Raw genomic sequence first — 141,904 nt, 5'->3', positions numbered from 1 at the left:
GGAAGATCCCCTAGAGCAGGAAATGGAAACCCACTCCAGTATTCTTGCCTGGAGAATTCCATGGACTGAGGAGCCTGACAAGCTACAGTCCATGGGGTCGCGAAGAGTCAGCCACAGCTGAATGACTGAGCATACACACACACGCGCACACACACACACGCGCACACACACACACACAAGGCTGTCCAGTTTGGAGCAGGTGAACAAGGCTTGCCAAGCTGTGGCTTCAGGGCAAGGTCATGAGAGAGGACTCTGACAGATCTCCAGTGTCAGCGATTACAAGACTTTTCACTTAGGCTGATCATTTTCCCTAAGGAAGAATCTTGTACATTTTCAGTACAAGACATCTCACTCACTTCATTGCAGTTGGTATCCCCAGGCCCAGAGCCTTCTTGGTTCAATGAATCCAGGAAGTAAACTTCAACACTTTGACCCAGAAACCCTCCAGACATCCTGTGCACCCAGCTATGATCATTATGTTTATACAGTTTTCTGTGCTGCCGCATGGTCAACATCTTCATACGCATTTCTCATTTGTTATTAAACGCCCCTGAACTGTCTCTCAGAAAAGTTGCATCACATTCTGTGAGTGAGTTTATCTGTGTCTTGTTCTTTTAAGTTCAAAACTCTGAGCTTCAGAGGTTTACTTGGGTGATTAGGTGGGACCAGATTTTGCCAGGTCACAACCAAGAGGTGGGGGAGGGGAAGCTGGCACTTTCACTTATTTCCCCACCTGCAGCATTTGACATCTCTGCTCCAGACACTGGGCCAGGTTAATGGTTTGCGGTGGAGAGGGGGGTGGTCCAAAGGCCATGCGGGCCCTGACCCCATGGAGGGCACAATTAGGGGAGGCAGTGAGAAAGCCTTGAGAGAGGGAAGGACTAGATGGACTCTGGCCTCCAAAGAGGAGGATGAAGTAGGATTTGTGGGCTGAAGCTTGGTGGCCCCCATGGGCTCCCAGATGAGAATCTGCAAAGAGAACAAAGGAGAAGCATGTAGTGGAGGCAGGAGAAAACCAGGAGAAAGCCAAGGGGAGCAGATTTCATGAGGAGAGCAGATAAGGTGGTCAAACCTCCCCAAGGGAGGGGGCTATGGTCTGGGTCTGTCAGTACTGGCATTTTTCTTTTTGTCCTGGGTTTTTTTTTTTTTTCAGCTTGTATTCATTTTACTTTTGGCTGTGTTGGGTCTTAGTTGCTGCATGCAGTCTCTTCGTTGCAGCACATGAACTTCTCTCTAATTGCGGCGCATGGATTCCAGACCATGGACTCCGTAGTTGCAGTATGGAGGCTCAGCTGCCTCTCAGCATGTAGGAATCTTAGCTCCTGGACCAGTGATCGAGCCCATGTTCCCTGCATTGGTAGGTGGATTCTTCCCCACTGGACCACCAGGGAAGTCCCAGTATTGGCATTTTTCACTTCTCTAATGTCTGTGCCTTTGGTTTCCTGACACTGGACAGTCTCATGGAGGGTTAGATCAGCGAGGGGTTTGCCTAAGTGAAGGGCCATCCACTGCCTGCTGATTTCATGCCAGTTTCCTCCTCTCCAAGGCAACAGATGAAGGATCAGTTCCAGAGAACTAATGAGAAGGGAATGGGAGAGAAGAGACAGGGAGAAGTAAGATCACAGCTTGGCATCAAGCTGACCAGGTTGACTATGGCTCTACATTTTACCAGCTGGTGACCCACGACATGCATGCATCTTTGCTGAGAGTGAGTAAAGGGGCACTGAGGGAGTGGGGACAAGGCCAGTGAGGAAGGAAGGTGATCAGCTCCAGAGAATATTCTTTTTGAGTCACACCATATCCAGCAGTGAAAGATATCAGGGTGAAGGAGGGGAAAAACCAATTGCAACTGGTAAAATGAGCCATCTGACAGGGTTATCTGAAGTCAGAACACAGTACTCAGAGCCCTCTGCAGAAGCCTTGCACTCTAGAACCGTGGGTATGGACCTTCCCTCGGAGCAGTGAGGTGATGGGCAGAAGGAACCCGGACAGGACCCAGATGGGGCAGACAGGTCCAGTCAGGGTGTTTTCTGTTTTCCTTCTTTGGGGCAAAATAAGGGAAACCAAGGAAATTGCAATCCACTCCAGCACTCTTGCCTGGAAAATCCCATGGATTGGAGGAGCCTGATAGGCTACAGTCCATGGGGTTGCAAAGAGTCAGACACGACTGAGAGACTTCAAAAAAAAAAAAATGGGGCTTCCCAGGTAGCGCTTAAGTCACCACCCAGGGAGCGGTAAAGAACTCGCCTGCCAATGCAGGAGACACAGGAGACATGGGTTCGATCCCCGGGTCAGGAAGATCCCCTGGAGGCAAGCACAGCAACCCACTCCAGTATTCTTGCCTGGAGAATTCCATGGACAGAGGAGCCTGGAGGGCTACAGTTCATAGGTTTGCTAAGAGTCAGACATGACTTAAGCGACTTAGCACAGCATAAGGGAAACCTGTGTAGGCAGAGAGGACCAGAGGGAAAAGGAGAGGCTGAGGGAGGCAGGGCCTTGAGTCCAGGTGCCGGGGCACTGAGGGAGTGGGGACAAGGCCAGTGAGGAAGGAAGGTGATCAGCTCCAGATACTATTCTTTTTGAGTCACGCCATGTCCTGCAGTGAAAGGTATCAGGGTGAAGGAGGGGAAAAACCAATTGCAAGAAGGGAATGATTTCCTGGGCACTGGGGCCCTGCCCTCCCCACACGGCACCCCAACTAGCGGGAAGGACTCAGTCCCCAGCAAGCAGTGCACAGCCTTGTTTACTGCCTGACACTCACCCCATAGGCCCCCCACATCTCTGTGTCATCCTGACCTCCAAGACCACAGCGCCAGAATTTTTCACAGCCCCCTCCAGCACACTACTGATGGGGGTCAAGCAGACAGCCCCAGCAGAAGTAGAAAGGTGTGCCCCCAGGCAGCCTGCCACCCAAGCAAAATCAGTAAGAGTCTGGTTTTCCATTTCTGCCCTGGACAAGCCCTGTAAGTTTCCCTGTCTGTATTTTTTTTCTTTTTCTGGTGGTACCGTGGTGGTAGTGGTACACATATAAGCTTCATTTATTTATTTTTATTGGAGTATAGTTGCTTTACAATGTTATGTTAGTTTCTGCTGTACAGAATAGTCAATCAGCCATTTGTACACATATATCCCCTCTTCCTTGGATTTCCTTTCCATTTAGGTCACCACAGAGCTCTGAGTAGAGTTTCCAGAGCTATACAGTTGGTTTTCATTAGTTAACTATTTTATCTGTGTGTGTGTGAGAGAGAGAGAGAGAGAGTCACTCAGTCATGTCCAACTCTTTGTGACCCCATGGACTATAACTCACCAGGCTCCTCTGTCCAAGGAATTCTCTGGGCAAGAATACTGGGGTAGGTTGCTATTCTCTTCTCCAGGGAATCTTCCCAACCCAGGGACTGAACCCCAGTCTTTCGCATTGCCAGGCAGACTCTTTACCATCTGAGCCACCAGGGAAGCCTACTGTACATAGTAGTGTATTTATGTTAATCCCAATCTCCTATCTGTATTGATATGATACAGTGAATGTGTAGTATGTACAGAGCATATTATATGCATTCATCCACTTAATCATCACACCTCCCTTATGAGGTAGGTTTTAATACTTTCCCTATTTTACAGATGAGGAAACCAAGGCATAGACAGAATGGGTATTTGCTCAAAGACACTGCACTAACCAGAAGCAGAGTTGAGATTCAAACCCAGGTTATCCCTCTCCCAGGCCTGGGCTCTCAGCACGCTGTTGAGAAGTGAGCCTGAGGACATCAGTGAGAGCATAATAATGTGACAAAACCCTGCAAACCGCAGAGCGGTGATGACATTACTCTAACTGGTCTAGGCGGAAAGACCTACAAAGGCCCTTGGGAGCCATCTCTTTGATCTCCTGTTGTACAGATGGGAAGACTGAGGTCCAGAGAGGGCAGAGCCCTACCCTGGGTTACTAGAGCAAGGCAGGAGCCGAAGTAGGCCTGAAACTAGGCCTTGAGCCCCTTAAAGAGCCTGTAGGGACCGATCAGGAGTGGCCATTCTGGAAAGGAATGGCTGGCCCATCCCCTGAGCCTGCCCTGTGAAAGGCCAGCTGGGTACCCCCTGCAGACTTCCAGAGAGTAGGTGTCTGGCTGATGACAGGCGGTAAGGTCAGAGCAAGAGGAAGAGGTGATGAGAAAGTCTTTCTTACACCAGGCCTTGGAAGAACTTGAACAAAGGAATTTCACCTTGAACTTCAATCTGTGTCATCCCTCCCCAGTTGGCCCTGATCTGGGCTGTGATTCAACATGGCTGACTCAGATGAAGCTCTGGGTCCCTTGAGCTGAGGTCTGTGGTCAGGCCACTTTGAACTTACTCCAAAATCTTGGCAAATCAGGCCAACCACTTGGCATACCACTGAAGTCAGGATGTCAACTCCTGTCCATGCACTGGCTCTGTTGTTTCCCTCACTGACCTGCCTCCACAACCCTCCCCATCACACCACATCCCAGACCCATCCCAGCCCCCCCACACACACACCCTCCCCCTGCATCCACCACTTTCCCAGACAACAAGGATCAATCGTACAACATCAGTCAACAAAACTACAACCTGGGCTTCCCTAGTGGTCCAGTGGTTCAGAATCCCTCTTGCAATGCAAGGGACACTGGTTCGATCCCTGGTACTGGAAGATCCCATGTGCTGAGGAGCAACTAAGCCCACGCATCACAACTTCTGAGCCCACACGCTGCAACTACTGAAGCCCATGTGCCCAGAGGCCATGCTCGGCCATAAGAGAAGCCACTGCGATGAGAAGCCTGTGCCCCACAAGGAAGAGAACACCTGCTCACCACAACTAGAAAAAGCCAGCATTCAGCAGCGAAGACCTAGCACGGCCAAAATAACTAAAAATAAAAATAAATAAATCTTCTGTTTAGAAAAACTACAGCCTACTTGATAAACGCATATTTGTTAGGAAGCACACACACCACGTGTTGCACTTGATAACTATATCTACAGTGTACCTTATGTTTTACAATGGACAATATATTTCTTCTTTTTTTCCCCCTAAATCTTATCTGCTGGCAAAGCATATATGTAAAGCACACATAAAAGAGAAAGAGGGGCAGTTGCTTCCAGCTGAGAGGATGATATCTGAAGGGAATGGAGTTTCTCTGGCAGGTGATGAGCAGGAAAATGTTCTAAAATGATGTCTGTAATGGCTGCACAACCATGGAACTGTACACTTCAAGTGGGCGAATGGTGTAGTATGTGAGTGACATCTCAACAAGGCTGTTACCACACACACTCATACCTTCACAAGCTGACATCCTCCAAACCCTTCTGTTATGTTTATCAGCCCATAGATCACTTGAGACAGTGAAAGCTGTCCTCGCACAGTCACTTGACCTAGGATTCCAACAGTGTTGGACCACTTCCAACAAATTTGTAGCAGCAGTTTTTTGTTTTGTTTTTTTTTTAAATATATATTTTAAAAATTTATATTTATATTATACTTGTATATTTTGCATTTATATATTTTTTCTCTTTGTACTTATCAAGAGTGGTTGTTGTCTCCTGGGGGGGTAACCATTGCCCCATCCAGGCATGACTTTCTGATAAAGAGAGTCTGGAGGGAACCTGTTTTGCCTCACCAATGGCCCTGAGCCTGGAATGATGACATCAGTCCAGGAAGGTCAAGTCTTATAGGCGGCACTGGAGCAATGAACTCTCACAAAGAAAAGCAGTCAATTTGTTTCTCTTCATAGACTCTCAGAACCAAGGTGAAATTTGTGGATTTCTGCCTTGAAGCCAGTCTCTTTAAGTGGCCCCACAGTCCTCTGCGGAAGGAGCATGAATGGCCACTTCTTGGCAGCACCCCAACTCTGATCAGGCCTCCACCCCTCCCCCTCAGCCCATACTCTTGGGCACTGACCCCAGGAGCGGCCCAGGCCAGAGGCTATTGGCCTCCTCTGAGCCCCTGGCCAGTCATTGGTTGAAGAATAGGCCTGTGATCAGTCTGGGCCAATAAGACATGAGGAAGGGTTTGCTGGCGGCTTCTGGGACAAAGGCGTCTTCACTTTCCTGAAAGAATTTCTAGAAGCATATTTTCTCCTTGGGCAAGGATAACTATGTTAATTATCTATTCCTGTTTAACAAACTATCTCAAAACCTAGTGGCTTTACACAACAGATAATTATTACCTCACAGTTTCTGAGGGCCAGGAATCCAGGAATAATTCTGCTAGCTCAGAGGTTGTTTTGAGGGGCTGCTGTCACCTGAGGTTTGGCCAGAGCCAAGGATTGGCCTCCAAGCTCACTGGATTAAACCGGCCCTTCCTCAAGACCTCTCAGTGGCTGTTGGTAAGGCGACTCAAGTTCCCCCTGGCTATTGGTCAGAGGTCTGTTTTTCACCTCAGAGGCCTCTTCCAGGGTCACTTGAGTGTCCTCACCATATCGGCAGCTGGCTTTCCCCAGAGCAAGTGATCTCAGGGACAGCAGCACAAAGCTGTGTTCTCGCACCACCTCGTCTCTGAACTTACATGGTGTCACTTCTGCTTTTTCCTAGTTGTTAGATGCAAGCCCCTAAGTCTAGCCCCATTCAAAGAGAAGGGGATTGGCTTTGCACCTTCTAAATTTGTAGACATATTTTAAATCTCACTGAGGAAGCCTGCACCTCCCAAAATTCTGGGCAGGTATCTTCACAATTACAAAGGGGGATCCAGGTTTTAGAAAGATGTAAAGAAATCAGGCCCTTGAGGCCACTGTAGGAATGTGGAATTAGATCAGCTCTAAACCAAGTCTACTTGGAGACTTTGCAGTTATATGAGCCGACAAGTCCTCTTTATAGTTTCAGCTAGTTTGGAAACTTTCTATAAAACTATAGTTTCTACTGTCTGAAACTGAATGCTTCCTAATCCAGGCAGTGAGGGCATGGAATTCCCTGGACCACTAGGGAATTCCAAACTCGGGGTATAGTTCAAGGACAATCCCCCACTCCAGCGCCTAAGCGGGGATTCAGGACATGCCCCAGCCACTCCCTGGGCTGCCCTGCACACCAGGGTCAGTGAACTCTTTCCTAAGTACCAATCAGCCTAGGAGTGCCCATCACCTGATGGAGAGACTTGATTAAGAAGAAACTCCAGGACATTCACACAGCTGGCATGCGCTGACTTTGTTTCCCAGACAATGCTCAAACACTAGAATTTTAAGATCAAAAACCAAACCCTGGGAGACCTCTTAGTTGAATCCCAGCAATGAGATCAGTTTGGGGCATTCAGGCCTTGATGGGTCCTAGATCCTTCAACTTCCAGAAGGTCATTCTAGATATGACTTCAACTACTAGCTCAGTTCAACACTTGCATGGAGTGGGAATTCATAAACAATTTTAAGAACTGACAAGTATATGGTTGAATTCCTATCTACCCAATCAGGGATGGGGCCCTGGGCAAATGCTTAGCTGCTTCATCTGTTCATGGAAATATTAGCACCCAGCTCACCAACTATTGCAGGAAATAAGGAAATCCTATATATATTATATATACATGTGGCTATTGTATCGTTTTTTCACTCCTTTTCTGTTTCTGCCAGTGCTCAAACTGAAAGTGACAGGAAGTTAAGGTCCATCCTCACCAAGTCCTTCACAAGGGGTATGTGAGGGGTGCAATTGGACTCATGGGCAGGCAAGCTCAAACCCCTCTTAGGTCTCTCAGGAGAGCCAGCCAGGGCTCACCAAGCTCTTTTTCTCTCCTTTCCCATCACCTCTGACATTCTAGAACTACCCTGCAGTTCTCAGAGTGGGCGTAGTACACATTTAGATCCATCTAAAATTCTGCCTGGGTGTCCCAAGTAGCTCAATGGTAAAGAATCCACCTGCCAATGAAGGAGACGTGGGTTCAATCCCTGAGTCGGGAAGACCCCCTGCAGTCGGAAATGGCAACACATTCCAGTATTCTTGCCTGGAAAATTCTATGGACAGAGGAGTCTGGTGGGCTGCATAGTCCATAGGATGGCAAAGAGTCAGACATGACTAAGTAACTGGACATGCATGCAAAATTCTGCCTATGACAGAGAAGGTGAATATATTGACTGGGATCAGATTTGGATAGATAAACAGAAAATCCAAACCACAGGCTCACACAAAATAGGAGTGGATTTCCTCTCACATATAGGGCAGTCCAGGTCTAGTTTGTCAGTCCTGTGGAAAACCCAATCTCTGTCTCCATGCATGCCAGCAACGGCTTTGTAGCCTCGTGGCCACATGTCATGGTCCCAGATGCTGCCAGAACTCTACTCAGGCTTCTAGCCAGAAAAGGAGAAAGAACTAAAGAAGACAAAAAGAGCCCTCCCGTCCTCGCTGAACCAGCTCCATCTATGCAGGCTTCCTGGAGGTCCCACACAAGTCCAGCTATGTCTAATTTTCCAGAACTTACCTGCATGATGGCACCTAGCTACAAGGAGACTGGGAAATGTAATTTTTATCTTGCTGGTAACATACCAAGTCTTGGCTGCAGTAAATTAAGCCAACTGGAGGAAGAATGGGAAGGAAGCCTGGTTCTTTCATTGAAAAAGAAAGCTGAAAATCTGACCCTGTCTAACATCTGGGTCTATTGCTTAATCACTGCAGAACTTGTGTGTGGGGGTGGGTGGGGGGCAGGAATGTGCCTGGAAACTCAGAAATCCCCTGCCTCTAGTACAAGGCCTGGCACAGAATAGATGAACAGTATTTTCATTTCTCATACCTCAGATATGCAGATGACACCACCCTTATGGCAGAAAGTGAAGAGGAATTAAAGGGCCTCTGATGAAGGTGAAAGAGGAGAGTGAAAAATCTAATTTAAAACTCAACATTCAAAAAATGAAAGCCATGATATCCGGTCCCATCACTTCACGGCACAGAGATGGGGAAACAATAGAAACAATGACTACTTCATTTTCTTGGGCTCCAAAATCACTGTGGACAGTGACTGCAGCCATGAAATTAAAAGATGCTTGCTCCTTGGAAGAAAAGCAATGACAAATATTTAGACAACATATTAAAAAGCAGGGACATTACTTTGCTGACAAAGGTCCATATAGTCAAAGCTATGGTTTTTCCAGTAGTCATGTACATATAAGAGCTGGACAATAAAAAAGGCTGAGCACCAAAGAATTGATGCTTTCAAACTAGGGTGCTGGAGAAGACTCTTGAGAGTCCCCCTCGGACTGCAAGGAGATCCAATCAGTCAATACTAAAGGAAATCAACCCTGAGTATTCATTGAAAGGGCTGATGCTGAAGCTGAAGCTCCAATACTTTGGCCACCTGATGCAAAGATCTGACTCACTGGAAAAGACCCTGATGCTGGGAAAGACTAAGGTCAGAAGGGAAAGGGGATAGCAGAGGATGAGATGATTGGATGGCATCACCGACTCAACGGACATGAGTTTGAGCAAAGTCTGGGAGATGGGAGTGAAGCCTGGTGTGCTGCAGTCCATGGGGTCACAAAGAGTCAGACATGACTGAGCGCTGAACAATGACATTTTCATTTCTGTGGTAGACAATGTGTGGTAATTCCCTGTCTGATGAGAACCACTTCTTCTCTGGGAAAGACCCCAAAAACACATAGATGGGTAACCCTCCCTTCTGGCCACAGAGGACAGTTCTACTTGAGTATCGACTCACCTAGACTGAGCCATTCATGGTCCCTTCCAGAACTTTCTGAAGCCCATGTGAGGAAAGAGCAACAGTCCTTCCCTGGTGGCCAACCAGTGAGGAGTCAGGGAGGGAGAGAAGAAGTCAGTGGAAAGAATGAAAGCGTCAGAGAAACTCAGAGAAGAACTCTGAACACACAGGTCATGGCCAAGACCTTGTCTCTGTTCCCAGAGCCCCAGAGGCCCAGATACGCCTCTTTTCTTCAGGCGAACCCCTGTCTGTGCCACCCAACACAGGCTGGGTTTCTGTCACTTGCCATCAATAACTCTAACTGCCTTTCCCTTTCTAGCAGGGAACAGCTTCCGAATTTATAACACATTTAGTTATAGAATGGTATTTGTTAGAATTCTTTCAGTAACAAGTGGCAGAAATCTAGCTCAAATTGGCTAAAACAAAAATAAACCCATAAATAAATAAAAATTCACGGACATAAATTTGAAAAGTCAGGACAGAACCTGCTGATCCGATGGCGTTTCAGGGCTCACCCTCTCTCTCTGCAGCTCTTTCCCTGACTCTTGGTTCTCCTTTCTTCCATGTTGCCTGTGCCCGCCTGTGGCTGCCATCATAGGGCAAGAAGAAGCCAAGGCGACTCCAGACTCCATGATCCTCAGAGCTCACCCGCCTATAGGTAGAGGGACGCCCCTGCCCCCTTCAACAACCACACTTCTTACAGTAGAGGTCTGATTGGCCAACCAGGGTCACATGTCCATCTGTTGGTCAAACACAGTGGACAGGGCCACTATACCCAGCTTGACAGGCAGGCATGCGTCACCACCCAGCTCTGCAGCCAGGGGCCAGCAGCCTCTGTGGTTGACGGGGCCTCAGGATGGGGATCAAACAGTCTCCAATGCAAGGAGGGACTGGGCAGGCACAGTGACACTATTTTGCACTGTGGAACAAGCAAAATTTTGGAGCCAAATGGACATGGGTTTAAATCCTAGGTTAACCACTGAGTGAACATGTGGCCTTGGACAAGCTACTTCAGCCTTAATGTTTTCATCTTTAAAATGGGGATAATCAGGAGTTGCCAGGTGGTCCAGTGGTTGGGACTCAGCACTTTCACTGCCATGGCCCAGGTTTAATCCCTGGTCAGGGGTCTAAGATCCCACAAGTCATACAGTGTGGCCAAAAAATAATAAATAAAAACTTTAAATTTCTTTTTAAAAAAATGGGGATAATCATTTCTGCTCCTCAGTGTTGTTGCAAGAATTAAGTAAGATAATAGAGCACTTCAAATATCATGGCTTCTCAAAGTAGCCGACCTAACTTCTTTGCATTTAATAGCACTCTACTACCTGCTGTGACTTGGCTTCGGGTGTGGATGTCATTCATAAGGATGATGCGTTTCTTTCACATGCACAGATTCAGGCTGTGTCAAATTCTCACTAAGTCAAACCATACCCCACTGCTGCCTCATTCCCTCCTCAGAGTGATCTTCTATGTTCTAACCCCACCCTGACTCTAATAGTTTAAACAGTCTGGATTAGAGGGTGGGAAGGACCTAGAGATGTTTGGAGAGAAGTCAGCCATGGAGACAAGTCTCAAGGTTACGACCTTTCTAATCTTGAGGAACGGAAAATGACTCGAACATTTTTTTATTATTATTACTAAACTAGCATTAAATTCCTTTTACTCTTCCTTCCTCCCCCGCTTCTTTCCTGCCTTTTTTTCACCTTAGGAGGGGTCATATGGTCTTTTGAAGGTCAGGAGACCTTCCCAGGAAGGAATGACATCTGTCCTCCCCACCCAGGCTGGCCATGAAGGTTGACAAAGACTGAATTTTCATGCCCTGGAGGAAAGGGACCCCACTTGGAAAACTGTTTCTATTCATGGATCCTGGGCTATTCTTTTTGACTGGAGAGAGTGAAATGAAGGAAAATATGGGACAGAGTTGATGGAAATTTGGGCATAAGAGTAAACTAGGGTGGAGGAGGGAAGATGAGACCTGGAAGCCAGGGGCCCAGAGCCCTCAACAGAGGAAGGTTTCCAGTTTGGAGATCCCTGCAAAGTGCATCTCTGAGGACTGATTCTCCCCAGTGCCAACCATCACAGCCCTCTATGAGAACATACTCCCCAAGGGCTGAGAGCCCACAGTGAGAGCCCCATGCAGTGAGTGCAAGCTTGAGCCCTACTCTTCCCTCATCTACCCTGTGGGCCCCTTCTGGCACCCCTAAGACTCCTGTAAATAGAGGAGCCCTGTACCCCAACTCCAGAGGTGAATAAGCAGCCAGGGTACTCCCTGCCAGGTTCCCCATCACCATCACTGTCCGCCCCCCACCTCTCCACCCCTCCCCCGCCCCCCATCCCCCCACTCCACCCCCTGGGTCCCCAGGCCTTCCTGTGCCCCACCCCCAGCAGCCTCACTGCCTCCTGCAAGACAAAGAGCAGTTCTTGGACCTTTATAAGACCAGACATTTTTTATTTTTGATGGCTTCACCCCACATCAGTGCAAACATATTAAAATATTAAAAATCCTCTGTAAAATTATTGAAAGGATATTTATAATTTTGCTCTTGAAACCATTTGGCTAGGAGTAACTGATTTAAATTACAATTGGGGAATTCTTGTAAAATGAGAAAAACCCAACCCACACATTCCTTCAAATGTAATGAAAGTTTCATGAATACTAAATTTAACAATTAATGAGGTTGATATAATGTTACAGTTGGACATTTGATTAAGGATTTATTGATTTCAATTTTGCAGTGTTCTTATTTTAGAGCAGGTAATTTTTTTCCAGCTGTCAAATATTCAAATGATGGCCCTGTGGAGGCTCTTGCGGGCAATATATGAGCAACCTGGGCCAATACATCTTGCCTACCCTCCACCTGAAGCATACATCCCTGTATACACACACACACACACACACACGACAAACATGACTTTGGTTAGACTGTGAAGTCAGAGTCTAGCTCCCAATGAAGAAGACAACGGGCCACTTAAGAGCAGAGATGGAAGCAGGGGCACATCACGTCACGTCATACATCATAAAAGAAAGAACTTCCTTACTACAACCAGTGGCTGGACCTGCTAAGGGCACAGAGGTTGAGACAAGCCAGCCTTGGAAGCTGGCACAGGTGCCTCCTCCCTCCCAAGGAGGGTGAGTAGAGGGGGCAGAAGGAAGGGAACCACTTGCCCTGGTTTTCACAGCCAGTCACAGATCAGCTGCCTGAACGTATCTGAGGACTAAGGCCTCCGTGTTCCAGAAAGGTGACATCAGGACTAGTGAGCTGTGAGGTTTCTCCCTGACACAAAGGCAGTGCCCTACAGGGAGGATGTGGAAAGGCTGACAGACAGAGGGCTGTTGGGGTAGATGCAGAGAGGAGAGGAGGGAGAGGCTGGGGAGAGAAAACCATTGAGAAGGAGCTGGAATGAGGGCAGAAGGAAAGGTGGGAAGAGAGCTGGACTGTGTGCCAGTACTCAGGGGAAGGGAAGGAGGATCTCCCAGGACTGGGGTGGCCCTGGGACAGCAGCAGCAGCTAGGTGTCACCCAGGGATGAAGGCAGGGGTGGCAGTGATGTAGCCAGGAAAGGCAGGGGCACTAGTTCTCGGAACACCGGTGTGGTGTTACCCAAGCCTTCTCCACACAGAGGCAGAGGGGTCTGCAGGGGCATCTGGGGTTGGTAAGAACCTCTCCCAGTACCCCAGCCTCCCCTCGGAACAGGAGGGAGGGCCTGGGCTGAAGCAGCCCTCAGCCAGGTCTGCAGCAAGGGCTGAGGCAGAGAAACGTCACTCTGTCCTCCCCCCATCTCTTAAAGGTACCCAGTGTACCAGCCGCTTCCCTCGCCCCAGAACGTCAGCACCTCTGAAGTTAAACACGGTGCCACTAGGTGGAGCCAAAGCCCACGGCAACAGCATGGGATTGGGACTTTTCAGTGGCCAGGGTTTGAGGACGGTGGGCTCGAGAGGCAGAGGACAGAAGAGAGGCTGAGTCTACGCAGAGCCAGGGAGGACACAGGACAGCCGGTCCCAGCCTATTTGGTTTATGAAGTCTGCTCTAGCGGTAATGCCTATATGGTCCCAGAGCGGATCCCGGCAGCCGAAAAACCCCATTTGTCAGACAAGCCTGAGGCCTGTCAAAGGGATCCAGGAGTCGGCTGAAGCTACAGCCCGCGCGCCACAGCTCCTTCCCTGCCCTGCTCCTGAAATCTGTGTCCTGCCGGTGGAGAGGGTGCCGCCTCCAGAAAGAGCAATCCCGGGCAGCTCCCGCTGGGCCCCGGGGCCTACGACTGGCACAGGCACAAGGATGCTGGGCCCTCCGCCACCCTAGGGTGGGACGGGATGGCGCAAGCGAAGGCCCGAGCTTCTTCGAAAGACCGCGGCTGACCCAGAATCAGAACAATCCACACGCCTCGGCGGCAGGTGGAGGCGGTGGGGCGGGGCTTCGGTCGAGAAGCTCCGCATTGGGCGTGGGGGGTTGCTGGGGTTCTCGCATTGGCTGGGGGTGAGGGGGTGGGATCAAGGGCGTGGCTGAGAGATGTGAAACCCGAAGAAAAACGCTTCGGGACAATGCACGGACCTCAGGTGTTGCTCTGAGGCCAGAGACACAGGAGTTGATCCGCACCTGGGGTGAGCATCGGCCACGTTGTCCCCAAGCACAGGTGTGCTGCGGAAGACCAAGCTCCAGACTCCCTCTGGCAGCCTTGTCACTTCCAGAACTAGGGGGCTCCCCCGGGTCTCTTGCCTGCCCTTCTCCTTGATCTCACTGACCTACCACCAGCCGAACCAGATAGGTGTCCAGACCTTCTCCAACCTGCCCTCCACCTCTCACAGCAGCCATGCCCTCCCTTTACCTTCATCATTCCCTTTTAAAAGAATCTTTCCCCAGGATTCACGGATAGATCGCACTTGGCTTTGCACAGCCAGCGCCCAGCACAGAACCCCCACCTTCAGTGGTGTCCTTTCGCTTTTCACAGTGTCTGTAGAGGGGGAGGATGGAGAGGGGGACAACATGGCCACCTGGTTACTATGAGTGCACTACTCATTCCACACACATGTACTGAGCACCGACTATGTGCTACAGCCTGTGGTGGGCGGACACCGGAGATAGAGCTTTGAGCAAAACAGACACTCTCTCTACTATTTTACACATCAAGCTGTAGGACGGGGAGAGAAAGAGAGAATTTAAGGATACTGACAGGTAAGCCCCACCACTGGGGGTGTGGGTGGGCAATGTTAGCCTTAGCCGGTGGATAAGGACGTTTGCAGAAATGGGTTGGGGTCAAAGCTTATCACACCTGTAAAAGCAGAAAATGATCAATTATCTTAACTATCAAGAAGATATACAGTGCCCTCTTGTAGCAGGGTACTGCTTCAAGCAAACTAATACGCAAATGCCAAGGGGAAGAAATTAGTTGTTTGACTCTATCCAAGAATCAATCATTAATCAATCAAAAGCGGATTTCCTTTGAAATCCAAAGGAAGACATTGTCTTTGTGGACACAGAGAATTAACCGCCTTGCCTTCCTTCAGAACAGTGCAGTTAGTAACCACTAGAGGGCAGCAGAGAGATGGAGATGCCAGAGGGAAGAGTCATTGGTTAGTTTCCACCTGCACCTGTAATGAAAACAATATAGCAATAGTTCACATTCATTGAGTGCTTACTCTAGGCCAGGCATCCTTCTAAGTGCTTTGTAAAAAACTACCTCATTCGATCCTCCCACCATCCCTGTGAGACAGATTGTTGTTTAGTCACTAAGTCATGTCTGACTCTGCAACACCGTGGACGGTTGCCTGCCAGGCTCCTCTGTCCACGGGATTTCCCAGGTGGGAGTACTGGAATGGGCTGCCACTTCCTTCTCCAATGAGACAGATACAGTTGTGTTAACCCCATTCTACAGGTGAGGAAACAGGTTGAGTAACTTGCCTGAGGTCACACAGCCAGTAGAGAGTAAATCCCAGATATAATCCCTGGAGTAGAGCTATGGAGCCTGCATGCCTCACACTGTGCAGTTCTTTCTGTGACGAGGATGGAGAATGGAGGGGGCAGCTGAGGTCCTTACACATATAACCCCAGTGTGTTTTCCAAGGCCCATTCCAGATGCAGGCTTCAGACAAGGCTTCTAGCTAATTAAGGACCTTGGGGCACCTGTCGGGTAAAGTCAGAAAGTCTGAGCTTCCTTCTACAGGGCCGTGGGGAGGCAACACCAGTTCTCATCACCACCTGCAACAAGGCCCAGCCCTCCTTTACCCCTGGGTGCCCACCTCCATGGTGTACCCCTATACCGAGTGGCCTCTTTGGTTCAACTGTGTGATGCTGGCTTCAACCCACCCTTCTGCTCATCCTCAGACAGCCCTACCTGCCCCACCATCAGCCTGGCTCAGTCCTCCTCACCGCAGTCAAGAAGGGGCTGGTCAAGAGTGGTGATGGCTGCTCAGAAGTTGGGGTCCAATGAGAATCAAGAGCACGTTGCTGGGGGTCCTGTCCAGGACCACCTAGAGAGGAGTTTCAGGCCAGAGTCCAATCCTTTCTTGGCTTTCTTCCTGATTTAACAACCATTCATTGAGCTGCTGCTGTGTGCTGTTTCTATGCTGACTGCATGGGTCATAAGGAGAACTTGCTGGGTGACCTTGAACAAGCTGTTTACCTGAAGAGGCCTCTGACATTATGCCTATGTGTGCCCAGGTACATTTTTCCAGGTCAGGGTTCCTCAGCCTCGGCATGATTGGCATTTTGGTCTGGATCATTCTTTCCTGTGAGGACATTTCCTGTGCACTGTGGGGTATTTAACAACATCCACGGCCTTCACCCAGTAGATGCCAGCAACACCAGCTTCCCAGTTGTGACAATAAAAAAATGTTTCCAGATACTGCCAAATGCGCCCTGGGGGTGGAAGGTGGGGCAAGGTTGCCCCTGGTTGAGAATCACTATATTGCAGACCTACAGGAAATCCTGGAATTTGCTGAACAGCAAATTCATCAGTACCGCCCTCTGTAGACTGTGGGTAGAGCAGGGTTGCTGCGTGTGAGGCAATGGGTAGGCAGTGCTCAGCTTCCCCGCTTTCCTCATCCCTGACCTGGGAGTCTCAAGGGTCTGCTCCTCAAAGAGAGGAGTACCTCTTTTTAAAAATATTTATTTATTTCATCTTTGGCTGCACTAGGGTCTTCGTTGCTTTTGCGTGGGCTTTCTCTAATTGTGGCTAGCAGGGGTTTCTCTTGTTGTGGAGCACAGGCTTCAGTAGTTGAGACCCTCGGGCTCAGTAGTTGAAACTCACATTCTCTAGAGCGCAAAATCAGTGGTTGTGGTGCAGGGGCTTAGTTGCTCCGCAGCACGTGGGATCTTCCTGGACCAGGGATCGAACCCATGTCCTCTGCACTGGCAGATGGACTGTTATCCACTGCCCCACCAAGGAAGTCCAGGAGTGCCACTTTAAAGAAAGAACCTGAAAGGACCAACTCTTACCCAAAGTGCGGCTGGAGATGGGACTTCAGACACCCTCTCTGAAGCCAGCTCCTGCTCAGGCTGGAAGGCATGCAGGAAGGTGGCACATTGCCATGACCGTTTGGGAGAGGAAATAGCAGGATCTCCCCTGGGCCCAGTTCTCCAGGAGCCCTGCCAAGGCCGCCCACACCTGCCGACTGTCTGGGGCCCCTCAGCCCTGTCTTGGGCAATATGGCACCTCTCTGCCCCAGTGCCCACAGATGCAGGCCCCCGCCCTAGGTCTTGCCTGTGCCTTCCTCCCTGAGAGCCCTGAGGGGAAAAGGGGGCAGCGGCCAGAGTCAACAACGGTGGCAGGTGTTGGGAGCAGATAATTCTTTCTCCCCTCTTGTTGGGCAGCCCTCCACTGACCCCTGCTGTGTGCCAAGGCAGGTGGTCACAGATGAATTGAATGGGAAGCTGGAAAATGTTTAACAACCAGTTCTCTGAGATGTGTGGAATTTACCCATTTCTGTGGTGTCAAAATTCCTGCCATGGCAGGGGGCCAGTCACCAGTGTGATGTTGCTGAAGGCTGGGTCGGTTCACTCCATAGTAGAGGGTGTCCCCACCGCCCTATTACCTTATGAGCATAGGCAACAGTAGAAGAATTAGAAAGTGATGAGGTCTTGTGTGTATGTCCCCTTCTAATGAAATTAAGTGTAGGTTTATATAATTTAATCACTAACAATGGCTACATTTCACACCCAGTTCACAAAATTCCTGAACACTTAACCACCAGTTTTCAGAAGCCAGTCCAAGCCATCTCCGTTTCCTTGCTGGGAATTGAAGGGGATCCATGACCTCAAGACCATCATTTCTAAGGAAGACAGGTCCGCAGGGTAAGACTGTCACTGGAGGACAGAGAGATGCACTGGGGCCGTGGAGACCTGAGGAGGCTCTGACCCTGCCCAGAAGTTCAGGGAAGGCTTCCTAGAGGAGGTGCCATCACGCAGAGACCTGATATAGCCCAGAGAGAAGGGAGGGAAGTGTGTGAGGCTGAAGCAGGTAGAGGGGAAACACCAGGAGAGGAGAAAGCGCTTGGCATGGACCAAAACCCCCAATGAGAGGCTCAGTCTGCAGGAGGGAAGGCTAGGATCCAGTGCAGGTTCTTCGGGTGATGCCGCTCTCATTTTGGGCAAGTCTCCTCCTTTGTAGCTCAATCGGTAAAGAATCTGCCTGTAATGCAGGAGTCCTCCAGCAACGCAGGAGATCCGGGTTCAATTCTTGGGTTGGGAAGATCCTCTGGAAAAGGAAATGGCAACCCACTCCAGCATTTGTGCCTGGAGAATCCCATGGACAGAGGAGCCTGGCGATGACAGTCCATAGGGTCACAAGAGTTGGACACGACTCAGCAACTAAACCAAACCATCACCTTCTTCTCCAGACTTCTCCCTTCTGTCTAACTGGGGCCTTGAACTACATGGTCTCCAGGCCAGTCAGTTACCTAGAGCCCCTAGGGGTCTCTGGAAGGGACCTTGTGAGTATAGTCAACTGGAGGTGAGGGCCTGGCCCATGGCAGACCCTCCTCAACCAAGTCTTCACCTCTCCTGCCCTCCCCCTCTCGCCTGGTTCCCCCAGGTGATCCCCGAAACTCCTGGTTTGGCTGCAGAAAGTAACTATAATTACAGTCATTTATAGAGCAGTGTGCCACATCTCCTAATTACCAAGCAGTGCAATTTCAATTATACATCTAAGGAAACATCTCGGGAGCCCCCTCCCCAGGGCCAGCCCGTCAACTGCAGCCCTCAGGCCGATGGTGGGGGCAGGGGGGTGGGGCAAGGAATGGGATGAGGGGCTGGCCGTGGCTGCTGCTGTATCTCCGAGGTAATTCTCTTCATGTGATGACAGGCAGGAAACCTTGCCTCAGAGGCCTGCCCTGCAGCGGGCATAGGGTGAAAGGAGGAAGGGGAAGCGCCCCAAGAAGAGGGCTTGAGACCTGCAGAGGGGCAGGGGCCCAGCACACACAAGTCCGAGCTTGCAGCCAAGGAAGGGGTCCGTTCAATGCGGAGGAAGCAATGCCCCCTGACCAGATGCAGACTCTCTGACCTCACCTCGCTCACCACCCGCAGCAAAAATCCCCGCAGAAACAGTTCCCCTCTACAGAGGGGCCATCAGGCATGCCTCACACGCCTCCTGTGACAGGGAGCTCAGGGCCCAAAGAAGCCTGTGTTATCTTCAGGGGTTCCATTGATGAGAAAATTCTTCCTCAAATCAAGAGAACCCACCCTCTGGGCAATTTCTGCCCACAAGTCCCATCTCACACCCTCCCTACTGGGGCTGCTCTCCCCTCTGTCCTGGGGGCGCTAACCGGCCCTGCTGCCCACTTGTCCTCTCCTAGACAGGCGGCTGGCCCCCGGGCCTTGTCTGGTTTCGCACTGCACCACGCCCCCCCAACCAGCTTCTGGGAGGACCCTGATTAGCGGCTCCCAGGGCTTCTCCCCGTACATGCTCCTAGGTGCCCGCATCCAGTCTCACAGCTCTGGACCGATAATTCTCAGGTGGCTCTGCTCCCGAACCCCAGACCTGTGCCCCTCCCCCAACCTGTACCCACACCGCACCTAACCTGGCCGCCTCCGGCTCTCCTGGCCCGGTCTCCGCTTTCCCAGGCTTCAGAGCCTCGAATCCCAGCACTTCCTTCTCTTTCTCCCAAGTATGCCCAAATCTCTCTCTCTCTTCCAAAACCTCCGGCCCTGCCCCACTCAGCCCTCCATCCTGTCACCGGGAACGCTGCCAAGCCCCCTCACTGGTTCCTCCCCTGAGGCTCCAGGGGCAGCAGAACGTGGAGATCAGGCACGTGGCTGCAGGTGGATTCCACTCCCCGTTCCTCCACTGCTAGCTGGGCTCACAGGCCTTGAGCAAGCCACCTGACGTCTCTGTTGTTGAGTTGCTAAGTCATGTCTGACTCTTTGCCAGTGGACTGTAGCCCGCCTGGCTCCTCTATCCGTGGGATTTTTCGGGCAAAAATACTGGAGTGGGTAGCCGTCTCCTGCTCCAGGGCAGCTTCCTGACCCAGGGATTGAACCCATGGCTCCTGCACCGGCAGCCAGATTCTTTACCCATGAGCCACCAGGGCAGCCCGGCATCTCTGCATCCCTTACCTAATATTAGCACCCTTCGCCTAGGATCACCTGTGAACAGCGTGGTTCCCAAGGAATTCAGAGTGCCCAGAGCTGGTAGGAGGAAGAGAGATGAGATAAGGCAGAAAGGGCACAGAGGCCTGGTCCCTGACACCTTCTATGTTCCACTGAAGACTGTGGGCTTGTTCCTGAGATGAGTGGGGAAGCTTCAGGATAAAGTCTCTGATCCATTTGCTATCTTAGATGGTGCCAGGTGATGCCTGGCACCTTCTCTCCTGAAGAACTGGAACCTCCCCTGCCCAGGGGTACCGGGGGTGTCTGGCTCCAGCCCCCACCAACCCCCTGCACTACTTTAGTATGTGTAAGTAGCTGAGTTCTGCCTGGCTGAGTCCTCCTCTCTCACCTTGAGAGAGAGGACAGGGCAACTCTGCAGGGGTCTGACCTGAATTCCAGCCCTCAGAGGGTGGGCTTGTAGCCAGCGAATGCCACCAGCGCAGGCACGGCCCTGCAGGCAGGGGGTGGCGAAGCTGGCCTCTCACAAAGGCACACCACCTACAAAGCTATTTCGCAAACGTCATTAGCTTGTTTAATCCTCATAACACCTCTGGGAGTTGCGTGTTATTATTCCATTTTACTGGGGGCAAACAAAATAATGTTATGGTCCCATTACATACCCATCAGGAACTTGCTCAGAACACAGAGCATCAGGGTGAGAAGGAGGAAGTGTTTAAGTCAACCTCGACAACCAGGCCCAAGGCAGAGGGAGGGTCAAGCATGGAGTGGGGAGAGGGGCCACAGAGAGTGGAGGGGAGGTATGGGTGGGTGTGCCCCCAGGGAGGGCTCCCAGAGCTGGAGCCTGCCAGGCAGCAAGGAAAGAGGTGGGCAAGGCCCAGGAGAACAGGAATGGGGGTGAGAGTGAGGCTGGGAGAGGGCCCTAAAAGCTGCGGTCTGGGGGAAACCTCCTGGAGTCACCCTGCTCCTTGTACAGATGGAGGAATTGAGGCCCAGGTAAGAACAGAAACTTACTTCAGGCCACGGAGCCTGCCAGATGCCCAGCTGGGACCTGCCTCCTAGGCTGGGGCTCGAACTCCACTCTCAGTGTCCTGAGCTGCCCTGGATCTCTCAGAGGGCACTCAGCCGGGCCTTGGGGAAAAACAAGAATCAGAGCCTCTGGGGTCCCAGCAGCTCCCTGGGCTTACCAGAGGGGACTGGGTGAAACTTCTAGCCCCTGGAGCCTCTCTGGGCTGCCCCAGGAGTGAAAACTTCTAGGCTTCCAGCCCCCTTCCCAGGGGTCCTTCCCAAGGTCCAAGGGTAGGTGAGCAGAGGGGCAGAACAGGGTTTCAGGGCGGGAAGAGCACCCAGGGCTGAGCATGAAGACTCGTGGGCCCTGTCCTCATGTCCTCTCTTCCTTCAGAGTCCAGTTTCTCCACCAGAGCACTGGAGAAAAGAAGTCCTTTCCCTCCTACATGCCCACCCACTGAGAGAACATTGTAGAGATGCAGGACTCCTTCTATCCTCTGCTCTCTAGAGGAGAGAAAGCTTCCTAGACTGCACCCCTGCACAGAGGGAGGCCTCACACCAAGGCTACACATAAGAAGGAACTGGCCAAGGTCTCCACCCTGAGTGCCCCTGATGGATCCCAGGACTCGTCCTTGGAGCAAAATCCTCCTTTGGGGGCAAGGAGGATGACAGGACTGTGAGCCGAGAGGGACTGGATGTCTACCGCCCTCTCAGGCCTGCCATAGAAGGGAGGGGTTTTTCCCAGGAAGCCAAAGGAGGGGAGTCGGGGGGATGATCCCTCCAAGCCCCTAGCAGAGACCTCAGTATAGGGCAATGGCCTCCCTGGGGAAAGGGGCTCCATGTCGCCCCTCAGCAGCCCAAAGACCCTTCTCACTGGAGAGGTTTCCTATAACCAGTCTCCTGGAGTCCAGTGCCAGTTGAAACCCCTGCTCTGATGTAAAGCTCACTGCCCATCAAGAAAGTGAAAGTGTTAGTCACTCAGTCCTGTCCGACTCTGCAACCCCATGGACTGTAACTCACCAGGCTCCTCTGTCCATAGGATTCTCCAGGCAAGAATACTGGAGTAGCCATTCCCTTCTCCAGGGGATCTTCCTGGCCCAGGGATCAAACCCAGGTCTCCTGCATTGCAGGAAGATTTTTTCCATCTGAACCACCAGGGAAGTCCATCAAGGCCTCCCTTCAAAGTCTCAGAGGTCCACCTTCTAAGGGCAAGAGTCCCAGGGCAGGAGGCAAAGCAGGACCCAGGACAATGAAGGGGGTTTGAAAGACCCCACAACCCTGCCTCTCCCAAGATTTAAAATGCCCAGGAAGCTGGAGGGTCCCATCCAGGTGTCTGTACTTTGCTGGGGTGAGTCATACCCTCCCCAAACCTTAGCACCCAGCCTGGCTGTGCCACATAGAGGGTGGTCTCCCAGGGGCCCTTTCAGCATCACCCTTCTAGAGAGCCCATCAGTGTCCCTATCCACTCAAGTCTGGGCATTGTCTATGGGAAAGCCTCCTGTAAGGGCCCATTGTTCTAGTCACAAGCTGACTGGCTCTCCTGCCCAGAGAGAGCTGACAGGTGGGGCAGGGGACCAGGGAGCCACAGCGGGCACCCCAGAGGGGCAAGGAAAATCAGAGTGGGGACACAAGGGGGCAGAGTCCTGGCAGGTCCCAGGCTTGCACTCCCTGGAGGGACCAGTGACTCACAGGGCTGGACAGGGGGCATTTCCTCTCGGAGGCGAAACCAGACAAGGAAGCAGGGAAGGAGAAACATCCGGGAGGCAGGCTTTATTCTGAAGGTGTATCTCCAGGCCTGCATTGTGAGTCACTCAGACCCTCCTGCTGCCTCATGCTGACGCTGATGTCTGAGTCTGGGCCATTACAAAAAGGGTGCCCCGCCCACCCTACCCCCATCACCATCACTGTGGTTCAACTGCCATCACCTTTGGCAAGGACCAAATAAAAGCTTCAAATCAAAAGTCTCCTCCCTCTTCCAGGGGCTTTTTCATCCCATTGACACTGTCAGTAAAGGCAGGCCTCCTGGGGGCCCCCTCTCTGCTCTAGCCACCCCAGCTCTTCCTCAGCCTCTTCTCTTCTCACCCATCTTGGTTCCTCTATTCCCTCTGCCTGAAATTCCCCTGCCACCCCCTGCTTTGCCCAGTTATTACTGATTGTTAATAATAACTGCTTTGTCCTCTTATTACCGTCTTCAAGTTTCAACCATGTCACTTTCTCCAGGAAGCCTTCCCTGGCCTCCCAAAGCAAGTCAAATTCTCCATGACCTGTGCGCTGGTGCCACGCATCCCTCTCTCCAGCCCTTGTCAGAGCTGTATGTATTCTGTGAGGGTCAGTTGTGTGGTAAGTGGCAAGTGCCTGCTTCCCCTGCTAGATCGGAAGTGGGTCTACGTCGGCCTCCATCACCTCCACAGCCTGGGGCACAGAGCTAGGCACACAGTAGACACTGAATAAACAAGAGTGAGTGAATGGATCCCCAGCCATTGGGATGTCCCACGGTGTGTCTGCAGCCCCTCCCCTCCCACCTACACCCAACCCCACCCCACAAGGACCCAGGTCCTCTCTCTCTGATCCTTCTCATCTGCAGTCCCAGAAACTTCCTTTTTCTTTTTCTCTTTTTGAATGATTTTATTTATTTATTTTTGGCTGTGCCAGGTCTTTGTTCCTCTGCAGGCTTTCTCTAGTTGTGGTGAACAGGGTCTACTTTCCAGCTGTGGGGCGCGGGCTTCTCATTGTGGTGGCTTCTCCTGTTGCGGAGCACAGCTCTCAGGTTCACGGCTTCAGTAGCTGCAGCTCCAGGGTCTAGAGGGGCCTTTGGCAACTGCCTCAACTTTCCTGGGACCATTTCCTCTCCTCAGTCCTGTCCAACTCTTTGCGACCCCATAGACTGTAGCCCTCTGGCTCCTCTGTCCATGGGATTTCCCAGGCAAGAATACTGGAGCGGGCTGCCATTTCCTTCACCCAGAGCCTTCTAATGGTTGGGCTTTGTGGTGGGAACTGGGCAGGCAACCTGCCCCCAGGCTCCCAGATCAAGGCCAAACTCAAGACCCCTGTAAATTCCCCAACAGGCACCAGGGACAGCCTCAGTGACATCAATTAACCTGATCCAGTCCCTCAGAGGAGCCCTCCTCCCTGAGTTTGCATCTGACAGCTAGTTCACACTCAGAGCCTATGGCCCTCAGAGACTGTCTAGCCTCCATCTAGAACCAGATACCCAGAGAGGGTCAGGGCCCAGCCCAAGGTCACACAGCAAGGCTACCGCAGAATCCAGGGCGCCAGCTCCAGCTCAGGGTTCTCCCATGCTATAATAAACGTGGCTATTTTTAGGAAGCTAATTAGCAAGTCAAATATGACTCCTACTAATAATAATACCACCTTTATACTTTTCAGTCTCTGCCTCACCTCATTTGCTCCTGCGACGCCAGGTGGGCAGTAAAGTAGGGGATGATCTCATTAAAAAGTCACAATCCAGAAAGAGGAAATGACTGGTCCTCCAGCCCATCCTGCAAGCCCAGCTCAATAATGCTCCCAGAAGGACAGAGTGTCCCAACATCTCCCGTCCCCTGCTCCTAGCAGCCTCCGCTCTGCGTCAGCTCGCTTCTCTCAGCCCCCAGGTGGGCTCCAAGCCTGGTATCCACTGGTGTTCTGTCCCCTGCAAATCTCTAACGTGTGTCAGGGATAGTTCATGGGCAGCCTCACTGTGCAGCCTGGGCTAGCCCTCAACTCGGAACCCCAGAAAGAGAGAAGGACAGTTTTGCCCCCCAAAGGGGCTAGGGATGGGTTCAGTAGCCCACTGGGTTCTCCTGCCCACTGCCTCCTCTCCTGCAGAAGTTCCCGCAACATCTAGTGGCTTGAGACAGGCCCGGATAGATGCAAACATGAGGTCAGATCCTCGATTTCTTCCTGAGCCCTTCCCAGAGAAGGGAGGTGTTTCCCACCAGGATGCAGCTGGGTCATGCTGTTTGGGATATGGAGTGAAGGACAGGGTGACCCTGTCTCTCAGATGAGCGACTAAGCCATAGGTGAGTCCTGACAGCGTCATGAGCCCGTCACTTCTTGTAAGACCCCACGGGTTGGGCACGCGTGGAGAAGGGTGGCAGGATAAGACCAAGGAAGTACGCAGGCCAGTTCCCAGGAATTGGTTGTGGGTCCTCCACCCAGACTGGCTGGGGGAGCTCTGCAGTCAGGAATGCTTCGCAGAAAGGGGGCACTGTTGAGTTCAAGGGCCACAAGGAGGGGATGGCGCTGAGCGGGGCACCGCAGAAGAAAGGTGTGAAAAGAGGACAGGCTCAGTGATTCTCCTCTCAGACTAATGCCGCCGACCTGCGTCCCACCTGACCCAGGGAGGCTGCCTGCAGGAGAGAATGTGGGTTCCCCACACGTGGTGACTATCCCAAGCACTGCCCCCCATCATGGAGTCCCTTCACTGACCGACAGATCAGGCGACTGGTCCCCCTTGTTGAGCCAGCCAGGAGGGATGGCTCACCAGGAAGGGGACAGGGGCCATCTAGGTGAGGAGGGAGGAGGGGCCTCCAGGGTGGCCCACAGCCCAGGGGTGACGGGTGTGTTTCCTTCTCTCCTCTGTTACCTGGCGGGATGGGGTGGGCACCCCACAGCCAGTGCCAGACCCTATCCCCACCGTCCCCACCCCCAGGGAGCTGTGTCAGCTGAGGGCAGGGGTGATGTTGTCACAGCAAGAGCAAGGCCACCAGTGAACAAAGGTAGGGGTGAGGGTTTCGTGTGCAAGACTCGTCCCTAAGGTGGCAGATGGTACCACGGGCCACGTGGCTGAAGGAGGAGGCTCGAGTTCAGCTCCCCCTGAATGTCCAGTCCAGAGTGTTCCTGGTCACATACTTGGGAACAGGATCAGCACAGGTCCCTCCTGGCCACAGCTCAGGGTGTGCATCAGCCTTCCCACAAAATCCCAGGGCCCAGGGCTGGCTTCTCCCCATGGACAAGGTCTCTGAGTTGCCTCTCAATCCCGATGGCAGGGTCTGTCCACCTCACCCCATCTAAGGCAGAAGGGGGAACTACAGTAATGGGTCCTGCCCAGGCCAAAGGCAGGTGGCACTGATGGGGGAGGGTGGCAGCCTTGTGGCAGATGCTATGCCCCCGTGAGGGAGGCACCCAGGAGCAGGATGGGCGGCAGGACAGGTGCAGGATCCCTGAGGTTGGACGTGTCACATGGCATCAGGGAAGGAGCTGCCAGGCCCGATGAAGGTTAGGAGCCTCAGGGAAGCAGTGGCTTTTCAGCTGAGTGAGCAAGAAACATTGGCTAAAGTAGAGTCAGTGTCCCACTTTCCCGGCACAAGCTAGGGAGGGCTGCCCACTGCCTGCAGGGCTTAGCACCAGGAATGCAGAGAACCAGAGTAGGCAGGGGAAGCTCAGGGTCCTGGAGAGGTGGAGGCAGACAGTGGCAGACCCTCTTCCCCTCCTCCCCGCTGTATTTTCCCCACCACTGCAAGAGGAAACTGGGGTGTGCGGGGCAGGAAGGGAGGGGCTGGTGCTGGACAGGAGCCCTGGTGTCTGGGGCACAGGGAGGGCCAGCTCCCCGCATCTCCTCACCCCTCTAGGGCTCTGTGTGTGTGTTAGTCACTCAGTCGTGTCCGACCCTTCGCAACTCCATGGACTGTAGTCCGCCAGGCTCCTCTGTCCATGGGATTCTCCAGGCAAGAATACTGGAGTGGGTTGCCATTCCCTTCTCCAAGGGATCTTCCTGACCCAGGGATTGAACCTGGGTCTCCTGCATTGCAGGCAGATTCTTTAACAACTGAGCCACTGAGGCTATGGGATGCTTCACGTCCTGGGATGTAAGCAGGATGGAGACATTCTTTCCTGAGCCAGGTCCTGGGAACACCCCAGGGGCAGCATTAAACTTAGGCCTAGGCAAGAAGGGTCCCTGCCTTGGAGGCTGCACTCCAGAAGAATACACTCTGGCCCTCCTCTAGCCTCCCTCCCCAAGAGAAGTGGAGAAAGTCTGTGAGCCAAGGGGACTCAACTCTGATGGCAGGGTCTTGCTCCTTCTCCCAGTGCAGGACCCCGAGTTCCCTGCCCCACAGTCTGCATGGGCATTTCCTCAAGGACAGCTGCAGCCAGGTATGTGGATGGACTGTGGACCAGCAGCCTGGGGACGTGACCTGTGAGGCCCAGGTAGGGGCCAGGGGTGGGGCTGGGGTTGGCTCTCCCACTGCTGCCACATTCCAGCCCTGGACTCTTCAAGTCCAAGGATTCTGAATGCAATCCGGCCTTCCAGGTGATGAGGAAGATGTGTTTGTTAGTGTAGGAGGCTGGAGGATATTCTGTTTAGCACCGGGTCTACTTGATTGTGGCTTTTCTGCAGGCTCACCGGTAAAGAATCTGCCTGCAATGCAGAAGTAAGTCACAGGAGATGCGTGTTAGATCCCTGGGTTGAGAAGATTCCCTGGAGGAGGTCATGGCAGCCCACTCCAGTACTCTTGCCTGGAAAATTCCACAGACAGAGAAGCCTGGCAGGCTACATCCATGGGGTCACAGAGCATCAGACCTGACTTAGCGACTCAACAATGAACAACAAAGCTTGATTATAACTTAAATATCTAGACATCTGTTCTCTAGACCTCCATCTGTACTTCTGCCCTGAGCTTCACATATGTCAGGGGTGAGCCTGTCAGGGGCGCTTCAGGCAACACTTCCTCATTCTCACTCTGAAGCTTGTGGCCTCCTTCCTAAGGGAGGCCCCAAAAGGGACATGAACTCTAAAACCCAGGTGAACCCTCAGCTCCCACGAGCAGGGCCAAGTCCTAAAGCTCCACTCCCCATTTCCTGGCACCTAGCAGCCAACAGTCAGGGGGTGGTCCCAGGAAATTGGGGCCCTGGGGGAAAGGAAGCAGGGTTTTCTGAGCACCTCCTGTGAGCCAGGCTCTGGAACTATCTCCCCGAGTCCTCACCAACCCTTTGGGGACAGTGTCATTATGAGCACCCCTCTATAGCTGATGAGGAAACAAAGGTCCAGAGTAGTCACAGTTCTGGCCCAGGGTCACATGGGTGGCCTCAAAACTTCATCTCTGAGCCCAGAGCCTGCGCTCTCTACTCAAGGAGGCAGAAAGAAGTGGGGAGCATTTCTGACTGGGGCATTTGTGGGGCGCTAGGGCTAAGCCGTCTATGGGGTCACACAGAGTCGGACATGACTGAAGCTACTTAGCAGCAGCAGCAGCAGGGCTAAGCAGAGAGCAGGTTGCTGGGAGTCACAACTGGGAGTCTGGTCCAGCCTCCATGTGTGGACCCCAAGCTCTGGCCATCAGGAGTCAATTCTGAGTCCCCAGTGGGGTGCCTTGGGAACTGAAGAGTGTCCACGAAGCTGGTCATGCGCCGAGTACCCCCTCGGAGCCTTTCTCAGGCCCTGAGCACCTTTCACCAGGGTAGGAGGAACTTTCTCATGTCTGTGAAAGCCACAGGAACCCAAGGCATCCGGGAAAGCAGCACCCTAGATAGGAGGGGGAGATTAAGAACGTCCGCTGTCACAAGAGAGCGTGTGGCCGGCCACATGCAGATAACTCAGGACAGATAACCCCCTGGCCAGGCCTCTCCACGTCACATCAGTGACCTCACCTCTCCCTAAGATGCCGGCTAAGCTTAGTCACTGTGTCTCCCCCTCAGCCTCCCCACCTGTTGAGTGGGGAGGACAGCGTCCCCTCTGTGGGGTCTTCATGGATCGTCTCCGAGTCTGGCACCTATTCACACAAGGGTGAGAAGCGTGTATGTGTGTGTGTATGGGGCACCCCAGGTAGGGACTCATTTAAAGGTGAGTTAATACCAACAGGGTTAGTTAATACCAACAGGGTTAGTTTCTGTTCCCTGAAGTTAAAAGTAGTTTCAATTTTCAGAAAAGAAGCAGGTGGTTTCTTAAGAAACCTTGGGCCAGAGGGGGAATATCCACCCCCGAGCCAATGGGTAGCTCTGAAGATTAAGTGGCTGAGGTCCAGGTGTGCCCAGAAAGAGAAGAGATGACAAAGCAGCTCTTCCCCTCCCCTCAACCCCCGCCACACCCCCAGACAGCCATGGCCTCCCTGCACTTTTGGCCTGGGCCCTGGAGAGGGGCCCAGAGGCTCAGTTGGTAAAGAATCCGCCTGCAATACAGGAGACCTGAGTTCAATCCCTGGGTCAGGAAGATCTGCTGGAGAAGGAAATGGCAACCCATTCCAGGCAGTATTCTTGCCTGGAAAATTCCATGGACAGAGGAGCCTGGTATGGACAGAAGAGCCTGGCAGGCTATACTCCATGGGGTGGCAAGGGTCAGACATGACTGACTGACTAAACCACCACTGGAAAGGGCAGTGAGCCCCTGGAGGCTCCACCAGGCTGGGGGCACCAGGTAGACCCAGGGCCGGTGGGCATTTCTGGTTGGGTCACACTCAGCAGAGACTCCTGGGCACCGCAGGGTCTCGACGCTCTCTCCTGGTCGGCTGGTCTCTGCAGCCAGGCCTTGGCCTCTCTCCCGGCACTGCCTCTGGCCCTGCTTTCCAGATGTCACAGGCTCCCCTGCCTCCAGCTCTTGGTTAAGGCTGCCCTCCCACCCCATCCACCCCGCTTCCATCACTGGGTCTGTAGGCTTGCTCCCACTGGAAGCCCTTCTGTTGGGGGAGCCCTCCGAGGTTCACCAGCTTTAGGTGTGAGGTCAGGACAGGCTGGGAGCAGGGCTTGAACCTGCATGTTCAGGAAGTCTTTTCAAAAGGCACCCCCACGCCTGCTTTCACGAGGTTTCCTTTACGTTCTTACCACGGTGGAAACAGCCATCACATTCTCTGTAAAGGATGTCAGCACTTCCCTCTGCTCCTGCCTTTGTTCCCTGCTAGGCTCTGTCCACATTCCCCTCCCATAACCCCCGCAGGTCACTTTCCTCTCCTCCCTCCTCGGGATGGGAACCAGAAGGAAGCAGGAGCGCAGCACCTCAGACCTGCCCCAGAGAGGCTCCGGGAACTTGTCGGCCTCCACCTTGTCTTGCCTGCATCCCCCACCTCCTGCTGCTGCCTTTTGGCATCAAACCCACTGCTCGAGTCTTTCCCATCCTACCGGAACCCTCTCTCAATAGCTCCCTCACCCCAACCTCCAGCCTCTGCCTGGCAGCTCTTGAAAGCAAACCACCATCACCAACCACCTCTGAACCTGAGACCTAACTCCCACGCAACACTCCACCAAGGTCACTGGCAACGTCCCGACTGTTCTTTTGTGCCCCATCTCTGCCCACATCTCTCTGTGCTCCTCGGCATTGTTCCATACTTCTGATCACTCCTCTCTCTCTTGAAACATGGGCCGTCTTGACTCCTGAGACACACACACAGACCTCCTCCTGCCTCTCTGATCGCTGCCCCTACCGGCCCCTTCTTGGTGCTCCCCCCGCTCCTCCCAACGCCACCTTTGAATAAGTCCCCACCCAGGGCTCCGTCCTGGGCCTTTTCTTCTCTCTGCCCCTCACGCCCACCCCGAGGAGACAGGCCGCTTTCACCCTCAGCTTTTCCTGCTGCATCCTTAACACACTGCCCCTCCAGTCTCTCTCAGGAGCTCCAGACCAGATAATGTGAGTGCTGGTGGGACCCTGCCTCCCAGACGCCCCTCAGGCACTCACAGCTGGTCTTCTTCCCCAGACTTTCCCTTTCTTCTTTCACCATCGTGGTTGGCCCAGATGCTGAAACCCACAACCATTTTCACTTTCTCCCTCCTGATCTCCTTCTGTCTCAAGACATCAAATGCCAGGTACGCTGTTGACATCCAGACACCCAGACGCACATCCCACCATCCCCCGTCCAGATCTCTGCCCGGTTGCCCGCTGGAGTCTAACAAACGTTCCAGGTGTTCCCACTCCTGCTCTTCTGCCAGAATGCCCCTCCCCCACATCTCTGCAAGGCTCACTCCCTCACCCTCTTTCTGTCTTCATTCAAATGTCACCTCCCTGATAAGGCTCACCCTGACCACCCCATTTAAACCTTCAGAAGTCTTCTTGACCAGGACTGCCAGTCACTCTTAGCATTATTTAATTTTTTCCACAGTTCTACCAGACTCTATAATTAACATAGCTATTATGTGTATTGTATATTGTCTGTTTGCACCTAAAGCTAACAAGAAAGCACTTTAAGAGATTTTTTTCTGTGTTGGTGGCTGAGGCAAGCCCAGTTCCTGGAACAGTGCTTGGCACCCGCAGGGCACTTGATCTTGCTAAGGTGAGTGAATGAATGAATGGATCTTGGACTCCTCCCCCTCCACAGTAGCCACACCCCACTCCCTATCAGATCTTGTTTCCACCCCCTTGAAAGCTTTCAAATCTACACCTGAGTCCCCATCCTCAAAGCTACTACTTTCCCCCCAGGCCCTCTCTGCCTCTTGTCTGGGTTGTTATAACAGCCTCCTGACTCTTCAGGATACCCTGCCCCAGGCCCCCATTCTGAGAGCCAGGATAGCAGAGCAATTCAGGTGTGGGCTCAGGAGCCAGACTGCCTGGGTTATTTCTCTGGCTCTGCTGTGTGAGTTTGGGCTAGTCCTCTAAACTCTATGAGTTCCATGCCATCATTTGTAAAATAAGGATGACGACTACACTTCCTTCACGGGGCTTGGAGTTGTTGAGAGGTTTAAAGGAGACAATGTGTATAAAGTGGGAGTTACTGCTTTACAGTTGCCAGGTCTTATTACCAGAAAAAGTCGATCAGCACCTTTTGAAAACTGTCCCTTGGCTCCTGGTGGTTTTCTGTTTCTTCTCTGAGCCTAGGGGCCCTCCCACACTGGTCTCCATCTCACTCGCCAGAAACTGCCCCTTCATTCCAGGCACACTGAACTCTCTTCATGAGCATGAACACATCATACTGCTTTTGTCCCCTTGGCCTGGGCATGATCTCTTTTCTCTGCACTTAGCTGACTTGTAATTTGCTTTCTGACTTGACAAAAATCCCAGAGCTTTTTGCACATTCATACATAGAAAGCATCCACATTCTGCGGACATACCCTCGTCTGAGCAAGTCTCACGTTGATGGGTAGAGAGGGTGTTTCCAATCTTTAGCTCTCACAAACGTTGCGAATGATCTTGGGCATACACTGTATGTCTACAGGTGTCTCTGTGGGACAAAGTCCCAGAGGTGGGATGGTGGAGTCAAAGGTCACTAGCCAGGTTTCCTTTGTGTCACTGCTGCTTTCTCACCATCTCACCACCTGGTGTTCACAGCCTGGATATGGACCCAGGACTGGGTGATTCCAAATTCATGCCCTCCCCTCTGTTGCAACCTGCCTGCCATCAGAAGTAGGACCTGAGCTCATGAAGGGATCGGAAGAGCCAGCCCAGAGGAGCCAGCCTTGGACCACTCCTGAGCTCAGGTGGCTCAGGTGGGCAGGCAGCCTCCCATGGGCCCTCAGAGAGGCAGAGCTGAGTCGGCTGCCATCTGCCATGCCAGCTTTGTGCAGGGCCCTCCCTGCACAGCTGTGCAAGGAGTCCAGGAGGGTCCCAGCTCTTCCCCAACACTGCTGGCTTCAGGGAAGTTTCCAGGTCCTTGCCTGAGCCCTTGGGGTCCTTTCTGAGCTGTTCTGCTCACCCTCTGCCCTTCAGAATCCACACACCCGCTCCACTCCCGACAGTCATATGGAAAGGCTCGTGGTTCCCCCAATAGGTCATTCTGCCCGCTGCCTCTGCGCCTTTGACCACGCAGTTTCCCTGTGCTCCTTTCAGCTGACTCCACTTGTCCACAAAGGCAGAATCAAGAACCACTTTGACCAACCTAAGGCAATACCTCATTAGTTTCCATTCTTTTTTATTAATTTTTATTGGAGTACAGCTGCCTTATGATGTTGCTTTAGTTCCTACCGCACAGAAAATAAATCAGCTCTACACCTCATTGGTTTTAAATGCCCCCCACCTGGGTTCACTGCTATCAGGGCTCTGGCCCCCACTGGAGGGCTCACCCCCAAGGCACGATGCCATCCTGATCTCTGTCCTCACAGGGCCACAGGCCTGGCTGCGGCAGCCCCAAGGGCTAATGCTTGGGCAGCTAAGCTGGCCCAGGGGACGTTTCAGCCATGCTGAGCCCCTGGCGACATTAAAATCCCCATCCCACATTGCCACAGCAGCAGGGCAGTCCCGAGGAAAAGACAGTCCCTAGAGGCCCTTTGCCCAAGAACTGAAAATCATCCCCAAAGCCCCACGGAAGATCCATAATAAGGAAGTGAGGCCTCGGGCAGGCAGGGCGGCAGGAGGCACTTTGGGGACGGTATCTTCTGAACTTCCCCCCACCACTCACATTTCTTCACAGCAGCCACTGGGACAGGCCTGGGGGCTGCCAGGGGACAAGGTGAAGAGATAGCTTGAGCCTGCGTGAGCTGAGCCCCCAAGAGGAGAAACGAAGTGTGGGGGCAGGGAATGAGAGGGCAGGGGTGGGGCTTAAGAGACACGTGGTCCCTCCCATCCTTCAGAGCCAGCAGGTCGAGGAGCATGAGGGACAGTCAAGGCAGGTCTGAGGTCCCTCTGCCAGTGCCCAGAGCCCCTGAAGGATGTACCCCAGCCCCGGAGAGACCCCAGAGAACCAAAGACATGGAATCAGATACCTCTCCCACAGAGCCACAAAGTTCCCTGACCAAGCCAAGGCCCCAGATGGGGACTATCTTTAATAAATCTGGGGCGTGAATTTCCCTCATGCTCCTCGGCCTGCTGGCTCTGAAGGATGGGAGACACCCCCTGGGGTTGGGGGTGCATTGGGGGTGTCTCTCAAGCCCCACCTGCCCTCTCGTTCCCCTCCCCCCCACTCTGAGCTCAGGTCACCACGTGTGCTGTGCTTAGCTGCTCAGTCGTGTCCGACTCTTTGCCACCCCATGGACTGCAGCCCACCAGGCTCCTCTGTCTGTGAGGATGCTCCAGGCAAGAATACTAGAGTGGGTTGCCATGCCCTCCTCCAGGTCAGGTCACCATGGGGAGATGCAAAATGTTCCAGGCTCAGGCAGGGCCTGGGACTGCCAGTCCACCCCCCTGGGCACCCCAGTCAGGCTGGTCCCAGCTGTCTGCTCCCCATCAGCACCACCGCCACTGGCTTTCCAGTGCCCTGAGCGTGCTGGTGGGGGAACCAGGTCCTCTCCTGCTGTCTGGGAGGACAGGGACTGCATCCCAGCCTATCCCCACTCGGGATGGCCACACCTGGTATGGCCAGGGACTTACCGTGGGGACCGGTGAGTCACTGACTTTGGAGTAAGAGAGTGGATGCATTTTGACTTAATCCTATAAAGTATGAACTCATTGAGCAAACATCCCCCCAGCCTTGCTCTGGGGACAGTCACTAGTTCCTGGAGGCTCCAAATGTGAAAGCGGGAGAGGCCGTCAACATCGTCACATTGTCGGTCAGCCAGGCCCCCCCAGCTCACCCCCATCCACTGGGGTTGGGCCCAGCCAAGCCTCCAGTCTCCTCCTTCAGGCCGTGGGATCTGGTGGGGACAGGAAGGCAGGCTGACGGAGGTGGCCCATAGATGGTTTGGGGCCTGTCCCCTACCCCCACCCCCAGGAAGAAGATGGGCTTGATTAAGTCACCCCAACATCATCCAACGCACCCCCAACCCCAGGGTCTCAGGGGGCAAGTGAAACAACAGAAACTGGGGGGAGGAGAAAGTGGTCAGAGCGGGCCCAGGGACCCCTCCTCTTCACCCCTCACTCGCACAAAGCTGATCAGCGTCTCCGCCCCCTGGCCTGGGAAAAACCTTCGAAGCTTGGCTTCCTGCTCCCCGGGCTCCCCTTTCAGGCTTCTGCCAACTCCTCTTCCCTGCCCCCAGCCTCATGCTACCCCAAGCCTCATCCCAGAAGAGCTAAGAGCATGTCATACTGGGGGTTTGGCAATCTGGGCTCTGGTCTTCCCTCTGCCGCTGTCTTCTAGGCAAATCATTTCCCCTCAGGCCTCAGTTTCCTCCTCTGGCTCAGGCTGCTGACATGGGGCCGCTAAAGATGAGGGCTCAACACAAAGGGACAGGCTCTACTGGGTGAAGCTCAGGCAAGGAGGGTAATTTTCAGATCAGCAGCACCAAGGCATTTGGCATCTGACCATCACACCTCCCAGGGGCAGGAAGGCTGGGAAGGGGGCCAGGGCAGGGACTGGGGGCCACGGCATAAATGTCACATCTGAAGCCTGCCCTGCTTGTCCCTCGCAGGTCAGGCCCCCGGTTACTCCTTCACTCACCACCAGCTGCCACTGTTTTATGTCTGAGTCCCCTTGGCTCTGCCAGAACAGCCAGAGGCCCAGTACCCCTGCATCCCTTAGCCCAAGCACAGGTCTCGCACCAGCTTAGGTGCTCAACAATATATGTGCTGATAGAATAAAGGCAAAGAATATAACAAGTGTTGGTGAGGAGGTGGAGAAATTGGAACCACACATAGCTGGTGGGAATGTAAAATGGTATAACTTCTGTGGAAAACAGTTTGGGCAGCTTCTCAGAAGTTAAATACAGAATCACCACATGACTCCACAGTTCCACTCCCAGGTAGGTAAATCCTCCAAAGAATCAAAAACGTATGTTCATACAAAAACTTGCACACCAATGTTCATACAGCATTATCCATAACAGCCAAAAAGTGGAGACAACCCAGGCGTCCATGCGCTAATGAATGGGTAAATAAAAGATGGCACATCCACACCATGGACTCGTATTCGACAATAAAGAAAGGCGAAGAGCTGATACATACTACAACATGGATTAGTCCTGAAAACATCCTGCTAAGTAAGAGAACACCAGCCACACAGCCCACACGTATGGTTCCATTTGTGTGAAATGATCAGAATGGGTAAATCCATGAAGACAGAGAGGCAATTAGTGGGGGCAGGAGGAAGAGGAAGTGACTGGTCATCGATATGGAATTTCTTTTGGGGTGACATCATGTTCACCGTAATTAGATAATGATGGTGGTCACAGTGATGTAAATATAGTGGTAAAGAATCCGCCTACCAATGCAGGAGACTCTGGTTTCATCCCTGGGTCTGGAAGATCCCCTGGAGAAGGATTTGGCAACACACTCCAGTATTCCTGCCTGGAGGATCCCATGGACAGAGGAAGCTGGCGGGTTACAGTACATGGGGTCACAAAGAGTTGGACACAAATGAAGCGACTTAGCACACACTAGATTGTGTACTTCAAAAGGGTTTTTTTATCTCAATAAATAAATAAAGGCAAACAACCTCCCTAGGGACAAGTTGAAAGGCCAAACCCGTCTGGCTAGCTTGTTTGCTCATCTATTTGTGTCTCTCTGAAAACACCATCCCCAGGAGCCATTCTTTGTCCCAGGGAAGACCACACCCTCACACCCCAGCCCTGCCCCCAGACTCAGCCTGCAAGGAGTAGTCAGGAGGAGAAGAGACCCAGAGCGCCTTGTCAGAGGATGAAGCCCTCTCCTTGCGTCCCAGCTTCAGGGCAGGTACCCTCATGACAAAGGGGCTAGGGAACTGGCTGCAGTCTGGGCTCTGACACGGGTCCCGTCTCCTCCTTCAGTTTCCCCATGAGGAGTCTGCCTCCCAGGGTAGGATGAGGTGCGACAGAGCCTGAGGCTGGGGCACCATCCGGAAGTCCTCTCCCCTGGCTTGCACTCCAACATTGTATGGACCAGCAGTTGGGAGGCTCTTCCTTTGGTCTGACTGCAGTATCCGGCTTGGAGACATTAGTGGGCAGAGGTTTCCACTGAGTCAGCCTGATTCAACCTTACTCAGCTTTGGGCCCCCATGGAGGTCCTTGCGCTCAAATGCTCTCGGTATGGTGATGAAGCAGGATGTGGGCTCCCGGTAGCCCCCAAAGCAGCTGTTCCCTGAAATGGTCCTGGTGGGAAACAGCAAAAGGAGAAGGCCAATCCCCTCCCCACCTTCCTGTGACAGCCTTCCAGCCAGAGCAGGGAAGCTGGACCCCCACACAGCCTGTCTCTGTCCCTCAGAGGATCCACTGGCAGGTGGCCCTCCCCACACTGAGCCTTTTAGAATGAGTGGCCACATCCTCTGATGTCCAAGCATTGGGTCTGAGCAGATGGCACGTGCAGAGCCCTGGTCCCTGGGGACTGACCCAGGCCTGACCTCTTTCATTTCGCCAGAGTGATCCCCCCACCTACCTGTATGCTTGCCTCTGCTATATATATCCTATGTCAACCACACGCCCAGCAGAGGAGCTTAATACATCACTACACAATGAGTGAATGAAATCAGATAAAACAGCCTGAAACTCCGGTTACTGTAGGGACAGGATTAATTGCTTTTTTTTTTTTTTTTTTTTGCTTTGAAGTTTTGGCAAACCGCTTACCTGTGTTTCAGTTCCTTTAACTAATAAAATGGATAGTATCAACTTCATAGGGCTGGTTAGGAAACTAACTAAAATGATTCATGTAAAACGTCTAGAACAGCCCCAAGCAAATGGTGTACATTTGCTATTATCCAGTCTGTACTATTGTCCTCGGAATCTTGCCCTTTGAAGACCAGCCAGGTGGTTGGCTGACCAATGCCTTTTGCTGACAAAGAGTGGAGACACCTTTCAGGAGATCTCTGGGCCCCTGCTGGGTCAGCCCCCCAGAGGACCATTAGCTCCTGCCCCAGTGGTGACGGGTACCCCCTCCCAGGTGTCCAGCCCTGGCTCCTCCTGCCCTTCACAAGTCTACTGCATGAAGAGCCTGGACTTAGGTGCTCAGTAAGTGGGCAGCTCTGAACACACAGCCAGTCATGTGCTGAGGTGGGGTAGGCAAAAACAGCTCTGGGGACCACCCTGAGCTCGCATGCAAGGGCAGAGCAGGCCTTCAGTGTGTCCCGGGGCTTCCTGCCTACACAATCCCCTTTTCCCATGTCATTGCTTCAACCCTGGGAGACCAGGAAGTCTGGGTATTTCAGGAAAGCCCTGGCCCGCCCAGGAAACCAAAGTACCTGGCCTTATCTGGCCCATTGTCCTGAAAGCATGGGAACAGAGGCCCTCTGCACCCATGACCTCCCCATGTACTTGCCAGGGACATCCAGCCCCAGCTCTCCATGGGCGGGGTACACATTCAGTTAGCCTTCCTGCCTGCAGCCACCTCACCCTGGGCCTCCTGTGGTCCAGTTCTCCTCTGTTCCCAGTTCCTAGACGGGTCATAGATCATCTCAGCAGGCCCACAGGGAAGGAGCACCAAGAGGGGAGGGTCAGAACTCTGAGCCAAGCATCAGCTCCACGTGGCATCTTCCTGTTCCATCTCCTCTGCTCACCTCTCTCTCTCTCTCTCTCTCTATAGGTCTTGTTGGCCCAGTGATCCCCACTAAATTCCCCAAATATCAATGAGGGAGTTCCCAGCCTAGGTCTTCAAGCTCCCAGTTGCCAGAGCCAGAGAGGCAGGAACAGCTGAGAAATTAGATGTGGGTCTACCCTGAGGCTGTAGCGACACAAAAAGAGCCTCACGACTGTCCCCCCCTTATCTGACTATGTGGACAGGACCCCAAGGGGGAGGGCTCTAGGAATGGGTGTGCACGTGCACAGATGTGCACGTCTGCATGTGTGTACACGTGAGCAGGTAGTGCGTGTGGCCTCATGTGCTTGCTATGTGTATACACAAGAGATAGAGAAGCCCGCAGTTCCACCTTGCCCTGGTTGCCAGGGCATCTGGCTCTTCTCTCATTACGCAGACACTCTGCCTGTGTTTCTACCCACGACCTGGGGTAGGAGTGATGGTGTCTCGGGGAGGTGAGTAAGCAGCAAGTGGGGTTCAGGAAAAGATGCATCAGGGCTAAGATGTCAGCAATCCCACACCTTCTCACTCATAGAGCCAGTCTGGGTCTTCACCCAGGTCTGTGGTTTCTTCACATCGGAAACGGGTCTAAGGTCCCCAGGATGCTATCCAGGGCACAGGAGAGCTGCAGCTCTGGATTCCTCAGGTGGCTGGGGGAGGAGAGCACCTCTGACAAGCCCCAGAACCAGGAGCAAAAGTCCTAAAACTGTCTCGACCCTTTTTGGTGGTCTCTGTGAACATTGAGCGGGGTTCCCACCTGCTGGGAAATCAGGGGAGCTGTAGAGGGTGAGAAACCTCAAACATCTTAAGTATCTCTTTCAACAACTTCGCCTTGGCCAAGAGCAGCGTCTAGATCAAACCCACCTCTGCTTCCTTGGGGGAGGGTGCTTGCGAGAGGTACGAGGGGCTGGGGGGAAAGCAAGAATCCTGGGTTCTAGGCCAGGTTCTGATGGGCCAGGTAGCTCTGGCTCCCTTCCTCTGGCCTCATCGGTTCATCTCACTGCTGGGGGAAGCTTATGCCCACACTGGTTGTCTGCCTCTGAAGACTAATGGAAGATGTCAGGCAAGAAAATTCTTCAGAAATAAGACTCTGGGCACCTCATGGAAAGAACTGCTCCATGACCTGAGAATTTCCCCTAAAATCACTCCCCAGAAACAGAAAGTGGCTGTGACATCCGCTGCCCCCACTTCCTGCACCTGGGACCCCGCTTAGCTCGAGTGGGGAACCGTCATGGACTAGCAGCATCAGCTGCATTCTCACTCTTGCCGCCGGAAAGGCCCTCCCCTTTGTGGGGGCCCACAAACAACATCATTTACACTCTGACCAGGATGTGCCCCTAGCCTCAGAGTGAGGGCTAGGTCCCAGCTAGGCATCAGGATTCAGAGGTTCCGGTCCCAGCTCTGCCAAGTGCTCCAGATTGCCCTGAGTCCCTCCTTCCTCTGGGCCTCAGTGGGGAGCCCCACCTGCCTACTTGCAGCCCTGAGGAGCAGGCAGGGACCCCAGAAGCTCAGATCTGGGAGGCACCAGAGGTTCCCATAGACCATCAGTATAGAAGGCCCATGGAGGGGAGCAGGTGCCTGGCACTGAACACTCCTCCTGGCAGGGTCAGAAGGGCAACAGCCCATACAAATGGGCTGCCACATAAAAAACCTGCAGCTCCGTCCCTGTGGGGCAGGACAGAGATACCTGAAGTACCCATGCCTGAGAGGGAGGTAGCTGCCAGACCTGCCCTACCGCCTTCCAGCCCTATCTCGCTCAACCAGCCCTTCCAAATGGCTCACCTCTCCCCAAGTGCCATGGTCTCTCATACCATTGGGTTTTACAGGTGCTGGTTGCACTGCCTGTAAGACCCTCCCCTCCTCTGTGTCTGGCCAACATCCCCTCAAGAACAGGAGAGTGAACAGAGCACAGAGTTGGGAGGTCCAAGGGTCCAGGGGTCCAGGGTCCCGTCTGCTTAGGAGGGCAGAGCAGTAGGCAGACCCTCATCAGGCCTGACAGTGGGCACGCTGAGCTTAGGGTCCCCAGGGGCCAGGATAGACCTCAGCCAGGGAGACGGGGGCTGGTGGCTAGGGCAGATCTTGCAGACAGTCTGGGTTGTGGAGGAGCTGGCGGGCACAGGGCCCAGCCTTGCTCTATTGGCTGTGGAGGAGGCTGGAACTGCAGACTATTTTTAGGCTCCTGATGGATTGGAGAGCCGAGGATGCTACAGCCCTTGCTCGCTGGGAAAAGACTAAAGCGGCCCCGGCTCAACCTGGGGCTCAATCTTTCTCTTTTGTCCCTAGAGACCAGAAGCTGGGGCCGGAAGTGGGCCGGAAGTATGCCCAGTACCCCCAGACATGCAAACACCCAGGAAGGATTTCCATATCATTTGCTCTGCTTCCTCATCAGAAGGAACAAGAAGTTCCCTTTCAGAGGACCCTTGGTGGAGCAGGGCATTCACCCGAGTTCACCTCCAGCTGCCCCTCCTGGGTATCAAGAAAGGCTGGAAAGGGTGATGAAGCTCCAAAATCGGAAAACACAGACAGGAGATTCTAGCAGCTTAGCAAATACATTCCATCTGATCACTCAGTTGTAGCTCCCTGGAGAGCAATGTTGACAAGGCTTCATTCATTCAATCCACAGATAACCATTTGAATGTCTATTATGTGCCAGACACTATTCCAGGTGATGGAGGGTTCAGTTCAGTTCAGTTCAATCGCTCAGTCGTGTCCGATTCTTTGCAACCCCATGAATCGCAGCACGCCAGGCCTCCATGTCCAACACCAACTCCCGGAGTTCACCCAGACTCACGTCCATCGAGTCCGTGATGCCATCCAGCCATCTCATCCTCTGTCGTCCCCTTCTCCCCCTGCCCCTAATCCCTCCCAGCATCAGAATCTTTTCCAATGAGTCAACTCTTCGCATGAGGTGGCTAAAGTACTGGAGTTTCAGCTTCAGCATCATTCCCGCCAAAGAAATCCCAGGGCTGATCTCCTTCAGAATGGACTGTTTGGATCTCCTTGCAGTCCAAGGGACTCTCAAGAGTCCTAACACCACAGTTCAAAAGCATCAATTCTTCAGCGCTCAGCTTTCTTCACAGTCCAACTCTCACATCCATACATGACCACTGGTAAAACCATAACCTTGACTAGACGGACCTTTGTTGGCAAAGTAATGTCTCTGCTTTTGAATATGCTATCTAGGTTGGTCATAACTTTTCTTCCAAGGTTAGCTGTGAGCAAAAATGACGAAATGCCCTCACAAAGCAGGTATGCTACCGCAGTGTGGCCCACTAGAAATGTATTTGAGCCACACAGATAATTTCAAATATTCTAGCCACCTCATGAGAAAAGTTGACTCATTGGAAAAGACTCTGATGCTGGGAGGGATTGAGGGCAGGAGGAGAAGGGGATGACAGAGGATGAGATGACTGGATGGAATCACTGACTCGATGGACGAGTTTGAATGAACTCCAGGAGTTGGTGATGGACAGGGAGGCCTGGCGTGCTGCGATTCATGGGGTTGCAAAAGTCGGACACGACTGAGCGACTGAACTGAACTGAACTGAATAGCCAAATTAAATAGGAGTTAGAAGGAACACGGAAGAAGGACTTTTATAATATATTTTATATAACCCAATATATCCAAAACATTTTCACTGCCACATGTAACCAACATAATAATTTATTAATAAGATAAATTATTTTTTTCATATTACATCTTCCTTCATATTATATTACCCCAGTTTGTCTTTTTATCCTTCCAGTGCATTTCAGTTCAGTCGAGTTACATTTCAAGGGCTTGTTCTAGAAGGCAGTTCTAAAGAAAATTGCTCATCTGAGCTCAGGAGAAAGGAAAGCCACGACTGATTAGGTGTCTGCTATGGACCTGGGCAGGACCTCTGATCTGGATAAAGTTGCAGGCCATGTGTTTGCCTTTGTGTTATCAACCCAACCCCAAGCACGTATGTGTTCATCTTCTGAGCCCATTCATCTTGCCCAACCTGAGAAAACTGCCAGCCTGACTTTTGGGATTTTAATCAGGTGTGGGTCCAGCAATTCTGGCATGGGCACCATCCTACAGAAAGATATCAGTACATCAACAAGGATCTCCTGGAAGTGAGCCTGTGCTTTTTCCTCCCATGTGGGCTGGCTCATGGCCACTGGTGACCCTGAGAATGTGGGTTTTGCTTTTGTTTTATTCCTCAAGGCCGCTTCCTCCCAGAGTTCAATAATATCAACAGAAGAGTGTTTCCTGAGCCTGAATTAGCCATTTCAGGCGCATTACACCAGCTCACACCCATAGACCTCCTAGCCAGACCCTAGCTGGGAAAACCCATCCTAGACTCTCCACTTGGTTTTCCAGATAGTGAGAAGCTAAAATTGGGCTTTGGAGGCAGCTGGAAATGCCTGAGGATTGGGTGTGTGTTGGGAGCTGGGGGGAGGGGGTGGTCGGGGTGTGTGTGTCGGAAGTGGTGAGCTAGGAGTGAAGGAGGCAGAGATACAGTGTGTGAAAAACTGGGTCTCAAATCCCCATCATCCTTATCATCATTATCGTCATCACCCACCCACCCCTGCTCAAAACCCTTCGGAGACTCCCTAGAACCTACTGGATAAAGATCTAGGGCCTTGGCCCCAGGAACTGATGGAATAATTTAATCTCACTTCCAGAAGCTCGCCCCTCTTCCATCTTATTCATTCATCTAACAAGAATGTATCATAGGAACTCTTCTAGGTGCTAGAGATGCAGCTGTGACAACTGACAACGTTCCTGTCTTCCTGGAGCTCACATTACTGCAACGGAGCCTATAACACCCCAAGTTCTTGCACACCCCCAGGTCTTTGCAGATGCTCCATCCTCTTGCATTCATCAGTGACCTCTCCACCATCTACTCACCCTTGAAGGTGCTCTCCGCACTTTCCCCAACATCTCCCCCAAAATGGGTTGGTTCTCCTCCCACCCTGGACCCTCTCAAGTACAGTCACCACCCAGCTCCGTATCTGCCTCCCCTACCAGGCTGCAAGGGCTTAAGGGCAGGGCCTGTGCCTCCCCTCACCAGGACACCAGGGCCTGATTCCAGGTGCCCTCCCCCTAAAGCTCCTTCTTCCCCCCAGCTCAGGACTGAGCAGTAGAGACATGGAGGCCGAGTGGGGTCTAGGACTCCCGTGAGGTCATTCTGCAACCTCTGCCTAGGCCCATCCTTCTCCTGGCATTCTAGGGGAGGCACTGAGAGAAGAAAAGGTGCCGACTGTCTCCAGCAGAGGAAGGTGGAGGATCAAGGGGAGACGGGGCTGGAGAAGATCAGGTTGCTTGGGGCTATGAATGCTGAGAATTGTTAAAGTGTTTCAAGCAGCAGAGAGATGAGAAGGCAGTAGCCTTGGCCCATGAGATGGCAGGACACTGATCACCCAGGGAAAACCTTAGTGGCCCTTAGAATTATGAAGCAGAGGGAGGCATAAAGGAGTTCCCCATCCCCTGCTGACTTCTCCAGGAAAGCTGAGCTTTGGTTTTCCGTCTTGCTCTCTCTTTTGTGCCCCTGGGGCAGGATGCACAAGACAGAAAGCAGGACAGGCCTGGCTCCTGTCCCTGACCCGGCCCTCAAGAGGCTGGTGTTGCTGCCGTGATACTGTGTGGATCTCCATGCTCCCAGGGCCCAACCCTATAGTCCTCCCACCCACCACCCCGAAGGCCCGTTGTGTGGCTGGCCAGTCAGGGGAAAACAGGGCAGCGGCCCAGGGCCCAGCCAGCCCCTCCCCACAGGCTCATTTACATGGGATTTACATGGGCTCATTTCATGCCTTGATGCACAGGCTTCTTGCCTGCCTGGCCTCTCCTGGGGTGCCTCCATAGAGACAAAGGAGTATGTTCTGTCCCTCAGGTCCCCTGATGTCGGGCCCACAAGGGAGCCAAGAGACTCACCACAGGAAAGAGGGCACTTACTGGGGTCCAGAGAGAGGGCAGGGACCTCCTAGAGGTTGCCTGGCAATCAGGGCTTGAGACCCACTTTCCCCACTAGCCACTCCCAGAACCTACTCCTTCTGCTCTCTCCACCATCCAGGGATTGAGGAAGGGTCAGTCTATCCTGCTGCTGCTGCAGCCCAGCTATGACCTGGAAGAAATGACTGACCCAGTCATTGACCCTGAGCTCCTTCCAAAGGCCAAATTAGTCTTAGATCCCCTTACAGTGTGCAAGAAGGGGCCTCTCAGAGGCACTGTCCAGCCCCGTCCTCTTCCACAGGAAGAGAATGAGGCTCGGGAAAGGCCAGGTCTGCCCAGGATCACCAAGGGTGATGGAGATTCCAGGTCTCTGCCCCCAGCCCAGAGCTCACTGGGGTCGCCCAAACTCACAGCCTCAGCACCTGATGCCACCTTGGTCACCCTGGGAAGGCACGTATGGGAGAGGGAAGAACCATGTAGAACCTGTAGCATGGGGCTGGCCCAGGAGAACGCGGGGCAGACAGAAGGGGAGCGGGCAGTTCCAGCCTTGCGGGGGTCTGTGAGGCATCCAGAAACTGGGCTCAGATTCAGAGAGGGGAACTGTCCCTAGTCTGCCACAGTCCCCTCTTCAGGAGTTACTGCTCAGGAAAATCTCCCAGCAAATCCCAAAAGGCCTGGATCAGACCTCCCTGGCAGTCTAGCGGTTAAGACTCTGCGCTCCCAATGCAGGGAACATGGGTTCTATCCCTGGTGGGGGAAGATTCCACATGCTGCATGGCACAGCCGAAAAGAAATCTCCAAAAGCCTGCATGAGGGGCAGGAGGGAGGGAAACAAAGGAGAGGGGAGAGAAGAATGCCTGGGTCCCTCTCTGCACGCCTCCCCAGGCCCCCACCCTCCATCTCTGGCCCTGCCATAGTTCTGTCCACCATTCCCGTGAACAGCCCCTAGCTCCCCTCCCCATCTCCCACCTCTGGCTCAGGGGACCCCTTTTCACACATCCTTCGGGGTTTTAAAACCTATGGGCTTCATCTTGAAGGGAGTTCAAGAGTTTCTAAGGCACAAATCTCACTCCAGCACTGTCGCTGCCCTGGGGGTTGAAAAGCCAAGCTCGCTTAGCACACAAAGCCTGCCCACCAGCACCTCCTTGCTGGAGCCACCCCCTCTGCACACACACACTAACCCCTGGCCTGCCTGCTGGCCCTCGCCTGCCCTCTCTCCTCTGGCCCAGATACTTCCCTCACCACAGGTTTCTCCCACAGGGTCTTATTTGATCAGCTTTATCTCCCAGAATGGGCCCCTTGAAGGCAGGGAGGCCAGAGGCTGTTTCTAGAATGGAGAGGCCTGCCCAGGGAAGTGGTCAGGGGGTGGAGGCTGGGAAGGGGAAAAGGCCCACTCTTGAGGGGAGGAAAGGTGGGATGCAGGAGTGTCTGGGCTCCAGGTCCTTGCCTGACAGGCAGAGCAGTGCTCGAAAGCTGTGGGTTTAGAGCTCACTCCTGCCTCACGCTAACCAGGAGCCCTTCAGCTCCAAGGACCTCGGGAGAGGGGGTGAGGCTCACAGGGGCAGGAGGTACTGAGTCATGAACAGGAACCCCCATCCTCACCCCCTGACCAAATGGTGTGGAAGGCAAGGAGCAGGCACAGGTAAATAAATAGCTTGTTTATTAGTAACATGTTACATTATTAAAGTGCATTGAGAAGAGATGCAGGGGCCCGAAGCTGGAAGGCCACCAGCCCCAGGCCCTGCCCCAGGCTGGCCAGACACAGCCAGAGAAGGGCCCAGCTCTCTGCTGAAATCCATGGACAGGGCTGGGGGCAGAGCCGCCCACCTGGAGAGCTTGGCCCAGGCCGTCCCTACAGGAATTCACAGTTTAGCCTAAGTTATAACAAGTCCTGAGCTGAAGGTGGGAGGCTAGGAGCATGGAAGCACAGCCCTTGGGGAAGGGGGCTGAGGGGAGGGGAGGGGAGGGGACCCCCTCCCCGCCCCCCAACCCCCAATGCCAAGGGCAGAGTCCTAGAAACCTCCCCCTGAGGACCTGGCTCCTCCTTTGAAATGAACACGGTGAACCTAGGGCTCAGTTTTCTCCTTCATTCTCCCCTGTCTCCCTCATCCCACCCCCTCCCTCAACCACCCCGACCAGGGGCATGGACGAACGTCCCCTTCAGACTGGGCTCCCAGGGCAGAGCCAGCTCATGCTTTTCTCTTCAAACCCATGCCCATCCCTGGACTCTCATCCCATTCCCAGGAGCCGTAGACCGAGGCCCCCCCTGCCCCCCCATGACCCATCCCTCCCCCAACCCCTCCCTCCCCACCCTACCCCGCATGTAGTTTTGGTATTTCATACAGATGCAGTCAGAAGTAGCTATACATGAAAGAAGCCTAACATAAAAATAGAGCTTTTTCCGTCCTTCCGTCCGGAAAGCAAACATCCTTCAATAAACATGCAAGGCAGCTGCCTAGAGGGACCCAGGGCTGATGAGGAGGTCACAGAGGGCAGCCCTGGGCCTGCAGGAATACTAGCCTCCCCGAGTCCTGGCAGGAGGGAGAATGAGGGGGTGATCTGGGTCTAGCGAGTCCAGAAGGACTCGGGCCTCAGCCCTAAGGTCCAGAGATGGGGTCCCTCATTCCTCTTTTTAAACCCCACTCTCTGGCCCACAGGCTCTTAGGCCAAGAGCATCACTGCATTTCATCCGTTTGAGGAGTTTTTGAAAAATAATCTCCAAAAGATAGTCTTGCATCAAGGCCCCAGCTTCAAAGTCAGAGCCTGCGTTGTGTGGCCTGCAACACCCTCGCCCCACGGGGGCCCAACAGCCGCCTGCGGCTGGCCATCTGCAGGCCCGGTGTCCCCCGTCAGGTTTACGCAGTCCCCCTGGGAAGAAGCAGTGGACAAGGAGCTCCTGGGCCCAGCCGGTTCCGGGTGTGAGACTTTTCTAGTGCCTCGGGGCTGCAGAAGCCTGCAGCACACCCGGCCCCGTGAGGCTCTAATGGACCAGCAGGCCAAGGATGAGCGTGGGCAGGACACCCAGCCAGAGGCTGGTGGCCACAGTGCAGGCATGGCCCAGCAGTTGTGAGGTCATGGCGCTGTCCTCACGCAGCAGCTCCCAGTGCTGAGCTTCGCGGAGGTAGGAGTCCTCCTGGGCCTCGCAGTAGTAGTGGCCGTAATGGAGGTCCGTGAGGTTCTCGATGAACAGGATGCAGCTGGGGCTCTGGTGGCTGGGCTCACAGCTCTGCTCCACACTGTTCTCGTGGCGCCAGGAGTAGGTGGCATGGCGGGACTCCATGGGGCAGCTCAGGTAGTAGCGGGAGTTCTGGGCCAGGGAGACCTTCTGCAGCGGGGCCTGCTCTGGGGAGCGAGAGGGAGGGAGCCGTGAGGAGCGGTGAGGGCTCCCAGGGCAGGCTGTGTCCTCCCACACTGATAGGGCTACAAGGCCAAGCCTTCTAAATGAATGCGGGGACACCAGCCCCCCTTCTCCTCCTTACTCTCCCCTGCCTCCCTCACCCGACTCCTTGTAGAACCCCTACACCAAGGGGGCTCCTTCCACAGGACTGTCCTGCCCCATCTGTCTGGAGCCCCCAGGACCAGATTTGGCCTCCCTTGGACAGGGCAATGGGGCACGAATATACCACCCCCATTGCACTGCAGCTTCTGAGCTGGGCCAGATAGGTACCTGGCTTCGGGTTGGGGCACCCCTTGTGTGGCTCGACTGGACTGATGGACTGCAGCACTGGCCTGGAGTTGGAAGGAAGAGAGAGGCTAAGAAAACAGGAGGCCACAGGCCCGGCCCCTTCCCTGGTCTCACCCCCGAGCAGTAGTAGCAGTGGTGCCCACTCGGAGGAGGGTCTGGCCAGAAGGGACGCCGCCCACCAAGCACTACTGCTGTGTCCACTTTCTCCTAGGAGCAGGGGGCCCGGCCAACATACTCTTGGGAGCTGTAGATGGAGACACAGCGGTCCTGGTACCAGCCGCAGTAGGGGTCGCGGGCCATGAGGCAGCCATGACAGCCCCCGGTGTAGACTTCACACAGGTCCAGGGGTACCTGGCTCACCTCCCACTGGGAGTTCACATACAGTTTCCGCTGGAAGGAAAAAAATGACCAGTCAGGTCAGGGACCCCAACTGAGTTCTAAGCCCCCAGGCTGAGGTCCAGCTGCCTGGCAGGCCCAGGGGCCCAGAGACCCTGAAAAGGACATGCGAGTCACACACAGACGGGCTCTGTCCTCAGGTCACGTTGGCCCCACAGGGCGGGTTGAGGGTGGGGAGGCTCACCCGGTCAGCATCCAGTGATATGGCCTGGATAGCGGCCGCATGGCGGAAGGGCTGGATCTCCAAGATGTTGAAGACAAGGCTGTGCTCCCGCTCCCCCGGCTCCACCACCTTGTGGATGGTGCCCTTGTCTATGGGTGAAGAGCAGAGGGTCAGCAGGCGGGAGCCCCACCACAGAGCCAGGCAGCCTCCCCATGGGCTGACCAGGAAAGACACAGGTGGGCAGGGCTATTTAAGTCAAGGCTCAGGCGAGGGTCAGAGGACTGGGGTGGGGTGGGGAAAGGACAGCATGACTGGGGAGGGTCTTAAGGGCCCAAAGATATCACAGGAAGTTTCCAAGACTGGGCCAGGGAGGCCATCCCAGGAGGCTCTGGGCTCCCCAAGGCCACAAGGGGAAGCCGGAGCACAGAGAAGAGAACCAGCAGTCCCACTGCCAGCCCAAGCACTGCCAAGCCTCCAGCTACACACATTGGTTACAGTACTTCATTTAACCCCCCACTCCCCTGGGAGGAGGGTATCAACATCCCCACTTCAAAGGAAAGGAAATGAGGCTCACAAAGACCAAGCAACTTGCTCAAGGTCACGTAACTGGTGACTGGAACTCAGAGCAGGCAGAACTAGACCCTTCCAACCTCTTCTGTTTCCTGGACTCTTTCGGATGTGCTTTCTTTGAAATAAACTTTTTATTTTGGAATAATTTCAGATGTACTGAAAAGTCACAAAGACAGTCCAGAGTTCCCATATACCCTTCGTCCAGTCTCCCCGAAGGTCAGCATCTTGTGTGACTGTGAGGTTTGTCACAGCCGAGCAGTTGACACTGGTTTGTTATGATTAAGTCGACTACAGACTTTATTGGGATTTCACGGGTTTTTCCGCTAATGTCCTTTGTCTGTTCCAGGATCCAATCCAGGATTCCATACTGCATATGCAGTCTTAGGGGATTTTTTTATTTTTCTAAAGTCTTAGACCTGAAAAGGACCTTAGATTCCACATAGGGGATCCCAAGGTCATATACTAAGCTGCCTGCCTCAGAGCCCGGAGCTCTCTCCATTCACTCCTGTCAGGGACTAATGGGCATCCTGACCCCTGAGTCTTCCCAATCCTACCTCCCCGGCTGTCCCAGTTTCTAGAATAGCCTACCTCACTTTCCCTCCCTCCCAATTTCCCAGGGCATCACTTGCCCCAAAAAAGCAGTCAGATGATCAGATGACTGCCTGCCGGGGACATTACCTCTAAGTGTCCACGATCCCCCCTCTGCGGGTTCTGGGATGTGGTCCCTGGCTCCCTTGGCCTGACAGGCTTCCAGCCCACGCACTACCTTCACACCCACACTGCCCTTCACCTCCTCCACACAGCCCGATGACAACCTCTCATAGCTTCTTCCAGCTGTAAGAGCCTCCCATTCTCTGCAGAAGGCTCAGAAAGTCCTGTCTCCCATCCAGCCCCAATCCTTCATGCTGCAAACTCCAAAACAGTATCTCTCTGATGGCCCTCAGGGAGAACCGAGACAAATGCCCTCATCACTCAAGTGCATCGGCTTCCAGGTCTGCAGAAAGGGAGCCTACAGCTCCCTCAGCCCAGGACCAGCCTGCCTTGTCCTGGCTCCTGCTCCCAGTCCTACATCGTCACCCCCCTACACCCCAGTGCTCTATCCTGCTGGCTGGTCACAATAGCCGGGCCATCCGCTGCTGGAGCAGAGCAAGGACAGGGGTCAGTGGGTGGAGCCAGGGAGCAGAGCAAGGACAGGGGTGAGTGGAGCCAGGGAGCAGAGCAAGGACAGGGGTCAGTGGGTGGAGCCAGGGAGCAGAGCAAGGACAGGGGTCAGTGAGTGGAGCCAGGGAGCAGAGCAAGGACAGGGGTCAGTGTGTGGAGCCAGGGAGCAGAGCAAGGACAGGGGTCAGTGGGTAGAGCCAGGATGAACGGAGGAGTCAAGGGGTGGTGGATCTCACAACTCGGAAGCCAAGCCTGTGAACGGGAAATTACTCTCCCCAAGACTCCTAAGCGCCAAAACACCAATGAGGCCACTGTGACCCTGAGAAAACCCCAAGGTGAAGCAACAGCAGGAAGTCACATAGGCGGTATGTACAGTTGAGGGGGCTGCCTGAGGCCTAGACTATAGGACCCCAGAGGTGTTCGGCACTGGGGGAGACACTGCTTTTCTGATGGCACCAGCACCCAGTCCTAAGGAAGGCCTATAGCACCCTCCCCTCAATACTGATCTCCATGCCTGCTCCCAGAGCATCTTCGCCCACAGTCTGGGACCAGGAAGTTGCTCTAAAGCCACCGCAGGGCTGTTTTCTTCATGGCCAATGACCTTCTGGGATGCAGGCTCATCTTTAAGAATGTTCTATTCTGCTTCTGGGGCCAGCCAGACCCCACTCCCAGAGGGAGCCCGTCTAGGGAAGAGGAGGTGGCCCCGCAGTCCTCCGCAAGACCCTGCAAAGGAGCTGCCATCTGGAGGTCCTTCCTCATATCTCATGAAACTCTTTGCATCCCACAGATGTTTCCTCATACCTGCATAATCTCAAAGACAGCGAGAGGGGCCAGTTTCCTCACTCTGCCTGGCAGAGGCCCATAGGACACCTGGGACCAGGCCCTTCCACCTGACTTTCCATATCTCTTCCTACCATCCTCAGGAGTCAGAGTGCTGGACCAAGCTACACCCAGCTTTGCTCACACTCACTACATTTCTGCCTCTGAATCCGGGTACCTTCCAGCCTTCGATGCCCTCCTCCCTCTGCCCCATCTCCTCCAGGAAGCCCTCACTGATTGACTCTTTCACAGCTACACATATTAATTCCTGACAGCTCTTAGCCACTCAGTTCTCCCTTCCAGGTATAACTATCCAACCAGATGTTAACGACATTACTCTTTATACTCATTTTTTCCAAGCAGACTGGAGAGGGGGTCCCGGGTAGCCCCTCACCTGTGGTTAGGTAAAGCACGTGGAAGGTCTCCCCATTGCTGGCATGCATGCGGTGGACAACCACCTTCTGGTAGTGGTACTTAGAGTGGAACAGTGGTGTCTTCAGAGGCCCCATGGGCTCCACCCTCTGCACCACCTCAGGGTGACTGTCGGCCACCTGGAAGGTCTCTGTGGGTATCGGCTGCCGGTCTGGGAGGCACTGGGCGAGGAGAACAGGTCCAGATCAGTGGGGTGGCTGGGAGATGGGGTCACAGCCTGGGCCATGGCGGGTGTCACTGCTCACCTTGCCAGGCCGTGGGTTGGGGAGGCTCGAGTGGTAGCCCTTGAGTGAGGAAGTGCAGAAGACCTTGTCAATGTCGCCGAGGGAGTACACGCAGACAGCCGAGTAGTTCCTGGGGGGACATAGAGACCACCTCAGTGGGAGGCCCAGGACCGCCCATCTCCACTCACTCAGGCCAGCCCTGCACCAGATGGAGTGTAACTACAGCCTAGCGACCAAGCCTCCTGGCCTTCGAGCTCCATGACAGCAGGGACTCTCCTGGAGGCCAAGACCAGTGCCTGAGTGTTAGCAAATACCACTGAAAGAAGGAGAGAGGCAGGACAGAAAGGGAGGGACGGAAGTTCAGCCTAATTTCTCTCTTTTGCAATATAAAACCATAACCTGTATTCTGTCACGGAATCACTGAGTTCAGAGGTCAACCCCAGGGCAGAAGAAATCCCAGCACATTCATCCTTGGGATGCTAATGGCCACAGAGGCCAGAACCCCGTCCTCCTCCCAGCCCGCTGGGTCCATGCACACGGGAGCCCCAGAGCAGGGTCTTGGTTTCCCCACCCTGCCCCCACCCTCCCCACACACACCCTCACTTAGGCCTGCCTTGTTTTCAATCAATGAGAGTGATTAAGAGGTGTGATTATCAGGCACAGGCAATGCCTGAGCAGGTGTGATAGCACCCAGCACCCTGAGAGGCCTCCGCAGCCTTTTCCCAGGGCCCAGCAGCCGCTCTGCGCACACAGCTAGCGGACACACAGGCCCAGTAGCCGTGAGCATGCATATGGCACATGTGCACACAGCCGTCTATACAGACTCACAAACGCACCAGCATGCACATCCTCCTGAGCACTGTGTCCGCCCAACCCAGGTCCAGCAACAGCCTTGTCCCTTGAGCCTGGAATCCCTGTGCTTGCCATATCAGCCATCCCCTTGACAAGGCATAAGTGCTCTGATCCCCACTGGATACTCACCAGCCTAGCCCCAGGACAAGACCACTCACCAGGGGTTGGAGAAGACACCGTAGACCCTAGTGTCCTTCCACTGGCCGTTAGGGTCGGGGAGCAGGAAGACGTCCTGGAGCCGGTTGAAGTTCCTATTGGTGGCAGCATCACTGCACACCAGCATGGCTTTCAGGAAGGTGTTCCACTTGGACACCGACAGTGAACTCTCACCACCCTGGTCCCCCTGGAAGGGAGGAGAGGAGAGGGAGGTCCCTCAGCACCTGCCTGGGCTGCCCCACATACCCGGGGCACCTGATGCCGGGAAGGCCAGCATCCAGGCTTCTGAGGAGGAAAAGAGGCCCTGCAAAGGGCCAGGACCTGCCAAGGGGCGAAGCTGGACTGCCCCACAACTCAGGCCAGGCTCCAGGTGGCAGGCCTGGCTGATCCAGGGCACAGGGCCCACAGTGGGGACCTGCAGGGTGCAGGGGTCAGGTCCCCATCGAGCACACTGGCTCAGACACACGTCTGCCCACTCTTACACATTCACACTCACATACATGACACAGACCTACACAACCCAGCATCTTCACGCAGGTGAAACACAAAACGTCAACACACGCTTGTTCCCACGCATATGCTCGCACACACTCTCCACGAATACACACCTGTGCACACCCTCACACATGCACGTGACCCCAACCATCACTACCCATTCACAGATGCACCGACCGTCCTGTGCACACCCTCTTCCTCCCACAGTCCCACAGACTCCCTCGCACACTTGCACTCACACACTCACTCACTCCTGTTCAGGCACAGACACACTCGCTCGCCCACCCTGCTCTGGCTCACCCTGCACAGCTGGGCCACTCGGGACACATTGAGCGGGGCCTCGGGATTCTTGTCAGGGTTGTCCTCTCGGAAGAAGTAGTAGATCTTGTCATCATAGGCCTGGTCTTGGTGCACGATGGTGGCCTTGATGAACTGTGGGTCTGCCGGGGACAGATATGAACGGGTGTGAGGCCGGGAGCCTCTCAGAGGACCCAGCCCCCGAGTCTGCACAAACAAACCCACGTCCAGTCACACCAGGAATAAACTTCAGAACGCCAGGTCCAACACCCCAAGGGGGCCGAGACTCTGCACCCCCACCCCTCACCTGTTTTGCCCTCTCCTACAAAGATGTCATTGGCCCAGGAGCAATGACTTCATGCCGAGGGACCCGGAGGAGTCCCTGGGGGCCTCTATGTCACCTCTGCCTAATTGGTAGAAGAGGGAGTGGGTGTGGCCCCACATGAACTCAGCAGAGGGACACGCTGTGGCTCCCGAGGACCCCACACGGGTCTGGGGCTTCCTCTGATGTGTCTCCAGAGGGTGTCAGGCCCATTCTGCCCCCACATCTTCACCTCTGCTATCCCCCGCTCCTGGCCAGGACCACCTCCTTGGCTATCTTATCTCAGGACTGCACCCAGCTCCCACTTTACTGATGGCCTGTGGCCCCAGCAGCCCTCAGGGAGACTCCCCAGAAACATGAGGACCCCTGAGCATTCACACACTCTCATTGGCCCAGCCCAGCCCAGTGGGAGTCTGACTCACTCTGCATGACGGTGTCACTGGTGTACAGCTCTATCTCACCCTTGATGCGGCGGAACCTAGGGATCTTCCCGTTATATTCCTGCTTCCGGATGGTGGAGTACACCTCATCCCCTGGGCACAGTGGGAGGGCCACGGATAAGGGCACGCAGCTCTTGGAAGCCCCTCCATGGGGCCTGGACCAGGCACAGAGCTGACCGCCCTCCCCCAGCCCAGCACAGCTACCCTCAGGGCACCCGCCTGCTCCAGCCACAGCCCTACCGTCAAATGGCCCTACCGTCAAACAGAACCAGGGAGTTCTCATCAGGGCTGAAGGGTGCATAACCTTTCCTCTCCCCAAGAAACTCCACAGAGTTGTTCACCTGGGGAAGACCAAGGGGGTCAGAATGCCACATGGTCCCATGGTCATTGCCTCCCATGGGTACCAGCGGCTCAGCCAGGGTCCCCATCCTCCCAGGAACTCTGTACAAGATGAGACCAGCCACAGAGCGCCGCCCCCACCTCTTCCCACCTTGGGGGGCAGAAGCCCATCCAGACAAGGGTGAGCTGACCAGGCACACAGGGAGGGCCCTCCTCACCAGGATCCAGCAGCTGGGGCGCCGAGCATTGGTGCCACAGGCCAGCAGCCCTTCGTTCTGCTTCTCCAGGAGTGTGATGTAGTTCCCACAGTCCTGCCAGGAAAGGCAGAAGGCAAGAAGTTGGTTGGAGGCCCTGGCAGGCCTAGCACTAGGACCCTCAGTCTTGGGAAAGAAGGCTTTAGAAATCTAAGCCCAGGAGGTATCTCTAAGGAGAGCCCGAGTGGGTGCAGCTGACTCCCACCCCCCTAAAAACAGAGGAATGGTTTAGGGAAGGAGTGTCTCCTGCTCAGGCCAGGAACCCTAGGAAGGGCTGCCTCTCTCCTCCCAGACTGCGGCTCCCAGGACAGGGCCAGGCCTCCTTCCTCAGGCTCTTAGGGACTCTTCCAAGGGGCCCAGCCTCCTCTCTGCACTCCCTTTTCCCCACTCACCTGCTTGTCCCGGCAGGACCCCTTGGTGGAGCCAATGTTCACCTGGGGGAACAGGGAGGGGGATGTGAGTCCACCTGCCAGGGGCAAGATGCCCCCAACTTCTTTCCATGCATCCTCAGGATGGGCTCGTTCGGCAGATAAGCAATTAAGCCTTCAAAAAGGGGAGTGATTTACCCAAGATCACACAGGCTACTCAGCCTGAGACCCAGAGCCAAAGCCCAGAGCTCAAGGGCCAGTCCAGAAATCTCACAAGACAGGGTCACGGGGTTTGGGAGGCCAGCTTCCTGCTAGGCCTCCCTAGTCAGCGCTCCCTACCCGGCCAGGCCTGTTAGCTTCATGCCTGTCTCCACATCACCCCAGCACCCAGGCCAGTCAGGACCACTTTCAGGGAGCCTTTCCCCAGACACCACTTATGGGGTATAATAGGGGGCTGACCAGTTCTGGAAGACATGCCAGCTCCCCCAGATTCCCTGAAGCCTCTCACCAAGGCCAGAGAGGAGATAAGATGGGGAAAGGGACTCCCCCGATGGTCCAGTGGTTAAGAATTCACAGGCTGATGCAGGGGACACAGGTTCAATCTCTGGTCTGGGAAGACCCCACATGCCACAGAGCAACTAATTTTGTGTGCCCGTGAGTCACAACTACTGAGCCCGTGCCCTAGAGCCCGTGCCCCAAAACAAGGGAAGCCACTGTAAGGAGAAGCCCACGCACCGGGCTCAACGAGAGAAACCCCACACGCAGCAAGCAAAGCCCAGCTCAGCCAAAACAATCAATCAATCAGTCAATCAAAAGAAGATGGGGAAGGAAGAAGAGAGAAGGGGGCAGGAGAGGGTCCAGGCTCACCGTGCGCACGGAGGCGTTCCTGCCCTTGGAGAAGTCAAAGACATAGACTCTGTTGCGTCCGCCCACCCACACGGAGGAGCTGCCTGGCTCATGGAAAAGCACCGTGTGTGGCTCAGTTGAGCCGAAGTCCACATGGTCCTGCCCTGCATGGCCTAAGGAAAAGACAACAGGCACAAAATGTTGAGGCTGGAAGATCCCAGCCTGCCCTCCACGCACACTGCATCCACTGAGCTATGAGGGCTTGGAGCTGGCTATGAAGACATTGGACTCAGAGCTGTGAGCAGGAAATGAGAGGAGCCCTCTGGTAGGGGCTGGCAACCAGCTGTCCTCACCCCAAAGCCAAGGGCCCTACCCTACAATATGTATGACTTCAGAGTCAGGACAGAATTTAAGGACCCCCACCCCCACCCCACTCCCCCCCCACACACACTCTGCTGCTCCCAAGAGGGCTGGGCTTGGAAAGGAGGTCCCTCAACTCTGCTCTAAGGCTCTCTACTGCCTAGGACAGAGCAAGCAGTCACCTCCACCTCCCGCAGGTAGCAAGGCCTCTAAGAACCCCATGGACAGTTCAGGCTCCCAGGAATCACTTTGCTCGGAACCCTCTCCCCTCCTTCAGGAGGCCCTCTCTGACCCTTCCCAGCCTACCCCACCCCCTGAGTGAGCAGGTCAGTAAGGATCAAAGCCAGAAAGGAATCTTAATGTCCAGTTCCTCCCATTTTAGAGATGGAAAAACAAAGGTCCAGAGAGGGGCAGCCCAAACTCACACGGGCAGTAGTAGCAGGCCAGGGACCAGAGCTTCTGCCCTCAAGCTGGACTCTGCCCTGGACTGCCCTGGCCTGGTTTCACAAGGATGCCAGCTCACTCCCGTGGGGATGACCAGCCCCCACTTCCCCGCAACTCTGGGATGGGGGCCCTTCGCAGAGCATAGCCTGGGCCTTTAAGTAGAAGGGCTGATTGGGACAGTTTTGCCCAAAAAAGAAACCTGCAGCCACTGCCTCAGGGGAGAAGATGTCTCATCTCCGGTGACATCGCTGAGGTCGTCCTGGTTGCAGGGCTAAATTACAGGAATGGGACAGCCTGTGGCAGCGCCCTCAGCAATCAGCCATAACTAGCATCATCCCACCTCCGACCAGCCAGTGCCCTCAGCCTGATCACTGTTTATTCAGCTGCAGCAAACTCAAGGGCAGCAGGCAGTGACACCCAAGCAGGACACCCTCAGCCCAGACAGAAAAGAACCGCCCTGTCCTTGACTTTGCCCCCAGGCCCCCTCAGTGCCATTTGAGCCATTCCTCCTGATTCTGCACTCAGCAGGGACAGAGCACCCTCTCCACCCTGCAACCTCCACCCTCTCCACTTTCACCCCCTTTCCTTAAGACACATTCTTGCATGGCCAGGTCACATGAGCAAGTGGGCTATTCTCAGACACCACCTCAGCTGTGGCCCAGCTCACTGTATAGAGGCCAGAACCAAGGGCCTTCAGGAACACTCTAGCTCAAGGTCGCACTGGAGGCAGGAGATTCTGGCTCATCCAGACTGAGTGTTGGTAGACAGGAATGCTCATGAAGATGCCAGCACTGCAGGCCACAGAGAAGCGCTGAGCTCACGGCCCTTGGGTTCACCTGGTGAGGGCTCAGCCAGGGCTGGCAGGCTCCCCTTCCCCAGCAGCTGGGATAAAATTAGAGTGTTAGAGTGCTGGGGAGAGACACAAGGTTTTCCTGACTCAGCGCCCTGGCTCCGGCTCCCCTTTCACCCGCAGCCTGAGCAGCCACCACCGGCCCTGCAGCCTAACCCAGAATCGAGACAGTCTGTGGCCCCAGCTCCCCACCTATTCCCCGAGACGCCCAGGCAGCCAGAAAAAGCTACATGTCTGGGCCCGAAGACGTGGGGCTGGAACCTGAGATCTGAGGCCCTCCAGAGGCCAAAGGGGAGGAGACTCAAGCTCAGGTCACACTGGCCACCTCCAAACAGTCGCCTCAGCTCACAGCCTCAGAGGAGGGGTCTGCACAGCCAATGCTTGGCCCTAGTCGTGGAGGAAGGGGCACAGGAGGGGCCCTGAGGGAGCCTGTGTCTGGGGTCACAGGGCCATCCAAGTGAGGAGGAGATGCAGCCTGTTCTGGGCAGTCTAGTCTGATGGGACAGCTGTGGCCTGGCCCTGGAGAGCAAGCTCTGCAGGGAGGCCTGTCCCTACCCTGGAACCCAGTTGGAGGGGTGGAACAGCCACACCAAAGCAAGTCTCCATGGAGCTCAAGCAAAACTGGTACAGACCCTGGGATGCTCACAAAGTATCGCTGAGAACACACAGGGAGGGTGAAGGCTGCATGGAAGTTGGGGGGCTGCTGGGTGCATATGGGGGTGCTGCTGGGTATAGCATGACAGGACAGCCCTGCACAGATCTGCAAGCGTGAGCTCTGCTGTGCTCAAATCCTGGCTGTGGCTGTCAGGGTCAGGAGTGGGAGGGAGGCAAGAACTGCTCACCTCGTCTTAACGGGAGAAACAGGAGCCCAGGAGCATTGCCTCCCTTGACCCCGAGGCGCCCGCCCCTCCCGGCTCTGAGCCTGGTGATGTGTATGGGGGAGATGGCACCAGCTCAGCCCCAGGACGAGGCCTTGGCTCGTTCCCTACCCCAGCCCCAGCCCGGCTCCCGCACTGCCCGAGGCCCTCAAAGGGCCTGATTGTGCAGGGGAAGTGTCTGAGCGGCAGCAGCTCGATGAATACATGAAAGGAAGCTTTGTTCAGGTCACAGGAGCGGGGGCTGGGGGGCTCAGGGGCAGGAGGGCTGCCTGGAAGTGAAGGCAGCACCAAGTCTTGGAGGCCAGGATCTGTGGCCCCTTGGCACCAAGAGGGGAGGGGGTGGCATTCAAGGCTCCACTCCAGCAGGGGTTGAGCAAGGCCGGGGCCTGCTCCTAAAGAGATTCAGTTTTGTATCCCTAAATATGTCTTCTTGCTTCCTTAGGAATCCAAAAGGATGGAGAAGGCAGAAAGACCTATGCTAGATGGGTAAGAAACAGGCAGGAAGAGACTTCTAGGCAGTGGAAACAGCCTGAGCAAAGGTGGGGAAGCTGACAGTGTGGTGGGTGAAGAGACCTAAAGAGAGGAGACTGGGGAAGGTGGGCTGAAGCCCCCAGTGTGGTGATGGGGGAAGGGCAAGGCAGGGGACCAAGGCTACACCAACCCATGCCCTTCAGTCTCCGGACCTGCCTTCTCTTTCCAATGAGCAGGGCCAGGATCCACAGAGCCTCCGCTCCTCCAGCATCCCTGCACCTCAGGTCGCCCTGTCTGACCAGCACCGCCCCCCCCCCCCACTTCCTATCCTGGAAGTCTAAAAGGAGCACCGTCTGGCACCGTGTCACCCCCCTCACTCCCCGGCCTGACGCATTAGTGGCTGACTAAGTGGTAGCTAAAAGCTCCCAGAATAACCAGGGGTTCAGGCAGGGGAGAGGGCTAGGGACACATGGGATAGACATGGCTCCAGAGGCGAGCCAGGCACAAGCCCCCTACCCCCATGTGATTCTTTGCCAATCCTGGCTCCTTCTCGACCAAGAAAGGACACACTCAGGCTGCCCTGTACCCAGCTAGACTCCGTGACCACCTGACCCCCCTCAGCCGCAGACAGAAATGAGGGTCAAGAAGATGGCCAGGTGTCAGGGGGGCAGCCCTCCCCCATCAGGCCCTCAGCCAGGCCATCCCTGGGGCTCAGATCCTGTGGGAACCAATCAGACCTGACCCCTCTGGTGGCCCCCACCCTCCCAGCACAATACCAGCAACCGACTGTCTGGGACAAGTGTGACCTTCTGTGGTGGGGGTTTTCCTAAAGCGGGGCTGCCTGCTGGAGCATCATTCTTCCTCATCAGCGCTGGGTGCTGTCATGCATGCCCTCACCGTCCCCGCATCCTCACTGCCCGTGAAAGAGGGCTGCTCAGGGGAGGGGGGAGTGGTCACTAGAATGGGGAGCAGTGGCATTATCTGTGAAGGGAGCAACAAGGGATGGGCCCACAGTCCGGTCTGGACAAGGACAGCCTTCCAAGCTGACCCACTGACCTGACAGGCCTTGAATGCTAACCTCAAGGAGCCCTTTGAGAGCAAGCATGGGGCAAGCTCAGAGAATGGCAGGAATGCGGTATCCAGCAGGGAGTGCCTGCAGCAGGCAGCCAGGGAGGCCCAGGCGCGGGGCAAGAGCCAGGCCACCCTCCGACTGGAGGCCCAACCACAGCTGTCAGGAGCCTCCTCCCATAGTCGGGCCCCACCCTGGATCACCAGACCCACCTCACACCCTTGCCAGAGGAAGAAGAGGGAAGGCCCACGCAGGGCCCAGGAATTAGCCCTCAGGCTCGCCATCCTGTGGAAGCCCACAGGTCAAGGAGAAGGGAAGGGAACAGTGGCTGAGCTGAGGGGCCCGGAGGCCAGAGAGATGGTGCCACTGGCCCAGGACACAGAACTAGGGAGACAGAGCAGGGCCAGGCAGCGGCTCAGGTTTCTGCAGCTCATCGCCCTGCTCCAGCCCAGGACCACAGCCTGGACTTCCGTGAGAGCGTCCTGATCTTCCAAAGCTGGCCATCCCCTTCTCTCGGCCGCCCTGGGTCATCTCCTGCTCTCTACCCTACATTCCCTTGCTGGCCAAGGGAAAAGTCACTGGCCTGGTAACTAGAGAGATCACCCATCCACCATCCTTCCAGGTAGGACTCTGAATGACAGAAACTTTCCCACTGGAAGAGGTGAGGGGCAAAGGAACAAATGTTTCATCGTTGCCTCCCGCAGAATGGCAGGGAGGAGGGCCCGGGGAAGCCGCTCCTTGTATCCAGAAGCCCAGCTTATGTGATGGCATGGGCCTGTGCTAAGGAAGGGCTGTGCTTGCTGTTGGGGTGCTGGCGACACTCGGCCAGGCAGGGCTCCAGACAGCTGCCAGAGAGTTGGTGTGCTGGGGCAGGTGGCACCCCTGAGGCGGTACTCAGGGTCGTGGGAGGGGTGCCTCTCTCTCTTTTTTTTTTTTTTTCAGGCAGCAATGTATTTATTGGAAATGAACTAGACATTACATTAACTAAATGAAGATGTAACAATGCATGAAGCATAATTGGTGCAACATTTAAAAGATCACAAAATAAAAAGAAAATTCATTTTCAAAAGAAATATTGCATCCAAGGCAAGCCCTGAACACCATAATACAACTGATAACATTGACTGTGAAGATCCAGAATAAAATTTAAACCAAACAACTGAAAGAAAAAGTTTCTTTTCCCAACTTGAAGGTTCCCTGGTTACCACCTGTGTATCATACACACCAGGTAATTTTCATCACCAGACAGTAACCAATGATATTTATCATATTCCTCATAAGAAAATACCTCTCCTACAAATAGAGAAATCTGAGGGAAATCCAAGCAACAAAACAGTTGGTGGCCCCAACTGATTAGGTCAGCATTTTCTAGAATCTAGAAATTATATTAACTTTACTAGTAAGACTTCATTTCCTTCTGAGAAACTGCCTGGATGAGAGGGCGTGCTGATTGTAACATTACATTTACTACACTACACTGAGTCACTACATTCCACTGAGTAGCTGGTCGGTCGTGGGGGTGAGAGGGGATGTTCAGATCCTTATCCATTCATCAGACGTTTCTGAAACTTTTAGAGCTTTACTTTTCTACTCTGTAATACATTGTAGCTTGTGTATAACAAACTCCCTTTGAAGAAAATTATCCCAGATAATCCATCTCTGATAATACAAGTGCTGCAAAACGCAGTGATGAAAAATATTGTTTGGAAAGGCAGAACTGCTGCATCCACTTTCCGAGGCACTGTCACAGAGTCATCTCTGAAATGGAGAAATTCCATGTGTAAGTTAAAAATTCCTTTCCTTCCATTCACCCAGCATGCATGAATGTCTTCTTATAATCTCTCTGTAGACTGAGAAAGTCAGGAGTCCCAATGCAGAACTGTAGGTTTTAGAAAGGCTTTCTCCTTCCCTTCCCATGGATTTCAAGTTTGTTTTAAACACTCCACAGTTCTCATAAACACTCATGTGGAAGGGGAGGATGATTACAACCTTATCAGACCTGTCAATTGACAAAAAAAAAGTATCTCAACACAGTATCTCATCTTTAGAAAACCAATCATAATTGCATTTCCTTACCCTCCATTTAAGGTAGAGAGAACTAAGACAAGAGTTCCCACATTTTAGTGGGAAACGGCAAATCCTTGTCACTAACTATGGCACCAAGTAGTTCATTCAGGACAAATTTCAATAAAAAGGTAGAAAGTTAATCTTGACAATTTACGTATGCTCAGTCGCTCAGCCATGTCCGACTCTTTGTGACCCCATGGACTGTAGTCGGCCAGGCTCCTCAGGCCATGAGATTTTCCAGGCAAGAATACTGGAGTGGGTTGCCATTTCCTACTCCAGGGGTGCCTCTCTTTATCAACCGTGGGAACAGTGAGCTGTGTGCTGAGCCACGGGGGAGGGTCTTCCCACCCATCAAGGTCAGCCGTGGGTGGCAGGGAAGCATACCTCATGTACGGACTCAGCCCGGGTTCTCTCTGCGCTCCCTGTGGCAGCCAGGCGGCTGGGTGACCGTGACTTGACCAGGGACTGGGCCTTCCTGAGTGTGGCTTCCTCCTCAGTGGATTGGAGGGCCTGGTGCTTGCTAAGGTCTAGGTTTTATGACCCACCGTGACTTAGCATCAGCAGCAGCAGTGACTCAGAACCAAACACTCGGGGTTAAGCTTGGGGGCATTTGGGGGAAAGCGTGGGGTTTTGAGTACTGGATAAGTCAGAGACGGCTTTCTGAAGGTCCAGGCAACAGTGAAACCACATCCTCATCTGCCTCCACCAACTAGCTCACCAAATCCCCCCAACCACCCTGCAAAGAAGGCAGGACAGCACCTGCATGCCCATTTTACAGACAGAAAAACTAGGGGCCTTCCATGCCACTGCGGGCTGTGTGCTCTCTGCACTGTACCACTGTTCTCGAAGGAACAGAAGGCTTGGCTGGCTGGAGAGACGAGCTGGGGCAAAGGCTTGAGGGTAAGGAGCAGTGTGGAGAATATGCTGAGTGTGTGCTGGAGGCGGGGCTGAACAAAGACAGATTTGGGGGCTCAGGGAAGGCTAGCACAGAGGCCCAGCCAGACAGGGGAGGAGGCGCCAAGCCCAGGGAAGGCAGGAAGCCACGTCCTGTCCGGATTCTGCCCAGATTCCACTGGTTCTTCAGCTCAACAGTTTCTAAAAGCCCCAGAGTGAAGCTGAAGTCAGGTGGTAGCTCTTTCAAAGGAGAGGATAGGCAGAGACACTAGGCCTGCCCTTGGGCCCAGGGCCAGAGTAGGAATCAGGGAGGGCAAAGGATGGCTAAACCACCCCAAATGGAAGGAGGCAGGCAGGACAGGGGGCTTGAGAAACAGAAGGTTCCTTAGCTCAGCCTTAGCCTGGGCCAGAGGGGAAAGAGGGAGGGGTCAGAGAGCAAGGGCAGCCAGCCAGCATGGGCAGTTAGGGAGAGCTGGCAGGGGCCAGGCTGCCAGGGCTGCATTTCATCAGCAATCAGAAATGCCAAAGGGGGAGACGACACAGGCAACGATGATACCCCCACCTAACTGTTTCACAGCATTTACTAAGTGCTGGGCAGTACTCGAGGGTCAGATGTAGTAACTCATTCAATCATCACTGACCTCTTGAAGGCAGCTTCTTTTATTATGCCCTGTACGTTCTACAGATGAGGGCAGCCAGACACAGAGAAGTTGTGTAACTTGCCCAAGGTCACCCAGCTCACTGGTGGTGAGGCTGACACTCAGGCAGACTGAATCTGAAACCTGTGTTTGTAACACTGGGCTCCAAAGGTGAGCCCTTGGAAGCTTCTAGGCCAGCCTCTCTCATGCAAATGAGGAGACTGAGAACCAGAGAGGGTGGAACCTGGTCAGAAGCTACTTGCCTGACCTCTATCCACGATGCCCTAAAGAGAGTGTGTGTGTAAGGAAGCGTGGGTGTGCAGGCCTGAGGGAGGCAGGGACTAGGGACCTGGGCGTGTGTGCCACACTGCGTGCTGACCAGTACACAAGCATCCCATGATCTCTGCCCAGAATAGAAGCACAGTGCAGTGTGGGCAGGCTGTAGCGAAGGGAGGGTGTGCTCAGAGACCCTTCTTAACCATCCAACCAGCCAGGCTCCCGCCCAACCTGCACTGGTTAAAAAAACAAAACAAAACACTGCTTCTACCTCCCAACTCAAGAACCCACCGTGGGTCCCAACTGCATGTCGCAGCAGGGCCCACCTCCTCCGCTGGACAGTCGAGGCCCGCCGTCCCTGCTCCTCTCTGCCATGGCTGCATCCCGCTTCTACCCCTTCGCTTGCGCTCTCCCTTCCCGACCGCCTTTCCCCTTCTCTCTGGGCACACAGTCTTACCTGGGCTTGAAGATCTAGCCTCAACCCCCCTCTCCCCCCGCCGGCTTCAGGAAGTGTCCCAGACTGCTCCAGGCCTCACGGTTCCGTCCTCCCTCTGACCTTGTTCTATACACCATCTGGCACACACCATCTTCTCTCAGATCACATTGTTTGGTGGAATTTCACCAGGACTGTGGGGTCCTGAGGGTGAAGCCCAGTCCCCAGGGCCAATGCAAGGTCAGGACAGGCAAGTGCGGGCAGCTGAGGACATTAAAAAGAAGCAGGACTAGGGTAGGCCAAAGCCCAAGGTCAGACTCGGAGACACCTTAGGACAGGCTCTTGGGCCACCAACAGGGTACCTTCCTCCCTCACTAGGCTGGCAAAGAGCCCTGGGCCCAGAAGACAAGGATATAAGCAGTAATCTATGCCACATTCTGCCCCACTTCACGTCCCTGCTCCTCTGTCTAGCCTGGCTCTTCCTCCTCCACCAGGCAGTCGTCCCAGGTTGCACCACCCCACACTGACCCTTCCTGCTCTCACTTCCTGTCCCAGTCTTTGGCTGCACCAGGCTCCTGACCTCCCCAGGTGCCCTCTCTAGTCACAGGCTGCAGGACCACCTCTCCAGGTACCAGCAGACCCTCCAAGGGCAAACCCAGAACCTCTCCTCTGCCCTCACCGGAAAAGCAACTGAACACAGACCTAGACACAGAGCGGGGACTAGCTGCCCTCCTTTGTGAGGGCTGCCCCCAGGGGTGCTGGGTTAGAGCCTCACCCCTGACTGGCAGAAGGGGTGTGGAGATGCGGCAGCCTCAGCCTAATCCCCGGCTGCCGTGACGGTTAAACCCCGATTAGCCCATGCAGCGACACAGATCAACCTGCTCCCAGGACCTGAGGCCCAGCTGCCCCGAGGAAAAGAGCAGAAGAATGCGTGGAGCTGGCGCAAATCCAAAGTCCTGGAGGGAGGAGGTCAAGCTGCTGAGGCTCCCAGGAGCAGACAGTGCTGGGGCAGGGAGAGTCTGGGTCCAGCTGAACTGGAAATGGGTTTGGGGAGCCACAGCATGAAGACCAGAGAAAGCAATGGCCCCCCACTCCAGTACTCTTGCCTGGAAAATCCCATGGATGGAGGAGCCTGGTAGGCTGCAGTCCATGGGGTCGCTAAGAGTCGGACACGACTGAGTGACTTCACTTTCACTTTTCACTTTCATGCATTGGGGAAGGAAATGGCAACCCACGCCAGTGTTCTTGCCTGGAGAATGCCTGGGACGGGGGAGCCTGGTGGGCTGCTATCTCTGGGGTGGCACAGAGTCGGACACGACTGAAGCGACTTAGCAGCAGCAGCAGCAGCAGCAGCAGCAGCAGCAGCATGAAGACAGATAGACAAGTGGAGGGAGGCCAAGAGCTGAGGCCAAGGACAGTCCTGGGAGGAAGACACTGCCCTGGTCCTGGCTCTGCCCATCTCACTGGGTGATGCTGGGCCAGTCCCTGGCTTCTCTGGCCTCAGTTTCCCCATCTGTGGAATGAGTGGTTAGCCCAGGTGAACTCTGACGTTTGTTTTCTGACATCAGGCTGTGTGAGTTAGAGTCATCCGAGAAGGCTCCTTGGAGGAAGTGAGATTGAACCAACAGAAAGAAGGAAGCGGGGCAAGTTGGGTGCTTGGAGGAATGACCAGCAGGGCAACAAGCAGCAGGGCAATGGCCTTGAGGCAGGAAAGCATGGGGAGTGGGGAATGCTGAGGGAAGACCTACGGCCAAGGTGGGGTGGGGGTGCAATAACGGGCTTGGAGGCAGACTGGCCATCGGGAACAAGAAAGGGATGGATGAAATGGTCCCTCAAGCCTGGGCTGGCTAGGAAAGGGAGAAGCCCAAGTCCTCTGACATTTGGGGGCCACAGTCCCTGCTCTAGGAGGACCCCCTTCCTCCCCCACCCTTGAAGAGAGGTGGCTTCTGGGGCAGCCAGGACTGACCAAACAAGGAAACCAAGAAAGGAGGAACCAGAGCTGTCAACTAGAGCAGAGGAAGTGCTGTCAGCCCCTTGTGACACAGCTAGACTGCCCGGCAGTGGCACTGGGGGTGGAGGGCAGGACGTCAGCTGGGGCCTGAGCTGTCAACTCGGGGGCCACCCACTCCTACCACCGCCCCTTGCAGGCCACTGGGTCCCACCCCGTAGGCTGAGCCTCGGCTTCCCACCTGCACATTAGGGGTCCTGGCTCAGCCTTCCTCAAAGAAGGGTGTCCTGCTCTCCCTGCTTCTCCCAAGTGCCCAGCCTGGGTAGTGATCCACCCTGGGTAAGGAGGTGAAGGTTCCTGGAAGCGGAAGCTGGGCAGAGGAAGGCCATCTGCACCTCCCACACCAGCAGGGCCTGGCTGACGCTGGGCGAGCTCCTCAGCCCGTGAAGCCTCTCTGCTGAGGACTGGGCCTCCTCACCCGGGAAACACCTGTGGTCAGGAGCCAGCAGGAAAGCTCTGGGGTCCCTGGACCTGCCCCAGCTTCCCATCAGGGAGCTATGACACAGGGAGGTCTTCCCTGCCCACCATGGTCCTTCCTTCCTGCTGCTGGGCTGGCTGTGGAAGGCCAGGTGGCCTAGCTCAGACATCCCCCTCCTACAAGAAACCCTTCTGGAGCCCCTAGGCCAGGCTGACTCAATGTTCCTCCACACAGCTCCTTGCCTCTCCTTCATCCTAGTTGCAAGTTCTGGGGTCTGAAATCCTGTCATACCAGGGTACTTTCTCCTGTCCCTCCCCTCTCAAGCTGGCTCCTATTCCACGTACCATCCTGAGCGATCACCTCTTCTAGGAAGCCTTCTCTGATTGTGCAGACTGGATTAGGTACCTCCTTGACCCCCACAGCTGCCCTCTGTGACAGGCCCTGACATGTTGCATTGTAACTGCAGGTTGACTTGCCTATTTGTCTCATCTACACAGAGAAGCCTATGCACTCATCTAGTTTCTCATTCCTGGTTCCCTAGGCCCGGGACCAGCACAAGGTTGGCCCCAGCAAATGATAAATGCCAAAAATACTGAATTACTATGCCCACCCCCGGAGTTACAGACCAAATGAGCCATTTCCTCCAGCTGATCAGCCATCAACTTATGAGGGAAAATGATAGGAAAGAACAGAAAACTAAAGGAGTTCCCCTGACTTCCCAGGTTTTGGTTTCTCCTCACTGCTTGGGTTTGAAGAGACCACTACAGCCTCCACCTGCCCCAGAAAGGCAAAGGATTAGTGTTCTGATAAGGATGTGCTCAGTCGCTTCAGTCACATCCAACTGTTTGCAACCCTACGGACTGCAGCCCGCCAGGCTCTCTGCCATGGGATTTTCCAGCCAAGAATACTGGGTGGGTTGCCATGCCCTCCCCCAGGGGGTCTCCCATGACCCAGGGACTGGACCTTCATCTCCTGCATTGCAGGTGGATTCTGTTATCACTGAGCCACCAGCTCCTTCCTACAGGGAAGCTTTGGGTTTCCCTGATGGCTCGGCGGTAAAGAATCCACCTGCAATGCAGGAGATGCAGGTCCAGTCCCTGAGTCATGGAAGATCCCCTGGGGAAGGGCACAGCAACCCACTCCAGTATTCTCGCTTGGGAAATCCCATGGTCAGAGCAGCCTGGCAGGCTACAGCCCACAGTGTCACAAAAGAGTCAGACACGATTTAGCGACTAAACAACACCTGCTTTGGAAATTTGAGGAAACTGAGGCTCAGAAAAAGTCAAGCACTTGCCCAGAGATACACAGAAAATCATCAGAGCTGGGTCCAGAACCAGGCTTCCAACTTCCCATCTCTTTCTCCCCCATCATGGTTGTCTTGGGCCAGTGCCGGACACCTTACATCCTGGCCTGCTCTTAGAATCTTCATTATTCAGGAAAGGGGGCCCACAGAGCCAGCAGGAAACTCCCGGTGACATCACCAAGCATCTCTCCCAGCTTAGAAACTCCCCTTCCTCCTGGGACTTGTCCCCCGCTACCCCCACCCCTCACCCCCGCCCCGTTCTGCAAGGGGAGTTCACCTTGAAGGTGATGAATACATCTGAGTCCCCAAGGGGGCAAGGATTTCCACTGGAAATGGTGATGCTTGGGGAGCCCCAGCTGTGACCTCATCCCCTAAAGGAGGTGACAACAACCCCCTACCCTGGGGAGTGGCCTCATAATGGCTCCCCCAGCAGCTGCCGAGTCAACAATAACATCCTGTGTTTTAACTGGACAAGGGAGATGGCAGAACCAGCTGGATAAGTGGACACTGCGCTCTGCTTCTTGCTGTGGACAAGCTGGCTCACCTCTGACCTTGGAGATCAGGGTCTTCTGGGTCTTCTCCATTTCCTTCAACCAGGGATGGAATGGGAGAGGGGTACACAAGCATGCCCACCTCCTGCCTTCACCTGCAAACCACTCCCCTCTAGCTCCTGCTGCAGGGAAGTCAGGTCCACAAAGTCACACCCTTGACTGGCTCCTGTCTCAGTGACAGCTCTAGGGGGAAAAACTCCAGAGCCCTGACAAGCTCTGAGGGTCAGAGACAAGTACAGAGCTCAAGGGCAACTGGCAGTTCTGGGCCAACCTTTATCAGGCTGGAGAGGCATCAACCTCCCTGACAAGAACAGGCCAGGACCTTCCCAGAACTCCCTTATCTAATCATCCCCTAGGACTTGGGGGTTCAAGAGGCAGAAAATAAATGACAGAGAAAGATCCCTCTATATCCATTCCAGTCCTCACACTTGTCCTGGCTTATAATTAAAACCCCAGTTTAGGCCTCACGGAAAAGCAGCTCCAGAACCACCATTATCCTTGGTCTGGTCATTCCTGGAGGCCGCCACCCCCATCCCTTCACCCCACTGGTATACAGGGACCTAGGCCTCCAGCAAGGCTGGGAAGGTCCTCCTCTCACCCTACTCCCGGGCTCACCCTGCCCAAGCCCATTCCTGTCCGACTGCCATGTGTCACTCCATGGGAAATAGGAGGCAGCTGTCAGCTAGGCATACCATTACCAGCTGGTGGTCCTGGGGGACAGGTGGATGGCAGGGTTTGTCTGGCCTGTGGGGTGCCTGGCACCAGTGAAGAAGACCACAGATTGCTCTTGGCCAAGAAAGGTGAGGGGCTGGCAGACCCAAGTGGAGGTCAATAGTGCGTTACCCAACAGAGGGCACGGCCAGTGCGGCTACGATAGTGAACTGCGTGCAGTGGAGAGAGCACTTTGGAAAGTGGGTAAGAGGACAGAAATCAGTTTTAAATAGCCTCAGGGTGGGAACTAAGTGCCCGACGAGATGGGAAGGCAGCATTAAGTGCTAAAAGGTGGGTGTGCATTAAATATGTGTGTGAAAGGGTATCTTGGGAAGACTGGGGGATGGGGAAAAGCAGAGCCAAAGGCAAGGGGTTTGGCACAAGGGGAGATTTCAGAACACTCAGGCAGGGGGAGATTTTAGAACACTCAGATGTGGCCATCATCCCCTTCAAAGTGCACAAACGCCGTGCTGTCCAAGACAGCTAAGCAGACTGAGGAAAGACAAGGATGCTAAGAAGGAAGAGAGAGCCCAGGGTGGAGCTGGTATGACTGAGGGGCGTGTTGGTGTCCACCTTAAGTGGACAGTCAGGGCTCAGATGCCCCGCTCCACTTGCACCAGGAATATCTTTGTCTGGGTAGCAGAGCTGGCCAAGAAACGGCCTAAATCTTTCTCCACTTCCTAACTCAGAATAAGCTCTGGTCCCTGCCAGATCAGAGCCCCCTCTCTGCAATGTGAGCTCACACAATGCACAGTGACCTTGGGCGAGTCACATTCCATCCACTGCAGCAGCAGCTCAGGCCACTTGCTTTTGGAGTGGGTTTTTCTTTTTTTTTCTCTCTCTCCGCTAAGAATACCTGCCCCAGATAATGCTCAGGCTCTGGCAATCCCTGCAAACCGCCTCAGGCATCAAAGAGCTCCCGGAGGGGCCAAATCTACCAGCCCCCCAACCCCCACTGCCGGTCCACCACCACCGCAGGGGGGCCGCGCCGACGCCGAACATGAGGACAGAGCCCAGTGGCAGGGGGGTGGGGAAGCATTTTTGTGCATTGCAGAGGAGGGGAGCTCAGTCCCTCGAGGCATGAAACCCCTCAAACCACCCAGCTGGTTTTCCGACCCACGTACAGTGGTCTAAACTGAGACGCCCCTGGGGGAGACTCCGGTCCCCCAAGTTCACATAACCCTGAGGGCCTAAAAGCTGCACTCCCTCCCCAGGTCCTCTGCCTGGGGGTCCCAATGGCCGCGCCCCACCCATCGGGTACTGCCCCCACGCTGGCGCCGAGCCCTGTGACAACTGCCACGTGCGGACAAGGGGGGAGCGGCTGGTCCCAGCACTGCAGAGGCAGCGCCGGGGTGCCCGAAGCCTCTGCACCGCACCTTGTCCGGGCTCTCCACAGGGTGCCCACCCCTTTACCCGGCCCGCGCTTGGGGCCGGGGCGGGGGGCGGGGGCAGGCAGCGGGGTCTTTGTTCCCGCAGCCCGAGCGCAGCGGCGGCAGCAAAGGGTCCGCGCCCCCTTGCCGGCCCCACTGGCTCCCCCGCACGCAGCTAGAGCCCGCAGCTCTGGAAGATAGAGCCGGGTGGGGGTCCCGGCGGGAGAAAGGATCCCCCGCACAGAGGCCCGGGCGCTGGAGGGCGATGAGTGCCTAGGGCCGAGAAGAGGGCCCTCTCCGTCCCCCTGAGCCCGGCCGCTGCGGCTCCCGGCTGCGGGAGGACTTGGAGCGACTTAGCTGGGCTCCGGCCCCCGCCGCTCGCTCGCCGCAGCGTTACAGCCTGCTCCGGTGTGGCCGCGCGCACATTCACACACTCACCCGGACCCACACGCTACCGGCGGGGACAGCCCGGGACCCACAGAGCCGCGCGCACGCACTCCCTCCGGTGCCGCACACTCCGCACCCGCCCCGCGCGGCACTGGATCCCGCGCCCCGCAGCTCGAGCGGCGCCACCTACCTTTCCAGACAGCGGAGATGCGGGGTCCGCTCTTCGGGTGGCCTTGGGAGGCGGCGGCCGTCCAGACCAGCTGCAGCAGCAGCCGCAGCAGGAACCTGGACCGAGCCAGAGGGCTGGAAACGCGGGCTCGCGGGGCGCCGAGGGCGGTGCATCTGGACGGAGGCGGTGTCATCCCCGGAGCGGAGCGACGGCGGAGAGCAGCCAGACTGAGCCAGCGCCCGAGCGAGAGCTGAAGCCAGTGCGAGGAGGCGGAGTCAAACGCCTGACCCCACCCCGCCCCTCCCCCGCCCCTCTTCTCTAGGCTAGCCAAGGGGAGATGTAAGTGCCCCCCCTCCCCCCCACGCCCCAGGGAAACCTACACCACCTCTTTCTGGGCAACTCCACCCGCAGGCAGAACCCGGGTGGGCAGCGAGCAAGACAGACTTATGGTCTTCCGTGATGAGCTTCAGGTTCTGTCCCCTCTCTGGGCCTTAGAGTCGCTCCCCCCACACCATAAAGGGATTAGCCTAGCCTAAAAGTCAGGCAGGACCTCTCCTGAGACAACCTCGCTAATGGTCAGCTAAGTGTTTGGACCCTGAAAGCTGCGGTTCTCAGAGGACAGGCTGGCCAGAGTGGACACAGCTCCTCTGAGCCTATAAGCAGAAGCAAGAAGCTTTTCCTTAAGCAAGGCGGGCGGGTTTTGTGCAGAGGGTCAATAATCTGTGGGGAGCACTCAGAGCCCCATCCTTGCTCTGCTGTGAGAACACGGAATTTTCATCTTGGCCTGGCTCCCTCCCCTCCCCTCTCCTCCCTTCCCCAGCCAGCAGCCTTCTGGGCTGCCTCCCCCCCAGCCAGCTGGTGTATGCTCAGAAAATCCAAACTCATTTCCATGTGAGTGGAGGGGGATATAATTAAGAAGGCCCCTTCCCCAAGTAGAAAGAGAGGGAAGCATCTTGCATGCCCAGGACTCACTGCTGGGGAAACAAAGTCAGGCCAGCTTTAAGGGCTCTCTGCCCACAGGATGCACAGGGCTCAGCTGAGCAGGCAATCTGATGACCCAGTGGTGACCCCCTGCAGGTCTGACCACATCCCTCTGCAGTCATCTGAACTGCCCAGGCAACTCTGCCATCAGCTCATCTTTTCCGAGCCGCACGTCTGCCCTTTGTAAAGGAGTCTCCTCTCCCTCAAGCCAGTCAGGACCCAGACCCTCCACCTGTGCTTCAGCCTAACCTAAGCGTGGTGGAAAATCCACTTACCCAGTGCTGGTGCTGTGCCCTGCTGTGCTATGTCGCTTCAGTCGTGTCCGACTCTTTGCAACCCCGTAGACGGTAGCCCACCAGGCTCCTCTGTCCATGGAGATTCTCCAGGCCAGAATACTGGAGTGGGTTGCCATGCCGTCCTCCAGGGGATCTTCCTGACTTAAGGATCAAACCTGAGTCTCTTATGTCTCCAGCATTGGCAGGTGGGTTCTTCACCACCTGCGCCACCTGGGAAGCCCCACCTACTGCTTACTGACCGTCTGTCCTCAGGTGGACTGCCCGTAGAGAAGACAGGTTGAGGAGGAAGTAGCAGAAGTGCACTGGGGCCCCCAAGACCCACACACCTAGCTGGACTTGATTCACACACTGCAGGCACCACCAAAGACAGGGAGCAGGCTGCCCTGGCCCCAGCCCCAGCGCCAACCCTCTGCCCAGCCTGCAGCCCCAGGAAAAGGCTATCACCAGGAAGTTCGGCCTTACCATTTCATACTTTGTTTCCAGTTATCCTCTCCTTCTTCCCCAAGTGCCCCTAAGACACCCCAACAGGCCAAAAGATGAAATTAAGATGCCTCCAGGGATAGTGCAGAACTAGGTTCCTGGCCCACTGGGAAGGGCCAACAGATTCCTGATGCCCAGAGGTACAAGCCCCAAAGAGAGGGAGGCCATGGACAGCTGAACAGCCCAGCCGCCCCAGTCCTACACTCAAGCCTGTGGCCCTGAAGCCAGCAGCATGTCCTGGCCCAGGCTGACCTCAACACTGACACTCTGTTTCCAGCCCAGGGCCCCATCAGCTGAGCTGCATGGCCCCAGTGTCTGCCCTCTCTGCAAAGATAAGCAAATTAAGAAATTGCCTACCCTGCCTTTAAGAACTGAGAATTCAGAATTGATGATAACACTGCCCACACGCACAGCAACTCACAACACAACCCACTTCCACCTACATTCTCCCAGCCAGTCCTACATTCTCTGCTCTCTCCCTTAGTGAGAGAGAGAATATAACCCTGTATTAGAAAAGGAAACTGAGGCACAGGGAGGGAGAGGGATCTGCCCAAACTCAGCTGATGGAAAGGAGCTAGGGACTCCAATAGCAATAGCTCATGCTGAGGTTACTATGTGCCATGCATGTTTCAGAGCCTCATTTGAATTCATTTCATCTTCATAGTCTTAAGAGGTAGGTATTATTATTGGGCTCCTTTTGCAAACATGGAAAGAGGAAGAGGTGTGCCCAAGGTCACACAGCTCATTAGAGGAGGGCTGGGATGGCAGCCCAGTCAGTCTCTCTGGGACCCACACCCCTACCTTCTCTATCATAACGCTCTCAGTGCAGTCCACCCTTCTGTGGCTGCCTTCGGTGTGGGGCTGGACCTAAACAGTCCTCAGAAGCACCCGAACAGGGCCCAGGTTACCAGGTGTTCAAGAGGAGGGCAGGTCAGGGGCTGGGCTCAGCATCCCAAGCAATAGGGCAGCAGATGGAAACTGGGGCAGGTGCCAGGGAATTTTTTTCCAGGCTGGGGTGGGGGTGATGGGGTAGTGCTGAAGACTGTCCCACCTCCTGTCAAAGGGGGAGCCCTCTGGCTAGGCTCCTCCATGTTCATCTCAGCACCTGCTTCACCACCAGTGGACACCCCGGGCCAACCAACCTAGGGGCAAAGGGCCAGCGCCAGATGGCAGCCCACAACTGGTTGGCTACAGGCAGCCAGGGGAGGTGAGAACTGAGCCCATAAAAGTGATTTGGGGCAGTAACTCTAGTGGGAGAGTGCAGCTAGACTCTGGGCATGAAGGGGAAGAGGTACCCAGGGTGGGGAAAGCAGAGCGCCAGGGTCTGGCATGGTAATGAAGGAAGTCAAATCAGAATGGTCCAGGTACAGGAGCCTGCCTTCCTCACTGGGGCCCAAGGCTGGCTTTGGGGCCTGGACCAAGGATGGCCACAGCCAGTGATGGGAAATGGACCAGCAGAGGAAGCAACAGATGTGGATGCTGACATGTCTGAGGCAGAGGCACACTCCTCCTGCCTTCCGCCTCCCTGCAGCTCCTCCTGGGGGGAGTCAGGGGAGGAGGCTGGGAGAAAGAAATGAGGCAAGGGCTTCTGTCTAGGAGAAAACTACCTTGAACCAGTTCTCCCTGTGGAGGCAGTGCCAAATCCAAGAAGACCCCTTGCAGAATCAGAGAAATGGACACACACAGACGTGAGGTTCAGAGCTCCAAAGCCGCAAGAGGCCCTGGAAGCCTTCCGAGCAAGACCTTTCAGGGCCCTACTCAGAGCATTCCTCACACTCCAAGCTTCCTCTGACCCCTCCCCAACCCTGAGTCCATGACTACACCTGGTCTTCAAAGAAATGACCCACCCCTAACAAGAGGTCGGTGGGAGGTATGAGGATGGCAGGATAAAGAGCCCAAGCCCACAACAGCGCCTTCAAGAGGCTCAGAGCTTGGTGCCCAGCAAGGACCTACAGCTTCCAGTAACAGCAACTCTTCCTGTCCCCCAATCACCACCAGCACCCATTGCAGGGGCTGAGAGACCAGGGTGATCTGTCTACAGGGCAGCTGCTACTCAGCTTGAGCCCTGAGGCCATAGGAAAGTACACTCAGTGAAACGGGCAGCTAGTGTTCAACAGAAGCTAAAAATGAGTTTTTGTTGAAACTCCCAGTTTTAAAATAATTCACAAGTCAGATATTTATAGTCATGTAAGCCACGGCTGGGAATTCCAACTTACTGTGTGCTCATGATGTATAGGCCCATGACTGTATCACAACTGTAGGCATGGCCACAACAGCCTCAGCCATCACTGACTTGGCCCAGCTCTTGGTAGCCCATGTCAGGGATCAGGGCTGGACAAGGCAAGGCAGAGAAAGCCCTCCTCGGCTCATGCAGACTCTGATACCACACCTCATGCTTCCCTCAGTGGTCTGCCCACCCCTACCCCTCTGATTGGATGTTCCCCTCAAATGTCTAGCTCTCTCCTCCTACCCAGGGCTACCTCTTCCTTCTAGGCCAGCTCAGAATCACCCTAAATGGAGAAGTTCTCAGAACTTCCACCACCTTTCTTAGTCCTGAGCGTCAACCCTTCCCAGCAGCATTTCATTCTTGCATCTCTGTTCCCTGTCCTAGTCATTCTTGACACAGTTTTATATGACTGGTCCTACCTTAAACTGCTAAAATCAGAGTCTGGCCAGCCAAGTTGAGAGACAAAAATTAAAAATCCACAGGGGGGACATTCAGCGATAAACAAGAGAGTGGCAGAGAAGACAGACAACTTTTCTCCTTCTGTCATGGCACTTGGGCTAAGTCATGTCCGACTCTTTGTAACTCTATGGACTGTAGCCTGCTAGGCTCCTCTGTCCATGGGATTTCCCAGGCAAGAACACTAGAGTGGCTTGACATTTCCTTCTCCAGGGGATCTTCCCAACCCAGGGATCAAACCCACGTCTCCTGCATTGCAGGAAGGTTCTTTACCGCTGAGCCACCAGGGGAGCCACCAGGAAAGCCCCGTCAGGGCACTCAGGTCACCTCAAAACATGATAGGTGCCCCCCATGGCTTCCAGGGGCAGCCCAGCATTCCTAGCCCCCAAACTCTGCCCATATGGCATTGGGCTTGTGGTGAGAGTGCCACCTGGTGGCCATTTCAGAACAGAGCAGACTGTTAGCAGAGACTAAATGTTGACCCTTGAACAACATGGGTTGGAACTGCATGGAACTGCATGGTTGGAACTGCATGGGATTTAACCAATCCCCAGTTGGTTATATCCTCACATGCAGAAGAGCAGAGTCAGAGGCTGGACCTTAAGTCATACATGGATTTTCGACTGCACAGTGGGTCAACACCACTAACCCTGCTTGTTTAAGGGGCAACTCTACTTGCTCCCAAGACTTCCTGGAGTCAAACTCCTCCCTCTGCTCCACCCTACTTCTCCCCTCCCCTCCCCTCAGATCCATCTCTGAGGCTTCATTCTCAGCGCCCGAGGCCTGAGGCAGAGCAGGATCTTGTGGGAGTCACGCGGAATCCATCAAGACTAACACAGTCTCCTGACCAGATATGGCTGGGAGGCCAGGGATCAAGTCCCAGCTTGGCCACTGACTCACATTAAGCAAGACCCTATCCCAGGCCAGGCCTCTATTTCTTTGTTTACAAAATGAGAAAGAGAGGCTAAACCAGCAGCTCTCTGGTCTATCTAATCTAGACCAGAGTAGACAAAGCTTCCTCATTCTACCTTCTGCATTTGCTTCTTGTTTGTAGGCTGAAATAAACATGCTTTTAAATCTCTGGAGGATAGGCGGCGTCCCAGGACCCTTCCGGTTCTGATGTGATCCTTACGCCTGCTAGGGCCACCTGAATGAGGAAAAGAAATGCATGCAAACACGTGATTTCCCACACTCACTTTCTTTCCTGGACACCCCAATTCTTGGGGTCAGAAGTAACCCTCAGAGGCCGTTCAGTCCAACCTGGGAGCCCCTACAACAGCCCTTTTGGATGTCATGTAGCATCTGCTTACATCCAGTGAGGATGCGCTTACCCCCAAGGCAGCCTTGCCCATCTCCTTAGCTCTGACAAACAAAGGCTTCTTCCCCAGCGGGAGACTCCTACCCAGTGGTCCCAAATCTGTCCTCTAAGGCCTCTGTCCTCACAGACCACATCTAATCACTCTTCTTGCAATAGAGCCCTTCAGAGAGAGATTTCAACACAGAGGTCATGTCCCCTGAAATCTTTTTTTTTTTTTTCAGGGTAAATAACTCCATTTCCAACTTGGTCCCACATGGGGCTTTACTTGGTCTCTCTAATCCTGGTTGGTCCCTAGGACATCATCAACTAGTCATTTAACAAACACCTACTGAGACCGCCCTAGGCAGTCTGGTTTGTGACCATCTCCTTCTGAGACTGGGGTGTAGATCAGATACAGCACCTAGAAGAGAGAGGAGTCAAGAACGGGAAAGACTTCTCCGCTCCTATTACAGCCCCTCCAGAGGCACTGCCTTGTTGGGCTGAGATACTGGGTTGCTAAATCTTGTTGATCTTAGCTTAGGGTGGTCCTTGAACCAATTCCCATCCATCAGCAGTGGCTTTCTGAGAGACTGGTTGAGAAAGATTGAGTCTGGATCTGGGCCCAAGAGGGGAAGAAAGGAGACCCCATCATGCAGAAGAGCAAGTGGTGTTCTGGTTTCCTCCCACAGGACCTCAGAGTGTCCCTGTTTCTGTCCCTCCTGTCAGGGGTGCCTCATCGTCAGGATCTTGACTCCATCGGTCATCTGGAACATTCACCAGCCCAGCTCTGAGTGCCTTGACATCTCTGGTATACATGTTGTCAATGTCCACTTACAAATGTTGAGGGAAAATGTCAAACAGGACACAACTGAGGCTCCAAGAGGTTAGGTTCTCCGTGGAAAAGAGACCTACACTTCAGTCAGTCTGACTTAGAAGCCTGATTTCCCTCCAGGACTCAGGCTTCCACTTCCAGGAAGGATAAGTAGTGAGCAGACCCTTCAGGCCCTTTGAGTGGCTTCCGGCCTGCCAGGCAGGCATGAGGCCCCAGGTGCGTGCATTGATGGAATCGCACGGACTCAATCCTGCCCAAGTTCTAGCATGGCCCATCTCCTGGCACAGTCATGTCCGGTTAACGGGAAGCACTCATCTGTAAATGGGGATAATAAGGTCTACTTTTCAGGGTGGTTGTGAGGATCAACTGAGATGGCATATGCGAGTGCCTAGCTGTGACTGGCACAGAGAGGGTGCTTGATAAATGAATACTGTTGCCCTGCATTGCTGTGAGCTGCTTTTGCCAAGGTGGAGTAGGGCAGTGCCTGGGCGTCCGCAAAAGGCATTTCAGGCATACAGGAGGCAGAATTCTGTTACCAGCAACTGCAGTCTATAGGAGCCAAAATGAGGCCGGCCCCAGGGGAGCCAGGGGCACAGCCAAGCTGATCCAACCCCAACCCAGGGCCCGAGCGGGTTTGGAGAGGCTGGGTAAGCAGATAGAGGGAGGCCTAAATACCACTCCCCCACCCCCCATCCTCAACACACATTCACTGCCAAAGGCTGTGGCAGAGGCTATGAGAGGCCACCTCAGGGTAGGACTCAGAGCTTGGTCGGGGGCCCAGGCCATATGGGGCTGAGGCAAGGAGCAGAACCGGGGCCCATGTGCCCAGCAAGCTGTGCCAGCCCAGCCCATGCCAGCCCAGCCAAATTTGAGTTATATCAGGAGAAGGGATCTGTTCAGAAAACTCATCCATCTCTGCATATTTGCATATTCTATTTTGGGGTCGCTTCCTTTTTTTCCCCTTCGCTTCCTAGAAAAGTTCTTGTGATCAATTCCAACTTCACCTCTGCTGAACTGCAAACGCTCACTCTCCATCCTATCTTCCCTCCAACCACCCTCTCCCTGGTCAGGTACTCCAGGGTTCTCTGTCCTGCCTCCGCTGCCCCCACCTACTCAGGCCTCAACCCCTGCAACTGGGCTCTGTGCCAAGGTCACCATGGCTCAAGCAGTCAAGTCCAAGGTCAGCCCCTGGGTCACCAAACTTCTTAGTGGTACTTCATACCACCTGACCATGCCCCTTTTGTCCAGTGCTTTCCAGCTTCTTTCTGTCCAGCTCTGATGACTCCTGCTCTAGCCTTCCCAGAAGCAGCCCATCATCTCCTTCCGGGTCCCACGTTGAACAGTCACTATTTGCTATAAAGTCTAACTCCTTAGTGGGTGTCCCTTTTCCTGCCTTTCCTTGAAAAGCTGAATGCCCTTCTCTCTTGACACAGGCCCATTCAATTTGACTTCCTGATCATTATCTCCAGCCTAGAAACCTCCAGCTGTCTCCCAGACACCCCCACCTGGTGTCTCATGGCCCCTCCAGCTCAGTATATCCCAACTGGTCTTGTACGCCGAATCCCAAGCCCAGTGCCTCACTCCTGCCGCACCACCCTCTACCCACTCACATCCTGCCTGGCCCCCAGATCTGGTCTTTCACATCTCACATCCCTCTCCTCCTCCCAGCCCCCTGCTGCAACTCTAGTCAAGGCCCCCACCGTGTCCCATCTGCAGGCAGCGAGCATCCTCGCTGGCCTCCCACTCCCAGTCTCACTTCCCACAAATCCAGCCTCCAGGCAGCTGTCAGATTCTCTCACACGAGTCTGGTCCTCCACTGCCCTGCCTAGAGTCATCCACAGGCTGCTCTCTGCCTTCAGGATGAAGCCTTAGCTCCTCAGCCTGATGAGACCACCCCCTCACCCCACCTCCCACTTCACTCTCAGAAGCCATGGGCAGCAGTGGGAAGGTTGCCAGCTTCGGAGTAAGTGGACCTGAGCGTCCAAGGCTGATCTGCCCACTGTACCACCGTGACACTGGGGACAGGTAACCTCAACCTTGGTGCCCCCATCTAATAAGTGGAGCTAATCATAATATACTCACCTTTGCCAAGATGTCAATGCTGACTCAAGTCCCTCCCGCCCTACCCACGCTTCTTCGCATCTGCCATACTGCCCATCACACTGTCAGTTCTAAGTGGATCACAGCTTCCTCACTGGTCTCCCCTGCCCAAGCTCGCCCCACTCCCCATCTCTTCAAACACAGCAACCAGCGGCCTTTCTAAAATGTAAACCCAGCTCTCCCCCCAATGCAGATTCTCCTGTGACTTCCCACTGCCCCTAGGATAAGTCCTAACTCCTTACAAGGCTGAGAGCGCTCCAGCCTCTGTCTGTCTTGAAGTCCACCCTCACACCTGGGGCTCCAGGAGCCGCGTCCTCCCTGCTCCCGGCCCACTCTGAATGTACACCTTCTGGCCCAATTCCTCCTCACCTGCGGCAGGCCTCACATCAGATGCCACCTTCTCCAGGCAGCTGTCCCTCACACACACACACCCCACCCTAACCCAACCGAGCTCCATTTCCTGTGAGCACAAGCCCACAGGACCAGCCTGGCCTATTCTCATCAGGCTTAGTGTAAACACGTTTGTCTGTCTTACCAATGGCATGGCTCTGAGAGCGCAAGGCCCTCGTCATGTTTAACTGGCACAGAGTAGAGACTGAATGAATGTTTGTTGAAAGGATAAAGGGGACAATAGCGAGGAAGGAGTCCTTGGCCCTTGGAAAGCCCCAGGCTCAGTGCGGGCACTTATCAGACCCAAAATATATTATTTAAAACATGGCTACAGGAAGCAAAACCAACATACCCAGACCGTGGAGGAAAGAGCTGACAAAGAAGGGAAAGGGAAACTGTGGGGACAGTTCAATTCTGGGAAGCAGTGTAACTGGTATTTGGGAGTCAATTCCAGGGACAGGGCAAGGCAACCCAAGTGTTCCGCAGCATAATGGCCGGGGGGTATCAAGGGGACCTAGCACAGTCCCTGGGGGACGGGGGCAAGTTGCCACAGCACGGAAACCAGCTCAAGGCGGGCTGTGTCATGGGGACGGGAAGGGCTGTGTCAGCCCCATTTGACCAGACAAGCCTGTGAGGATGGAACTGGCCTTTGTTTCCATCACAAACAAGCCAGACACATCAGGTTCGGAGACACAGCTTCCTGGTCTTTGCTCCCGACCACAAAGAGGCAGTTGGGTTCCAGGCAGACCAGTGAGGCACGAAGAGGCCTGGCACCAAGAAGCCTGGAGAGCTCTGAGTCCTTTCAGCCAATGCAAACACCTCTCAACATTAGCTCTAGGGAAATGTGGAGACTTCCCATTTTCTGGAAGGAAAAAACAATGTTCAGACCACATGTGAAACAGTGGAGCCTCCCAAGGACTTCTCTGTAAAGTGTCACCAAGACTGGAGACCATCTGGAAAGAGGAACAGGACTTGCGAGGGGCCAAATCCAGGAGGACATGTCCAAGGGCAAGTGAATTCCTTGTGTGTGCTCATTCTTTAATTGTGTCCAACTCTTTGTGACCCCATGAACTGTAGGCTACCAGGCTCCTCTCTGCTCATGAAATTCTCCAGGCAAGAATACTGGAATGGGTTGCCATTTCCTACTCGAGGGGATCTTCCCAACCCAGGGATCAAATCCGCTTCTCCTGCATTGACAGGTGGATTCTTTACCACTGCACCACCTGGGAAGCCCAACTCTCCTGAACTGAAGCCCAGCTCACAGAGCAGAGGGAGCAGGCTTGCTCTGCGTGGTCCCTTAAGACAGAAAGGGAGCTAAGAGGTAAATGTTCTGAAGAAGCAAGGACAGAGTAGGCAGTCCCCATCAGGGGTAAATCTTCTGTCCCAGGAGGTGACAAGCAGAAGATGAATGGCATGAGCACGGAGGCTGTGGATGAAATCTCTGCCAAAGGCACATGGCAGGAGCAGCCCTCTGAGCAACTTCCCACCGAAACACCAGCTGAAGGGAAGGGTTTTTTCCTGACAGAGTATTCAAAGCACATGAAACCCACCCGCTCAACTTGGACATGTCTGCGATGCACCAGGGAATGCTGTGCCAAGGGGAACGAGAGCTCAGGCAGATGGAGCAGCAGCTTGGGAGTTGGTGCCCTCTCTGCAACATGAAAGCTGGGCCCTGTTGGTGTTGGTGTTGTTGTTTAGTATTGTTATTTAACTGCTCTTGTATTTATGCCTTCAGGACAGAGAAGTGGGCCCTGCCTCCTGGCACGGCTCTGAGGCTTGGATCCTGGCATCATTACAAAGCGGGCATCAGAGTGCATGGTGAGACTAGGCCAGGGGAGGGACAAGGAATCTTCCACAAGCCTTTGGGAGAGGGAGCAATGGCAGGGGATTGGCGGGTGGGCTTCCACCCGGCCACTCCTCAGACTGGTCATCCCAGGAGCACAAGGCTCTCCTGGCCACAGCCATACACAGCAGCCACCCTGGAGACTGGGCAAATCGGAGGAGGCCACACCCAGAGCACCAAAGGGCCTGGAGGCTATCACTGGAAACTTCTGCCAAAACACCAGTGTGGGCATCAGGCGGCATCTCAGGACATGGATCTCAGCTTTTCCACCTGGGGCCCAGAAGCAGGGGCCAGCTGATGCCGTGGCACCAGAACCCACACACCACGCTTGCCCCACCACCACCTCTACCCACTCAGATCAGCCAGAAAGGCCACACACTGGACAAAGCAGAAGGTCGACCATCAGGTGTATTAGGGCTAGTGAGATGGGGCACCTTCAAGAGTGCTTCCCATGGGCAGGCGCCTTAGCAGTTTGCTGGGGGTTCAGGAGGAGCAGGGAGTTCACGGGGCTCCTCCGGCAAAGATGAGCTCCAGGGCCGCCTGGATGTCCCCCCCGGTGGCCTGCAGGGCCCGCAGGCTCAGCTCATCGTCCTGGATGCCCATGTCCCTCAGCTGCTGCAGCTGGGGCTGCCACTGGCTCTGTAGAAAGACAGGACAGGCAGGAGCAGTCAGTAAGGATCCGACAGAGACCTGTTCACCTCTAGCAGAAGGAGGTGTGTTCCTCCAAGAAAGCTGCTGACATGAGGTTCCATACAACACAGCACATCAGGGAGGTCTGCGGACTGTCGAAGAGGCCTATGGAGAGGCCGGAGGGTTTAGGGAACAAATTAAAAGTTTTTCCAATTAAAGAAGGGGAAAATGTATCATAAAGATCAAAAAGAAAAAGCATAAACTATACAATATCTAAACTTCAAAAGATTACTTTCTTTCTCTGCTGTATCTATAGACACACACACACTTTTGAATTAACTTTGTTGTTTTAGTATGATACACAGTGCCTGGTGGCTCAGTTGGTAAAGAATCCACCTGCACTACAGGAGGCTGCCTGCAATGCAGGAGACCCGGGTTCGATTCCTAGGTCAGGAAGATTCCCCCGGAGAAGGAAATGGCAACTCACTCCAGTATTCTTGCCTGGGATATCCCATGGACAGAGGAGCCTGGTGGGCTACACCCCGTAGGGTTGCAAGAGTCGGACACAACTGAGCGACTAAACCATCAACACCACGCTGTGAAAAGTCTCACACTCATCTACTCGTTTCCCCGATTCCTGATAACCTACTTTATTTTCTCTGAGGAAATATAATAAATATACATTCCTACACTTACCCTTTTCTTATATCTCTCCTTTTTTTCTAACATATTAAGGTATCATAGAAAATGCTTGTGGATGTCCTGAAATGTACCACAACAGGGCAGCTTCCAATCTTTGCCGTTATAGAAATGCTGCGGTGACTGGTTCTGTACAAATGTCACTCTCTGCATGCACATACATCTCCGGGATAAATTCCGAGCAATGGGACTGCAAGGAATTACAGGCCATCTGTACTTCCTTTTTGGTGAACAGTCTGTTACTATCCTTCACCTGCTTTTCTACGAAGCTGTTGGTCTTACATCACTAGAACTTCAATTCATGGAGGTTTTGCCCTTTGTCTGATCTGTGTTACAGATTTCTTTCCAGTTTGTGATCAGCTTTCAGACTTTGCTTGTTCTTTTTGTATGTTGATTTGGTTTTCTTTGCTTTGCAGAAATTTTCACATTTATGAACTCAAAATATATGTTACTTTTTATATAATGGTTCCTTGATTTTTTTACTTTCAGCTATGAAAGGCCTTCTCTATGGATTTAAACAAATTTAGTATTTTTAATATCTCTGTCTCATGAAAGAGGAAGTGCACACCTTAGGGGAAAGGATGTGTTCACACTGTGGGAAGGAGAAGGCAGTGAGGATGAAATGCAAATACAAAGAAGCAGGCAACCAAGGGTGAGGATGTGGAGGATTTTTAGAAAACCACAGAAACTGACTCAAGTTCCGATTACAGGCCAGGTGGAGACATACAGGTTTCTAAGCTGAAGAGCAGAGCGAACAAGGATCAGGCTGCAGATGATGAAGGAACCAAAAAGGCCAACTGTCCCTGGGTCCTGCTCCTGCTCCCCTCACTGTCCACCGAGACACGTGGGGCAGTGAGAGCCACACGGGCCGGACCCTGTCCCTGTCATTTAATGGCTTCATGACCGTGGACCAGTTCCAGAAATGACGTTCATGCCCCAGGCTCAGGAGCAAAGAAAAGAGTAAAGCAAACAGCTTGTGCATAGAGGCATGCAATAAAATGTGAACGCCTTGGGTCATGCACTTAGCTGCTAGCTAAGCTTCCGTGTTCATGAGGCAGGGGAGTTGGTGTCGCTCCCTGGTGACCTCTGGACAAGCCTCATCTCCTTGCGCAGGCATTCAAGGCCCTCACACTCAGGCGTCTGCTCTCCCTTACTCTGGCTCCATCTCAGGACCCTTCATCTTGGATATTGCCTTCTGCTCTTGCCGATTTGCCATGTGTACCTCCACATTCCCTCAAACAGGCAGCTGCCTCTGCCGGGACACCACATCCCCTCAACCAAACATCCCCTTCTCTGCCTGGCTAACCTCTAATTAATTCTTTGACAGTAGGTACAACACCACTTTCTCAGAAAAGTTTTACCTGACCTCAAGCCTGGGCCAGCTTCTCACCCTGTTGTTCTCTCAGTTCAGTGACTATCTGGCGCCCCTCCATGGAGGGAATGAGGACTGGCTCATCACTATCCCAGGAGCTGGACCAAGCCTGGACCAGACATGCTCAAGGCTCAGTCGATGCTCACAGGATGGATGAGTGACTCCTCCACTGAAACAGCCACTGAAATACCCAAGCCAGGCGGTCAGTGGAGCCAGGCCATGGGCACTGGGTGAAGGAGTGGAAGCTGCAGGGACAGCCGCCCTTGCTGGGAGCACCCTCTCCTGTCACGCTGCCATGCCCCAGCTGTTCCTGCACCAAAGCAGGCCAAGTGGGAAGGGCCTCCAGAGGGTAGAGAAAAGCTCAGCGTCCAAAATACCAAAGAAGCCGTGTGAATATCAGAAGGGGGAAGACTGACCTGAAGGCTGGGCTGCCCTGAGGCCTGCAGGGCATGCTGCAGGGCTTGGCTGAAGAGATCGTTGGTGATGGGCGTCCCTGACTGGACGCTGGAGGACATTGGGGAGGTCCCTGAGGAGTGGCCCTGGAGACAGACCAAGGTCAGCGCCACCCTCAGAGCCAGCCCAGTCTCCCAGCACACACCCACCGCTGTCCCATCACCCTGCCTCACCACTGCCTCCCAGCAGGGGCCAGCATGAGACAGCCACACAGAGCTGCCTGAAAGCCCTCTATGTGCGCAGGAAGGGTTCTGTACTTTTGCTCCAGGGAGATGGAATGGGAGCCCTGACTGAGCCTAGGACCCACACTGGGAGAGGAGAGATGGCCTTGCCGGCTGGAGTGACTATCAGTAGGAATGCTTAAGCCTGTGATGTATGCCTGGCCACTTTCAGGAGTAAGTAAGGGGCCATTATGCAACATGAGGTTCTTCCAACTGCTGAGAAGAGTCAGTCAGGCCTGGGATGAGCCCCAGACTTCTAAGCCTAAAGGCAGGTGAGGGGAGGTCGCCTGAGCTGCAGTGGGAAATCCACTGGGGCTCTAGGTAGAGCTCAGATCAAAGCAGATGGAGCACAAGGATCAGCAAAGGTAAACCCACTCTACCACTAGGCCCTTCTCCCTGGGGGCCCGGCCTGAACCTTCCCACCCCCTCTCTCCATACCTGGGGGCTCGGCCTGGACCTTCCCACCCTCTTTCTCCATACCTGGGGGCTCGGCCTGGACCTTCCCACCCCCTCTCTCCATACCTGGGTACCAGGAGTTGGCGTGTGAGAGCTGCTCTCCGGAGTGCTGGCCAGGGCCAGGGCAGTGGCCAGCTCGCTCTGGGTGATGGGCCGGGGCCCGGCAGCTCCACTGTACCCCAGGGAAGCTGGGCGGGAGCTGGGGGTGCTGCTTGAGGGCGTGGACCTGGCACTCTGGACAAGGGAGGTGCCCAGATCAGGGCGGCAGCCCTGAGTGGTTCTCAGAAGAACCCCACCCCTGCTCCAGAACAGTTCTTGGGGAGACTCCTCAGGCTGCCAGGGCACAGCAATAGTGTGGCACACCTGGGCCCCCACAGGGCCTCTGACCACCCCCTGCTGGGCGTGCCAGGTCCTGGGGAGGGCGCCTCCCCAGCACCATCTCCCCCAGATGGCAGGCAGCCCGGTCACTTACCGGGTGAAAGTCGTCCTCATCATCAGAGAGCCCTTCAAACAGGAAGCCACCTGGAGGAGGGAGGACAGATTTCAGGAGCAGGGACAGGAAGGCGCAGGCGCTGCTCCAGCGTCTCAGCGCTAGTCACTCCAAATCCATGTTCTCATCTCTCCCCTGGAAAATTACAGGACAGATGCTCTCCCTGACTCAAACCCAGAGTTCCCAAGGAACACCCTCTGCCAGCACTATACATAGCTGCGAGTAGAGCAAAGCCCTGGGCCACTGCCCGTTCCCCAGGGGCCCGCGTCCCGCAGGCCAGGGGCTCACCTGGCATGTCCCGGTAGGCGCTGGAGGGCATGCCCCGGGAAGAGGAGTCGGCCCCTGGCAGTGGGGTGCTGCCTGCCACCGAGTGCAGGACCAGGACAATGGCATTGACCAGGGCAGGGTGAGCAGGCACCAACCTGAGACGGAGCAAGAAGAAACTCAAGGGTGACTAGGAAGGAAAGAGCATCCTTGGGTTTGACAGGAATTCTGGGCACCCCTCGTAACTGTCAAGTCACCCCTGCTTGTCCTTAAATTTCCCAGTCTTCAGCACCTCCCTCCAGGCAGCTTGTCTTCCTGCTGCTCTGCCTCCAGCATCATCAGGCCTTCACCCTGGGGCCCCCACAGATGCTTCACTCTCCTCTCTGGCAATGCATGATGGGACATGCACAGCCCAGAGGCTCAGGGGTAGTCTCCTGTCTTGACTCCAACACCACTTCATCAGGCAGTCTTTGACTGGTCCCTTCTCTCCTGAGGATTTGGCTGTTTTCTTCACTTGAAGATAAAGGGACATAACCTCTACTTTCCCTTCCAACTTTAAAATTTGGGGGCGTATGCACCTATTTCTTTCCCAGCTTAAAATCCTTCACAGGCTCCCTAATATCTACTGAATGAGATCTAAACTGAGCCCGGCCTGCAAAGCCACCTCCCTCAGGACGCTGCTTCACCCCCACCTCTGCCTGCCCCTGCCCTTGGGCTTTGTCCTCACCTCCCCCCGGCCCACCCCCTCCTCCAGCCCTGGCTCCTCGCCACCTCCTGGCACATTCAGAAGACAGATTTGGGGGATGGGCTCCAAGAGCAGAATCCAGGGCGACCATTAGGCTTCTGGCCCGACCATGAGGAGAGAAAAAGCGCCCTTAGTAAGATGGGTATACTTACGTATCAAGCATGTTGGGGTCAGCAAAGACAGAGAAGAGGTCCTTGTCCTGGAGAACCCCTGAAGGAGAACAGGGCTCACCTCAGAGACAGGAAATCTAGCCAGATCCAGTGGGGAGGCCTTGGAGCAACCAGCCTAACAGGGATACGTGTAGAAAGTGGGTGCAGCAACGTGCCAGCAGCACAGCCCACGTGCTCTCCACGTCGCTCCCTATGCCCTGCACGGAGGCTACACACTGCACAGCGCCCCAGCCTCTTTCCCTGTATCTCTAGGCTCTTCCCTCGCCCATCAAGGTGTGCAGGAAGTCTTCCCTGACTGCCGTGGTTTGGGCTAACTGCTGCCCTCATGTGTCTTCCTCACAGTCTCACTTCTGATGTTAGTTAGGCCACGATCTCTCTGTGGGGCTGCAGCTCTTGGACGGTTGGGTATATGGAACACATCTGGGTTACTCCCCCTCCTGCCACAAGACCAGTGAATCTTCACATGATGTGTCAAAGCTTCTTTAAGGTAATTGCCTCCTCCTGGCTTCTTCTTCTTCAACAGTTCCTATTTCCTTCAGTTCAGCCTTGCACTTACCAAGAGCAATGGGGTCACTGCTGAGCCCTGGGGTGGCCACAATGATCTGATCCAGAGATTCTTTATTGCTGAGCATCTTAAAGACCTGCAGGAGAAATGGAGAGGGCTGAGCACTCCCACTAGCTCGGTGCACTCAGAAATACCCACACACAGCTGAAGGACTTCCTTCCTCCAAATGCTTGTACACACACCACCACAATGGAATAGCCCCAGGAAAGAGATGAACCTCTTTTTTTCTCTGAGATCATGGCTTACTGGAGGGGAAACAGCATAAAAGCAAGATCACAATAAGCCTTCAATCTATGGTCCTTTCCCCCATTTCTAGTTCTAATGCTTTCACAATAAAAGCTCTTATTATAAGCCCAATAACAAAGGTTTCTCTAGATTCCAAAAGTCCTTTTCAATCTCCAAACAACTATCATTTTGCAGTTATATATATTGGGAAGTTTGCAGCTGTCTTCATCTTGCTTATCAACTCTCCTATGGAAAGTCATCAGTGCATTTTCCCAGTGAGGGGATCCTGGGAAGGAGTGCTGGGCAAGCAGTTCAGTCCAAGTCAAAGAATGCGGCCCAGCAGAAACAGCATACGGATCCTTTGACTGTAACTATATTCAATTCCATGAGGCCAATCAGGAGAGGCTGTATCATTATTATTAGAGGGAATCAACAATGCCTAGCTGAGAGCCTCTTTGGGGGAAGACAGGGTTCTGCTGGGACCCACAGACATGGTGAAACCTCCCCAAGGAACTCTGGGGAGCCATGGCAACCAGCTTCCGGCTCCCTCTCTGCATCACCCCTCTCCAGCAGGCCTGCCAAGAGTCTCACAGGGGGTTCAGCACACACTCACCGCCTCCCTGTAGGAGGAGCTGCTGTGCAGGGCAGTATGCAGTACTCGGAACTCCCTCAGGGCAGCCACTTTGTCCACAGGTTCTGGGGATGAGACACTCAGTTACCCTATGACCAGGGCCTCACCCCTGCCACAGACGCAGAGCATCACTTCAGCCAGAGTCCAGGCGTGGGTTCTCTTCCCTCCTCACCCCACTAAGAATGGGTACCCAATCAAAAAAGCTACACCACAGACATGAAAACTGCACTCTCTTTTTAAGCCTCTTCAGTAGATAAACAAACTCAAGTTCTAGCAGAGGAGATTCTTACCTTAGGAAAGAGACTGTTCTGATCAATGTCCCACTGCAGGAATTCTAGACTTTTCACACTTGGAAAGGAGGAGGGTATAATGAACTCACTAGACTTTTGTGCAGTGATTTAAAATAAGTGCTGCAAGCCATCTGAACAATATGGAGCCATGTTGACACAATATGTTAAGAGAAAGAAATAGAACATAAAGTTGTATGGGTGTTCTCTAGTAAAACTTTATGAGATGTCAGTGTGCGTGTGGGCCAAGGCTGGGTGGGAACAAGCCAAGGTGGCAGGATCGGGGGGGTAACTGCTTTCTCCTGGGTATTTTCTTTCAGGCCTCTGATTGAAAACAAACAAACAAACAAATACAAGAAGGACCAAGACAACACTGTACCTCTAGGCTTCTGAACAAACTTTCATCACATGTCCAAAAACAAGCATGTCACTAGGACTCAAAGTTCCTTTTTGGTCTTTGGACGTTATGACTCGTTCATATGGGAAAGTCTGGCAGTTGTCTTAGTCTTACTTGGTCACTTTACTATTTAGGACATCTGCCCACTTCACAGATAATTTAGGACATCAGCCATTTCATAGAAATTTCGGTAAAAGAAGGGGGAGTCCATCCTGGATCACACTTTAAAAAGTGTGGTGGCCCTCACCCAGGAAGGCTACTTGTGACTATATGGCCTTGCACTGCTCCACTCCAAAGGCACGATTCCCAAAGCAAGGAGGATGGCACCCCTGGAGTTCTGTGTGGCAACCACACCCTCACCTATTGTTCTAATCATCAGGGTTGTCTCTTTCGAAAAATATTCACCTGAAGTAAGTTACCTGGCTTATTCATTAAACAAATTTGTGCTAAGCATTTACTCCACGCTTTTGGAGTGAATCTTGTTTTGTGCAAGGCACAGGAATGTGAAAGGTAAGAGTCCCTGCCATCAAGGAACTCTTAAGACAGTAGGAGAAATGAGACAGAATCAAACACACACACACAATTACCAAATACCACGCTGAGGGCTTCCACAACAGAGACATGGACCACAGTGTGGGCATTAGGTACATGGAGGCAGACAGCACCACTGACAGGGAAGACCACACCCCCCAGGAGAGAACGTTTGAGAGGAATATTGAAGGTAGAACAGACGGTGACTGGGGGAAAAGGTATTGTAGGCCTAAATGAGAACAAGTGGAAAGGCTTGGGAGAATATAAGTATGAGGTGCTTTGAAGGAACACTAAGCTGTTTCTGTGCTGGAGCCCAGGGTACACACCCCTGATCAAACAGCAGGCCTACGTGAGATCCTAAAGGGATGTGCAACCTTCTGCAGAGAACCACCAAAGGGATCCAGGTGGGAAGGAAGCAACTAACACTTTCTCCTCCTACAGGATCTAATCTGGTGGAAAATAAAGAAATGTGCTTCCTTTTGAAAGAACACTCAAGGATAAAATATCTAAAATGCCATCACAAAAGTTTCTTTTCAAATCCAAAAGTTTATTTTCCCCTCTGAATAAGAAGTCCGTTTGTTTCAAAAATAAATTTCCAGGGGATAAAAAGGACTTAAGCCCATAATCAGCTAAGAGTTACAGGTTGTCTCCTTAACGTTTCTGAGCTAATCTCATCCTTTAGAAGTGGGAGGCAGCCAGCCCAGTGGAAAGAATACTCTTGAGCCAGGAAAATCTGGATTCACATCCCAGCTTTTGCATTCTTTTTTCTAAGCAGATGACCTTGAATGAAAACCTTTCTAACTCTCTTTTTCTTCATGTATAAAATGCTAATACTGTTACCTGACCTGCTGAGCCACTTGATTAAATGAGATATCAAACAGCAACAATCTGGCTGGAAGAAGCAACAAATGCTCCTTGCCGTCTGTCAATCCCCTCCAGCCAAAGACCAGAGGGGCACACCTGCAGCTGTGCAAGGTGTGTTTACTGCTCTTACAGAGGGGACGCGCACCACCAGAACCATGGGGCATCTCAACAAGAACATGCTAGAAGGGACTCAGAGGATTTGGGCTTTAGTTAGGGGACTTGGTGGGGGAAGCTTAAGGACGCAGGGTTTTGTTGTGGATTGGAGGCTGTCAGGAAGTGGGGGTGATTTTATGATTAGGTATCTTAATAATTCTTATCTAGAAGGAAGGAAAACTAGAGCAAGATGAAAGCTGAAATTAATGAAGAAACAGCAGTCACTCCTAATAGGCAGGATAGAGGCTAATTTGGTCATTTCTGTGGTTGGTCAATGTGCAGGCTTATGGCTCTGTTCAGAAATGAGAAGAAATTTTGTTTTTATCTGGATACGTTACAGCCCCAGAGTGAGTGGCCTTGTAGATGCTGATGACCTGTGAAATTGTTCACGATTCAAGGCCTAGCTGAAGGCCAGGCCAGCCCCTGGATACGAGAGACTGCCTTTCTCTTTCTCACTTCCCATCAGGGTACAAAAGAAGATCTTTTTGTCCTTTATGTTTAGAATTGAAAAGAGGGAGAATTTCAAGCTGATAACCAGTCACAGCAATTGTGAACATTATTAAAATATGCCAAACTGCCCGTTTTTAACAAAGCTAATCTCCTACACAGCTTAGCTTTATCCTCAGGGAGGCTTTTAAAACACAGATGCGAAATTTAAATTATGAATTCCAAGCAGCACCTTTTATCGATAAGTCAGAAAGGCACGAGAGGCTTTGTATGTTTCCTCCAAGAGCTACTTTCATACCATTCGAATATTCTCAAACTCCAGGAAAATAAATTAGCAGGAGTGAGGTGACTGAACAAATCACCCGCCTGAGGCAGTTTGTGGGAAGATTTGCGAACATGAGAACACACCGTAACATTTAGAGGAAGGCAAGGAGTTTTCAGCTTCTTTCTAATGAGAACAAAAATAACCAAAAAATATAAGGTTCGCTGAGAAACAAACTGTTGCCCTAAAGGAATTTAAATAGATACATCCTCTCCATCCCACTAAAACAACGGGTAATGAACACAAAAAGTGCCTTCTGTTACTGGCCGCTGGCAGCAAGAAAATCAAAATTACACTGTTCATCAATGTGTCTAATCCAATAAATGATAAAGATGCCCTTTATTATCATCTCAGTAAATCTCCCCTATGTTCCACCCAGGCCCTTGCCTCAAGGACACACAGACCCTCCTTCCCTTGCAGACATTTCAGAAGCACTGCCTGTCTAAGAGCCAACACTCACCAGGTTTCTGGTCGGGCTCAGGCCAGGACTTGCGCAGAACATGGACTGTGGATCCAGGTTGAATGCCATAAAAGTCAAGGGTCTGATCATCTTTTAGCTTCCGGCCACAGTATATCAGATCTGGGGGGAGGGGGGGTAAAAAAAAAAAGAACCATTCATTTATATTTTACTCTTCATAACAATTTAAATGACTTTTGTCCCCTAAGAACCTTATCTTGATTGGACAGATAGCTAGAGAATGGTATATGCTTTAAATAGTACTCTTACTTAATAAATACATTTTGCCAGCCTGGATGGGAGTGGGGCCTGGGGACAATGGATACATGTATGTGTGTGTATATATATATATATATATATATACACACACACACATATATATATATATGGCTGACTCCCTTCACTGTTCACCTGAAACTACCACAACAATGTTAGTGGACTATACCCCAATGCAAAATAAATTAAGTTTGAAAATAAATTAACAAATACATTTCAATAACACTTGTTACAAGCACAAATTGATAAAATACAGAATCTATGCACAGGAAAACTCTAGAGCTTAACATCATGGAGACTGCACCATTTAAATGAATGGGAAAATGTAACAATAAAAAAGAATGAACCCCCTGTTTTTATGGCTAAAAGCACTTTTTTTGCCAGCTTATACCATTTTGCCTGTTTATATGCCATTGTATTAATAATATATGGCTTCCCAGGTAGCACTAGTGGTAAAGAACCCACCTGCCAGTGCAGAAGACTTAAGAGACATGAGTTTGATCCCTGGATTAAGAAGAACCTCTGGAGGAAGACATAGAAACCCACTCCAGCTGGGCTGAAGAATCCCATGGACAGAGGAGCCTGGTGAGCTACAGTCCATGGGGTTGCAAAGAGTTGGACACAACTGAAGAGACTTCGCATGCATGACTGAAAATATACTTTTTGCCAGTTTATACCATTTTTCTAGTTTATATGCCATTGCAAAAATAATGCAATTTAATTATATTCTCTTTCTGAAAGTGATGCTGGAATCCAGGGTTTGATCCCTGGTCAGGCAACAAAGATTCTGCACACCACACAGCATAGTCAAAAATAAAAAAGAGAAAGAAATAAATTATATTTAAATTCCTTCTTCCGCCACCTAGAATGCCCTTGCCATCTCTCCTTTTTGGTGGGTCAGACGGTAAACTGTCTTGCTTACAATGCGGGAGACCTGGGTTCGATCCTTGAGTTGGGAAGATCCTCTGAAGAAGGAAATGGCAACCCACTCTTGCCTGGAAAATCCCAGGGACAGAGGAGCATGGTGGTCTACAGTCCACGGGGTTGCAAAGAGTCAGACACCACTGAGCGACTTCACTTTCACTTTCCCTCTAACCAACCAACCAACCAATCAACAATCCTTCTAACCATCCCTTAAGACTTACCTCAAATGCCATATACTAAGGGCCTTTCCCTAGCCAGCACCCCCTTCCAACCCAAGTTCTTGCTCTTTCAAAGAATGTCATAGTTAAGGAATGTCGTGATGAAGTATTTCAGTATATTGTACAGCTAAAATGGCAACCAACAGTTTTATTATATGATTTGTTTCTATTCACCTAACAACAATCACCTCCCAGCTTAACATTTGTTTTCGTTTACTCTCTAAGTCAGACTCTTTTGCGACCCCATGGATTGTAGACCATCAGGCTCCTCCTCCCATGGCATCTCCCAGGCAAGGATACTGGATTGGGTTGCCATTTCGTTCTTCAGGGGATCTTCGCCACCCAGGGACTGAACCCACATCTCCTGCATAGGTAGGCAGATTCTCTACCACTGATCCACCAGGGCAGCCCAGTGTTTACATTATGAGACAACAAATTCCAAACTCTTAATTTACCCTTGTGATTCCAGAAGGATTCTCCCCCAAAAGAATCAGAGCAGAAGCCCATCCCCAGTACACAGAGACTCACCAATCAGCTCAGGGTCTGGAACAGACTCCTGGAGTTTGCCAGCAATAAGCTGCTTCAGAAATGAAATACTATATCCCCCCAGGGAGTATTCTCCGAGCTCTGTCTCTGGCAACCGAAGAATAGATTTGGGGGCAAGTGGCTGGTCAGCCAGCTTCACCGCCAGGTGCCAATCTGAGAGAGACATCCTCTCTCTTTCGCGCTCTCTCTTTCTCCCTGTAAAGGAACAAAGCCTTAGTGGTTAAAGGACAGACCTACACCACCCCCACCCCACCAAGGGGTTGAATGAGAATTCTCTGTGACTCTGTTGGAAAAGCTCAGGCTGCAGCATCAGGAACTAGAATCTAAGGTCCTCTTTTCACTCATTCTATGGCAGCAGGAAACTTCAGCTCTCTAAGCCTCTTTGGCTTTACAGTGGACATAAAAATGCCATCCCACCTAACAGGAGCGTTGTGAGGTTCAAATGAGATCATCCAACCCTCTCCCTTACATTACACACACTCCGTGTTTCTTCATCAACTTTTGCTTTAACCACCACAACAGCTTTACCAGAAGCTCCCTGCCTCCTGCTTCTCCCTGTTAAATATCCATGCTGCCACTCATCATTTTAAAATGCAGATCTGATCAATATACTCCTCTGTTTAGAAATCAAATCACTTCTATGAATAAGTCTAAACACCACAGCCTGGCTTTCAAAAACATTCACATCTGTTCTCTCTACCAGCCTTCCCCTCTCAAGAGCTCTGGACTGCCCCACCCTTCCCAACACTTAAGTCCATCCCCACCAAGCATGAATTCAAAACAAAGTTCTCCCCCACTCTGCTCATCTGCTAACTCTGCATATAACTCCTCTTCCCTCTTCCCTCTCTAATCAAACTCCGATCAAGAGCAACTCAAACACAACCTCCTCTATTCTCTCTCTCTCTTTCCCCCCTCTGTTGTTGTCACATTCCCTCATGACAAAGGGTTACAAATACCTATACTATTTACTTCTCAATCGTCTCTGCATCTCATTCTTAGAGGCTCTTGAAAGCAAAGACTAGAATTTTGTCTTTATCGACTCAATGCCCGGTATTTATGGGTATCCAGAAAATGAATCAGAAACCCGGCGATTGGGAGAAATAAGACAAGACAAGCCCTTGTTAGAATTATTATTGCTTCCAAAGTGGCTTCTTTGGAAGAGGAAAGAAAAGGTTTCGAGGCTGTGCAGCAGATCCTAAGGCACGCTCAAACCTTCCATCTCCAGGTTGATGGCGGGGAAGAAAATGGATCTTTTAATATACTATGTATCATTTAATCCTCACAAGTGTTCTGAGACAGGCATTTTCATCTACATATTACAGCCGAAGGAACCGAGATCTAGAAAGGTGAAGTCTGCGGCCCAAGGTCACTGATAGTTAATATTGCGACAGGGACACTATCTCTTTGGTGACGACCCCTCCACTCCCACAGAACCAGCTATCTAGTCACCACAGGTCGATCCCGCGCGGCCCGGGACCCAGCGCCCTCACCCGTCCCGCGGAAGGAACCCGGCCGCAGGGCCGCCGGTGTAAACACTCACTCAGGTCCTCTCGCCGGAAACCGGAAGCTCCGCGCTGCATTCTGGGAGTTGCAGTTCCTGAGGCGGTGCCCCACCACCCCGCCCCACCCCCGCCCCTTTATAAACAGCCGGCCGGCAAGGGGGAGCTAGTTGTAAAGCTTCCGGTTTCCGGGGGTGTGGCTCCTCTGCAGTTTGAAAGTCCGGGCGCGAGGGTGTCTTCGTGCTTGCGCGTGAGAGTCTTATGTATCAGTCAGTCTTCCAAGACACAGGTTACGGGAACGAGGTCTGACGTGAGGTTTGCGTGCGCGCGTGCTAAGTCGCTTCGGTCCTGTCCGACTCTTTGCGACCCCACGCACTGCAGCCCGCCAGACCCCTCTGTCCGTGAAATTCTCCAGGCAAGAATACTGGAGTGGGTTGCCACGCCCTCCTCTAGGGGATCTTCCTGACCCAGGGATCGAACCGGCGTCTCTTCTGTCTCCTGCATTGACAGGTGGGTTCCAGGTGTGATGTTTATAGCCCCGCGATTCCTTCAATGTCCTGGTTCGCATGCAGAGTCCGAAGGTTACGCCAGGTCCGTCCAGCGCTGCAGATGGGAACGCCGGTTTCCGGACTCTCGGCCCTGGGTCTCCCGCTTCGACCCGTCGTCGCTCGGCAAGGACCCTTCCGGAGCTGCCTCTTCAGACTCCCTGTTGAATATCCTTGTTCAGACTCGCCCCAGCCTTGTAATCCTCACCAGGAAACGGCCTGTCTTTGAGTGAAGTCAGCTTCCTTTGTGCTCCTCGCTTCTGGCTTTTCGTGGCGAACATGCCTGTGAAGGCATACTAGGAACCCAACGATGAGTTCCTCTAAAAGTTGGTACCTTGAGAGAAGTTACCAAGGGTTCCTGGTACACCCCAACGTGCAGTAGTGGGGTTTGTATCAGTCATTCATAGAATTAGTTCGGGAAGGGGAATTTCACTGAACTCTCAGAGAAACTGCATACCGTCGTCCGGGGTATCCGCAGGGGATTGCTTTCAGGAGCCCCTGGTGGATACCAAAATACGCGAATACTTAAATCCCGTGTGTAAAACTGGTATTGTACAGTCGAGTGTATTTTAGATGCATAGTTAGAATAGATTTTTTTGCCCAAAGATTAGAATTAGATAATCTATTCTGTTCGAACTCTCCTGGAGGAACTCATTCAAGGACTAAAGAAAGCCAAAAAAAAAAAAAAAAAGGTAAATATATAAGAAAATAATGAGGTTGATCCTCGCAACTAAAGACTGATTGGGTGTGCACAAACGTAAAAGCAGGACTGCAACATTCCAGTGTATGGACTGAAACTAAAGCAACAACTGAGCAGGATAGCTTGACTATGGAGAGCAGATAAACTGCAGGTTCTGGGAGGGCCTAGCACTGGAGCTAATTACTACTCTATTCTTCAGTAAACTGAAAAATTAAAGCAATGGGAATATCAGACCACCTTACCTGCCTCCTGAAAAATCTGTATGCAGGTCAAGAAGAAACAGTTAGAACTGGACATGGAAAAATGGACTGGTTCCAAATTAGGAAAAGAGTAAGTCAAGGCTGTATGTTGTCACCCTGCTTATTTAACGTATATGCAGAGTACATCATGTGAAATGCCGGGCTGGATGAAGCACAAGCTGGAATCAAGATTGCTGGGAGAAATATCAATAACCTAAGATATGCAGATGACACGACCCTGATGGCAGAAAGTGAAGAGGAACTAAAGAGCCTCTTGATGAAAGTGAAAGAGAAGAGTGAGAAAACTGGCTTAAAACTCAGCACTCAAAATTCTTAAAGTGATGGGAATACCAAACCTCCTTCTTCAAAAAACTAAGATCATGGCATCTGGTACTATTACTTCATGGCAAATACATGGGGAAATAATAGAAACAGTGGCAGACTTTATTCTCTTGGGCTTCAGAATCACTGTAGATGGTGACTGCAGCCATGAAATTAAAAGATGCTTGCTTCTTGGAAGAGAAGCTATGACAAACTTAAACATCATGTTAAAAAGCAGAGACAAAGGTCCATCTAGTCAAAGCTATTTTTTTTTCAGTAGTCATGTATGGATGTGAGAGTTGGACCATAAAGAAAGCTGAGCACTGTAGAATTGATGCTTTTGAACTGTGATGTTGGAGAAGACTCTTGAGAGTCCCTTGGACTGCACAGAGATCAAACCAGTTAATCCTAAAGGAAATCAGTCCTGAATATTCATTGGAAGGACTGATACTGAAGCTGAAGCTCCAATACTCTGGCCACCTGATGCGAAGAACTGACTCATTTGAAAAGACCCTGATGCTAGAAAGGATTGAGGGCAGGAGGAGAAGGGGACAACAGAGGATGAGGTGGTTGGATGACATCACCGACTCGATGGACTTGAGTTTGAGCAAGCTCTGGAAGTTGGTGATGAACAGGGTAGCTTGGCGTGCTGCAGTCCATGGGGTCACAAAGAGTTGGACACAACTGAACGACTGAACTGAACTCTTTTAATATAGGAGATTTTCACAAATATCACCCCATTTTCCTAAAGCCTGGGTTCCTCATTGTTGCTGTTGTTCAGTTGCTAAGTTGTATCTGACTCTTTGTCACCCCATGGACTGCAGCACATCAGGCTCCTCTGTCCTCCCCTATCTCTCAGAGTTTGCTCAAATTCGTGTCCATTGAGTCAGTGATGCTATCTAACCATCTCATCCTCTGCCACCCCCTACTTTGGCCTTCAGTCTTTTTCAGCATCAGGGCCTTTTCCAGTGAGTCAGCTCTTTCATCAGGTGGCCAAAGTATTGGAGCTTCAGCATGAGTCCTTCCAATGAATATTCAGGGTTGATTTCCTTTAGGATTGACTGGTTTGATATTGCTGTCCAGGGGACGCTCAAGAGTCATCTCCAACACCACAATTTGAAAGCATCAATTCTTTAGTATTCAGCCTTCTTTATGGTCCAATGTTCACATCTGTATGTGACTACTGGGAAAACCATAGTTTTGACTATACGGACTTTTGTCAGCAAAGTGATATCTCTGCTTTTTTAATATACTGTCTAGGTTTGTCATAGCTTTCCTTCCAAGAAGCAAGCCTCTTTTAATTTCATGGTTGCAGTCATGTGCAGTAATTTTGGAGCCCAAGAAAATGAAATCTGTTGCTGCTTCCACTTTTTTCCCCTTCTATTTGCCATGAAATGATAGGCTCAGGGAAGCCTGGGGTCACCAAGAGTTGGACATGACTGAGTGAACTGAACTGATGGGATCAGATGCCATGATCTTAGTTTTTTGAATGTTGTGTTTCAAGCCAGCTTTTTCACTGTCCTCTTTCGTCCTCATCAAGAGGCTCCCTAGTTCCTCTTCACGTTCTGCCATTATAGTGGTATCATCTGCATATCTGAGATTATTGATATTTCTCTTGGCAATCTTGATTCCAGCTTGTGATTCATCCAGTCCAGCATTTCACACGATGTACTCTGCATATTAGTTAAATAAGCAGGGTGAATATACAACCACGTACATACTCCTTTCCCAATTTTGAACCAGTCAGGAGACAGGTAAGATGGTCTGGTATTCCTATCTCTTTAAGAATTTTCCAGTTTGTTGTGATCCACACAATAAAAGGCTTCAGTGGACCCAGTGAAGCAGAAGTAGGTGTTTTTCTGGAACTCCATTGCTTTCTCCATGATCCAACAAATGTTGGCAATTTGATCTCTGGTTCCTCCGCCAGCTTTATATCTGGAAGTTCTCGGTTCACGTACTATTGAATCCCAGCTTGAAGGATTTGGAGCATAACCTTGCTAGCATGTGAAATGAAGACCCTGTCATCATCTTGTTTTCCTCACAGTGGATCTAAATATACTAGGTGCTCATGAGGTTTTTGTTTTGATGATTTCATTATCTGCTCCATAAGAGAATGAGCAATGACTATCTTACCCTCCACTTTATCTTCAGCAGTTGACCGGGACCTGGCACTTAGTAGAGAAGCAATAAATAGGTATTGAGTAAATAAGTCATCTACCAAATGTGGTTGTCTTGCTATGGCTTGTTGCTCCCAGGAAAGGAGGTAAGCCTCTCTGAGTTTTGTAATGATAGATTATTAAATCAGTAAATGAATGAAGACATAACCCAGGACCAAGCAGGTTCTTTGGGAACCAGTTTACCAAGTAGGTGCTGTGGTCAGAAGCAGGGTCAGATTCCAGATAGAATTAGAGGTCTGGACAGAAGACAAAGAAGGATGACCATACTTGGTAAAAAAGAAAGTGTCCAGGCCCAGTCCTTCAGTCAGTCTGTCCATATTTGGAGACAATACCCTCATTAGCTTTCCCTGAGAAAGTAGTGAAAAGTTTTTCATTAATCTTCAAGAGACTATTTGCCCAATCATTAGCTATTGGAAAGCAAATTATAAGAGTGTACATTTTTAAAATAACTTTATGAAATTAATATGGCAGTTTCTAGGTCTGGCAAGATAGCAAATGAAAATCATCTGCAAGTACTCCTGCTACAAACAAAAACATATAATAAATTTATTAAAAATCACACACAGGGAGCCTAGCACTCTGTGATGCCTAGAGGGATGGGATTGGGGGTGGGGGTGGGAGGGAGGTTCAAAAGGGAGGGAACATATATATATACTTATGGCTGATTCCCATCGTTAGATGGCAGAAACCAGCACAACATTGTAAAGCAATTATCCTCCAATAAAAAAAAAAACAACACATAGTTGTGGGGAATCTTCTGATACCAGAAATGAAGGGGTAACTGGAAAAAGGCAGTGAGCTTTGGAAGCTGATGATCACCTTTACAGAGAGGTAAGTGGTCCTGGAAGCCTTGCTTGGAGATTTTTGTTTTAACACCAAAACACTGGACTGGGCATCTGAGCAATTAAAACTGATACCACATACCACTACATAAAGTTGAAAATGTTAAAAGAGCTGCATCCTAAGTAAAAGGGCAGAATACAAAAAAAAACAGAAAACTCAAAACCAGGCATCAGCACTAAGAAGACAAGGAAAGTTCTCTGGCTTGGAAGGCAGGGCAGTGAAAGGGGAGTTGATGTGTGAAGGAATAGTCTTCCCTGAGAATTTGAAACCCTAGCACTGTACTTTGTGTAACTTCGTGGCCAAACTTTCCCAGAAATGTCCAAAAGATTGGTCCTGAGATCTGCATTTTAACATAGAGTTAAACTGGGGCATTCTATTAAGAAACTAAAGATTCAGTGGCAGGAGGAAGTGTGTAGTCAGTGACTTGTGTGTGAGTGAAGTTGACTAGCTGAAGTCTGCTTTTTTAATAAGGGGGAAAAGCAGACAACATGTCACTTGAGGTCTACAGTTTTAAATTTTTAATCAAATTCAATCTTTTACAGAAAGCAACAAAAACCAGATCTGTATGAATAAAAAATATAAAAGCTAAGATCATGGCATCTGGTCCCATCACTTCATGGCAAATAGGTGGGGAAACAATGGAAACAGGGACTGACTTTATTTTGGGAGGCTCCAAAATCGCTGCAGATGGTGATTGCAGCAATGAATTTAAAAGATGCTTGCTCCTTGGAAGAAAAGTTATGACCAACCTAGACAGCATATTAAAAACCAGAGACATTACTTTGTCAACAAAGGTCCGTATAGTCAAAGCTATGTTTTTTCCAGTAGTCATGTATGGATGTGAGAGTTGGACTATAAAGAAAGCTGAGCACTGTAGAATTGATGCTTTTGAACTGTGATGTTGGAGAAGACTCTTGAGAGTCCCTTGGACAGCAAGGAGATCCAACCAGTCCATCCTAAAGGAGATCAGTCCTGAATATTCATTGGAAGGACTGATGCTGAAGCTGAAACTCCAATACTTTGGCTACCTGATGTGAAGAACTGACTCGCTGGGAAAAGACCCTGATGCTGGGAAAGATTGAAGGTGGGAGGAAAAGGGGACAACAGAATTAGATGGCATCACCAACTCGATGAGCATGAGTTTTGAGTAAACTCCAGGAGTTGGTGATGGACAAGGAGGCCTGGAGTGCTGCTGTCCATGGGGTCACAAAGGGTCGGACACGACTGAGTAACTGAACTGAAGCAACTGAACAACGACAGTTATTATGTTCTAATACCAATACTTCAAATTCCAACTCGCACTACATATTCTTTCCTAGTTTTCCCCTCTATAATTTTACCTCCTCCAAAATGGCTCCCATTTTCTACAATATATTTACCTGCATTTGCTCATATTGAAATCTGTTGTACTGAGCTAGGAAGTAGATGGACCACCCACCTCTCCCTGTGGGCCAGGGTAAAGCTACTGGAGATTTATTCCCTTTGGACTGAAACTCCAAGATGAGCATCAGTTCAGTTCAGTCACTCTCTGCAACCCCATGGACTGCAGCATGCCAGGCCTCCCTTTCCATCATTAACTCCCAGAGGACTCACTCATGTCCATTGAGTCGGTGATACCATCCAACCATCTCATCCTCTGTCATTCCCTTCTCCCACCTTCAATCTTTCCCAGTATCAGGGTCTTTTCAAATGAGCATAGCAAGACCATTAAGGGAGGAGGCTGGGCCCTGCCCAGGTCAAATATTTCTCATTCTCAAAGTCAAAAGACTTCCATGACCACACATGCACAGAAAGGCTCCTTGGAGGTCAAAGGGGAGTGATGTCAAGAGATGCTCTATCCACAGGCCTTTGCAGTAGACTCCATCTTGGAGAGATGTGTGCGTACACATGGGAGGAAGCAATGCCTCATAAAAGTAATTCAAACTGCCACACTGACACAAATCAGCCTCCCTCCCTCTCTCTCTCTCTCTCTCTCTCTCTCTCTCTCTCAGTCTGCCTGTGTGTCTGTCTACATGTACTGTACCCTTTTTTTCCTCCTAATAAATACTTGTTTCACTACTTTCTGTCTTTGTGGCAGTTCTTTTCTGCAAAGCTGAAAGGCCAAGGCCCTTGTCACTGACCACTGGTCTAGTGATTAGGATTTGGTGCTCTGACTGCTGCAACCTGTCCTCAGTCTCCAACTGGGGACCCAAACTCCACTTCAAGCAGTTGCAGGCCAAGGCCACCCAAGATGAGTATCATCATCACAGTGGAGTCTCCTCAGCTTATGCCTGAGTCATCTTAACGTTTAACCTAAAAGGTTCTGATCATTGCCTTACCATCTGTCATGGCAAGAGTTTACGTTGGCCTCATCTTTACATTTCCTGCACCAAACAACAATGAGGCATGTCTTCAGAAAGTTCAGATTGTGTTTAGCGGTAAATTGAATTTCAAGACCACAGCCTGGCGCTAGGGATACTCATTTCTACTGGATTGGTCATTATTTCTAAGCTGCTTTAGTGGAGAGAGCTAGATCTATGTCTGTATCTCTATTTATATCTAGAGCTATACTTAAAAGATAGAAATAGAGATAATTTATACTGCTACTTCAAATTCAAGACTACAAGGGTTTATGTAACCTTTTTATATTACATGTTTCTTTTCTTTTCCACACTGAGAATCCTAGTTCTCAAGAACATAAGGCGTATTCCATAATTACTCACTCTATCCCACATTGCATACACAGCAGTCTCCAGCATAAGAATATGAATACTACAATCACTGGTACAATTACTGAGAAAAGTTTACATTTATATTTGCATATGCCCTTTCATGTTATACCTGCTACTTCCCTCCGCACGTGAGGTACGCTCCCCTCCCACCCACAGCTGACCTTGGTGGGCCGAAGGACCCTCCCCAGTGGCTTAGCACACAGCTCACTGTTCCCATGGCTGATAAAGAGAAGCACACCTCCAAGGCCACCGAGGGCTGAGTACCCCCTCAGGGTACTCAGGTACCAGAGTACTGGTACCTTCCCCAGTTCACCAGCTTTCCCCCATAAGGCAGCTGTCAGGAGCCCTGCCTGCCCTGCTGAGTGTTGCCAGCACCCCAACAGCAATCACAACCCTTAGCATGGGCCCATGGAGAAGGCAATGGCAACCCACTCCAGTACTCTTGCCTGGAAAATCCCATGGGCAGAGGAGCCTGGTAGGCTGCAGTCCATGGGGTCGCTAAGAGTTGGACACGACTGAAGCGACTTAGCAGCAGCAGCAGCAGCAGCAGCAGCAGCACGGGCCCATGCCACCTCAAAAACGGCTTCTGGATACAAGGAGTGGCTTCCCAGGCCCTCCTCCCTGCCGTTCTATGAGAGGCAACGATGAAACATTTGTTCCTTTGCCCCTCACCTCCTCCACTGAAAAGGTTTCCTTCCACTGATCTGACGCACAAAGTCCCACAGTCATTCCTTCGAGTTTAAGGCTTGATTGCTAAAAGTCCCTGGAGGTCAGAGTCCTACCTGGAAGGATGGTGGATGGGTGATCCCTCTAGTTACCAGGCCAGTGACTTTTTCCCTGGCCAGCAAGGGAATGTAGGGTAGAGAGCAGGAGATGACCCAGGGCGGCCGAGAGAAGGGGATGGCCGGCTTTGGAAGATCAGGACGCTCTCACGGAAGTCCAGGCTGTGGTCCTGGGCTGGAGCAGGGCGATGAGCTGCAGAAACCTGAGCCGCTGCCTGGCCCTGCTCTGTCTCCCTAGTTCTGTGTCCTGGGCCAGTGGCACCATCTCTCTGGCCTCCGGGCCCCTCAGCTCAGCCACTGTTCCCTTCCCTTCTCCTTGACCTGTGGGCTTCCACAGGATGGCGAGCCTGAGGGCTAATTCCTGGGCCCTGCGTGGGCCTTCCCTCTTCTTCCTCTGGCAAGGGTGTGAGGTGGGTCTGGTGATCCAGGGTGGGGCCCGACTATGGGAGGAGGCTCCTGACAGCTGTGGTTGGGCCTCCAGTCGGAGGGTGGCCTGGCTCTTGCCCCGCGCCTGGGCCTCCCTGGCTGCCTGCTGCAGGCACTCCCTGCTGGATACCGCATTCCTGCCATTCTCTGAGCTTGCCCCATGCTTGCTCTCAAAGGGCTCCTTGAGGTTAGCATTCAAGGCCTGTCAGGTCAGTGGGTCAGCTTGGAAGGCTGTCCTTGTCCAGACCGGACTGTGGGCCCATCCCTTGTTGCTCCCTTCACAGATAATGCCACTGCTCCCCCTTCTAGTGACCACTCCCCCCTCCCCTGAGCAGCCCTCTTTCACGGGCAGTGAGGATGCGGGGACGGTGAGGACATGCATGACAGCACCCAGCGCTGATGAGGAAGAATGATGCTCCAGCAGGCAGCCCCGCTTTAGGAAAACCCCCGCCACAGAAGGTCACACTTGTCCCAGACAGTCGGTTGCTGGTATTGTGCTGGGAGGGTGAGGGCCACCAGAGGGGTCAGGTCTGATTGGTTCCCACAGGATCTGAGCCCCAGGGATGGCCTGGCTGGGGGCCTGTGATGCAGGAGGACCGCTTATACCCAGCCATCTTTTTTTTTTTTGCCTAGTTACCTATTTTTTTCTCTTTTTTTTAACCAGTAAATTTACCAGACTACATCTTGGTGTTGCTTGTTTTAAGGACAATAGTCTCAAACATGTGGTATTCTCCTTTTTCTTTAATTAATCAATTTATTTATTTTTGGCTGCACTGAGTCTTCATTGCTGCACAGAGGCTTTCTCTAGTTGCATCAAGTGGGGGCTACTCTTTAGCTGTGTTATGCGGGCTTCTTATTGTGGTGGCCTCTCTTGTTGCAGAGCACAGGTTGCAAGGTATGCAGGCTTCAGTAGTTGTGGCACATGGGCTTAGTTGCTCCACAGCAAGCGGAATATTCCTGGACCAGGGATCGAACCTGTGTCTCCTGCACTGGCAGGTGATTCTTAACCACTGAACCACCAGGGAAGTACATGTGTTATGCTCTTTTAATTTGTAGTTTCAAATATATCAGATCAGTTCAGTTCAGTTCAATTCAGTCTCTCAGTCATGTCCGACTCTTTGCAGCCCCATGAACCGTAGCACACCAGGCCTCCCTGTCCATCACCAACTCCCAGAGACCACCCAAACCCATGTCCATCGAGTCAGTGATGCCATCCAACCACCTCATCCTCTGTCGTCCCCTTCTCCTCCTGCCCTCAGTCTTTCCCAGCATCAGGGTCTTTTCAAATAAGTCAGCTCTTCACATGAGGTGGCCAAAGTATTGGAGTTTCAGCTTCAACATCAGTCCTTCCAATGAACACCTAGGACTGATCTCCTTTAGGATGGACTGATTGGATCTCCTTGCAGTCCAAGGGACTCTCAAGAGTCTTCTCCAACACCACAGTTCAAAAGCATCAATTCTTCAGCGCTCAGCTTTCTTTATAGTCCAACTCTCACATCCCTACATGACCACTGAAAAAACCATAGCCTTGACTAGACAGACCTTTGTTGGTAAAGTAATATCTCTGCTTTTTAATATGCTGTCTACGTTGGTCATAACTTTCCTTCCAAGGAGCAAGTGTCTTTTCATTTCATTGCTACAATCACCATCTGCAGTGATTTTGGAGCCTACAAAAATAAAGTCAGTCACTGTTTCCACTGTTTCTCCATCTATTTGCCATGAAGTGATGGGACCAGATTCCATGATCTTCGTTTTCTGAATGTTAAGTTTTAAGTCAACTTTTTCACTCTCCTCTTTCACTTTCATCAAGAGTCTCTTTAGGATCTTCTTCTTCACTTTCTGCCATAAGGGTGGTATCCTCTGCTTATCTGAGGTTATTGTTATTTCTCCCAGCTATCTTGATTCCAGCTTGTGCTTCATCCAGCCCAGCGTTTCACATGAGGTACTCTGCATATACGTTAAATAAGCAGGGTAACAATATACAGCCTTGACGTACTCCTTTTCCTATTTGGAACCAGTCTCTTGTTCCATGTCCAGTTCTAACTGTTGCTTCCTGACCTGTATACAGGTCTCTCAAGAGGCAGGTCAGGTGGTCTGGTATGCTCATCTGTTTCAGAATTTTCCACACTTTATTGTGATCCACACAGTCAAAGGCTTTGGCATAGTCAATAAAGCAGAAATAGTTGTTTTATATATATATACATATATACATATGAAACAACCAGACAGAAGATAAGTAAGGAAATAGAGAATTTAAACAACACAATAAACCAGTTATATCTAACAGACATACAGAACACTCCACCCAACAACAGCAAACATATTTTTCTCAAGTGCACATAAAACATTTTCTGTTCCATTTTCTATATCAGTTCAGTTCAGCCGCTCAGTCATGTCCGACTCTTTGCGACCCCATGGACTGCAGCATGCCAAGCTTCCCTGTCCATCACCAACTCCCAGAGCTTACTCAAACTCATGTCCATTGAGTTGATAATGCCATCCAACCATCTCATCCTCTGTCATCCCCTTCTCCTCCTGCCTTCAATCTTTCCCAGCATCAGGGTCTTTCAAATGAGTCAGTTCTTTGCATTAGGTGGCCAAAGTATTGGAGTTTCAGCTTCAGCATCAGTCCTTCCAATGAATATTCAAGACTGATTTCCTTTAGGATGGACTGGTTGGATCTCCTTGCAGTCCAAGGGACTCTCAACTGTCTTCTCCAACACCACAGTCGAAAAGCACCAATTCTTTGTCACTCAGCTTTCTTTATGGTCCAACTCTCACATCCATACATGACTACTGGAAAAACCATAGCTTGACTATACGGACCTTTGTTGGCAAAGTCACGTCTCTGCTTTTTAATATGGTGTCTAGATTGGCCATAACTTTTCTTCCAAGAAGCAGGCGTCTTTTAATTTCATGGCTGCAGTCACCATCTACAGTGACTTTGGAGCCCAAAATCTGTATATTAGGCCACAAGTTAAGTCTCAATAGATTTTGAGACACATCATACAAAGCATCTTCTCTCGCCACAAGATAAAATCAGAAATCACTAACATAAAGAAAACTGGAAAGTATACAAAACTGTGTACACTAAACAACACACTTTTAAATAACCAATGGATCAAAGAAGAAGTCAGAGAGGAAATTAGAAAATATTTAGAGATGATTGAAGATGAAAGCAACACACCAAAACTTCTGGGACACAATGAAAGCGGTGCCGATGGGAATTTATAACTATAAATACTTACATTAAAAAGCAAGAACATACAGATGGCCAACAGGCAACGAAAGATGCTCAACATCACTAATCAGGGCAATGTAAATCAAAACTACAATAAGCTATTTCCTTGTGCCTGTCAGAATGGCTAGTATTATCCAAAATGACAACAATTGTCAATGAGGATGGAGAGGAAAGGGAATCTTGCACACTGTTGGGAATGTCAATTGGTGCAGCCACTATGGAAAACAGTACAGAGATTCCTCAAAAAAGATGAAAAATAGAACTACCAAATGATCCAGCAATTCTATTCCTGGGTATTTATCTGAAGAAAACAAAACTCTAGTTAGAATAGATATATACACCTCTAAGTTCATTGCAGCATTACTTACAATGGCCAAGATATGGATACCAGCTAAATTCCCATCAATAGATGAATGGATAAAGAAGATGTGTACAACCACACACACACACACACACACACACACACACACACACACAGAATGAAATATTATTCAGCCATAAGAAAAGAATGAAATCTTGCCACTCGTGACAACATGACTGGACCTAGAGGGTATTATGCTAAGCACAATAAGTCAGAGAAAGATAATACGGTATGATTTCTCGTGTATGTAGAGCCTAAACAACAAAACAAATGCGATACAGATAGAACAAAACAAAACAGATACAGAGATTCAACAGGTGGTTCCCACAGGGCAGAGAGGTAGGAGGAGAAAAGAAATAGATGAAGGAGATTAAGAGGTACAAACTTCCAGTTCCAAAATAAATAAGTCTTGAACATGAAATGTGCAGTGTGGGGAATACAATCAGTAACTATATAATATCTTTGTATAGTGACCTATTGTAACTAGACTTACTGTGATGAACATTTTGAGATGTATAGAAATATCAAATCACTATGTTGTGTAACAGGAACTAACATAGTGTTGTAGGTTGTTTATACTTCAAAAACAAACAAGTTCATGGAAAAAGAGATCATATTTATGATTACCAGAAGTAGGGGGAAGTGAGAGGGAGAATTAGATACAGGGAGTCAAAAGGTACAAATTTCCAGTTATAAGATAAATAAATATTAGGGATGTGATGTACAGCATGATAAATACAGTCAACATTGCTGTATGTGATATATGAAAGTTGTTAAGACAGTAAATCTGCTGTGCTGTATGTCAATTACACCTCAATAGAACTGAAGAAAAGAAAACAAAAAAAGATCTCAAATCAACAACCTACTTTACAACTTAAGGAACTTAAGCTAAAAGAAAAAACTAAACCCAAAGCTAGTAGGAGGAAGGAAATGGTAAACATTAGAGCAGAGATAAGTGAAATCGAGAAGAGAAAAACAATAGAAAAAAATCAATGAAACCAAAAGTTGGTTCTTTGAAAAGATCAACAAAATTGACAGACCTTTAACTAGACTAAGAAGAAAAGAGAGAAGATTCAAATTACTAAAATCAGAAATGAAAATGGAAACAGTACCCGATTCTATGGAAATAAAAAGGACTATAGGAGAGTGCTATGACAGTTCTATGCTAACAAATTGAAGCAGCTAAATAAAATGCGCAAACTGCTAAAAACACAAAACCTACGAAGACTAAACCATGAATAGAGTATCTGAATAGATCTATAACTAGTAAGGAGATTGAATCAGTAATCAAAACTTTATTAACCACATGGTGCTGAGAAGATTTTGAAAAAAAAAAAAAAAAAAAGACAATAAAAACAAAAAACTGCCAACAAAGAAAAGTCCTGGACTCGATGACTTCACTGGTAAACTCTACTGAACATTTAAATAAATAAGGCTAATTCTTCTCAAACTTTTCCAAAAGCCTAAAGAAGACGGAGCACTTTCCAACTCATTTTACAAGGACATTACCCTGACATCAAAGCCAGACAAAAACACTACAAGAAAACCACAGTCTGATAAAGGTCCATTTGTCAAGGCTATGGTTTTTCCAGTGGTCATGTAGGGATGTGAGAGTTGGACTATAAAGAAAGCTGAGCGCCAAAGAATTGATGCTTTTGAACTGTGGTGTTGGAGAAGACTGTTGAGAGTCCCTTGGACTGCAAGGAGATCCAACCAGTCCGTCCCAAGGGAGTTCAGTCCTAGGTGTTTATTGGAAGGACTGATGTTGAAGCTGAAACCCCAATATTTTGACCACCTGATGCATAGGGCTGACTTATTTGAAAAGACCCTGATGCTGGGAAAGATTGAGGGCAGGAGGAGAAGGGGACGACAGAGGATGAGATGGCTGGATGGCATCACCAACTCAGTGGACATGAGTTTGGGTAAACTCCGGGAGTTGGTGATGGACAGGGAGGCCTGGCATGCTGAGGTTCACTGGGTTGCAAAGAGTCAGACATGACTGAGTGACCGAAATGAACTGAACTGAACTGAACTGAATATCCCTTATAAACCTTGATGCAAAAATCACAAAATACTAACAGAATTCAGTAGCATATCAAAAAGATGTACCATGACACACCATGACCAAGTGAGATTTATTCCTGGATTGCAAAGATGGTTCAACACACAAAAAGTGATGAATGTAATATACCACACCAACAAAATGAAGGGGAAAAAAACACATGCACATCTTAATGTAGAAAAAACATTGACAAAATTCGACACCCTTTCAAGATAAAAACGTTCAGCAAAAAGCAATAAAAGGAAACTACCTCAACATGATAATAAAAAGAGTCTTCTTAATTATATCCCCTCCCACTCACATAGAAATGAGTTTAAATTCTCTGCGCATAGACCATCTGGGGAGGAGGGTGTTTGTGTGTGGCAGGGCAGCCCAGAAGATTGCTGCCTGGGGATGGGAGGAAAAATGAAAAAGGGGGAGAAACAGCCCAAGTTGAAGATTCCTAGTGTTCTCAAAGCAAAGCAACGGTGAGGCTTTGAGCGCTTCCCACAGATCATCCACCCTCTGCCTACCTTCACCCTCCCCACCACTCCTCTCTGAGGGGAGATCGCCTTGCTGCTGCGCATAGGCTCACAGGGAACCATGCCCACTCAGGCTAGCCCATCCTCTGAGAAACACAGCCCTCAGGTCCGAATACTTAGCTGGCCATTAGCGAGCTAGTCGGCTGTTAGACTTGTCTGTGCCCTTCCAGAGATCCTCACTGACTTCTGTCTACATTGATCACTTCATGGATTGGGGGGACCGGACCCGAGGCCTAGAGAAGTGAAGGGACCTGAGGCCACTAGCAGAAGAGCATCGTTTGTCTTGTCCCCGCCCACCGGCATTTTCCTGTGGAGTTCCAGCTAGCAAGCGGCAAGTCCACCGTGACTCCTGGCACCACTTACTCCTGTAGGCTGGAGGCCAGCCAGAAGGCTGTGAGGGGCCAGGTGGGGTCAGGCATTTGATTCTGCCTCCTCGTGCTGGGATCTGCCTGTCCTACTCAGTCTGTCTGCATGCCAACGTCCCGCCCTGGCCGTGGGTAGCATGACCTCCACTCTGATGCCCATCACTCAAAGCCTTGCTCCCCTCCATCCTGGCATGCTGCTCTGGACGGCCAGCACCTCCAAAGGCCTCCCAAGGAGCAGACTTCACAGCTCTACTGTCTGAAACTGTAGGGAGCCGGCACAGGAAGCGGGGAGCAGGATAAGATGCTGCCTGGATGCCTGAGGAGTGTGGCACCGCGGGAAGTACATGTACATGGCTCTGTGGGTCCACGGCTGTCCCTACAGGGAGAGTGTGGGTTGGGTGAGTGAGTGTGCGCGCTGCCACGCCAGAAAGATCTGTAAGGCTCCAAGACTGCCAGCAGCCCTAGTCAGAGTGTGGCAGGGGAGGGGGGTGGGGGCTGCAATTCCTCTTCCCAGGGCATGCCCTCCAGCGCCTACCGGGACATGCCAGGTGAGCCCCTGGCCTGCGGGACGCGGGCCCCTGGGGAACGGGCAGTGGCCCAGGGCTTTGCTCTACTCGCAGCTATGTATAGTGCTGGCAGAGGGTGTTCCTTGGGAACTCTGGGTTTGAGTCAGGGAGAGCATCTGTCCTGTAATTTTCCAGGGGAGAGATGAGAACATGAATTTGGAGTGACTAGCGCTGAGACGCTGGAGCAGCGCCTGCGCCTTCCTGTCCCTGCTCCTGAAATCTGTCCTCCCTCCTCCAGGTGGCTTCCTGTTTGAAGGGCTCTCTGATGATGAGGACGACTTTCACCCGGTAAGTGACCGGGCTGCCTGCCATCTGGGGGAGATGGTGCTGGGGAGGCGCCCTCCCCAGGACCTGGCACGCCCAGCAGGGGGTGGTCAGAGGCCCTGTGGGGGCCCAGGTGTGCCACACTATTGCTGTGCCCTGGCAGCCTGAGGAGTCTCCCCAAGAACTGTTCTGGAGCAGGGGTGGGGTTCTTCTGAGAACCACTCAGGGCTGCCGCCCTGATCTGGGCACCTCCCTTGTCCAGAGTGCCAGGTCCACGCCCTCAAGCAGCACCCCCAGCTCCCGCCCAGCTTCCCTGGGGTACAGTGGAGCTGCCGGGCCCCGGCCCATCACCCAGAGCAAGCTGGCCACTGCCCTGGCCCTGGCCAGCACTCCGGAGAGCAGCTCTCACACACCGACTCCTGGTACCCAGGTATGGAGAGAGGGGGTGGGAAGGTCCAGGCCGAGCCCCCAGGTATGGAGAGAGGGGGTGGGAAGGTTCAGGCCGGGCCCCCAGGGAGAAGGGCCTAGTGGTAGAGTGGGTTTACCTTTGCTGATCCTTGTGCTCCATCTGCTTTGATCTGAGCTCTACCTAGAGCCCCAGTGGATTTCCCACTGCAGCTCAGGCGACCTCCCCTCACCTGCCTTTAGGCTTAGAAGCCTGGGGCTCATCCCAGGCCTGACTGACTCTTCTCAGCAGTTGGAAGAACCTCATGTTGCATAATGGTCCCTTACTTACTCCTGAAAGTGGCCAGGCATACATCACAGGCTTAAGCATTCCTACTGATAGTCACTCCAGCCGGCAAGGCCATCTCTCCTCTCCCAGTGTGGGTCCTAGGCTCAGTCAGGGCTCCCATTCCATCTCCCTGGAGCAAAAGAGTACAGAACCCTTCCTGCGCACATAGAGGGCTTTCAGGCAGCTCTGTGTGGCTGTCTCATGCTGGCCCCTGCTGGGAGGCAGTGGTGAGGCAGGGTGATGGGACAGCGGTGGGTGTGTGCTGGGAGACTGGGCTGGCTCTGAGGGTGGCGCTGACCTTGGTCTGTCTCCAGGGCCACTCCTCAGGGACCTCCCCAATGTCCTCCAGCGTCCAGTCAGGGACGCCCATCACCAACGATCTCTTCAGCCAAGCCCTGCAGCATGCCCTGCAGGCCTCAGGGCAGCCCAGCCTTCAGGTCAGTCTTCCCCCTTCTGATATTCACACGGCTTCTTTGGTATTTTGGACGCTGAGCTTTTCTCTACCCTCTGGAGGCCCTTCCCACTTGGCCTGCTTTGGTGCAGGAACAGCTGGGGCATGGCAGCGTGACAGGAGAGGGTGCTCCCAGCAAGGGCGGCTGTCCCTGCAGCTTCCACTCCTTCACCCAGTGCCCATGGCCTGGCTCCACTGACCGCCTGGCTTGGGAACTTGGGGCAGTTTCAATGGAGGAGTCACTCATCTAAGAAATGGAGTATTTCCTGCCATATCAGTACGCAACATTGTCACAGTCATCAGTAACTTCAACCCTCCCATGTGAGCTCCTGAGCCCTAAGGGCACTCTGGAAGGAGAATACCTGAGATCCCGGCAGCTGTCAGATGGCAGCCACTCCCTATGGTGAGTCCCAAGGGAATTCAGGATGTGAAAAACATGGAGTGCTGGCCCAGAATAGCTCAGATACACATGAAAGGAAAGATTTCCGTGAGCCCAAACTCTTGCATCTTCCCATATATAGAAAGGCACTAAATTTCTTAACTTGGGTTATCTGGTTTTCTTTAATTAACAATAAGCTTCTGATGTTCAGACTGCCTGCCATTTGTCTCCAAACTTCTCTATACTCTGGGTCCTCTCCTTCCTCAGAGCAGTTGTCTCGGGGTTCCCTGAAATGCTGTCTCCAGGGCTTAAAATCCTAAAAATTTCCACCAAATTAAACATAGCTGTCAACTTTTAGTTTGTGGATATATATATTTCTTAAGTCAACACATCCATCCTATGAGTGTTGACTGAGTCTTGAGCAGCTGGGGTAGAGGCCAGCCAGTCCTTATTCCTCCATGGAGGGGCGCCAAGCAGTCACTGAACTGAAGGAGCAACAGGGTGAGAAGCCCGACCCAGGCTTCAGGGTGAAGGCCTAGGTCAAGCAAAACTTTTCTGAGGAAGAGGTGTTTGACTGGCTGTCAAAGAATTAATTAGAGGTTAGCCAGGCAGGGAAGCGGTTGTTTGGTTGAGGGAGTGTGATATCTAGGCTGAAGCAGCCAAACTTGGAAATGGCCTGTATCAGTCTACCTGTGACCTTCCACCCACAAGATTAGTTCTGAAATCTTGGTGCCTGCCACGCTCTGGATATCATTCCTGGGGTTAATAATGAGGCTTGGTTTAATGTCTCATCCTATTATTAAATTCTCAGCCAATTTTATCACCTTCAGAAAAGTAATTCTTCTTTTCTTATCAGAATCCCTATTTTTATCATTATCAGAATCTCTGTTTTTAAAGTGACCTCTGGTAAAAGTTAATTAGGCCATGAGTTTTAGCTACACTGCCCTAATGTGGCTTTGATTCCACTCACTTTCAAATTGGGTGAAGAGGCACTTTCCACCCCAGAATTCTATGTGCTAAGTCACTTCAGTCGTGTCTGACTCTTTGTGACCCTATGGACTGTAGCCCGCCAGGCTCCTCTGTCCAGAATTCCATACTTGGGTGGAATTTGCTTTGTACATTACTTCACAATAGCCAAAAGGTAGAAGCAACCCATGCGTCCATCAACAGATCAATGAATAAACAAAATTTGGTATATACATACAACGGAATATCATTCAGCCTTAAAAAGAGAGGAAATTCCGACACATGCTACAACATGGATGAGCCTTGAGGACGTTATACTAAGTGAAATAAGCCAGCCATGAAAGGACCATATGAGCCCACTGATGGGGGCAGCTGGAGTAGTCCAGTTCATACAGGCAGAAAGTAAAGTGCTGATTTCCAGGAGCTGGGGAGCAGGGAGAATGGAGGGTTGTTGTTTAATAGGTACAGAATTTCAGCTTGGGAAGATAAAAACAAGTTCCAGAGACAGATGGTGGTCGTGGCTGTATGATCGTTTGAGTGTACCTAATGCCACTGAACTGTACACTGAAATGGGTAAAATGGTAAATGTGATGTCACGTATATTTTACTGCTGGTTCTAAAAATATATAAAAGACACCCCACCACCAGCAAAACAAAAGGGAACGCATCAAAATTTGGATGATTCCACCCCATCTCTGTGCTGGAACTCCTCCAACCCTTCGCTTGACAGGAGGCTGTTCTATGAATGGAGTTTATGAGTTCACTAAAACGGCTATAAAATGTAAAAATGTGTCTTGCTACATATGCAGGTCTCATTCTTCTCCTAGAGCCTGAAATAAAAATGGACAAAGAGGAAATTACTACCTTTATGACTGAGCACGTATTTCGCAAATGCCGAAGTGCCGTTTTATGCAAGGCACTATGCCAGGAGCTGGAAGATGTGAAAATGAAGCATATAGAAAAGTTCATAGTCTGGAAGGGAAAATGTCCGTGCATAAACTTTTTCCGTGAATAATTTTAATGTCAGAAAAAATATAAACTGTGCCCCATTCTGTGTCCTTAAAGGACCCTGTATTTCTCTCAGTTATTGTATGTTTAACTGCATTGTGATTAACTTCGTTTTCTTTCTCCTACTAATTGGTAGACTTGTGTTGATGGCCCAATTCATCATCCTCCCTGGAAACAGGCCCTTTACCATATGACTTTGCAGGACCTGCCCACCGTGAGTGGAGTGACCTGCCTACGCCTTGATTCCAGTTTCCACCATGTGACTTGCTTTGGACAATGGAATGTTCACAGATATGGTGAAAGCAGAGGCTTGAAGTGGACTTGAACACTGCCCTTTGGCCACACAGCCATTCCAGATGAACAGGCCTGGGCTAGCCTGCTCAAGGCCACGTAGCAGAGCTGACTCTCCTAAACTGCCTTAGCCGAGGCCAGCTGTTGATCAGACGACCTATAGATATGTCACTGAGTCCAGCCAAGAAAAGTGTACAAAGTATCATTGTATAGCCAGATGAATTGTTTACAGAGTGTACGCATTTGTGTAATCACTACCCAGAGCAAAAAGAAGCATGTTAGCAGCACTTAGAAGCAGCTCACAAACCCCTTCCCAGTCTTTACCCACCTCCTCCTCCAAAGGTAACCATTACCTTGACATCTAACCATAAATTAGCTTTTGCCTGTTCTTGATCTTCTTCTAAATGGAATCATACTATATATAATCTTTTGTGTCTGGCTTCTTAGTCGGACACGACTGAAGTGACTTAGCAGCAGCAGCAGCAACGAAAGTCTTCCTGGTTGTTGTGAATGCAATGGGACTTCCTGATTTTCTTTGCTTTATAGTATGACGTGATGAGAAATGGAATGTTTCTTGCCATATCAGTAAACAGGGATGTCACAGTCATCAGTGATTGCAGCCCTCCAATGTGAGCCAGTGAGCCCTGGGGGAACTCAGGAAGGAGAATACCTGCCGTCTAGCAGTCATCAGCAGCAGCAGCAGCAGCAGCAGTCATCAGATTGTAGCCACTTCTTACAATAAGCCCTGAGGAATGGACACTCAGGATGTGAAAACAGGACGCTGGTCCCAGATGGCTGAGGTGCATGTGAGAGGGGTGATCTCAGTGAGCCCAGACTCTTACATCTTCCCATGTGCGTGTTTGTGTGTGTGTGTACGCGCACACTCAATCACTCAGTTGTGTCCGACTCTTTGTGACCCTCTAGACTGTAGCCCACCAGGCTTCTCTGTGGATTTTCCAGGCAAGAATACTGGAGTGAGTTGCCATTTCCTACTCTAAGGGATCTTCCCAACCCAGGGATCGAATCCTCATCTCCTGCATTGCAAGCAGATTCTTTACCACTGAGGCACCGCTGCTGCTGCTGCTAAGTCACTTCAGTCGTGTCCGACTCTGTGCGACCCCATGGATGGCAGCCCACCAGGCTCCCCCATCCCTGGGATTCACCAGGCAAGAACGCTAGAGTGGGTTGCCATTTCCTTCTCCAATGCATGAAAGTGAAAAGTGAAAGAGAAGTCGCTCAGTCATGTCCGGCTCTTAGTGACCCCATGGACTGCAGCCTACCAGGCTCCTCTGTCCATGGGATTCTCCAGGCACCAGGTATGCCCCAAAGGCACTAAATCCCTTAACTTGGGTTATCTGGTTTTCTTTAATTAACAATAATCTTTTGATGTTGAGACTACCTGCCCTTTGTTGCAAAACTTCTCTATAACATGGGTCCTCCCTCTACCTGCTCGGAGCACTTGACTCAGGGTCACTTGAGATGCTGTCTTCCGGGCTTGAAGTCCTAAAAATTTCTACAGGATAAACATTGCTCTCAACTTTTAGGTTATGAATATTTTTTAAGTCAACAATGGTTTGGATATAACACAATGTCTTTATAAATTCTACCATCAGTGATATTGTTAAGTCCCTACGTCAATGCACACTTGTATTATTTCCCAGGTAGACCTATTAGGAATAGTGCTGCAATGAGTATTTTTACCTATGTCTTTTGGTGACCATATGTATGCATTTCTGTTCCACACATAGTTAGGAGTAGAATTGTCAAGGTATAGGATAAATGTGTGTTCCACTTAATACATATTGCCTAACAGACTTCCCAAGTTGTTGTCGTTCAGTCACTATGTCGTGTCTGACTCTTCGCAACCCCATGGGCTGCAGCACACCAGGCTTCCCTGTCCTTCACCATCTCCCGAATTTTGCTCAAACTTATGTCTATTGAGTTGGTGATGTCATCCAGCCATCTCATCCTCTGTTGGCCCTTTCTCTTCCCTCCCTCAGTCTTTCCCAGCATCAGGGTCTTTTCCAGTGAGTCAGCTTCTTGCCTCAGGTAGCCAAAGCATTGGAGCTTCAGCTTCAGGATTAGTTCTTCCAATGAATGTTCAGGGTTGATTTCCTTTAGGATTGACTGGTTTGACCTTCTTGCTGTTCAAGGGACTCTCAAGAGTCTTCTCCATCAGCACACACAATTCAAAAGCATCAGTTTTTTGGCACTTACCCTTTTTTGGGCTTCCCTGATAGCTCAGTTGGTAAAGAGTCTACCTGCAATGTGGGAGACCTGTGTTTGATCACTGAGTTGGGAAGATGCCCTGGAGAAGGGGATGGCTACCCACTCCAGTATTCTGGCCTGGAGAAGTCCATAGACTGTATAATCCATGGAGTCACAAAGAGTCGGATATGACTGAACGACTTTCGCTTACCCTTTTTTTAGGGTCCAACCCTAACATCTGTATATGACTACTAGAAAAACCATAGCTTTGACTATGTGGACCTTTATCGGCAAGGTGATGTCTCTACTTTTGAATACATTGCCTGGGTTTGTCATAGCTTTTCTTCCCAGGAGCAAATGTCTTTTAATTTTGTGGCTGCAGCCACCATCCACAGTGATTTTGGAGCCCAAGAAAATAAAATCTGTCATAGTTTCCACTTTTTTCCCTTCTATTTGTCATGAAGTTAAATAAGGAGGGTGACAACATACAGCCTTGACATACTCCTTTCCCAATTTTCAACCAGTCCATTGTTCCATGTCCAATTCTGACTGTTGCTTCTTGGCCTGCATACAGGTTTCTCAGGAGACAGGTAAGGTGCTCTGGTATTCCTATCTGTTTAAGAATTTTCCACAGTTTGTTGTGATACACACAGTTAAAGGTTTTATCATAATCAATGAAGCAGAAGTAGATGTTTTTCTGGAATTCTCTTGCTTTTTCTATGATCCAGCAAATGCTGGCAATTTGTCTCTGGTTCCTCTGCCTTTTCCAAATCCAGCTTGTACATTTGGAAGTTCTCGGTTCACATACTGCTGAAGCCTAGCTGGAAGGATTTTGAGTATTACCTTGTCAGCATGAGAAATGAGCACAGTAGTACGGTAGTTTGAAAATTCTTTGACCTTGAACTTTTTGGGGATTGGAATGAAAACTGACCTCTTCCGGTCCTGTGGCCACTGCTGTGTTTTCCAAATTTGCTGATATATTGAGTGCAGTGGGAATCCCTGGTGGCTCAGCATTAAAGAATCCATCTGCAATACAGGAAACTTGCAGGAGATGAAGGTTCAATTCTTGGGTCAGGAATGTCTCCTGAAGAAGGAAACAGCAACACCCTTCAGTATTCTTGACTGGGAAATCCCATGGACAGGGGAGCCTGGTGGGCTACAGTCTATGGGGCCTCAGAATTGGACACAACTGAGAGACTCAGCAATGACAGCACTTTAACAGCACCATCTTTTAGGATTTTAAATTGCTCAGCTGGAATTCCATCATCTCCACTAGCTTTGTTCATAGTAATGCTTCCCAAGGCCCACTTGGCTTCACACTTCCAGCAGAAATGTATGTGTCCTGCTTTCTTCACATCCTTGCCAACACTGGGTTTGGTCAAGTCTTTCTCATTTTAGCCTTTCTAATGGGTATGTAGCAATATCTCATTTTGATTGGTGGCTCAGAGGTTAAAGTGTCTGCCTCCAGTGCGGGAGACCCGGCTTCGATCCCTGGGTCGGGAAGATCCCCTGGAGAAGGAAATGGCAACCCACTCCAGTATTCTTGCCTGGAGAATCCCATGGACGGAGAAGCCTAGTAGGTTACAGTCCATGGGGTTGCAAAGAGTCGGACACGACTGAGCGACTTCACCTTCACCTATGACTTACGCGCAGGAGTATATCTTCAATTTGAATTTCGTGTGAAATATCTGTTCATGTAAGATTCAAGTTTGTACTTCAGACTCTTCTACTGTAGAATTAAAAGGGTAGCCATGCAGGTAATGAGTCTTCACAGAAAGAGGTCCTAAAGATGAAAAAGAACTTTGCATCAGCTCAAACCCAGCCTTATCAACATCAGGAATGATGCAGTGGGATTCTAGCATAAGACATTTAACTCTAGAAAACCTCAGATCCGTACCCAGGAAGTAGACAATGGGTTGGACACATGACAATGTGGGGATCTTCAAGGAAAAGCCACTGGCTGGTTGCTAGTAGACTCACAATGAGTCATCAGGTATCCTAGAAACACCAGGACTTCAGGGTCTGGTTCTCAGCCACACAGGCTCAGAAAAGAGCTTTGGCTGACACAGTGAGTCACAAATTAATGTGAAAATCAGAATGGTGATGTACTAACTCACACCATGAACCAGAATTGCCAAGCCTTCCACTCCCTATGAGAAAATGGCTTGGGAAATCAAGTATAATCAGAAGGCTGTATAAGCTGGAAGCAGAGAACCAAAATGGGAGGGGGGGGGGTGCCAAGAAAAGCAGGAGTGTGCTTCCAAGACCCTCACAGTAAAAATGCTTGTGATATTGGAACTGGACAGGATATGACTTCGGACTAGACCTCCCTGTCCCCAGCCAGTGCTCAGATGAACACTGACCATGTCTCTTTAGAGACTCTCCTTTTTTCAGTCTTTCCTGTGCTGATTAATTCCCTTTCTGATTGACTCCTTCTTATCTGGATACTCTGAGGACATTCGTTGGTCTCTTCATATCGTCCATTTCCCCAGCTCCTTCTCCAGAGGTCCCTGGCCCCTTTTCAATAGACCATACTTTCCATGGAGAACCTGATCCTTGGAGCTCCTGGAATGGTTCCATCCTAGACCTAGCTTTAAGCTCACCACCTGGGCCAAACCAATCAGTGCGTTCCATCCTCTGAGCTCAGCAATGGACTGAGCAAGTCAGCTGCAAATGCTGGGATCCTGATACTCTGTATTATCCACTGGGCATGAATGAAAAAGCTTGTAACCTTGCAAGTTGTCTGAGGACCACAAGGGGAGTCAGCCTCAGGTTATTTTGATATGGAGGAAGGCAGGGTGGAGAGCAGAGAGCAACTGGATTCCTTGTGATTTCTTAAGCCACTGAATCAAGCGAGTGCAGCCTCTGGACTTTTCAGATCCTTGAGCCAAGATATCCCTTTTCTTGTGTTAAACAGTTCGTATTGGTCTGGCAGACCTAATTACTGTCGGTATCTAGTATCCTCTTCTTCTTTACTAATAGAATCCTCTTTTTAGTCATAGTTTAAAAATATTTATCTCCCTTACTCCCCTGGCAGGCTACAGTCCATGGGATCACAAAGAGTTGGACACAACTGAGCGACTAACACACGCATGCTTAAAATAGATAACTAATGATGGAGACTGGCTGTTAATACAGATGAAGCTTTGCTCACTTGCCCACTTTGCCCACTGCTCACCTTCTGCTATGCAGCCTGATTCCTGGACAGGTACCAGTACATGGTCCCAGGGGATGGGGACCACTGATCTAGGGCTTATAAGGACATCCTTTGTACAGGTAAGAGTCCTTGTGCTCCCCCAATCCCAATGCCAAGGAAGCCTCTTTGAATTTTACAGGCAGCATAACTTGTGTGTTATGCTCTGACCTGAAATGTTGATGGATTTGAAGAAACTGCTTAGGTGCATTGCATTGCTACCCTGTCATTGATCCGAGTGGGGCCTTCAGGAAAATAATAGCAGCCAATAGGACACTCACTCTAAAGAGGCAAGTCAGGGGCGGCACCCAACTTTTCAACAAAACCTATTCAAATATGACTCTTTTTTCTTTGAGAAGCAGTCCCTAGATAATTCATCTAGCAGAGATTGAGTGTTTGAGACCTGAGGTGACCAAGGGATTGAAGGAGTCATCTTGAACAACTTTCTGTCTAATTCAGCAATAGTAACATCAGAAAGCCCAACAGCATTCCATACCAAGAGTGTCATATATAAAACCTGCCTCATGCTGGCCCTGAAGTGGGAGCAATTTGCCCCATGGCATTGCTAACTATTCTTCAACCGGACCTTAGAAGTCATGGGGAATTCCCTAAGGCCATTTGGCAGAGAAATGCAAACTTTAAGTCTCTTTTACTCATAGATTTCATCAATATTCTCAGGGGATGGTGCTGGAGAACATGAAGGATCTTCACCATTCCTATCACAACTCAAAGGCACCATCTCAATGAAGTCTTCTTGTCTTAATCTTTCTACTCAAGAACCACCAACATCTCCTTTCCTTCACATCACATAATTTTGCTCTAATCATACAACTTCACAGTTAAAAAAAAATCTTGCTTATATATTTTTCTTTGTTTTGGTCTGTTTCTTTTGTTTAGAATATAAAATATCAAAGTACAGGCAATTTATTTGTCTCAGCACACAGAAAAGTACATTCTGAACTCTTAATGTTCTACCAAAACAATGCAAGCCATATAATTGTAAGCATTCTACTAGATAGAGTAAAAAAGTAAAAAGCAAAACAAAAGAGATGAAAACGATTTTTCAATTCTATTTTGCCTAATATATTTCAATATTATCACTTAGCATCTAAACAATACTTTATGTAAATGGGATGGGATGTGTGTTATACTCATAGCATATCTTCATGAGAACTGCCTCAGTCAGTTCATTCACTCAGTTGTTTCTGACTCTTTGCAACCCCATGGACTGCAGCACGCCAGGCTTCCCTGTCCATCACCAGCTCCCAGATCTTACTCAAACTCATGTCCATTGAGTTGGTGATACTATCCAACCATCTCATCCTTTCTTGTCCCCTTCTCCCCCTGACTTCAATCTTTCCCAGCATCAGGGTATTCTCCAATGAGTTGGTTCTTCGAAGCATGTGGCCAAAGTATTGGAGTTTCAGCTTCAGCATCAGTCCTTCCAATGAACATTCAGGACTGATTTCCTTTAGGATGGACTTATTGGACATCCTTGCAGTCCAAGGGACTCTCAAGTCTTCCCCAACGCCACAATTCAAAAGCATCAATTCTTCAGCACTCAGCTTTCTTTATAATCCAACTCTCACATCCATACCTGATTACTGGAAAAACCATAGCTTTGACTAGACAGACCTTTGTTGGCAAAATAACATCTCTGCTTTTTAATATGCTGTCTAGGTTGGTCATAGCTTTTCTTCCAAGGAGCAAGAATCTTTTAATTCCATGGCTTCAGTCACCATCTGCAGTGATTTTGGAGCCCCAAAAACTAAAGTCTCACTGTTTCCATTGTTTCCCCATCTATTTTCCATGAAATGATTATTATTGTATTATTATTTCTGTAATTATGAAGCAGTCTTTACTCATCATTATTTCCTCTGCTAGCTTTATGTAAGATACAATGCTGTAAGTAGGTTCTTGTTGTTTATCTAATTTACATATAATAGTACATATATGTTAATTCCAAAATCCTAATTTATCTCTGCTACCCACCTCCCTCTACTATTCCCTTAACTAACAATAAGCTTTTTTTTTATGTTTGTGAGTCTACTTATGCTTTATAAATAAATTCTTTTGTATCATATTTTAGATTCCACATATAAGTGATATCATGATATTTTTGTTTCTCTATCTGACTTACTTTACTTAATATGATAGTATCTATGTCCATCTGGGAGAAGGCACTGGCACCCCACTCCTACTCTTGCCTGGAAAATCCCATGGACGGAGGAGCCTGGTGGGCTGCAGTCCGTGGGGTCACCAAGAGTCAGACACGACTGAATTACTTCACTTTCACTTTCCACTTTCATGCTTTGGAGAAGGAAATGGCAACCCACTCCAGTGTTCTTGCCTGGAGAATCCCAGGGATGGGGGAGCCTGGTGGGCTGCCGTCTATGGGGTCGCACAGAGTCAGACACGACTGAAGTGACTTAGCAGCAGCAGCAAGTCCATCTGTGTTGCTGCAAATGTCATTATTTCATTATTTTTTATGATTGAGTAATATTCCAATATATATTTTATTTATCCACTCATCTGTTGATGGACACTTACATTGTTTCCCTGCCTTGGCTATTGAAGTAGTGGTATAATGAAGTTTGGGGTACATGTGTCTTTTTGAATTAGAGTTTTCTCTGGATATTGCCCAGGATTGAGAGTGCAGGATCATATGGAAACTCTATTTTTCATTTATAAGGACCCTCCATTCTGTTCTTCATAGTGACTGTACCAATTTATATTCCTACCAACAGTGTAGGAATTTATATATAATAGGAAGGTTACTTTTCTTCCATACTCTCTCCTTTATTTTTTATTTGTAGACACTTTAATGCAGCCATTTTGACTGGTATGAGGTGATACTTCATTATAGTTTTGATTTGCATTTCTCTAATAATTAGCAATGTTGAGCATCTTTTTGGAGAAGGTGATGGCACCCCACTCCAGCACTCTTGCCTGGAAAATCCCATGGACGGAGGAGCCTGGTGGGCTGCAGTCCATGGGTCCTGAAGAGTTGGACACGGCTGAGCGACTTCACCTTCACTTTTCACTTTCAACTGAGTCGAGCTCCCTGTGCTCTTCAGTAGGTTCGCACTGGCTGCTGCTGCTGCTAAGTCGCTTCAGTCGTGCCCAACTCTGTGCGACCCCATAGTCGGCAGCCCACCAGGCTCCCCCATCCCTGGGATTCTCCAGGCAAGAACACTGGAGTGGGTTGCCATTGCCTCCTCCAATGCATGAAAGCGAAAAGTGAAAGGAAAGTCGCTCAGTCGTGTCTGACTCTTAGGCTCCTCTGTCCATGGGATTTTCCAGGCGAGAGTACTGGAGTGGGGGTCCACTGCCTTCTCCGACTCAATGCTCTATGGTGACCTAAATGAGAAGAAAATCCATACATATGTATATACGTATAACTGTTTCATTTTACAGAAGAAACTAACACATTGTAAAGCAACTATCCTCCAATAAATTTTTTTTTTAAAATCTAAATGTCCATCAACAGAAGAATGGCTAAAGAAGATGTGGTGCATATATACAATGGAATATTACTCAGGACTAAAAAGGAGCGAAATAGTGCCATTTCCAGAGCGGTGGCTAGATCTAGTGACGGTCATACAGAATGAAGTCAGAAAGAGAAAAACAAACATTGTATAATATCACTTATGTGTTGAAGCTAGAAAAATGATACAAAAGAACTTAGTTACAAAGCATAGATGTAAAGAACAACTTTATGGAGGGGGAAGAGGGGGATGGGATAAATTTGGAGACTGAGATTGACTTATACACACTGCTGCTGCTGCTAAGTCACTTCAGTCGTGTCCAACTCTGTGCGACCCCATAGACGGCAGCCCACCAGGCTCCCCCGTCCCTGGGACTCTCCAGGCAAGAACACTGGAGTGGGAGTATGTATAAAATAGATGACTAGCGAGAACCTACTCTATAGCACAGGGAACTCTCCTCAGTGATCTGCGGTGACCTAAATGGGGAGGAAATCTGAAAATGAGGGGGTATATGCACACGTATAATTGATTCACTTTGCTGTACAGCAGAAATTAACACAACATTAAAAAGCAACTATACTCCAATAAAAATTAACTAAAAAAAAAAAAAAAGGAATCACCACTCAACAGAAAAAGCAGGGGATGGGGGGTGTCTGCAAAGTATTCTCTTCAGCTAGAGCCCTTTGTTTCCAATTGTTTCACATCAATGAGCATTAATTTGAAGGCCAGAAGAATAAGCAGAACACAGAGGCCAACAGCTAATGGAGGAAGATGTTTAGGTCCATGGACTGTGACCTTACAGGAGCTTCAGCTGTGGTTACTCACACAAAGGACTGAAGAAGAGGTAAATAGACTGGAAGGCGACAACATTTTTGAGGGAATCATATCACCAAAAATGAAAATTTAAGGATCTGACCAGCAAAACTTAATCATTTTTCAACCCAAGGTCCCTGAACACACACGACAGAAAGGGCATCCTCCCCCAAATTTGCTTCAAATATGGCTCAAGAGGCTGATGCATAAGAAGTCATTCTAAAGAAGATGGAGGGACTTCCCTGGTGGTCCAGTGGCTAAGACTCGGCACTCCCAGCGCAGGGGGCCGGGGTTCAATCCGTGGTCAGGGAACTAGATTCCACATACCGCAGCTAAGAGTTTGCATGCTGCAACTAGGGGTCCTGCGTGCCATAGCAGAGACCAAAGGTCTTGAGTGCTGCCACTAAGATCCACTGCAGCCAAATGAATAAATACTTTTTAAAAAACAAGATGTCTATTTTTTAAAAAGATGAAACATGGACTACAAAGCACAATCAATAAAGTTCTTCCCAGGGAATAGGTTGTCTGAGCAAGGAAATTACTATCAAACGAGGCTTTTCCTGTCTAGCAGAATTTGGTATTTGCCATAGATCTAATAGTCTCAATAGCTTTGATAAGTTCCCCATTCTTCCCATTCCTTCTCCGTTATTATATATGGATATGTTGGGGGAAGATAACTTGGCTTTTAGTTCATGGGTTACTGGACTTGGTATGAGGATTCACACCAGGGCTAAGTGGAGAAACTGCCAATGAACTAGAGATTCTGGCTTTTGAGATGGATACAGTGTCTGAATGAGACCTCAGAACTGTCTTCATTAGGGAGAGTCGGACACAACTGAGCGACTGAACTGAACTGATGTTCTGTATATGGGAGGATAGATAGCCAGAAGGGTGAGCTGTGGGAATTATGCTTTCTTTCTACCCAACAAGCATTTTCCATGTCTTCCTTACCATCAGAACTCTGAATTTGTTTAGAAAAGCCATATGCCAGCTAAAAATGACAGCAGAGTTTTCCAGCCATTGAGACTTAAGCAAACTCTGCCAAGGATATCTGGAAAAGCTTTGCTTTCTCGTTATAAGTATCACCACTTCTCCCTTTTTTACTTATTTTTCCTTTTCTTGCCTGGAACTAAATGGGAAGTTGAATCTTCAGGAAATAGTGAAGACTATCAGAAATGGTGAATATTTGAATAAATATCAAAGATTACTTCTCCCTCTTGATTTCTTTAAATTTCATGTGGCTATTTAAAAATAATGTTGAGGGGACATTTAAAGAAATAAAATAAAAATAATGTGGGAATTTCTCTTTCTATGTTCTGGAACTTCTTAAGTAGCTTTGAAGATTTGATGTGTTCTCTTATGAATTCTTCTGGGCCCTATGAATTCTTGAAGAGTAATTATTTAGTTTATTTAAATTTTTAATGTTTATTAGGGTAAATTTTGGCAAATAATATTTCCCTAGGAAGTTGCCTATTTATGCTACATTTTCAAATGTGTTTGTTCTAGACTTGTGAAAAGTAGCTTCCTGAGATTTTTAGGTATTTAAACCTCTGCTGGGGCAGCCTTAGTTCTCAGAGTGCATGTTATGAGCCTCTTCCCCTGGATTGATTCTTGGGTTTTTTTTCCCAGCATGGCCCCTAAACACCAGTCTCCGCTTCCATCCCACATAAAGAAACCAAAACTGACTCCTGCCTCCAGGCCAGACAAAACGTCTCCTCTGAACTTGCTGAAGGAAGAGAAAGAACAGCAAGAAGCAACTGAACATATTGATGGAGTACAAGATGAAATAGACAGACTTAGTGAACAAGCCAGTGAGGAGATTTTGAAAGTCGAACAGAAATATAACAAATTCCGCCAATAATTTTTTCAGAAGAAGTTGGAATTGATTGCCAAAATCCCAAATTTGGGGGTAACAACATTTGTTAACCATCCGCAAGCGTCTGCACTGCTTGGGAAGGAAGATGAGGCGCTGCCTTATTTGACAAGCGTTGAAGTGACGGAATTTGAAGATATTAAATCAGGTTACAGAATAGATTTTTATCTTGATGAAAATAGAATATTATTTTCACTTACTTTGAAAATAAAGTTGTCTCCAAACACTTACATCTACATGAGAGTGGCGATCTATCTTCAAAGTCCACTGAAGTCAAATGGAAATCCAGAAAGGATTTCACTAAGTGATCAAGTCAAATGCAGAAGAAAGCCAGCCGGAAGAGACAGCATGAGGAACCAGAGAGCTTCTTCACCTGGTTTATTGATCATTCTGATGCAGGTGCAGATGAGCTAGGAGAGGTCATCAAAGATGATATTTGGCCAAGTCCGTTACAGTGGTGCTTGTTTCCTGCCATGGATGATGAGGAAGGGGAAGGAGAAGAAGGTGATGGTGACAGTGAAGAGGAAGAAGGATTGGAAGATATTGATGAAGGAGATTAGGATGAAAGTGAAAAAGATGAGGCGGAGGAAGATGAAGGAGACGAGGACTAATGGAACATGGATGGATTCCAACCTTCCTTTTTAAATCTTCTCCAGTCCCTGGGAGCAAGTTGAAGTCTTTTTTTTCTCCTCCTGTGCTCACTCACTCTGTTTTTAAGGTCTCTTTTCTCTTTTATACCAAGGTTCACAACTTATTTGGGAATATCTTGAGCAGAATTCAAGGGGAAAGGAATTTCTACCCCTTTCTATTCCAAATTCATTTTTATCCCTTACTGTCACAACAAAGGCTATAGAATCAACACCACCATGCTCTGTGGGAAAAAAGAAAAACCTTCTGCTCTCCTGGCTCTGCTGGAAGCTGGAGGGTCCTAGGCCTCTGTGTGATAGTGCATAGAATAGTGCCTTTCCCCCTCCTTTCTCTGTATATTGTGTTCAGAGACTACATTGTGTCTCTACGTGAATATGGACAGTTAGCATTTACCAATATATGTCTGTCTACTTTCTCTTTTTAAAAAAGAAAAAAGACTTTTTAAAAATGGGGTTATAGAAGGTCAGCAAAAGGTGGGTTTGAGATGTTTGGGTGGGTTAAGTGAGTATTTTGACAACATGGCTACTCCTTTGGCATGTTAAATTGTGATGTTTAATGGATGTACTTTCAGTTTAAGATGACACTTTTGAAACAAAAAAGTGAAAGTGAAAGTCACTCAGTTGTGTCGGACTCTTTGCGACTATACAGTCCAAGGAATTCTCCAGGCCAGAATACTGGAGTGGGTAACCTTTCCCTTCTCCAGGGGATCTTCCCAGCTCAAGGATCAAACCCAGGTCTCCTGCATTGCAGGTAGATTCTTTACCAGCTGAGCTACCAGGGAAACTCCCCTTTTAAAACAAAATTCTCTCCTAATAACTTGAGCCCTGCCTCTAGATGGGAGAATCAACAGGACCTATAGGAAGTTACCTGCAATTGACATTCCCTATTGTAATTTTGTTCCTGTATATTTTTAAATGTTTCTTTTTGCTTCACTGAAAAGTAAAAATGATGCTCAGTTTTTAATGTTAAAAGTGTACAAGTTGCTTTGTTACAATAAAACTAAATGTGTTTTTAAAATTTTTAAATTCTTCTGTTTCAATGGCTATTTCCTCCTTGTCATTTCTTGTCTTGCATATTTATGCCTTTTCTCTCTCTTTTTTTTTTTCCTGGTTAGATTAGCTAGTAATTTGTTGAGTTGACTTTTTTTCCTGAGAACCAGTATTTGGATTTATTTATTCCTTTTAGTTTCTTTTTCTGTTTTCTAACTTATTAATTTCTGCTTATATCTTTAATAGTTCTTCATTCTGCTTTCTTTTGGTTTGCTTTGCATTTTTTTTTAGCTTTTAAATTGATTTTAATTTTACTTAGATATCTAGTGTAATACATTCTCTCCTAACTTTCTTTTACAGTATCACATAGATTCAGATATACTGTGTTTCCATTACTGCTATTTCATAAAATTCAGCAATTTTGGTTTGTATTATTTTATTAACCCAAGAGTTTCTTGGTACAGAGTTTTAAAATTTTCTAGGTGAAAGACTCTTTTTGTGATTAACACTTTTATTGCATTGTGATTGGAGAATTCTATTTATATCACTGTTCTTTTTAATTGAGATTTTCTTAAAATCTCAATAAATTTGTTATTTATATCACTGCTCTCTTTAAAGAAAATTGAGATTTTTCTTTTGTGACTTATATCATCAATTTTCACAAATGCTTCAATCACCCAGTTGCCAGTGCTCTGACCCACCAGGTCTCAGACCTGTCCTCAGTGTTCCTCCTCTCACAATAGGATCCTCTCTCCTTCTGGGATAATTCTAGCTGCTGTTGTTAGCAGCTGGCCTCCTCTAGGACCAGGCTACACTCTTCTCCCTTCCACACCACATCCCTACCTGCCACCCCTCTGTTCAGACGTTAGCTCTGGAGCAGGCGCCTCTGGTTTCCGATATTAATCTTTCCATTTACAGGTAAATTGAAGTTGGAGCTACTCTCCCTCTCCTAGGATGCTGTAGGTGAGGGCTGGGGTCATGTAATTTGCTTTCGTTGTTGATCTGTGCGGGTTTTGCAGGATTGTGAAGGGATTTAGGCATCTGCCATCATGCACAGGAATCAGAAAGCTCTGTGATTTATTTTTATCATGTCTCTGCCACTTTTCCTTCGTTCCTGCCTTCCACTGGCTTAAATTTTCCTCTTCTGCCCTTTCCTTCTCAACAACATTGAAGTTGCAGTTCTATTTCTGTTCTTTTAAAAGTAATCCTGAAAAATGTAACATGCACATTTAGCTTAGCAAAGTCTAAAATTAATTAATATAGCTATCTTCCTTCCAAACAATATAAGGACTTGAGAATGCTTTAACTCCTATCATCGCCCTCTCATGCTATGATTCTTACACCAAAGAATTTTGAGTACCTACTGTGCGCCAGGTTTTACAGTAATAAACAAATGTATGGGCATGGCAGGTGGGGGGACTGGGGGCCCCTGTTCCAATGGATTTATGTTTTAGTAAGGGAGACAAGGGCTTCCCTGGTAGCTCAGTGGTAAAAAATCTGCCTGCAATGTAGGAGACTCGGGTTCAATCCCTACGTTGGGAAGATCCCCTGGAAGAGGGCATGGTAACCCACTCTAGTATTCCTGCCTGGGAATTCCATGGACAGAAGAGCCTGGCAAGCTATAGTCTATAGGGTTGCCCAGAGTCAGACACAACTGAAGTGCTAAGCAGCAGCAGGGAAGACAAACGGGCTTCCCAGGTGGCACTAACGCTAAAGAATCCACCTGCCAGTGCAGGAAATGCAAGAGATGTGGGTTCGATCCCTGGGTCGGGAAGATTCCCTGAAGAGGAAATGGCACCCCAGTCCAGTGTTCTTGCCTGGAAAATTCCATGGGCAGAGGAGCCTGGTGGGCTACAGTCCATGGGGCCACAAAAAGTCAGACGCGACTGAGCACAGGGGAGACAAGAATCAAATTTAAAATAGAGTATGTGGCACAGTGAAAAGTACTACAAAGCAGAAAACAAAGAGAGGTAGGGGGTATGAAGCCTCCCCTGACTCTGTGTGAGTACAGCTAATCACGCAGATATCTTGAGGAAAGAACATTCTAGACAAAGTAAATAGCAAGCACAAAAACCCTAAGGATGTCTTGATATGTTTAGGGAACAGCAAGAAGTCACGTGAGGCTACAGTGAAGTGAAAAAAGGGACAAGTGGTAGGATTTCAAGGTCACAGGCAGAGCTAATAAGGAAACCAAGGTAGAACCTTTCAAGGACTACAAAGTGGCCTACAGTCCATATTAAGGATTTTGACTTGCATTCTGAGATGGGCACCCATCAAATGGTGCTGAGCAGAGGAACGACATGGTCCTCTATAGCGGTACCCGGATTGCTCTGGATGCTGTATTGAGAAGAGACTGCTGAGGTCTAGCCAATTAGGAGATGACTGCGCTAATCACGTGAGAGATAATGCTGGCCAGCGCAAGAGGGGTAGAGGGTGGTGATAAGAAGTAGTTGAATTCTGAGTGTGTTTTGGAAGTTGAGCTGACAGAATGTGACCTCTGATCAGTGAGGTGTAAGGAAAAGAAAGAGAACAAGGACGACACCCAAAATGTTGGCCTGAGCAACTAGGATTGAATTGCCACTAACCTCCTATTGACTAGGATTTAGTCACATGGCCACATTCTTAGAATTCCCCAATGCCCCTTGCCCTGGCATAATCCTTGCCCTTTGAGTGTGGATATGATCTCACTTCTGTGATTATGTTATATGGCCAAAGGAAGACTACCCAAGTGGACCTAATCTATTAATAATCTCAGGGGACTGACTGTCCAAGCCCCTTAAAGGTACAGGTTTTTCCAACTAGTAGGTGGGAGGGAGAGTCAGAGATTCAAAGCATGAGGAATTCGGGCCACACGAGAAGGAGTCTAGGCAGCCTATAGCAACAGAGAACAGCTCCCAATGCCCAGCCAGCCAGGAAACAGGACCTCAAAGCCATAGCCATAAGGAACTGGATTCTGCCAACAAAAGAGGCAGGTTCTTCCCGAGATCCTCCAGGCAAGATCCCAGCCCAGTGGACACCTTGATTTCGGCCTTGTGGGACCCTGAGCAGAAAACCCAGACAAGTCCAGACTTCTGACCTACAGAGCTCTGAGATAATGAGTAGGTGGTTTTTCTTTTTACACTCCTGTTTGTGGAAGCTTGTTATACTGGAGTAGAAAAATGGATACACATACAACTTTTAGGGAGACTGGGAAATGGTGCCTCTAGTTGGACAGTCATGATTATCACCCCTCTGGGGTGCAGGAGAGAGGTTAGTGTGAAGGAAGGAAAAGATAGGGTACTGGGAGGATGATAAAATGTCCTTCTACACACTGAAAATCTGCACTGTTACTGCCCTGTACAGTGGGTATGTATGTGGGTACCCACATATGCCCTGCCATAGGTGGGTACTGAGCACTTGGAAAGTGGCCGGTCTAAACTGAGATATGCTCTAAGTATAAAATAGTAGCTTGTAGCTCAGTCGGTAAAGAATCTGCCTGCAGTGCAGAAGACCCAGGTTCGATCCCTGAGTTCGGAAGATCCCTTGGAAAAGGAAATGGCAACCCACTCCAGTATCTTTGCCTGGAAAATCTCATGGACAGAGGAGCCTGGTGGGCTGCAGTCCATGGGGTTGCAAAGAGTCGGGCACGACTGAGCGACTAACACTATAAGTGTAAAATACACACTAGATTCTGAAGACCTCATATGGAAAAAAAAGGAATGTAAAACATTTCATTAAGTATACTTTACATTGTTTAAATTTTGAGATGATAATATTTTTGATATATGGGATTAAAGTAAAATGCATTATTAAACTTAATTTCAAATGGTTCCTTTTTACTTCTAAAAATTTGTAAAATTTAATTATGTATGTGGCTCCCATTATAGTTCTGTTGGACGGTACTGCTGTAAACTCTTTTGTATGTCTGTTTTTCTTTTTTTTTTTTTTTTTAGTTCTACCAGTTTATTGCTACCAACCCATCACCCTCCACCCTCATGCACACATGCTCAGTCATGTAACCCCATGGACTGCTGCCCGCCAGGCTCCTCTGTCCATGGACTTTTCCAGGCAAGAATACTGGAGTGGGGTGCCATTTCCTTCCCCATGTCTGTTTTTCTTTAAGTGCACATGAATTACATTTTTAAAAACATTATTTCATTTTCTTTTCAACACTATAGGTTTTAAGAGGCAATGTTCCCAAAAGAAATGGCAAAGAAAGGAGTTCCTTTCACAGTCAGTAGACCTGTTTTCCCAGGTACCTTCAGAAATTAGCTTATGCCTGTACGCTGTATAGGAGAGGTTAAGAGAGAAAGTGTAGGGTCTTGGAAGGAAAAGAAGGTTACGACATTAGATAATATCATCGTGGAGATGGAATGGTGCTTATACTATCATGATTCATCCCTACAGGCTGGACACACCAGTCTTGAATAAAATCAAAAGGGGAGGGGTACCAGTTATGTAAGTAGAAGCCACAACCTCGTCGTTTTGGGAGGGTGAGGAAAGGACCGGCTGTCACAGCCCAGCCTCACCAGGACACATACGTAGCGCCCTCTGGTGGAGGATGGCGGCACTTGAGTCAGTGGATCAGAATCCCCCACTTCTCTGATACTCTGATACTCTGGTCCAAGCCACCATCATCTCAGGTGAGAATTAGCCTAGGAAATTCCTAACTGATCTTTCTTCCTCCCCTGTCCACCAGAATGATCTTTTAATACCCTCATCAGATCATGTTACTCCTTTGCTCAAAACTCAGGAATTACTTTTCTTTTCACTCACAGTTAAAACGAAAGTCCTCAGTATCGGCCAACACATTTACCCCTTACTCAGTCCACTCAGCCACGCTGGGCTTCTTGCTCCTCCTCTGACCATTTAACACACAAAGCAGGCTCCTGCCCTCATAGCTGCCATCTCCTCTGCCTGGAAGGCATGAATCACTCCTCACAGCAATGCTCAAACGTCACCACATAAACTTATCATCCTAAATAGAAAACAACCCTCTTCCCAGCATTTTATATCCCTCTCAACTGGAGTCTTTTTTTTTTTTTTTTGCAATAGTATTTTACACTGTCTGTCATATTACATATTTACCTGTGTCATGTATTATATGTTTATTACCTGTCTCCCCCTACTATTAATAGAATGCAAACTTCAAAAAGGCAAGGACCTTGTCTGTTTTGTTCACTCTTGTATCCCGAGCATCTAGAACAGTGCTTAGCACATGGTAGATGGTCAACAAAAATATTAATTGGATAAATGTATGAGACAAGATCTGAACAATGAAAAAAGCATTGAAGGCCTTCATTGTTCCCTTCTTGGGTATGTCAGATAGAGGCCAACTTTACAAGTTTATGTAAGATTAATAAAATTCCTATTATAATCCCCATGTATTTCTTTTTAATTGGATTAAAGTATCCTGAAATTCATTTGGAAAGAATAAGGTACCTGTGACTAGCCATTAAATGTAGGAAGAAGTGTGCTAAAGGGACATTTGGCTTACCAGATGTCAGAGGACACTATAAAGCAACCGTAATAAAATCCACATGATATCAGCATAGGCTTAGACAAATGAACCAGTGTAACAGACTGGAAAGTCCAGGAATCGATATCTGATTATGAAAATATACGTATAAAAGATTTTTAATTCAATGACAAAAGGATGACTATATAATAAACAGTACTGATATTATTTACCAGCAAAAAAACCCTAGAGCCCTATTTTATACCATTCACAAAAATAAGTGTCAAGTAGAGTGTCAGAGCCCAGCAGAGTGAGGGGGCCGTCCATGGTGGGGAAAGGAAAATCAGCAGTGGTCAAGGGTAAGATATTAGTCCAAGTATGAGGAAGGTTTGCACAGGACAACAGGAGCACGGCAGCGGCCCAGCTGGGAATGTCAGAGTCCAAGCCAGGTGCGGAGAGGGCTCATGAAAGGGGCAGCAGTGACACAGAAGACACAAAGGCATTGGTCAAATAAGCAAATATGTGTTTAAAAAGTTCAGTTCAGTCCAGTCGCTCAGTCGTGTCCGACTCTCTGTGACCCCATGAATCACAGCACGCCAGGCCTCCCTGTCCATCACCAACTCCCGGAGTTCACTCAGACTCACATCCGTCGAGTCCGTGATGCCATCCAGCCATCTCATCCTCAGTCGTCCCCTTCTCCTCCTGCCCCCAATGTCTCCCAGCATCAGAATCTTTTCCAATGAGTCAGCTCTTCGCATGAGGTGTCCAAAGTACTGGAGCTTCAGCTTTAGCATCAGTCCTTCCAAAGAAATCCCAGGGCTGATCTCTTTCAGAATGGACTGGTTGGATCTCCTTGCAGTCCAAGAGACTCTCAAGAGTCTTCTCCAACACCACAGTTCAAAAGCATCAATTCTTCGGTGCTCAGCCTTCTTCACAGTCCAACTCTCACATCCATACATGACCACAGGAAAAACCATAGCCTTGACTAGACGGACCTTTGTTGGCAAAGTAATGTCTCTGCTTTCGAATATACCATCTAGGTTGGTCATTACTTTTCTTCCAAGGAGTAAGCGTCTTTTAATTTCATGGCTGCAGTCACCATCTGCAGTGATTTTGGAGCCCAAAAAAATTAAGTCTGACACTGTTTCTACTGTTTCCCCATCTATTTCCCATGAAGTGATGGGACCAGATGCCATGATCTTCGTTTTCTGAATGTTGAGCTTTAAGCCAACTTTTTCACTCTCCTCTTTCACTTTCATCAAGAGGTTTTTTAGTTCCTCTTCACTTTCTGCCATAAGGGTGGTGTCATCTGCATATCTGAATTTATTGATATTTCTCCCGGCAATCTTGATTCCGGCTTGTGTTTCTTCCAGTCCAGCGTTTCTCATGATGTACTCTGCATAGAAGTTAAATAAGCAGGGTGACAATATACAGCCTTGACTTACTCCTTTTCCTATTTGGAACCAGTCTGTTGTTCATGTCCAGTTCTAACTGTTGCTTCCTGACCCTGACCTGCATACAGATTTCTCAAGAGGCAGGTTAGGTGGTCTGGTATTCCCATCTCTTTCAGAAATTTCCACAGTTTATTGTGATCCACACAGTAAAAGGCTTTGGCATAGTCAATAAAGCAGAAATAGATGTTTTTTTGGAACTCTCTTCCTTTTTCCATGATCCAGCGGATGTTGGCAATTTGATCTCTGGTTCCTCTGCCTTTTCTAAAACCAGCTTGAACATCAGGGAGTTCATGGTTCATGTATTGCTGAAGTCTGGCTTGGAGAATTTTGAGCATTACTTTACTAGCATGTGAGATGAGTGCAATTGTGCGGTAATTTGAGCATTCTTTGGCATTGCCTTTCTTTGGAATTGGAATGAAAACTGACCTTTTCCAGTCCTGCGGCCACTGCTGAGTTTTCCAAATTTGCTGGCATATTGAGTGCAGCACTTTCACATCATCATCTTTCAGGATTTTAAATAGCTCCACTGGAATTCCATCACCTCCACTAACTTTGTTCGTAGTGATGCTTTCTAAGGCCCACTTGACTTCACATTTCAAGATGTCTGGCTCTATATTAGTGATCACATCATCATGATTATCTGGGTCGTGAAGATCTTTTTTGTACAGTTTTTCCATGTATTCTTGCCACCTCTTCTTAATATCTTCTGCTTCTGTTAGGTCCATACCATTTCTGTCCTTTATCGAGCCCATCTTTGCATGAAATGTTCCCTTGGTATCTCTAATTTTCTTGAAGAGCTCTCTAGTCTTTCCCATTCTGTTGTTTTCCTCTATTTCTTAAAAAAGTAGCTTGAGGATAATGGGCGCCACTATCAAAACTGAAAGCACAAACAATAAGGTCCTCCAGTACAGCACAGGGAACTGTAGTCAATATCCCGGGATAAACCATCATAGAAATGAATAGGAAAAACAGCACATATGTGTATAACTGGGTCACTTTGCTCTACAGCAGAAATTAACACGACATTGTAAATCAAATATACTTCAATAATTTTTTTTTAATGAAAGGATAAATATTTTCAAGGAGAAATTAGAAAAACTGTGGTTTTAGATTGGAAGTGGAACGATTTTCACTTAGTATGCTGCTGCTGCTGCTGCTAAGTCGCTTCAGTCATGTCCGACCCTGTGCGACCCCGTAGACGGCAGCCCACCAGGCTCTGCCATCCCTGGGATTCTCCAGGGAAGAACACTGGAGTGGGTTGCCATTTCCTTCTCCAATGCATGAAAGTGAAAAGTGAGAGTGAAGTTGCTCAGCCGTGTCCAACTCTTAGCAACCCCATGGACTGCAGCCCACCAGGATCCTCTGTCCATGGGATTTTTCAGGCAAGAGTACTGGAGTGGGGTGCCATTGCCTTCTCTGTCACTTAATATAAGGAGGTATAAAATAAAATAATAAGTCTCGGGATGTAATGTATAACATAGGGAATACAGTCAGTAATACGGTGATAACTTTGTATGTGACAGATGGTAACTACATTACTATGATCATTTCATAATATATAAAATATTGAATCACTATGCCATATGCCTGAAACTAATACAATATTTTATGTCAATTATAATTCAATATAAACTCTTAAAAATATAACAAAAATATTTAAGTAGGTAACAATGTATATGTAAGTATATGTATGTATATATAGAACAGATTTTCCCCAGGTCTATTCACTGAGAGGGACTGGGGAGGGGCAATATCCCAAAGCAAGGAGCCCACTTAGCAGTCAGATCTTAGATTCCAAGTCCTAAGAAATCTGGCAGAGACCATTTTTTTTTTCAATTTTAGAGTAAATGATTTATGTGATATTGTTTGCTTTGTGGTATAAATGGTGAAAATTCAGGTATGTGAAGATTAGATAGCAAAGCAAAGGACTTTCTTATCATCAGCGTCATCTGACAATGGATGTTCTGTCCCCGGGGATGGATGTTCTGTCCCCGGGGATGGATGTTCTGTCCCGGGGGATGGATGTTCTGTCCCCGGAGATGGTTGGTTTCTCTTCACTGGAGATGTGCAAGCAGATGCTGGCTCACTTTGCCTGTCACCGAGGCTGTCCGAGACTGTAACCTTGGCTGAAGAGGGTGAAAGTGAAAGTGTTAGTCATTCAGTCATGCCTGACTCTTTGCAACCCCACGGACTAGAGCCCACCAGGCTCCTCCATCCGTGGGATTTTCCAGGCAAGAATACTGGAGAGGATTGCCATTTTCTTCTCCAGTGTATTTTCCTGACCCAGGGATCAAACCTGGGTCTTCTGCATTGCAGGCAGACTCTTTACCGTCTGAGCCACCAGGGAAGGCCTGAAGAGGGTAGGAGGGCTAAACGACCTGACTCCTGAGGTTCCTTCCCATTCTGGATATTATTCCTACACTTTACATATGAACTATACTGAGAGATGGACTCAGGCTTTTGTATTCTATTCAGGGGAAGGTATAATGGTGTTTTTTCTTTCCTCTTTAAGTGAAAGTTGTAAAGCTTATGTAAGATCACAGTAAAAAATCTGATATTTATACTTCGTGAGTTCTAGCTAAAGCTGGGATCTTTTTTTAGTTTTCTTTAAGTTTTTCTTTTTTATTTTTGCTGTGGACCATTTTTTAAAGCTTTTATTGAATTGTTACAATACTGCTTCTGTTAATTATGTCCCGCTTTTTTGGCCATGAGGCATATGGGATCTTAGCTCCCCAACTGGGAATTGAACCCACACCCCCTGCATTGGAAGGTGAAGTCTTAACCACTGGACTTGGGGAAGTCCCTAAAGCTGAGATTTGATCTTGAAATATGAAAGTAAAGTGTAACTACCTCAGTTTAAGTCGGCAGAGACCATCTTAATTAAGTGAATCAAGTAATCAAAGTTAACATCACAGGTAACACACCAAATTAAATTATGCATCCCCTGATAGGATCCAGTAGCAGAACACAGCGCCACTTCTGTGATATTGCTGCCAAAGTGCATCACTGGATTCTAGCCATTAGACAAACCCAGACCAAGGGACGTTCTACAAAATCACTGGCTTGTTATCATCAAAAGTGGTCAGGAAGGTCAAGGAAAGACTGAGGAAATGTTTCAGACTAAAGGAAACTAAGAAGGATGAAAAATCAAAAGCAAGGTATGATCCTGGGTTGGGTTCTTTTGCAAGGGCATTGTTGGGACAACCATCAAAACCAGAATGGGTTCTGTAGGTTGGATCGCAGTGAAGTTTCATTGTCAGCGTCCCAGTTCTGATGGTTGTATCGTACTTCTTGTAAGAGAATATCATGGTTTGTAGGAAATACACACAGTGAGGTGTTTGCACAGGCGACAAGGCGTTTGCTGGCAACATACTCAACTAGTTCAGGACAAAAAAGTTCAATGTGCTAGTCTTGCAATTTTTCTGTAAGTTTGAAATTAGTTCAAAATTAAGAGAAAGGAAAAAAAACTTCGTTTTAACCACTGATCCAATGGCAGGGGTCGGGGGTAAAAAGAAACATAGAACAAAAGCACACAAGTATAATTAAGATTTCCATTTTTGTATACCTGTGTACACACTTCAATACAAAATAATTGTAAACTTCTAGAGAGAATGATGTATTTCTAGAAAGAAAGGAGTGTTGGCCATGGAGAGTCAACCTATGATCCCCATATCCCTAATGTATATTATCCATTCTGAGAGTTGGACTGTGAAGAAGGCTGAGCGCCGAAGAATTGATGCTTTTGAACTGTGGTGTTGGAGAAGACTCTTGAGAGTGCCTTGGACTGCAAGGACATCCAACCAGTCCATTCTGAAGGAGATCAGCCCTGGGATTTCTTTGGAAGGAATGATGCTAAAGCTGAAACTCCAGTACTTTGGCCACTTCATGCGAAGAGTTGACTCATTGGAAAAGACTGATGCTGGGGGGGATTGGGGGCAGGAGGAGAAGGGGACGACAGAGGATGAGATGGCTGGATGGAATCACGGACTCGATGGACGTGAGTCTGAGTGAACTCCGGGAGTTGGTGATGGACAGGGAGGCCTGGTGTGTTGTGACTCATGGGATCTCGAAGAATGGGACATGACTGAGTGACTGAACTGAACATAATTCCTACGTTTGTGGCATACCACTGTTATATTGATGCAATGCGTGTGTTCTGTATCCTGAAGAAGGGCGCCCCATCTTTGCAGAGCATTGCAGCTGTGCCTTCAACAGGCTGCCCTAAGCATCTTCTTACATCAGATGCAATGGAGGATATGACCATTAATCCCATGGTCATGGGCTTCCCCCCTACATGGTCTTACCCTCACTGTAAAGTGGGCCCTGGTCTGGTACAGTTATGCGGGACCTGTGACAGCAGATCAAATCCTAGATAAGCCTGTTTAGTGGTGCTGGCTGAGGCTCTGTCGGAAACAAGGGAAAACCATTCCTGGAGTATATGTCTGTTCCTGTGAGAATGAGCCCTGGGCCCTACCAGGATGGAAGGGATCCAATATGCTCTGGGCCTGCTTTAGGCCTCATTCACATCTGTCTGCCTTCGGGGACTTCCCTGGTGGTCCAGTGGTTAAGAGTCCACCTTCCACCGCAGAGGATGTGGGTTCGATCCCTGCAGGGAGAACTAAGATCCCATGTGCTGCAGGGCAACTAACCCCACACACTGCAACTACTAAGCCCATGTGCCTCAATGAAATCGTGGGCTGCAAATGACTCACTGCAGCAAAAAATAATTAAAAAAAAAAAAAGCAGTTTGCTTTTCATATCATAAACTGGAGCAGTATCCCCAGGTATGTAATGTGCTGACTCTAAAACCTGAAGAGGCCCACCAGGCGTTAAGATGGCAATTATCTGGCTCTCACCTTGGAGGAGAGTCATCATGCCCTTGACGACTGGACTCCTGAGAATTTTGTACACGTAGAAGGCCCCGAATCTTCACAGCTCCCTCTGGAGTGCGGGTATCTTACCAAGGCCTCCAGTGTACTATTCTGCTAAGTCCAGTGTTCACCTGGCCCAGTGACGTAATGTCATCAGTGTGATTCGTCTGCATGATGCTCTGCAGCATGTCCTGATACTCGAGTCTCTTCAGGCTATATTATGGCCTAGGGTAAGAGATGTAACCCTGGGGGAAATCTCTAAGGGTACACAGTTGTCCATTCCACGTAAATTCAATTGTGTTCTGTCCTTTTTTTTTTTTTCTGATTGGCCAAGTCAGCGGTTGCATAGCACACACCTGAGGCCAATGTAGGAGAAGGCAATGGCGCCCCACTCCAGTACTCTTGCCTGGGAAATCCCATGGACAGAAGAGCCTGATGTGCTGCAGTCCATGAGGTCGCTGAGAGTTGGACACGACTCAGTGACTTCACTTTCACTTTTCACTTTCATACATTGGAGAAGGAAATGGCAACCCACTCCAGTGTTCTTGCCTGGAGAATCCCAGGGACAGGGGAGCCTGGTGGGCTGCCGTCTATGGGGTCGCACAGAGTCAGACACGACTGAAGTGACTTAGCAGCAGAGGCCAATGTAATGTGCTCTAGTATATATACCACACCTGGCGCAGCAGCCGCAGTCAGGGCTCTAGGACCTGGCTGAGCTCATAGAGGTCTGTGGTCACCCTCCAGGATTCATCTGGGCTCTACAGGGGTGAATGGTGAATTAAACAGATATGCCTGAAGCCAGCATCCTATAGCCTTTGTTTGCTTAAGAAT

The 141,904-nt window shown here is 50.5% G+C and overlaps 3 protein-coding genes and 1 pseudogene across 5 annotated transcripts; 2 read left to right on the top strand and 2 right to left on the bottom strand.

Moving 5' to 3' along the window:
• On the bottom strand, window positions 45,931-72,757 carry SEMA7A (semaphorin 7A (John Milton Hagen blood group)). Of its 2 annotated transcripts, XM_018066330.1 has the most exons (15): window positions 72,660-72,757; window positions 71,425-71,653; window positions 56,128-56,279; window positions 55,285-55,326; window positions 54,857-54,949; window positions 54,556-54,640; window positions 54,282-54,392; window positions 53,541-53,680; window positions 52,748-52,932; window positions 51,759-51,867; window positions 51,476-51,674; window positions 48,553-48,680; window positions 48,208-48,362; window positions 47,955-48,016; window positions 45,931-47,629 (listed from the first exon to the last, which is right to left on the bottom strand). In XM_018066330.1, exons 2-15 carry the CDS (start codon window positions 71,594-71,596, stop codon window positions 47,268-47,270), a joined length of 1,995 nt encoding a protein of 664 aa, XP_017921819.1. In that variant the 5' UTR covers window positions 71,597-71,653; window positions 72,660-72,757; the 3' UTR covers window positions 45,931-47,267. The 2 variants fall into 2 exon arrangements, with proteins under 2 accessions (XP_017921819.1, XP_017921820.1); XM_018066331.1 differs by lacking the exon at window positions 72,660-72,757 and having other exon boundaries at window positions 71,425-71,688.
• On the bottom strand, window positions 82,696-96,245 carry LOC102172846 (ubiquitin-like protein 7). Of its 2 annotated transcripts, none has more exons than XM_018066490.1 (11): window positions 96,189-96,245; window positions 94,631-94,843; window positions 92,688-92,807; window positions 89,209-89,291; window positions 88,362-88,446; window positions 87,788-87,845; window positions 86,915-87,048; window positions 86,609-86,658; window positions 86,203-86,370; window positions 85,423-85,545; window positions 82,696-82,944 (listed from the first exon to the last, which is right to left on the bottom strand). In XM_018066490.1, exons 1-11 carry the CDS (start codon window positions 96,226-96,228, stop codon window positions 82,807-82,809), a joined length of 1,212 nt encoding a protein of 403 aa, XP_017921979.1. In that variant the 5' UTR covers window positions 96,229-96,245; the 3' UTR covers window positions 82,696-82,806. The 2 variants fall into 2 exon arrangements, with proteins under 2 accessions (XP_017921979.1, XP_017921980.1); XM_018066491.1 differs by having other exon boundaries at window positions 96,139-96,219.
• LOC108638458 (ubiquitin-like protein 7) lies at window positions 111,946-113,669 on the top strand. Its single transcript, XM_018065872.1, has 4 exons — window positions 111,946-111,989; window positions 112,246-112,295; window positions 112,534-112,701; window positions 113,319-113,669. The coding sequence occupies exons 1-4, from the start codon at window positions 111,959-111,961 to the stop codon at window positions 113,652-113,654; spliced, it is 585 nt and encodes a 194-aa protein (XP_017921361.1). The 5' UTR covers window positions 111,946-111,958; the 3' UTR covers window positions 113,655-113,669.
• LOC102169912 lies at window positions 127,309-128,558 on the top strand (annotated as a pseudogene).

The sequence above is a fragment of the Capra hircus genome, chromosome 21, assembly GCF_001704415.2.
Source record: "Capra hircus breed San Clemente chromosome 21, ASM170441v1, whole genome shotgun sequence".
In the NCBI taxonomy this organism is placed as follows: Eukaryota; Metazoa; Chordata; class Mammalia; order Artiodactyla; family Bovidae; genus Capra; species Capra hircus.
This window is presented reverse-complemented; position numbering and strand designations above follow the sequence as displayed.

What these genes read in the sequence shown, in the direction of transcription:
- SEMA7A (XM_018066330.1), bottom strand. Translation starts at nt 71,596, where the DNA reads ATGACACCGCCTCCGTCCAGATGCACCGCCCTCGGCGCCCCGCGAGCC. An exon ending in GGAACGCCTCCGTGCGCACG is followed by an intron (nt 55,327 to 56,127) that starts GTGAGCCTGGAC and finishes CTGTTCCCCCAG; the next exon opens with GTGAACATTGGCTCCACCAA. An exon ending in CAGTGACACCGTCATGCAGA is followed by an intron (nt 53,681 to 54,281) that starts GTGAGTCAGACT and finishes TGTCCCCGGCAG; the next exon opens with ACCCACAGTTCATCAAGGCC.
- LOC102172846 (XM_018066490.1), bottom strand. Translation starts at nt 96,228, where the DNA reads ATGCAGCGCGGAGCTTCCGGTTTCCGGCGAGAGGACCTGA. An exon ending in GCTCCTCCTACAGGGAGGCG is followed by an intron (nt 88,447 to 89,208) that starts GTGAGTGTGTGC and finishes TTTCTCCTGCAG; the next exon opens with GTCTTTAAGATGCTCAGCAA. An exon ending in ATGAGGACGACTTTCACCCG is followed by an intron (nt 86,371 to 86,608) that starts GTAAGTGACCGG and finishes TCCCTTGTCCAG; the next exon opens with AGTGCCAGGTCCACGCCCTC.
- LOC108638458 (XM_018065872.1), top strand. Translation starts at nt 111,959, where the DNA reads ATGCCCTCCAGCGCCTACCGGGACATGCCAG. An exon ending in CGCCTACCGGGACATGCCAG is followed by an intron (nt 111,990 to 112,245) that starts GTGAGCCCCTGG and finishes TCCCTCCTCCAG; the next exon opens with GTGGCTTCCTGTTTGAAGGG. An exon ending in ATGAGGACGACTTTCACCCG is followed by an intron (nt 112,296 to 112,533) that starts GTAAGTGACCGG and finishes TCCCTTGTCCAG; the next exon opens with AGTGCCAGGTCCACGCCCTC.